This window comes from Amblyomma americanum, chromosome 1 (assembly GCF_052857255.1).
Source record: "Amblyomma americanum isolate KBUSLIRL-KWMA chromosome 1, ASM5285725v1, whole genome shotgun sequence".
Lineage (NCBI taxonomy): Eukaryota > Metazoa > Arthropoda > Arachnida > Ixodida > Ixodidae > Amblyomma > Amblyomma americanum.
The window spans coordinates 215,560,300-215,695,012 of NC_135497.1; the positions used below are offsets into that span (position 1 = coordinate 215,560,300).

The window sequence follows — 134,713 nt, forward strand, 5'->3', positions numbered from 1 at the left end:
GTGCTGAGTGTGGCGGGCTTGGCAGTCATCAATACAGCCGTGCCCTTTTTGAGCTTTGGCGTAGAACCCATGTAGAATTCCCCGTTTAGAAGACCCTTCCTACTGTCTACCCATGCGGCTTCATTCCAAGCCCGCAGCACAACCACTTACCAGTACGTGAATTAAACGCCGTAGAACTGACGCAAGACGACAAGGATGTTCTGTGCCCTGCCCCTTTTTGTCAGTGCGGTAGTCGGCACCACCTGCAGTTGCACGCACCAACTACCAGCGCTCAGGCTATCGCTGCAAATTGAGTCACTTGCCTGCTGTTCACCAGCTACAGTACATGACAGAATTACTATTATTAACAAATCTTTATAATTCACGTGAGTGCAGGCATTATTGCAACATGAAAGAAAAAATTGGAGAGCTAGGAAGTTAAAAGGTCAAACACAATGACACAAACCAAACTGCCACTCACTTCTTGCCCAGTAGTTTTCCGAGCGTCAAAGTACCAAGCGTGATCTAAGGGCAAACGAAACGTCGGAGGACAACTAAAATAATTCAAAATGGCTCTTTGTCCCATGCCCGAGCAGCACGAGGCACTCACCGCATACTGCTCGTGCATCGCGTGCTGCTTCCGGTGCTGCTCGCTGTGCTTGATGAAAAGGGTTGACAACGCACAGCTAGAAGTAGCTGGCCGCTCCTTTCATGCATACGGCGCTAGCTGGCAGTGACTATTCGAGGCCGAAGTAAGGTCGGACGCAGTTTTCGTCAAGCGCCGTCAATTTGTAACGGTGCACTCTTGAGCCAGACAGACAAAACAGCGACAATGCTGGCAGGAAGTCATTCCCGAGACAAAGTCGGGGTGTTCCAATGTACCGAGTCTAGTGTCGAAAGCCCCAAATCCACATCGCAGTGTACAACGAGGAGCCGCTGTGCTCACCACCACCTGCAGTGCCAAGATCAAGGTAGAACACCGTCGGTGTATCTGAAGGGGCGGCTGTGCAGTGTGAAGAATTGCGGCAGCGACAATGGTCATCTTGACGCCCGCTCACGTGCCGCTGAGGCAGGTGACAACGTACATATACCCCGGTCAGACAGAAGACCTCCCAGATATATGAGACACATCCGGCAGACGAGGGTCACTCGGATCGCAACCCTCTTAGCGTGCTTTCGTCCAAAATCCGGACCGGAGATCCACTGGATGCATACGTGGTGGGCAGCAGGACGAGCGAGACCATCTCGAGGGCCAGATGCTTGGCGGTCTGGCTGGTTGGGGCAGTATGGTCTGGCTATGTCCGTAATTTCTGGCCACGGGAAACACTGTGGGTGCAGTGACGGAAACAGCGTCCATGGCCCGGCCTAGTACAGGAATCGCCGCCTGTATGCGAGCACTCGGAAAAGTAGGTCGATAATGCCGGCAGGAAGCGAGGTTTACGGCGCGAAATTTCGTAGCGACACACAGAAAGTGAATGAAGTATTAACCAGCGGGAAAATTCGGTCATTATGAGCACCACAACCAGCATGTACACAACTGGCGGCAGCCAACAATGCCAGTAGTGTTGTCCGTCACCGGCGACCCCTCCAAGCCGATTGTATGGTAGAAAAACTCGGCAGTTCGCCTAATACCCATCACGCCATCAGCTGATTGAGGTCATTACAAATCAGTGACGGTCGCAGACGAGGCTCCATTCACTGACGGTATTGGAGCCGAGAAGTGCCGGTTTATGGTCTGGGTAGATGGAGGTCTCGGCGCGGCCGTAAGGAATAGCCGGAACCGTGGGCTTAAGCGGCATACAGTGCTTGTTCAAGCTGCCGCCTTCCAGCAGCAGGACCGGCCGTTTCCATTCGGCAGCATTCATGTTGGCATAGGCTGCAGGCCAGTGGTCCATTAATAGTGCGCTACCCTGCAATTACCAGAGTGGCGCGCTTCAAATGTGGATGGAATGTATGCTAAGAATATGGGGTGCATAGAAAGGCCTTGCAAAATTAAAGCAACGATCGTTCCTGTTGGCATAAAAGATATTATGCTGGATCAGCACCCCTTGAACCAAGTAACATTCCTCGAACAGGCGGTAGCTAGTAGCTCACGATGTAAAAGATGTGGGCAGTATGGATCGTCCATTCCTCGCACTGCGAGCGCTGCTAAAGAAAAAAAGCTGTTTATTCAATAAAGAGGTGATTTCGCCTTTTCGTCTACCAAGCCGTGCCCCTTGACACACGGTGGCCGGCTACAGAATGATGTACATTGCTCTTTGAAAACTGCAACTCAGAGTAATAGAAAAGGAGGTAATATCTGCCAGGGAGGGTGTGATGTCCGCGTCGGGAGCGTTTCCACCGATTAATAATTTCTATGAAATGCGAAGGCTGCAAATTATAAGCGATCACCAGCTGTAAAGTGAATCGCTAAAAGGCATTAACGAACATGGGCCTGTTTGTGGCACCGTGAAAATTTCGACAAGAAATCAATTTCGCAGAGACAGCTTTTATATGTGACTACAAAATTTGCGCAGAAAACAGGACGTGCCAAAGAGAAGAGACTTCACAAACGCTGTTGTTTTCTCTCCTCTTCCATGTGTCCCGTTTTTCGAGCTAATTATGTAGTCATATATGCCAACAAGCCCAACTTCATGAGCTGACGAGCTTTTAGATGTCTATTTTTTTATATTACTCTCAATGAATGGTGACAGCCTTTCGAAAGCAACTATTGGTTATTTACCTGTAATATAGGCTGTTCAGCTAGTAGGTTGTAGTCCCAGGCGGTGCAGGGCACGACGCGGCCGCAAGCAACTGCAGGAGCAGGGGGCTCGCGCAGTGTAATGTGACTGCGCGAACCGTCGCCTTCGAGCAGCACGTCCAGCCGTTTCCATAAGGTAGAGTTCCCGTTGGCGTGGGCTGCTGGCCAGTGGTTCATGAATAGTGCGCTACCCTGCAATGGCCAGATCGTGAGATGCAAATTCATCTGACCTGTATGCACCAGTTGGCGCCAGAAACATGGGAAACACGGCAAAAATGTCCTGTGAAATAACACTCCGGCAGTTGCCGACAATGACGTCTGGAAGCAGAGCAGCACTCCGTGTACTACATAATCACTGGTGGTAACTGCTCGCAATGTAAAAGAACTGGGAATCTACCTTTTGCGCAGTACAGTGCCTCGCACTGCAAGCGCTGCTGACCAGAGGACCATGCAGATTAAATAAATAGGTCATCTATAGCTGAAATGCTGATAGGATTTTGCTAACAGGTCCCTGTGATCTACAGCGTCTAGAGACTGCCTAATCAGGGTACCGCGTCATAAGAACGGCAGAGCTTGCGTTCACGGCCCGCTCTATCGCGACCCGACTGTGGTTACCTCGAGCGTTCATAGCCCTACTCCAGGCCCGGTGCGCTTTCCTTAAGATTACCACAGAACTTTTGTCTTTGCAAGAAATGGATGATTTTGATAAATACGCATCGCTTGGCCCCCCCTCACTGTTCACATATCACATCTCACCTCACTCGCACTCTTGGCCCACATCTGGTCGTGTCACTTGGCTTACTCAGAGGCATGCTGCTCCTTGGTTGCGAAAACACCAACAACCCGAGTTCTCCCATCTTTACAATCTTTATGCTGAGCTGTGATTCGACAAGGCCTTTTTACGGCGCTTAGGACAACCCTTGAATCCGAGTGCAGTGCCATGAAACTCTACATTGCCCGAGCAGTGTGTCCATAGTCTATGTTCGGAGCTATGCGCAGGCTCCCAAGCGCCGCGGGTTGAAGCTTCGCGCGACCCGAAGGGTCCAAGTCACCCATCGCCACACGCGCACTGGTGCACCATTGCGGCGTACACTCAGTCTCCGCATGAAGAATAGCGGAGGGCCGCAGAGAAACATGGCTCGAATTTCAGGAATAAGTCGTTTATTGAGGTCGTCCTCATGCGACACTTTATATTTCCTTACCACCACGTTCCGGGACGAGCCAGAACAGCACGACATTTGGTGAAAGCGGTTTTGCAACCGTGCCTCATTTACCAAGCACAGTTCCAACACTTAACCAGAGCTAAGTGGGATCGTCTGGAAGAAGTCAATCGAGAGGCTCTGAGAGCTATCACTCTCCTTCAACTCATGACACCGATGGTGGCACTTCAGGAAAATGCTCAGCTAAACTTCCTTGACGGGCTTGTGCAACAGCAACGTGATGCTCGTAGCCTTAAGGCCACCCTTTGGCGTTCTCCGCGACCATTCCGGACCTTTGATTCATCGCACACCTTACTGTAGTCACCAACGTCAGCTTTTTCTCCATGGAACTTTGCGCGGCTGAGCGACAACAAACCCACCGATCCACATCGCCCAACCTCCCCTTATGCGGCGTCATCCCTTCGCGAGCGAATCGCAGAACAAGATAGTCACCTACCCCGCGGCTCAATTATTATATATGTTGATGCCAGTATCCAGAAGTGTGAAACAACGACTGCAGTTTACTGTCCCTGCAAGCCTGCACTTAGCAAGACGGCCAGGTTTCGATTCGCGGTACCCCCTTCTTCCTTCTGTGCTAAGCTGGTTGCTATACAAGACGCGCTTCGCTCTGTAGTCGCAGTTACCTTGCTCCCTACAGCCGTTATCATCAGCACTGACGCCCTTCGAGCAACACGTCTACTCTGATGCGCCAGTCGCAGCCCAGAAATCTGCCAGAATACATTGCCTGGCGGATTGAGTGAGTCCCACGTGACCTGCTCAATTGACAAAGCTCTGAAGATTCTGCATCCCGCTGGCCGACCCTACCCACTTCAATGCCTCAATTCCTCCGCATGGATGATGCTACCCTCCTTCTCACAAGAAAGGAGCACTTCAGGCGCCGCACACGTGCTTTCATCCCTCCATGTGCGATGACCCTTCCCCGCGGTCTTACCCGTGAAGAGGAGGTTGTTCTCCGGAGCATCCGGGTGGGGGTTACCCTCACTCCTGCCGTAACTCGGACATGGCCTCAATTTCGCCACATACATCCCCGCCTAGGGTGTCCAGTGTGCAACTCGCAAGACACACGGGCTGGCATTTACATATGTTGTAGGTTTCCCCGGCGCTCGAACCAACCAGAATTCCTCACCTGGAAGGAGCGGATCTCCAGCCAGGCAACCCGTCTTCATATATTGCTTGGACGCAGGGGCCACATCATCATCGCTCCCTCCTCACCTTCATTAGATCAGCCCACCTTTTCTCCTCCATTCAATAGCCACCCACAAATTTCTTTAATTTCTTTGTCTTCCCAACTCCCCTTATGCCCAGAGGAAATACACAACGCTATAAAAAAACAGGCTTAGCTACACGCACAGGGTGATACAGACAACTCGCGCTGTCAACAAGGAGCTGCAGGAGTAAGGCTGTGATCTCTCGAGTAAGCCCGTGCGCATACTAGGACGGGGTGATTCCAGAATATTAAATGTCATTTAAGGACGACCTCAGTAAACGTCTTATTCCCGAAATTAGAGCAATGTTTCTTTGCGTTCTACCGCTCTTCTCCCTGCGGAGACTGAGTGCACGCCGCAACGGTGCACGATGTGCGCGTGGCGACGCTCGACCAGGGCCCTTCGGCTCGCGCGAAGCTTCAACCCGCGGTGCTTGGCAGCCTGCGCATAGCGCAGAACCTAGGCAATAGACACACTTTTGGGGCAACGTAGAGTGTCGTGGCACTGCGCTCGGATTCAAGGTATGTTCTATGCGCCGTGGAAAGGCCTTGTGAAATCACAACGCAGCGGAAAGATTGTGAAGATGGGAGAACTCGGCTTGCTGGTGTTTCCATACCCAAGGAGCAGCACGCCTCTGGCTGAGCCAACTGACAGGACGAGATGTCCCCCAAAGAGTGCGAGTGAGATGAGATGTGATATGTGAAGAGTGAGATGGGGGCCAAGCGAGGCGCATTTATCCAAACCATTCATTCCTTGCAGAAATACGAAGGCGTGCTGTAAACTCAACAAAAGCGCACCGCGGAAACCACAGAATCTATTTGCATGCAACGACAGGGCACACCACCCTCATATCTTCAGGCGAATCGTTTTAAGTAAATACCAGCAGATTCTGGCTAAGGTCCGGCAGCAGACGCTACTGTGCCGTGTCTAATGCTTAGCTGCGAGGTGAGCAGCGGGGTGACGTGCTTAGAAAGTTTGTGCAATCCTACGCCAGCACGATATTCGAGACATTCAAATTAATTACTGAGGCATAGGCATGAGAGGTTGCTTTGAAATGACGCCGAGGGAGCTTCAGATAAAATAATTCGTCATACTATAGTATAACTTGAGTGTTGCACACATTACTGTGCCTGTTGATTGATGTAGTTGCATCGAATCTGCAGAACCGAAATCCAAGCGAAAGTGCGCGCCGAACTGTGCCGGGACGAAACGAGCGGATCGGATATGCGTACTGAGAGTCATACCTACTTGCAATGAGCACGACTTGCAATCCACAAGACGTGGTCGGAGCTCCCTTCGCAGTGTAGGGCGAGCCCGGTGGTGTTGAAACGTTGTGCACCAAGCTGCGATTCCGACAGGCGACGCGTTTGCTGCAATGCAGTACGAAGCGCTTGGAAGTCCCGTGACGCGCAAACCACACTAAAGTCGTTTCCGGCACGTTGCTTGTTATACTGAGCGCGGCGTACACATTCAAATTGCTTAAGAGCCGACGTACAGCATTCTATGAGCACTGGCAATTCATTAACGAATATAGAGCTTCGACGGAAAGCGACAATAGTTTTCTCAGTATTTCTTGTTGACAGCAGCATGCAAGTTATTGACGCCGGAGATCTGCCACGAGAATATTCCCGGACATTCTTAATTAAACCAATGCGAGCCGCAACAAGGGCTGCGGTCTCTGCTTATCGTGGGCCTGGCGTACGCCCCTACACTGCGTTACCTTGAAGCTCTCGGCGTGGCTGGCCAAGTCCGTGCGTCCCATGGGGGCGCTCGCGAGGGCGACGAGCTGGAAGCGGCGGTCGTCGCCTAACGGCCCCTCGTCGGAGCTCTGCGCCACGTCCTCCGGCTGGTGTGGACCCTGAACCTTGCCTGCGAAGCCAGCTGACTCCAACGTCGGCAGCGCCTGGGTCTCCAAGGGTCTGAGCGAACGGAGGACACGGCTACTGGAAAAGAACATTCTTCCTGGAGGGCTGCACATTCTGAAGTATTCACGCGTCTGGATCTGCGCGATCGCGCGGTGTCGCTGGGCAACGTCACGCTTAGCGCGCCGCTGCTCTTCTTCGTCATCGTCCCCTTCATTCAGCCGGTATCGGTCATAATTTGTGGGAGCGGGTAGTGTGAGCGCCTGAGCCAGGGCCACTGTCTATCCGTGTATATTTGGTTTAGGCGCGTTTGTGTGCCTTAGACGCCAAACTTATTTGATGCCTGCCTGCACACGCGCTAGTAAGAAGAATTGGCATAGACTGACACGCTTTCAGTGTGTTAGGACCTTGTGACAATAAACACCGTTTCACCCACATCGCATGCCTCATTTTTCGCTGCAGGCTATTTGCACAACACCGAAAAGGGCTTGCGCCTTCAGGAATGCCTGTATGACCTCTCTTCCTCAAGTACCCGCATACGTTATCGGAGCTCAGAGGACACGAAAAAGGTCAATTGTGTCGCCGCCTGGGCACAAGAAGTCTCACTGATGGATGCATCGTGCAGGTGCGTATTGGGAAGTGAAGAGCACCGTTCGCTTCGTGGCTGCATGTTTAAGCAGTATAGAATTAAAGTTTTTTCGTGGTTTGCGTGTTCCGCGAATACCTTATGTGCGTACACTGATCACTCGTTTCTACACAACCGGCCTTTCTGCTCAGTTAGGTGGAGGAATTTCGCTTTAATTTTCGCGATCGTTGCGCCAGTAGTTTCTTGCAAGCTTCTAAACAAAAACAAAAGCCACGCCACTCGTGAATACGTACGGAGCACACTTTCTTAAAACGCAGCCGTCGCTTTCCCGCAATGCCTCCATGCTCAGGCAGAAAACGTCATTTACGTGAAGCGAACGATAAAAAAAAAAAAAACACTGCCGCGCAACCGGGACTCCTTGCAGTAGCTGCTCCCGTTGAATAGGTCTTTGAAATTCTACTGACCTTCAGATCATTGGTTCCCAGGCGTCTCGTGCCTAATAGCTAAAGAATAAAAACAGGTATCCCTTGCCGCGTCTCGCATCCTTTCCACCTCTAAAGCCGAGGCCCAGTTCTATCTAGAACGCTTCATGAAGTACTAGAACCAGGTTTCAAATACCTTATTGCTGAAAACCGAAGAACGGCTTGTTTCACATAACAAAGCTCACGCGAGTGTCTTTCCAGTTGAAATACGTGGAGCGGAGACTTTAGCCGGAATTTATGTGGAGCGAATTAAGTCGATGTGGTACCGAAGTTAAGACTGTTAGTAGGACGTTCTTGCCGGCTTGTTGGTTCATAGACGAGGTAAAATCTTGTGAAATTCTGTCTTTTTGAGAACTTTTCACTCTTCCAGGAATGAAACTGTTGCTGAGTCATTGGCTGACTTTAAGCACTTTTTTTTTACCATGGTTTTTTGGTGGCCACACTCGCGCCCATTCTGCGCTTCCATGCCGGTTTTTTCATTTTTCAATTCACACCTTTAACTTCCTCATTGCCACCTTCACATCACTTTCGTTGACTGTTGGTTTTTAGCCGTTTACTCTGGTTGTCTGTCGATTTGTTTTTCTCGTTCATATTTTTATTCTCTCACTTTGCGCCCTTACTCCGGCTAATTGTTGAAATATATATCCATCTCTTCCACTTCGCCTTTACTCAAGTTAATCGTCGAATGATATTTGCCTTCCTTTCTTCTTTCTCATGCTCACTTAATGTTGCCTTTTTCTTCCTTTTTTTCCATTCTAAATAAGCACAGTGTGCCTTTGACCCAAGTTTTTACATTGTTTTTTTATATTCTTCTTTTATATTGTTCCGCACTATTCAGCAGTATTACACGCTTAGTCAGTTGTGCTCTTACATCTATTTTATCTGTACAAATGCGAATGACGAGGTGGTCCCGTGCTTGGGTTTTCGCTTGATACAGACTGTGTTGCATTTTCATCAATAAACAGTTGGCTGTCTGCGCCCGTGGTGTTTTGTGTGTTCCTCGTTGCCCATGTTCTCGTCTTTTGCGCAGTTTTAACATTTCTTGAGTTAAGACTGTATCACTGGCATTGTCGAAAGTATTCCGTCGCACATTATATCATATGCAGGAACTGAGGTATTTATGTTGAAATATACACTCCTCAAACTGTACAGAAATAATGCAGGAACACTTAGCTAAGGTAGCGAACTTGTGTCTGTGGTTCAGCATGCGTTGCACCACAGACAACGTGATAGAAATGGGATCAGTCCAATTTCATAACCAACGGTCACGGCCAAAATAATGCAGAGTGCGCTTCGGCGATCAAACACCACGCACTCAGTACCTGTAGAAAATTAGGCGCTACTAAATTAGTATGCTGGAAAATACCGCATTCGCGCTCGTGCATAAGCGGGAGAAACCTAGGTCTTCAAGTGACGCATCAGAAGAGCTAGAACATCGAATCGTGCTCCGTATCATTCTCGCCGTCAGTGTACATTTCAGAAAGATAGGCATTGATATATATAAATAATGCGGAGTACAAGGGATTATGTAGCCGGCGTTTAGTTTTACCATTATGCTCCAAATGAAACACAGATATCGATTATACAATGTTCGTAGAACTTTTTTATTTATTTCCCGGGAAATTAAGAAAGCGCTTTCGTTTTTGCACGTCAGCTCAATTCTTGGTTTTCTGTCTGCAACTGGCGACCCTATCAGGAATATTTTTTTGAAAAGTTACAGCAATTTCAAAATCTATTCAGCCATGTTCGTCGTTAACAACCACAATCCCTTTTCTAGTAGCACTGAAATAAAAAAAATACATGCTAAGAGTGAGGGAGTTATTTTTTCATCGTATACATTGCGAGCAAACAGCCACCAACAAGCATCGGTATCTCTCGAGCCAAAACATTCGTTTGAACCGATTTCATTGCTCTGCAAAAAAGGAAAGACCATTTCTCAAGCATTTCGCCCCAGATAGGCTGAGCATCAGGGAAAAACTGGTTCCCACTGTATCACTGTTGAGTACCCGGCGGAACTGGAAATCGAATACCGCAGCTCTCGCATACGAGGCAGATGATCAAACCAATAGGCCAATAGGATTTTCAAGCACCATTATTATCGTACCTGGCTGTCTCAGTAACTAGTTAGCTTCTGCGAAAAAGAATTGTCTTATTCTTCACTGTGTCTGTGATTGAGTGGAGGTCTATCGCTTCGTAGATGTGCCGTTTCTTTTCTAGATTTTTCTCGTCCTTGCGTAACGCAAGGTGGTGATATGTTATCCACTAATACTGTACTTTCTCTATTTACCATAATGCACTCAATGCGATTTACTATATTTAAAAAATGAAGTACCATAAAGGCGGTGATTACTGCACGTGGTCCGCCGTGCCGCCAAGGTCAACACGGATAGCCACACGTCGTCGGCCGCTGATTTTCTCCTTCCCCGCTGCGATCTGCTATTCGGTAACTTCTTTATCCTGCTCTCCCCCCCCCTCTCCCTCTTGCTTCGTTATTTAGCTCGAAGGCCATCGGTAGTTCGGAGAAGACGGCAACAGCGAAACAGCTCTGCGAATATTTCCGTGTAACGGAGCTTGGCTTTCGCGTGTCCGCGAATTCACTGCACCGTGGTGCGTGTTCCGCGAGCGCAGCGTTGCTCTAGAAGAGATGGAGAGATGGCTCGCTTTCTGACAACTCAGTCTGCGAACCGGTGGGGAAGAACCTAAAGGACGCAAGACGAACGCACTGTTACGCAGACTGTCGAGCGCTCGGTATAAGCTTCCAAGCGTGGTGCCTCCGCCTAACGCGCTGAATACCACTAGCGAGCATCGGCTGGAGCTTCAATTGCCCCGATTTTGATACCCGTTCGAAAGTGACTTCCTCCTTCAGTCTAACTGGCTGCGCGAGAGAGCTGACGGTGGTGCGTGTTTAGGCGTCGTTGTGGAATGGAACTGCTGCAGCGGTCGTGACGCGCCGCAACGACCCGGTTTGCACTCGATGCAGCAGCGTGCTCGCTCAAGACAGGACAGACATTTGAAAGTGCAAACTTCAAGCGTCAACCGTCTCTGGGAGAGCTGGTGCAAATCCAAATCAATGAGCTGGGATGTATACATTTGATACTAACAAAATATTGACGCGCGACCACGAGCCCTGGTCAACGAGCGAATGCTTCGGGAGAAATTGGACGGCCCGTCATGATAAAGAACAAACGAGAAAAGTATATGGGAACACGAGCACTTGTACGATTCGCTTCGAAAATTTTGAAGCTGCACTTTCTCTCTTTCGAAGAATAGAAAAGAAGTGTATTCGATTCGCTTTCAAAAATGTTCGAATATTCGCACTCAACAAGAAAGCTAGAAAAAAATGAATCATGTAAAATATTCCCGTAAACCATTACCGGATGCTCTCCGGGAAATTTACACGAGACGAACCTGGGAAGGTGCTCGTGCTTCGAGTATGCATTCACTCACAGAAACCGCTAGCAAACCACAGCCGCCACCGATGGCACCGCTTTTCTTAGGCTTAATTCGCTTTATTGCGATATCACATCTCGGTCTCAAAGAGAACGTGTTCGATGAGTGATCAAATGCTGAAATATCAATTCAACTCTAACGCTGCTAACTGCGTAGCTTTTCGGGTGACGCGAAATCATGAAAGATTCATTCACTACAGTGAAGTCATTTGATCTGCGCCGCAGTAATACAAATATTCAGGCGAAACGCATAGACGCCGATAGGTGAGACAGATACTGTGCCATTTCCTTTCCCACAGCAAAGCATAATTTCAATAGGAGGATATTAGATTTGACGGACGAAAATCTCGAATATTCGCACACCCCTACTCTTAATAGAGGTCATTCCTGAAGGCGTCACCGACAAGTTTACATAGTTGAGTGTCAAACACCGGTCAGTGAAGAACGGAATTCATCCTGTACACAAAGGACGGAACTACAACTTACTCACACACACCAGTCAGAAGCAATGCAAGGCCCTGAGTAGACCAGGCATGGCTAAGCAGATGACGGGCTCGTTCAGATTCCAGGCCACTGAAACCGAGGATACCGTTAAGGAATGTCAATTTTTACTTTAGGGTGGTGTTATTAGTCAAGGCAAATAACTGCGTAATTACTGCAGATAACGTTACATGAAGTAGAATGAAAACCAACCACAAGCCGTTGGGAGGAACTGATCCCACAGCCTCCGCCTCTGTGTACCGTGCTCTACCAAGTGAGCTACGGTGACTGCCAGGCTATATTGCTTTCGGAGATATTCATCCTGTAGTCTTCTGTCTAGAATGATCACCCGCGCCACGTCCGACAATAACGGTGGACATGCGTTTCACTCCGAGTGTCACGTAGAATGTGGTCAAGCAGAAACCCACACAGGTCTGGTGCCATTGTCAAGCATGATCTCCCGGCCAGTAGGGTTCCCTCTTCTTCCGTTCTCCGTAAAATTGTTTCTCTAAAATAACTGCTCACATTTCTTGTCCCATCAACGTCGCTACAAAAAAAAATCAACTTATGCCTCCATTCGTTCTATGGCTGCCGGTTATTTTCATATCCATAACCAAATCAGCCCCTGATTTCTTTATCCTTGTCTGCTCAATAGAAGAAGGAGGCTCTCGGTTCTATAAGTATCGATGCCCTCTAGGCAGCATCGGAGGGCTGTCGTACCGCTGATGCTTTCTCGATTAGATCACGTTCTACGTCGCACCTGAACTACAACGGCACGGACTACGTGCATCATTCTCAACTGGAGTGGCGCTGGTGAACAATGTTAACTTCAATCTACACGTAACATGACTTTCGAAAGCAGGTGCCAACACAGCCTTGTATTTTAGTAGCACTAGCGGTTACCTTTTATGCTTTCAGTAACACACACCAACGAAGAATGTTTACTCATTGTATTCTGTCCTGTAGTCACCAGTAGTATAAAATAAAAAGTATGTTCCCTTATGCTTTCTTCATTTTCAATGACTGTTTGCTCCTTTCGAGAATATAGCCTTCGCATAGAATAGCCTTAACACGAGGCACAATAAAGCTTTTCCTAAGGTGACTTTCAACTTAACTATCAGTCAATTTTCCACCCATGGTCGAATAAGCCTAAAAAACAAGCGATTCTGAAAACTGCAGCCTTTCTGTTCTGTAGGTAAGAGCAAGCGTGATAATGTTATTCGTGCTGAGCAGCGCGTTCCCTTACCCTGGCTGCTTTCGCTGCCTGATGCGACACACCATTCGAAACTTTCCACCTCTGCGCTGCTTTTGGCGGCCCTGGAAGTCTTCGATATAGCTGTGCCCTTTTCAGCTCCGGCGTGAAACCCACGTAAAAATCTCCGGTGAGAATATCCTTGCTGCCATCTACCCATCCGGCTCCATTCTAAGGCCGCAGCACCACCACTTAAGAGTACGTGAATTGAACTCGGTAAAACTAATGTAAGACGAAAAGGATGCTCTGTACCCTAACCCTTTATGCTGCGGTAGCCGGCACCACTTGCAGTTGCACGCATCGACTACCAGCGCACAGGCTATCGCTGCAATTTGAGTCGCTTGCCAGCTGTTCACCAGCTACAGCACATGCAGCCTTAACATTATTCACAAATCTTTATAACTCCCGTGAGTGCAGGCATTATTGCAACAGGGCAGAAAACATGAGAGAGAAAGGAAGATAAAACGCAAACACAATAACACAAATGAAACTGCCGCTCGCTTCTTGCCTAGCAGTTTTCCGAGCGTCAAGTCCGAAGCTTGTTCATAGGGCAAGCGAAACGCCGAAGTAGAAAAATAACTGAAGATGCCCCTTTTCCTCATGCGCGACCAGCACGAAGCACTGACGGCATACTGCCCGGGCATCGGGCGCTGCGTCCGGTCTGCTCTCTGTGCTTCATGAGGAGGGTCGTCAACGTACTGCTAGAAGCAGCAGCCGCAGCAGCTCGCTCAACGCCCACTCACGTGCCGCAGAGGTAGGTGAGAACGTACATATACCCCGGTCAGGCAGGAGACCTCCCAGATATATGAGACACATCCGGTAGACGAGGGTCACTCGGATCGCAGCCCTCTTAGCGTGCTTTCGTACAAAATCCAGACCGGAAATCCCCTGGATGCATATGTGACGGGCAGCAGGACGAGCGAGGCCATCTCGAGGGCAGATGCTTGGCGGTCTGGCTGACTGTGTTAGTATGGTCTGGATTTGCCCGCAATTTCTGGCCACGGGAAACACTGTGGGTGCAGGGACGGAAACAGTGCCCATGGCCCGGCCTAGTACCGGAATTAGAGCCTGGATGTGAGCACTCGGAAAAGCAGGCCGAAAATTCCGGCAGCAAGCGAGGTTGACGACGCGTGGTTTAGTAGCGGCACAACGAAAGCGAATGAAGCATTCAACCCGCCGGCTGATTCAGTAATTATGAGCACCACAACCGGCGACCCCTCCGAGCTGACGGTGTGGTGGACAAACTCGGCAGTTCGCCGACTGCCCATCACTCATTCAGCTGGTTGAGGTCATTACAAATCAGAGACGGTCGCAGACGAGGCTCCATTCACTGACGGCACTGGAGCCACGAAGTGCCGGGTTATGGTCTGGGTCGGTGGAGGTCACGGCGCGGCCGTAAGGAACAGCCGGAACCGTGGGCTTGAGCGGCACGCAGGGGCTGTCCGAGCAGTCGCCTACCAGCTGCTGGACCGGCCGTTTCCATTCGGCAGCATTCATGTTGGCGTAGGCTGCTGGCCAGTGGTCCATGACTAGGGCGCTACACTGCAATTACCAGATTGGCGAGCTTCAAATGTAGATGAAATGTAGGCGCAAAGTGGCGCTACGAATATGGGGCGCATAGAAAGGCCAGGCGAAATTAGCTAAACGATCGTTCCTCCTGGCAAAAAAGATAATATGCTCGATCAGCACTCCTCGAACAGGTGGTAGTAGCTCGCGATGTAAAAGATGTGGGCATTATGGATGGTCCATTTCTTGCACTGCGAGCGCTGCTCAACAGAAAGCTATGTCTATTCAATACAGAGGTCATTTGCTCTTTTCTATCAAGCCGTACCCCTTGACACACCGTTGACGGCTACAGGATGAGATAATATCTGCCAGGGAGGGAGTGATGTCCGCGTCCCGTGCGCTTCTGCCGATTTATAATTCCAATGGAATGCGAAGGCTGCTAATTATATGCGATGACCTCCTATAACGTGAATCTCTAAAAGGCATTAACGAACATGGGGCTATTTGTGGCAGCGTGAAAATTTCGACAATAAATCAGTTTCGCAGAGACAGCTTTAATAGATGACTACAGAATTAGCGTAGAAAACAGGACGTACCAAAGAGAAGAGACAACACGACCGTTAGTGCTTTCTCTCCTCTTCCATGCGTCCTATTTATTTAGCTAATTCTGTAGTCATAGATACCAACTAGCCCAACTTCATGGGCTGAGGAGCTTTTAGATGTTCATTTTTTTTATATTACTCTTAATAAATGGTGACATCCTGGAAATCATCTATTGGCTATTTACCTGTAATATAGCCTGTTTAGGTAGTAGGTTGTAGTCCCAGGTGGTGCAGGGTAAGATGCGGCCGCAAGAATATGCAGGAGCAGGGAGCTCTCGCAGTGTACGGTGACTGCACGAATCGTCGCCTTCGAGCAGCACGGCCAGCCATTTACATTCGGTAGAGTTCATGTTGGCGTAGGCTGCTGGCCAGTGGTCCATGAATAGTGCGCTACCCTGCAATGGCCAGATCGTGAGATACAAATTCATCTGACCTGTATGCACCAATTGGCGCCAGGAACATGGGCAACACGGTAAAAATGTCCAAGAAATTACACACCGGCATTGCCGACAATGACGTCTGGAAGCAGAGCAGCGCTCCGTGTGCTACATAATCACTGGTGGTAACTGGTCGCAATGTAAAATAACTGGGAATCTACCTTTTGCGCAGTACAGTGCCTCGCACTGCAAGCGCTGTTGAGAAGAAGGCCACGCCGATTAAACGAATAGGTCATCTACAGCTTTAATACGGGTAGCATTTTGTTAACAGGTTCCAGTGATCTACGGCAGTTAGAGGCTGCTTAAGCAGGGTACTGCGTCCCATGACAGGCGGAGCTTGCTTCCATTGCCTGCTCTCTCGCGGCCCGACTGCGGTTACCTCGACAGGGCACAGCCTTAGTCCTGCAGCGGTGCGCTATCCTTTAGCTTACCGCACAACTTGTCTCTCTGCAAGGAATGAATGGTTTTGATAAATACGCATCGTTGGGCCTACATCTCACTCTTCACATATCACATCTCAACTCTCTCGCACTCTTGGCCCACATCTGTTCGTGTCAGTTGGCTTACCCAGAGGCGTGCTGCTCCATGGTTGTGAAAACACAAAGGCCTTTCCATGGCGCTTAGAACATACCTTGAATCCGAGCGCAGTGCAATGACACTCTTCATTACGTTGCCTCAAAAGTGTGTCTGCTGTCTAGGTTCTGCGCTAAGCGCAGGCTCCCAAGCACCGAAGGGCCGCGGTCAGCCATCGCCACGCGCGCAGTCCTGCACCGTTGCGGCGTACACTGTCTCCTCATGGAGAAGATCGGAGGGCCCCAGAGAAACAGGGCTCTATTTTCAGAAATAAGACATTTATTGAGATCGTCCTCATACGACACCTAATATTTCCGAATCACCACGTCCCGGGACGAGATAGAAGAACAGGCTGAGCCCCACGCACAGGGTGGCACAGACAGCTGGCGCTGTCAGCAAGGAGATACAGGAGTACGGCTGTGATCTCTCGAGTAAGCCTGTGTTCATCCAGGGACGGGGTGATGCGTAAATATCAAATTTCATTTGAGGACGACCTCAATAAACGTCTCATACCTGAAATTAGAGCCGTGTTTCTTTGCGGCTCTCCGGTCTTTTCCCTGCGGAGACTGAGTGCATTCCGCAACGGTGCACAAGTGTGCGCGTGGCGACGGCCCACCGGCGACCTTCGGCTCGCGCGGAGCTTCAACCCGCGGTGCATGGCAGCCTGCGCATACCACAGAACCTAGACAATAGACACACTTTTGGGGCGACGTAGAGTGTCGTGGCACTGCGCACGTATTCAAAGTATGTCCTAAGCGCAGTGGAAAGGCCTTGTGAATTCACAACGCCGCATAAAAATTGTCTAGATAGGAAAACTCGGTTTGCTGGTGTTTCCATAGCCAATGAGCAGCACGCCTCTGGGTGAGCCAACTGACAGGACCAGACGTGGGCCAAGAGTTGGAGTGAGATGAGATGTGATATGTGAAGATTGAGATGGGGGCCAAGCGATGCATAGTTATCCAAACCATTCATTCCTTGCCGAAAGACGAAGGTGTGCGGTAAGCTCAACGAAAGCGCACGGCGGAAAAAACAATCTATTAGCATGCAACGACAAGGCCCACCACCCTCATACCTTCCCGGCGAATCGTTTTAAGTGAATACTAGCAGATAAAGGCTAAGGTCTGGCAGCAGACGCCACTGCGCCGTGTTTAATGCTTCGCTGTGATGTGAACAGCGGGGTGACGTGCTTAGAAGTGCGTGCAATCCTGCACCAGCCCGATATTCGAGAAATTCAAGTGAAATACTGAGGCATAGGTATGAGAGGTTGCTTCGAAGGAACGATAAGGAGCCTCAGATAGAATAATTCAAGACATACTATGGTATGACTTCAGCATAGCACACACTATAGTTCCTGTTGCTCGATGTGTTTGCATCGAAACTGCAGCATACCTGAAAACATTTGCTCCAAAAAATGCAAGCGAAAGTGCGCACCGAACTGTGCCGGGACGAAAAGAGCGGAGCGGGTATACGCAGTGTGACTCATGCCTACTTGCAATGAGTACGACTTGGAATTTACAAGACGTGGCCGAGGCTTCCTTCAGAATGTAGTGTGAGCTCAGTGGTGCTGAAAAGCTGTGCGCCGAGCTGAGATTCCGACAGGCGAAGCGTTTGCAGCAATGCACCATGGTGCGCTTGGAAGTCCCGTGATGCGCAAACAGCAGTAAAGTCGATTCCGGCGAGTTGCTAGTTATACTGAGCGCAGCATATACATTCGCTTTGCACAAGAGCCGACGTACGGCATTATAAGACCACTGGCTATACGTTCACGAATATTAACCTTGGAGGGAGTATTTTTCCACGGCGGCAATTTTTTGCTCAGTATATCCAGTGGACAGCAGCATGCAAGTAACCGACGCAGGAGATCTGCCACGAGAATCTTTCCGAACCTTCTTGATCAAACTAATGCAAGCCGCAACAAGGGCTGTGGTCTCTCCTTATCGTGGGCCTGGCGTACGCATCTACTTTGCGTTACCTTGAAGCTCTCGGCGTGGCTGGCGAAATCGGTGCGTGCCATGAGGGCGCTCGCGAGGGCGACGAGCTGGAAGCGGCCGTCGTCGCCAAACGGCCCCTCGTCGGAGCTCTGCGCCACGTCCTCCGCCTGGCGTGGGCCCTGACCCTTGCGTGCGAAGCTAGCTGACTGCCACGTCGGCTGCGCCTGGGTCTCCAAAGGTCTGAGCGAACGGAGGACACGCCGGCTGGAAAAGAACATCATTCCTGGAGGGCTGCGCATTCTGAAGTGCTCACGCGTCTGGATCTGCGCGAGCGCGCGGTGTCGCGGGGCCACGTCACGCTTATCCGGCCGCTGCTCTCCTTCGTCATCGTCCACTTCCTCTCGCAGGTATCGGTCATAATTTGTGAGAGCGGGTATTATGTGAGCGCCCGAGCCGGGACCGCTGTCTATCCTGTATTGATTTGGTTAAGGCGCTGTTCGGTGCCTTAGACGCCAAACATATTGGATGGCTGCCCGCACACGCGCTAGTAAGAAGAATTGGCATAGACTGACACGCTTTCAGTGTGTTACGACCTTGCGCCAATAAATACTTTTTCACTCACATCGCATGCCCCATTGATGGCGGCAGGCTACTTGCACCACACCTAAAAGGACTTGCGCGTTCAGGAATGCCTGTATGCCGTGTCTTACTCAAGAACCCGTATACGTTATAGGAGCTGAGAGGACACGAAAAAGCTCAACTGTGTCGCCGCCTGGCGACAAGACCTCTCACTGATGGAAGCATCGTGCAGGTTGCGTATTGGGAAGTGCAGAGTACCTTTCGCTTAGTGGCTCTATGATTATGCCGCGTAGAATTACAGCTTTTTCGTGACTTGCGTGTTCCGCGAAAACTTCATGTGCGTACACTGATCACCCGTTTCTACCCAACGGGCCTTTGTGCTCAATTAGTCGCTGGAATTTCGCCTAAATTTTCGCGATCGTTGTGGCAGTAGTTTCTTAAAAGTTGCTTGCCGAAAAAAAAAGTCACGATACTCGTGAATGCGCACGCAGCACACTTTCGCAGAACACAGCCATCGCTTCCCCGCAATGCCCTCATCCTCGGGCAGAAAACGTCATTTATGCGGAGCGAACGATCAAAAAACACCACCGCGCAAGCGGTACTCCCTGCACTAGCTGCCCCCGTTGAATAGGTGTTTGAAATTGAACGGACCTTCAGATCATTGGTTCCCAGGCGTCGCGTGCCTAATGGCTAAAGAATAGGAAAAGGTATCCCTTGCTGCGTCTCGCCTCCTTTCCCTGTCGAAATCCGCGACAGAGTTCTATCTTGAACGGTTCTTGAAGTACTGGAGCCGGGTTCCTAATACCGTAACAGAAAAAAAACGAAGAAGGGCTTGTTCCACGTAAAAAAATCTCGCACGAGTGTCGTTATGTGATACCGGGGTCAAGGCTGTATCACTGACATCTTCGAAAATATTCCGTCACACATTATATTATATGCAAGGAGTGCGTTATTTATGTTGAAATCGACACTTGCCAAATGATACAGAAATAATGGAAGAACACTTAGCTAAGGCAGCGCACTGGTGTCTGTGGTTCAACATGCATTGCACCACAGACAACATGACGGAAATGTGATCATTCCATCTTCATAACCAACGGTCACTTCCAAAATAATGCAGAGTGCGTTTCCGGAATCAAACACCTCGCACTCATTACCTGTAGAAAATTCGGCGGTACTTAATTAGTATGCTGGAAAATACCGTAGGTGTGCTCGTGCATGAACGGGAGGAACATACTTCATCAAGTGACGCATCAGAAGAGCTAGAACACCTAATCGTGCCCCGTATCATTCTCGCCTTGAGTGTGCATTTCAGAAAAGATAGGCAATGGTATACAAAATTATGAGCACAAAGGAATATGCACCCAGTGTTTCATTTTACCACTATGCTCCAAATGAAACACACATATCGATTATGCAATATTGGTAGAATTTTTTAGTTATTTCCCGGGAAGTTAGGGGGGGGGGGGGGGGGGGCTTTCGTTTTTGCACCTCAGGTCCATTCTCTGTTTTGTGCCTCCAATTCGTGACCCTATCAGGAATATTTTTTTGAAAAGTTAGAACAATATCAAAATCTATACAGCCATATTCGTCATTATCAACTACGATCACTTTTCGAGTACCAGTGGAAACAAAAATACAAGCTAAGAGTGAGTCGCCAACAAGCATCAGTATTATTCAACCCAAAACTTTCGTTTCAATAGATTTCATTACTCTGCAAAACGGGAAAGACCATTTTTCAAGCATTCCGCCCCAAATAGGCTGGCCACCAAGGGAAAACTGGTTCCCACTGTATCACTATTGAGTACCCGACGGAACTGGGGATCAAATCCCGCACCTCCCGCATACGAGGTGGGTGATCAAACCAATAGGCCAGTAGGATTTTCAAACACCATTATTATCGTACCTGGCTATCTCAGTAACTCGTTAGCTTCTAAGAAAACGGATTGTCTTATTCTTCACTGCGTCTGTTATTGAGTGAAGGTCTATCGCTTTATAGATGTGCTCTTTTCTTTCCATATTTTTTCTCGTGCTTGCGTAACGCAAGGTGGCGAAATGTTTTCCACTAATACTGTACTTTTCGTATTGAGCATAATGCACTATATGCGATGTACTGCGTAAAAAAGGTAGTACCAAAAAGGCGGTGATGACTGCACGTGGTCCGCCGTGCCGCCAAGATCAACACGAATAGCCACACGTCGTCGGCCACACATTTTCTCCTTCCCCGCTGCGATCTGCTATTCGGTAACTTCTTTATCCTGCTCTCCCCACCCCCTCTCCCACTTGCTTCGTTATTTAGCTCGAAGGCCATCGGTAGTTCGGAGAAGACGGCAACAGCGAAACAGCTCAGCGAATATTTCCGTGTAACAGAGCTTGGCTTTCGCGTGTCCGCGAATTCACTGTACCATGGTGCGTGTTCCGCGACCGCAACGCTGCTCTAGAAGAGGTGGAGAGATTGCTCGCTTTCTGACAACTCAGTCTGCAAACCGGCGGGGTAGAACCCAAAGGACGTGAGGCGAACGCACTGTTACGCAGACTGTCGAGCGCTCGGTATAAGCTTCCAAGCGCGGTGCCTCCGCCTAACGCGCAGAATACCGCTAGCGGGCATCGGCTGGAGCTTCAATTGTCCCGATTTGATACCCGTTCGAAAGTAACTTCCTCCTTCGGTCTAGCTGAATGAGCGAGAAAGCTGACGGTGGTGCGTCTTTAGGCGTCGTTCTGCAATGCAACTGCTGCAGCGGTCGTGACGCGCCGCAACGACCCGGTTTGCACTCGATGCAGCAGCGTGCTCGCTCAGGCCACGACAGACATTTGAAAGTGCAACTTTCAAGCGGCAACCGTCTCTGGGAGAGTTATTGCAAATCCAATTGAATCATTGAGCTGGGATGTATACATTTGATACTATTAAAATACTGACGCGCGACCACGGGCCCTGGTCAACGAGCGAAGGCTTCGGGAGAAATTGGACGGCCCGTCGTGATAAACAACGAAAGAGAAAAGCATATGGGAACACGAGCACTTGTTCGATTCGCTTCGAGAAATTTTGAAGCTGCACTTTCAGTCTTTCGACGAATAGAAAAGAAGGCATTCGATTCGCTTTCAAAAATGTTCGAATATTCGCACTCAACAAGAAAGCTAGAGAAAAAATGAAACAGGTAAACTATTCCCGTAAAACATTGCTGGATGCTCTCCAGGAACATTACACGAGACGAACCTGGTAAGGTGCTCGGGATTCGAGTATGCATTCGCTTACAGAAACCGCTAGCAAACCACAGCCGCCACCGATGGCACCGCTTTTCTTAGGCTTATTTCTCTTTATTTCGATATCACATCTCGATCTCAAGGGGTGCGTGTTCGATGAGTGATCAAATGCTGAAATATCAATTCAACTCTAACGCTCCATTCTGCGTAGCTTTTCGGGTGACACGAAATCATGAAAGATTCACTCACTACAGCGAAGTCATTTGCTCCGCGCAGCAATAATACAAATGTTCAGGCGAAACGCATAGACGCCCTTGGGCTGTGTGACGTCAGTGCACGTTCAAGATCCCCAGGCGGTCAAAATTAATCCGGAGCCCTCTACGCCACCTCTCTTTTCCTTTTTTTCTTTCTCTCCCTCCTTGGCCCCTTTTCTTACGACGCGATTGAATTGTCCGCCGATACGTGAGACAGATACTGTGACATTTCCTTTCCCACAGCAAAGCAAAATTTCAATTTTTACTCCAATCCTGTAATCTGCATCGTGGGTAGTGCCACCTGTAATCACTAAAATGTCGTAACCGCTCTTCTCTTACACCAGGATATATGATCACGTAATCATCTCATCTCCTACCGACGCCAACTGTGTCCGCGCGCACTTACTGTTACCGGCCTAAAAAAATACGCGCTTCGTGTCTGGGGCTGCGTCGATGGCGTTCATATCGGTGGACAAACTACTTGCTTGTAGGTAATCTGCTGCACCTTCTCTCAATGTCAAGGCGTTGAAAAGGACGAGAATAGATGAAAACGACTTCCCGCATATGAATGGGTAGATCATAAGTTACCGTAATTTCGTTAGCATTTCACCGCATCTAATCATCCCGCTGGACGGTTCTTTTTCCTCATAGCTGCCCGCACAAGACTTTCGATACACCTTCTTTGGGCTTTTTAAATTTTACATATCAAAACCCCCGCTATGAAGCGAAGTTTTTCTTGCTTGAAACTGTCGCATCAGCATTCACACTGCAATCGGCAGCTTCGAAAGCCAGCGTATAAAACGGGCGAAATCTGCGAGGCGTCGGACAAGGGCACATCAGCGGCACTAAATTGGCTCAGCCATTGCCTCCCTGCTTACAAGGTGTGGCAGGCACCGGCATTACGGAGGCAGTCCGATCGTCCTATGGAAAGTCGTACTTTTTCGAAACCGAATCAAAAAACGAAGAGTCTAGCTTCGGTACCGCAACGAAACCGAATCGAATAAAGAAAGAACTGAATCGACTACGAGTCGAACATTTGTATGATTATACGCTACTTGTGCGAATATTCATGCGAAAAAGCGAAAAGCTTCCGGGAAGGTCATACTTCATGGACAAGACCAGCTTTCTTGGACGTTATTTTTAATTTAAGGCAACTGCGAAATACAGTAAGATACTGCCATGAGGATATTTTTGGGGGTGGTCTAATCTTTTGATGCCTAGCAAGATCTTGCTTTTGAAGGTTTTCCTGTGCTCTTCGCAATGAATGGCAGAAAACTACAAGCGTCCAGAGGAGGAATATGAGGATATATTGATGCGGCCGCAGGCTGGATAAAGAAGATGACGCCAAAGAGAGAGAAATAAGTTTAATTCGCTCCAATAAAAAATGACAGAGTAGAAGGCTTTAGCCTCAACTCCCATTCATCCCCTAACCGTCGGCCGGAATGCCTTGGTACTCAGCGGCGGTCAGGACGAGACCGATCACTTTGCGTTGCTCCTCTGCTTCGTGGTTGAGTTACAAGGTCTCCCAGGATTATGGTGCTTGTATGCTATGGAAGTATTGTTAGTGTGTGATAGACGAGGGGCCGAACTGAGTTCATTCGCTGGCCCTTATTGTGTGGCTCTTTGGCTCTATCTGGCTGTATATACCTGGTATGCCCTCTTGTAAATATATATTTCTAAGCGTTACAATATTGACAGCTATGGTGCCATCTGGTAAAAAAAAAGTTTTCATAAACAACTTCCCGCTGAAAAATTCACTTGCCCAGAATTTCTGGCAATAGTTAAACCTGTAGCTTTTGAAAGACTGAACAGACATGTTTTCTAATCATCTGACGCACGCGGCACTAAGTCAATATTTTCACTCCGTGGCCGTCATTTTATACGCCTAGGGAAACTGCCGGTTGCCACTGACTACGACGGTGAACAAACTAACGCCACATCTCAGCTGAGGAGAGGGACGAGAGTTAGGAGCAGGGGCCACCGATATCAGGCACGAATGCTGGGTTTACTGAAGCTGGCTGAACGATGTCGAGTCGACCACTTTTGGAAGCCGTACGTTTTGGTCGCCATGCACGCCGCCACATGAATTGACGCGTCGCGGCGATGGATGCGCGGATCAATCCTGGCTTCATGCTGTGCAACTCCGGAATGGGCCCCTGTCCTTGAGATAGCTGGCAAAGAAAACTGCAGCGTGCCCGAGTGTGTTCTTGTGTCTGTCATTCGTGAACTGTCCGAAAACTTGAGATCGCGTTCGATTCGTTTCGAATATTTTTGAACGTGTCCTATTTGACTCCATCACGGAATCGAATAGGAGGATATTAGATTGCATATCCAAAATTTTCAAATATTCGCACACCCCTACTCTTAACAGAGGTCGTTCCTGAAGGCGTCACCGACAAGCATAGTTGAGCGTCTAACGCCGGTCAGTGAAGAACAGAATTCATCCGGTACACAAAGGACGGAAGTACAACTCACTCTCACACACACACACACACCAGTCAGAAGCAATGCAAGGCCTCTGAGTAGACCAGGCATGGCTAAGCAGATGACGGGCTCGTTAAGATTCCAGGCCACTGAAACCGAGGAGACAATTAAGGAATGTTAATTTTTACTTTAGGGTGGGGTTGATCAAGCAATGAAATTAACTGCGTCATCATCATCATCATCATCATCATCATCAGCCTTACTACACCCACTGCAAGGCAAAGGCCTCTCCCATGTCTCTCCAATTAACCCTATCCTTTGCCAGCTGCATCCACCCTTTGCCTGCAAACTTCTTAATCTCATCCGCCCACCTAACTTTCTGCCGCCCCCTGCTACGCTTACTTTCTCTTGGAATCCACTCCGTTACCCTTAAGGACCAGCAGTTATCTTGCCTTCGCATTACATGCCCTGCCCAACCCATTTCTTTCTCTTGATTTCGATTAGGATGTCATTAACCCGTGTTTGTTCCCTCACCCACTCTGCCCGCTTCCGATCTCTTAACGTTACACCTATCATTTTTCTTTCCATGGCTCGCTGCGTTGTCCTTAACTTAAGCTGAACTCTTTTCGTTAGCCTCCACGTTTCTGCCCCGTAGGTGAGTACCGGTAAGATTATGCTGTTGTACACTTTCCTCTTGAGGGAAATTGGTAAACTGCCACTCATGATCTGCGAGAATTTGCCATATGCGCTCCACCCCATTCTTATCCTTCTAGTTATATCCCTCTCATGATCCGGATCAGCTGTCACTACCTGCCCTAAGTAGAAGTATTCCGTCACTATTTCTAGGCTCTCGCTGCCAATTGTAAACTGTTGTTTCCTTGCTAGGCTGTTGAGCATTACCTTGGTTTTCTGCATGTTAATTTTTAGACCCATCGATCTGCTCTGCCTGTCTAACTCATTGATCATGATTTGCAGTTCACCTCCTGAGTGACTCAGCAAGGCAATGTCATCAGCAAATCGCAGATTATTTAGGTATTCTCCATTTATTCTTATTCCCAACTGTTCCCAATTCAGGCCTCGAAATACCTCCTGTAAACATGCGGTGAACAGCATTGGCGAGATCGTGTCTCCTTGCCTGACGCCCTTCCTTATTGGAATTTTATTGCTGACTTTATGGAGGACTATAGTAGCTGTGCAGTTGCTATATATATGTTCAAGTATTTGGACATCAGGCTCTTCTACCCCCTGATTACGCAATGCCTGTATGACTGCTGAGGTTTCCACTGAGTCGAATGCTTTCTCGTAATCAATGAAAGCCATATATAGAGGTTGGTTATATTCTGCGCATTTCTCTATCACCTGATTGATAGTGTGAATATGGTCTATTGTGGAATATCCTTTACGAAAGCCTGCCTGATCATTTGGTTGATTAAAGTCTAACGTTGCCCTGACTCTATTAGCGATTACCTTAGTAAATACTTTGTAGGCAACGGAAAGTAAGCTGATCGGCCTGTAATTTTCCAAGTCCTTGGCGTCCCCCTTCTTATGAATTAAGATAATGTTTGCATTCTTCCAAGCTTCTGGTACAATCGAGGTCATAATGCATTGCGTATACAGGGTGGCTAGTTTTTCAAGCACGATGCCCCCTCCATCGTTCAACAGATCTGCTGTTACCTGATCTTCCCCAGCTGCTTTTCCCCTTTTCATTGCTTCTAAGGCTTTCTTTACTTCATCTTTCGTTACTGGCGGGATGACGCATTGCTGTGCACTGCTGTCTTTCTCATTAGCGCTCTGATTACTTTGGCTACTGTACAGGTCTGTGTAGAACTCTTCGGTTACGTTAACTATCTTATCCATATTGTTAATGACATTGCCCTGCTTGTCTCTTAATGCATACATCTGGTTTTTACCTGTGCCTAGTTTCCTCTTCACTGTGTTTAGGCTACCTCCGTTCTTTATAGCATGCTCGATTCTCTCCATATTAAACTTCCTTATGTCGGCTACCTTGCGCTTATTTATTAACTTTGATATCTCCGTTAGTTCTATTCTATCGGTAGGGTTAGATGCCCTCATGTTTTGGCGCTTCTTAATCAGATCTTTCGTCACCTGAGATAGCTTCCCGGTATCCTTTCGAACTGTCCTACCACCTACTTCTACTGCGCACTCCGTAATTATTGATGTCAGAGTATCGTGAATTGAATGAACATCAAGATCATCTTCCTCAGTTAAAGCCGAATATCGGTTTTGCAGCGCTATCCTAAGCTCCTGTGCTTTCCCTCTTACGGCTAACTCGTTAATGGTCTTCCTCTTCACTAGCTTCTTCCGTTCCCTCTTCAAGTCTAAGCTAATTCTAGACCTTACCATTCTGTGGTCGCTACAACGCACCTTTCCGAGGACGGCCACATCCTGAATGATGCCAGGTTTAGCGCATAGTATGAAGTCGATTTCAATTTTAATCTCACCATTGGGGCTCTTCCAGGTTCATTTCCTGTTTTCTCGTTTGCGGAAGAAAGTATTCATGATCCGTAAATTATTTCTATCCGCGAATTCGACTAATAACTCTCCCCTGCTATTTCTAGAGCCTATCCCATAGTCACCTACCGCGTGGTCGTCAGCATGCTTCTTGCCCACCTTCGCATTGAAGTCGCCCATCAGTACAGTGTACTGCGATTTTACTTTATTCATTGCCGATTCTACGTCCTCATAGAAACTTTCAACGGTCTGGTCATCATGGCTGGATGTGGGTGCGTAGGCCTGCGCCACTTTCAGCTTGTACCTCCTATTCAGCCTAATTACTATAGCTGCTACCCTCTCGTTAATACTGTAGAGCTCCTCTTCGTTGCCAGCTATATCCTTATTAATGAGGAATCCCACACCTAGTTCTCGTCTATCCTCTAACCCGCGATAGCACAGTATGTTTCCGTCCTTTAGTGCTGTATACGCCTCACCTGTCCTCCTAACTTCGCTAAGCCCTATCACATGCAATTTAATTCTCGCTAGTTCCTCAGACAGCACTGCTAGGCTAGCCTCACTAGCTAAAGTTCTAGCGTTAAATGTTGCCAGGTTCAGATTCCAATGGCGGCCTGTCCGGAGCCAGAGATTCTTAGCACCCTCCGCTGCGTCACAGGTCTGACCGCCGCCGTGGTCAGTTGCTCTGCAGCCGCTGGGGACTGAGGGCCGAGGGTTAATTGGTTTGATCATAGAAGGTTGTGGCCAAGTACTACACCAGGGTGGCCAAATCCTGCTCTGGTGAGAGAGTGCGTTGTCGGTTCTGGTCACCGAGATCAGGCCGCACTCCAGGCCTGGTTATGCAATTCCATCGACACGCGGATTTTTTTTTTAACCCGGTGGAGAATTGCGCGGCACCAGGATTTGAACCCCGGTCCTCTTTCACGCGAGGCGGATGTTCTACCTCTACGCCATCGCTGCGTATTCAATGCAAAAAACGTTACATGAAGTAGAATGAAAACCAACCACAAACCGTTGGGAGGAACTGATCCCACAGCCTCCGCCTCTGTGTACCGTGCTCAACCAAGTGAGCTACGGTGACTGCCCGGATACACTGCTTTCGGAGGTATTCATCCTGTAGCGTTCTGTATGAAATGCTCACCCGCGCCACGTCCGACAATAACGGTGGACATGCGTTTCACTCCGAGTGTCACGTACAATGTGGTCAAGCAGACCCACACAGGTCTGTTGCCATTGTCAAACACGATCCCCCGGCCAGTAGGGTTCCCTCTTCTATTCTCCGTAAAATTGTTTCTATAGAATAACTGCTCACATTTCTTGTCTCATCAACGTCACCACAAAAAAAATATCAACTTATGCCTCCATTCATTCTATGGTTGCTGGTTCTTTTCATATCCATAACCTAATCAGCCCCTGATTTCTTAATCCTTGTCTGCTCAATAGAAGAAGGAGGCTCTCGGTTCTATAAGTATCGATGCCATCTAGGCAGCAATACAGCTGATGCTTTGCCGATTAGATCACATTCTACGCGGCACCTGAACTACAACGGCACGGACTACGTCCACCATTCTCATCTGGAGTGGCGCTGGAGAACAATGTTAACTTCAAGCTACACGTAACATGAAGACTTTCGAAAGCAGGTGCCAAGACAGCCGTGTATTTTAGTAGCACTAGCGGTTACCTTTTATGCTTTCTGTAACACACACCGACGAAGAATGTTTACTTAATGTATTCTGTCCTGTAGTCACCACGAGTATAAAATAAAAAGTATGTTCCCTTATGCTTTCTTCATTTTTGCTCCTTTCGTGAATATAGCCTTCGCATAGAATAGCCTTAACACGAGGCACAATAAAGCTTTTCCTAAGGTGACTTTCCCCTTAACTATCAGTCAATTTTCCACCCATGGTCGAATAAGTAAGAAACAAGCGATTCTGAAAACTTCAGCCTTTCTGTTCTGTAGGTAAGAGCAAGCGTGATCATGTTATTCGTGCCGAGCAGCGCGTTCTCTTACCCTGGCTGCTTTCTCTTTCTGATGCGCCACATCATTCGCCACCTTCCACATCTGCGCTGCGTTTGGCGGCCTTGGGAGTCTTCGATATAGCTGTGCCCTTTTCAACTCCAGCGTCAAACCCACGTAAAATTCCCCGGTGAGAAGATCCTTGCTGCCGTCTACCCATCCGGCTCTATTCTAAGGCCGCAGCACCACCACTTAAGAGTACGTTATTTGAGGGCGGTAAAACTAATTTAAGACGAAAAGGATGTTCTGCACCCTACCCCTTTATGTCAGTGCGGTAGCCGGCACCACTTGCAGTTGCACGCATCGACAACCAGCGCACAGGCTATCGCTGCAATTTGAGTCGCTTGCCAGCTGTTCACCAGCTACAGCACATGCAGCATTAACATTATTCACAAATCTTTAATTCACGTGAGTGTAGGCATTATTGCAACAGGACAGAAAAAATGAGAGAGCAAATATAAAACACAAACACAATAACACAAAAGAAACTGCCACTCGCTTCTTGCCCAGCTGTTTTCCGAGCGTCAAGTCCGAAGCTTGTTCATAGGGCAAGCGAAACGCCGAAGGAGAAAAATAACTAATAATGCCCCTTTTCCTCATGCGCGACCAGCACGAAGCACTGACAGCATACTCCCCGGGCATCGGGCGCTGCTTCCGGTGCTGCTCTCTGTGCTTCATGAGGAGGGTCGACAACGTACTGCTAGAAGCAGCTGCCGCAGCAGCTCGCGCAACGCCCGCTCACGCGCCGCAGAGGTAGGTGAGAACGTACACATACCCCGGTCAGACAGAAGACCTCCCGGATATATGAGACACATCCGGTAGACGAGGGTCACTCGGATCGCAACCCTCTTAGCGTGCTTTCGTACAAAATCCAGACCGGAGATCCCCTGGATGCATATGTGACGGGCAGCAGGACGAGCGAGGCCATCTCGAGGGCCTGATGCTTGGCGGTCTGGCTGACTGTGTTAGTATGGTCTGGCTATGCCCGCAATTTCTGGCCACCGAAAACACTGATTGCAGTTACGGAAACAGGATCCTTGGCCCCGGCCTAGTACCAGAATCGGCGCCTAGATGTGAGCACTCGGAAAAGCAGAACGAAAATGCTGGCAGTAAGCGAGGTTGGCGGCGCCGTGTTTCTTGGGGACACAAAGAAAGCGAATGAAGCTTTCAACCCGCCGGCTAATTCAGTAATTATGAGCACCACAACCGGCGACCCCTCCAAGCTGACGGTGTGGCGGACAAACTCGACAGTTCGCCGACTACCCATCCCTCATTCAGCTGGTTGAGGTCATTACAAATCAGTGACGGTCGCAGACGAGGCTCCATTCACTGACGGCGCTGGAGCCACGAACTGCCGGGTTATGGTCTGGGTCGGTGGAGGTCACGGCGCGGACGTAAGGAACAGCCGGAATCGTGGGCTTGAGCGGCAGGCAGGGGATGTCCGAGCAGTCGCCTACCAGCTGCTGGACCGGCCTTTTCCATTCGGCAGCATTCATGTTGGCGTAGGCTGCTGGCCAGTGGTCCATGACTAGGGCGCTACCCTGCAATTCCAAGATTGGCGAGCTTCAAATGTGGATGGAATGTATGCGCAAGGTGGTCCTACAAATATAGGGCCCATAGAAAGGCCTTGCGAAATTAACGCAATGATCGTTCCTCCTGGCATAAAAGATAATATGCTCGATCAGCACTCCTCGAACAGGTGGTAGTAGCTCGCGATGCAAAAGATGTGGGCATTATGGATGGTACATTCCTTGCACTGCGAGCGCTGCTCAAGAGAAAACTATGTCTATTCAATAAAGAGGTCATTTGCGCTTTCTCGCCTATCAAGCCGTGTCCCTTGACACACCGTTGACGGCTACAGGATGAGATAATATCTGCCAGGGAGGGAGTGACGTCCGAGTCCCGTGCGTTTCTTCCGATTTATGATTCCAATGGAATGCGAAGGCTGCAAATTATATGCGATCACCTCCAATAACGTGAATCTCTAAAAGGCATTAACGAACATGGGGCTATTTGTGGCAGCGTGAAAATTTCGACAATAAATCAGTTTCGCAGAGACAGCTTTATTAGATAACTACAGAATTAGCGCTGCCAGGTAGGGAGTGATGTCCGCGTCCCGTGCGCTTCTGCCTATTTATAATTTCAATGGAATGCGAAGGCTGCAAATTATATCCGATCACCTGCTATAAAGTGAATCTCTAAAAAGCATTAACGAACATCGGGCTATTTGATAATTTCGACAAGAAATCAGTTTCGCAGACACAGCTTTAACTACAGAATTGGCGTAGAAAACAGTACGAACGAAGGAGAAGAGACAGCACGACCGTTAGTGCTTTTTCTCCTCTTCCATACGTCCCATTTATTTAGTAATTCTGTAGTCATAGATGCCAGCCAGCCCAACTTCATCGGCTGAGGAGCTTTTAGATGTTCATTTTTTATATTACTCTCAATAAATGGTGACATCCTGGAAATCAACTGTTGGCTATTTACCTGTAATATAGCCTGTTTAGGTAGTAGGTTGTAGTCCCAGGTGGTGCAGGGTAAGATGCGGCCGCAAGAATATGCAGGAGCAGGGAGCTCGCGCAGTGTTCGGTGACTGCATGAACCGTCGCCTACGAACAGCACGGCCAGCCGTTTCCATTCGGTAGAGTTCATGTTGGCGTAGGCTGCTGACCAGTGATCCATGAATAGTGCCCTGCCCTGCAATGGCCAGATCATGAGATGCAAATGCAACTGACCTGTATACACCAATTGGCGCCAGGAACATGGGCAACACGGTAAAAATTTCCATGAAATTACACACCGGCAGTTGCCGACAATGACGTCTGGAAGAAGAGCAGCACTCCGTGTACTACATAATCACTGGTGGGAACTGCTCGCAATGTAAAAGAACTTGGAATCTACCTTTTGCGCAGTACAGTGCCTCGCACTGCAAGCGCTGTTGAGAAGAAGGCCACGCAGATTAAATGAATAGGCCATCTACAGCTTAAATACGGGTAGCATTTTGTTAACAGGTTCCAGTGATGTACGGCGGCTAGAGGCTGCCTAAGCAGGGTACTGTGTCCTATGAGAGGCGGAGCTTGCGTTCATTGCCTGCTCTCTCGCGACCCGACTGCGGTTACCTTGACAGGGCACAGCCTTAGTCCTGCATCGGTGTGCATTCCTTTAGCTTACCGCACAACTTGTCTCATTGCAAGAAATGAATGGTTTTGATAAATACGCGTCGTTGGGCCTCCATCTCACTCTTCACATATCACATCTCAACTCTCTCGCACTCTTGGCTCGCATCTGTTCATGTCAGTTGGCTTACCCAGAGGCGTGCTGCTCCATGGTTGTGAAAACACCAAGGCCTTTCCATGGCGCTTAGAACATACCTTGAATCCGAGCGCAGTGCAATGACATTCTTCATTACATTGCCTCAAAAATGTGTCTACTGTCTAGGTTCTGCGCTAAGCGCAGGCTCCCAAGCACCGAAGGGCCCCAGTCAGCCATCGCCACACGCGCAATGGTGCACCGTTGCGGCGTACACTCAGTCTCCACATGGAGAAGATCGGAGGGCCTCAGAGAAACACGGCTCTAATTTCAGAAATAAGACATTTATTGAGATCGTCCTCATACGACACCTAATATTTCCGAATCACCACGTCCCGGGACGAGATAGAAGAACAGGCTGAGCTCCATGCACAGGGTGGCACAGACGAGGGGGTGCTGTAAACTCAACAAAAGCGCACCGCGGAAAAAACAATCTATTAGCATGCAACGACAGGGCACACCACACTCATACCTTCCGGGCGAATCGTTTTAAGTTAATACTAGCAGATAAAGTCTAAGGTCAGGCAGCAGACGCGACTGTGCCGTGTCTAATGCCTCGCTGCGCGGTGAGCAGCTGGGTGACGTGCTTAGAAAGTGCGTGCAATCCTTCGCCTGCACGATCAGCACGATATTTGATAAATTCAAGTGAAATACTGAGGCATTGGCATGAGAGGCTGCTTTGAAGGAACGCCATAGAAGCTTCACATAGAATAATTCGTCATACAATAGCATGACTTCAGCATAGCGCACATTACTGTGCCTGTTGCCCGATGTGTTTGTATAGAAAATGCAGCATACCAGAAAATATTCGCGCTAAAATATCCAAGCGAAAGTACGCACCGAACTGTTCCGGGACAAAAAGGGCGGAACGGGTATACGTAGTGTGATTCATGCCTATATACTTGCAATAATTACGACTTGCAATCCACAAGACGTGGCCGGAGCTCCCTTCACAATATAGTGCGAGTCCGGGGTGCTGAAAAGTAGTGCACCAAGCTGCGATTCCGACATGCGACGCGTTTTCAGCAATGCGCAATGGTTCATTCAAGTCCCGTGACGCGCAAACCGAAGTAAAGGTCACTTCCGGCGCGTTTCTTGTTATACTGAGCGCGGCATACACATTCATATTGCACAAGAGCCGGCGTATGGCATTATATGACTACCGGCTATACGTTCAAAAATATTAAGCTTTGACATAGTATTTGTCCACGGCGACAATTTTTTTCTCAGTTTTTCTTGCGGACAGCAGCATGCAAGTAATTGACGCAGGAGATCTGTTACGAGAATGTTCCCGAACCTTCTTGATCAAACTACTGCCAGCCGCAGCTGGAGCTGCGTTCTCTCCATATCGTGGGCCCGGCGTACGCCCCTACATTTCGTTACCTTGATGCTCTCGGCGTGGCTGGCCAAGTCGGTGCGTGCCATGTGGGCGCTCACGAGGGCGACGAGCAGGAAGCGGCAGTCGTCGCCGAACGTCTCCTCGTCGGAGCTCTGCTCCACGTCCTCCGGCTGGTGGGGACCCTGGCCCTTGCCTGCGAAGCCAGCTGACTCCAACGTCGGCAGCGCCTGGGTCTCCAAGGATCTGAGCGAACGGAGGACACGCCGGCTGGAAAAGAACATCATTCCTGGAGGGCTGCGCATTCTGAAGTGCTCTCTCGTCTGGATCTGCGACACGTCACGCTTATGGGCCACGTCACGCTTAGCGCGCCGCTGCTCTTCTTCGTCATCGTCCCCTTCCTTCAGCCTGTATCGGTCTTAATTTGTGAGAGCGGGTAGCGTGAGCGCCCGAGCCGGGGCCACTGTCTGTCTATGTTTATTTGGTTTTGGCACTGTTGTCTGCCTTAGACGCCAAACTTCTTTGATGCCTGCCCACACACGCGCTACTGTGAAGAATTGGCATAGACAAACACCCTTTCAGTCTTTATATGATGATGGATTTTTATGGCGCAAGGGCATCAATGGCCAAAGAGTGCCATGGCACAAGGTATTTTTCAAATTCTCAAGGTGGGGTCGAAGACCCATTTCGCAAGCATTTCACCCTAAATAATCCGAGCACCAGACCAGGGGAAAGCTTGTACCCAGTGTATCACCGGTGGGTGCCCGGCGGCACTGGGGATCGAACCCCGCTCCTCCCGCATGCGAGGCGGATGCTCAACCACTTGGCCACCGCTGCGGTCTTTCAGTCTGTATAGACCTTGTGCCAATAAATACATTTCCACTCACATCGCATGCCCCATTGATCCCGGCAGGCTACTTGCGCAACATCGAAAAGGTATTGCGCCTTCAGGAATGCCTGCATGCCGAGTCTTACTCAAGTACCCGCATACGTTACAGGAGCTGAGAGGACACGGAAGAGCTCAATTGTGTCGCCGCTTTGCGAAAAGACCTGTCACTGATGAATGCATCGTACAGGTTGCGTATTGGGAAGTGCAGAGCACCTTTCGCTTCGTTGCTGCATGCATAGAAAAAAGTATCCCTTGATGCGTCTCGCCTCTTTTCTCTCTCGAAAGCAGCGACCCAGTTGTATCTGGAAAGTTTCATGAAGTACTGGAACCGGGTTTCAAATACCGTACCGGGGCGAAACGAAGAAGGGCTTGTTCCACATAAAAAAGCTCGCACGAGTGTTGTTACATATGAAATACGTTGAGCGGAGATTTTATCCGGAAGCTATGTGGAACGAAACAAGATTATGTGGTACAGAGGTTAAGAATGTTAGTAGGACATTCTTGCGGGCTAGTTGGTGCGTACCTCAAGAAATGTTAAAACTGCACAAAAGAAATGTAAAATCTTGTAAAATTTCTCTCTTTTTTCGAACTGTTCACTCTTCCAAAGATGGAACTGTTCATGAGTCATTGGCTGAGTTTAAACACTTTTTTTTACCAAGGTTTTTTGGTGCCCACACTCACGCCCATTCTGCCCTTCCATGCCAGTTTTTTTCATTTTTGCAATTCATGCCTTTAACTTCGTCATTGTCACCTTTACTTTTGGTGACTTTTGGTTTTTAGCCGTTTACTCTCGTTGTCCGTCGCTTTGTTTTTCACGTTCATGTTTTTATTCCCTCACTGTTCTCACTTACTCCGGTTAATTGTTGAATTACATATGCATCCCTTCCACTTCGCCTTTACTCAGGTTAATTGTTTAATGACATTTGTCTTCCTTTCTTCTTTCTCATGCTGACTTATGGTTGCTTTTATTTTCTTTTTTTTCCTTCTTAAATAAGTAGACCAGGCATGATAAGGAGACGTGCGCCTCATTAAGATTTCGAGCGACTGAAACTAAGGAGACCTCAAATATATGTTAATTTTAACTATTCTGTGGTGTTGATTAGGTGAGGAGCTTAACGGCGTTATCATTTCATACAGCAGATCACGTTACATGAAGTAGAATAAAAAGCAACACCTTCCGTTGGGGGAAGTGAACCCACAACCTCTGCCTTTGTGTACAGTGCTCAACCAAGTGAGCTCGGGTGGCTCTACTGCTTTCGGAGGTATTCATTGTGTAGTCCTATGTTTAGAATGCTCACCCGCGTCACATCCAACATTAACAGTGGGCACGTGCTACATTACTAATGCCACATAGAATGTGGTCAAGCGGGACCCACACAGGTCAGATGCGACTGTCAGACATGATACCCCGGCCAGCATTGTTCCCTCTTCTTCTATTCTCTGCAAAATTATTTGTCTAAAATAATTACTAAGCTTTCTCGTCCTAGTAACATCACTACAAAAAAAATATTTCCTGATGCCTCCATTCGCTTCTATGGCTGCTAGCTTGGTTCGTATTTATAACCTAATCAGCCCCTCATTTCCTTATCCTTGTCTGCTGTTGCAAATGGGTTGCAAGCCCCAAGGGTAGCGTTGGCCTGGCGGCCTGGGGCACAGCTGGAAACATCCGAAGGTCCTGGCAAAGGATGAGTCGACTGCCAACAGAACAACTTGTTTATTCTAGCATCGCAAAAGAGCAGCCGGTCAGGGCGACCACGTTACTCGACGGAAGAAATCGAAGTCTCTCTTTGGCGTCCGGGGCAGCTGCCTTTATACCCTCGGAGTCGAGGGCAAGAAGGAACGGCTCGGGATGAAGCGCACGAGACGGCGACGCACGAACATGTTGAGACGTGACGTGTCGCGTCCGCCGGGCCGGCGCCGGTCAGAACTCCTCGCCTCCCAGTTGGGGAGCTCCTCTCCCCGGCTGCCGCGCTTTGACAAGCGTGGGCACCAACATGCACACACATACACGCACACACGAAGACACGTGGCATTGAAACCTGCCTGGACGCGCTTGGCGGGAGGCGTTGCGGCAGCACTGAACGGGCCAAAATGACCGCCACTTTCTACGAAGCCCCGGCGTCCGCTGCATCCGTGCCGGCTATACCGCGCGTCGTAGGCGAAACGTAACAGACCGCCCCGCCGGGAGAAGGAGATCCCGATGGTCAGGGGACTGCATCCGCTGTCCGGAGGGATGTCGCTCGATGATGCTCGTAATCGAAATCGGTCGTCCCTCGGCGTTGCTTGAGCGCAGCGCACAGAGAAGGCCTTGACACTGCAAAGTGACTTCGGGAGAGTTGCCATTTTTGTTCTCGTTCCCAGCAAGCGTTAGAACTACGCCGAAACGCAACCGCTCAGTCAGCAAGCACGAGACAACCCTCACTAAGCTCTGCCAGGCTCCTTCCCCTTTTATACTACTGCCTAGTTCCTTACAGTAGTCAAGCAGCACTCAGAACGTGTCCACAAATGGAAAAATTGCACTAGAAAGCACGTCATCACTTTGAAACACTAAACAAAAGCAATATGTTAAAAATCCTGCCTCAGGAAGAAAACATCAGTAACAAACAATTTTGAGGCGGATTCCTACGTTAGGGGCCTCGACTTAAGCCATCGGCGTTACCGTTGAGACTCCCCTTTTTGTAACGCACCTCAAAGGAATATTGTTGCAAAGCGAGGCTCCAGCGCAGGAGGCGGCCATTTTTGGGAGAGATGGTCTGCAGCCATTAGAGAGGGCAGTGATCCGTCTCAATGATAAACCTCGAGCCGGCTAGGTAGCATGACAATTTCTGAACGGCCCACACGAGACACGCACACTCTTTCTCGGTGGCGCTGTACGCCTGCTCACGACAGGTCAGCTTACGACTAGCATACAGGACGGGGTGTTCCACTTCTTCATTTTCCCGTTGGCACAGTACAACGCCCATGCCTCGCTCACTAGCATCGCACTGAACAACGAACCCTTTTGTGTAGTCTGGCGATCGTAGCACAGGCTGGCTTGTTAGGGCGCTCTTTAGGGCGCTGAAAGCACTTTCCTTTGTCTCGCCCCAGACGACTGTTTGGGGCTCTGTTTTTCTTAGAGCATCCGTCAGGGGAGCAGCGATATCGGAGTACCTGGGGATGTACCTCTGATAGTAGCCGGCGACACCTAAGAACGACCGAATACCGGTCTTCGTGCGCGGTTGCGGGAAGTCTCGCACAGCGGCCACCTTTATTTCAGAGGGGCGGCGACGACCCTGTCCAATCACGTGACCGAGGTAGACAACCTCGGCCTGTGCTAATTGGCACTTGGGAGCCTTGACTGTCAAGCCCGCTTCGCGCAGGCGGGTTAGCACTGCCCGCAAGTGTGCCATATGCTCAGACCAGGATGCGGAGAATATCGCTACGTCGTCTAAATACGGTAAAGCGAATTCTTCCTGTCCCCGCAACACTTTGTCCATGAGGCTTGAAAAGCAGTATGGCGCGTTCTTCAAACCAAAACTCAAACCTTTAGGACGGAATGTTCCCATTGGTGAAATGAACGCCGCATACCTACTAGCCTCTTCTGTAAGTGGAACCTGCCAATAACCCCTGACAAGATCTAGGGTGGAAATAAACTGAGCGCTACTAACTTTCTCAAGGCGCTCCTCGATGTTAGGGATCGGATAAATTTGATCCTTAGTGATGGAATGAAGCCTGCGGTAGTCGACGCAAGGACGAGGTTCCTTGCCCGGTACCTCAACTAAAATCAAAGGGGAGGTATAATCACTCTCACCCGCCTCAATAACACCAAGCTGTAGCATTTTCTTTACCTCAGCCTCCATAATATCGCGCTGGCGGGGTGACACCCGGTACGCCTTGGATCGTACTGGCTCTGGGGAGGTAAGTTCTATTTCATGAGTAAGGACAGAAGTCCTACAAGGCCTCTCAAAGAACTGACCTTGAAACTCTTGTAAGAGTTGGTGTAGTTCGGTTTTCTGCTCAGGCGACAGCGGTGCTTTACTGATTAAGTCACTAATGACCTGATCGGTGTCCTCCCTGTTCGTCACTGGACCTAGTCCCGGAAGCTCGACCGGAAGCTCTTCGGGAACGTTTACCATCATACACACCACTGCTTCCCGCTGTCTATGGGTTTGAGCAGATTACAGTGGTAAACTTGCTGTGCTTTCCGTTTTCCTGGCAGACTTACCACGTAGTTAACGTCCGACAGTTTTTGAACAATCCGTGCTGGGCCCTCCCACTGCACGTCGAGTTTGTTTTTTAGCGATGTGCGCAATATCATTACCTCATCGCCGACCTCAAAACGACGGGCCCTGGCTGTCCGATCATAATAAACCTTGGCCCTCTGCTGGGCCTTTGCCATTGCTTCACCTGAGAACTCCTGTGCCCTTCTTAAGCGTTCGAGGAGCCTAAGCACGTACTCGACCACGACTGGGTCGTCGCCCCTGCCTTCCCACGAGTCTCGAAGCATGCGAAGCGGAGACCGCAGCGAGCGACCGTACACCAGCTCAGCTGGCGGAAACCCCGTAGCCGCATGCGGCGCGGTCCTTAATGCAAACATCACCCCAGGCAGACACAGCTCCCAATCACTTTGTTGTTCAAAACACAATGCTCTCAACACGCGCTTCATGACGGAGTGGAGCTTCTCAACGGAATTCGACTGTGGGTGGTACACTGAGCTGTGTAACAGCTTTACCCCACACCTTTCGAGAAAGGCTGTCGTCAAAGCGCTAGTAAACACTGTGCCCTGATCTGACTGGATTTCCGCAGGAAAACCAACTCGCGCAAATATGGACAGTAGTGCATTGACTATCTCAACTGAGCTGAGTTCTTTAAGCGGCACTGCTTCAGGGAACTTTGTCGCTGGGCAGATCACAGTCAAAATGTGTCTGTACCCCGTGGCTGTTACCGGCAGAGGTCCCACTGTATCCATAACGAGCCGTCTAAAAGGCTCCGTAATGATAGGTACCAACTTCAACGGCGCCCTCGATTTGTCCCCTGGTTTGCCAACCCGCTGACAGGTGTCACATGTCCTCACAAAGTGTTCTGCGTCACGAAAACACCCTGGCCAATAGTACTCATGCAAGAGACGGTCCTTAGTCTTCTTAACTCCTAGGTGTCCGGACCACGAACCGCCATGCGAAAAGCGCAACAGATCCTGACGGTAGCACTGAGGCACGATCAGCTGATCGAACTCCACTCCTCTGCGGTCTAGATACTTCCGGTACAGGACCCCACCTCTTTCCACAAAACGAGCATTTTTCTTGGCGATACCTTCCTTGACATTGCAGCGCATGTTTTCTAGGCTGCCATCCTTTTTTTGCTCGGCTATCGAAGCCGACCGGCTGACTTTTAGCAACCTATTAAGTCCATCTGACGTAGGCGCGATGAGCAAATCTGAAGATAGCTCTTCTAACTTTCCCGTGTCGGGCATTTCCTCTCCAGTACCTGGTGCGTTCAACGCTACAGGCTCATTTTTATTCAGTTCGGACGTGCTCTGAATGTCAGCTTGCTGCGCCTCCGACCCTTTTTCATTGTTCGACAACGTCGGCCCCGCAACTACCGCCTTTGCAGCGAGCTCCCGAACTCTCGATCTGGTTAAGGCCTGAACGCTAGCCTCACCAAACAAAAGCCCCTTCTCGCGCAGGAGGTGATCGGACCTGTTCGAAAATAGGTACGGGTACTGGGGGGGGCAGCATAGATGACACTGCGGCCTCCGTCTAAATTGCTCCGAAAGGTCCTTCAATAAGCACTTTTGCTACGGGCAGACACACGCTATGAGCTTCCACGGCTTACTTGATCCATGCGCACTCGCCCGTGAACATATCGGGTTCTACGTAAGAGGGGTGAACTACATCCATTATAGCTGCGGAATCACGAAGCACTCGGCACTCTTTCCCGTTCACGAGGAAGTCTCGCATGTAAGGCTCGAGAAGCTTCATGTTCTCGTCAGTGCTGCATAATGACAAAAACAGGACTTTTGTTTTTGTTTCTGGACACTGCGCCGAAAAGTCACCCGGCTTCTGGCACGTATAACACACGCGCGCTTGCCTCGTCTCGAACCGCTTTCTGCGTTCGGCTTCGGCTGCCGCCGTCTCCTTACGTTCGGTCGGACTGCTTTCACTCGCATCCGCACTACGTGTGTCCCCCCTTGCTCTCATTGGTGTGAACTTCGGCCTCTCAGACTTGGAGCCAAATTCACCCTTTTGACCGTCCATAGCTCCGCGAGCCCGACGCGTCACAAACTCCTCGGCTAGCTCGGCGGCTTTAGCCACTGTACTAACGTCTGGCCTATCCAAGACCCAGTACCGCACGTTCTCAGGTAACCGACTATAAAACTGTTCCAGCCCGAAACACTGCAGAATTTTCTCGTGGTCACCAAACGCTTTCTCTTCTTTGAGCCACTCCTGCATGTTTGACATAAGCCTGTAGGCAAACTCTGTATATGACTCACTTCTGCCTTTTTCATTTTCCCGAAACTTCCGACGGAACGCCTCCGCTGACAGCCTGTACTTTTTTAGAAGACTCGATTTCACTTGGTCGTAATCCTCTGCCTCCTCTCTCTTCAAGCGAGCGACTACGTCGGCCGCCTCGCCGGGTAACAAAGTGAGCAAGCGCTGTGGCCACGTTTCCCGAGAGAACCCCTACTTCTCGCACGTTCGCTCAAAGTTAACCAGGAACAAACCAATGTCCTCTCCAAGCTTAAACGGCCGCATCAGGTCAGTCATTTTGAACGATACTCGTTCTCCTGCACCGTGTGCCTGACTTCCATTACGAGCGCGTTCCATCTCTACCTCGAGACGCTTCATTTCCAAAGCAAGGAAGGAAGGAAGGAAGGAAGGAAGGAAGGAAGGAAGGAAGGAAGGAAGGAAGGAAGGAAGGAAGGAAGGAAGGAAGGAAGGAAGGAAGGAAGGAAGGAAGGAAGGAAGGAAGGAAGGAAGGAAGGAAGGAAGGAAGGAAGGAAGGAAGGAAGGAAGGAAGGAAGGAAGGAAGGAAGGAAGGAAGGAAGGAAGGAAGGAAGGAAGGAAGGAAGGAAGGAAGGAAGGAAGGAAGGAAGGAAGGAAGGCCTCAGACGTTGCTGGCACATACCCACTACGGGGGAGTGGCCGACACAGGCGGTTAATTACTGGATACAGGAAATTTTTGACAGGAAAAGCAGTGGAAATAGTATGTAGTCTGATAGATTGGAAGAGGGAAGGAAAGGGGTCCAGTTAACTTGGAGATCGAAGACGGGACAATTGCTTAATGTGCATAATAGTACACAATGCCTGTAATGTTGCAATGTCTTACTGACTGAGATCGGGAAAAAGAAATTAGAATGGGAGTCGCTGCGTTTCTTGAAGAAAATTTTGCACAGCAGAGCGCACACTCCTGTCGCTTCGTCCAAGCAAAGAAGCGCCAATGGAAAGAACAACCGCGGAAGACACAGGCAAGCCCAGTTGATGAAATGGAATTTGCAAAAGACGCTTCCTCAAATGAGAAAAGCGGCGGCAGAACAGCAGGAAGTGACCTACTGTCTCAGGTTCGGCACAAAAAGGGCACAGTGGGGAAGCTGCCAGGCCAGATCAAGGAAGGTAGAAATTTAGAAGGGGAACCCGGCAACGCAAGCGCGTGAAAGAGACCTCTAGGCTGCGTGAGCGCCAGTCTTTGCTACTCCAAGGATGCAGAAGATGCTGATATTCGGGAGATGATGTAAGAGCCGAGGCAGCAAATTCCTGAAATATTGTGTAGCTGCGAAACCTCACCGCAGCTGTATATGCACACGTTGTCAGGACAGCAACAATTGGGCCGCTGAGAGAGGCTCTTGCTAAGGAATCTGCAACCTCATTTAAGTGAAAGCCCATGTGACCTGGTACCCAAAGCAACCTTACCGAATTTAGATGCAGCGGAATCAGGAACTTAAAGAGGCGTAATGCCCGAGGCTGTGTGGGTGAAGATAATGGAGAGCAAATAGACAGAGAGTCCGTCATAACCAGGACCTGGGAAACGGTAGTTTCTAATTTTCGTAAGGCCAAGATTACTGCTAATAATTCAGCCAGAAAAATTGGAGTGAAGTCAGGAAGACGGAGAGAAAAAGACCAATCCAGTGAGGGTGAAAAAATTCTCACACGTGCCTTTTCGCGATCCTTCGAGGCATCGGTAGCAATAAGAACATGAGAGGGAAAGGACCTTAGGTGGTCCTGCAATAGACCCTGAAGAAGCGGGAAGGGCTGCAGCTTTGCATTCGATGGGAAAATGTCATCGAATTCAATCTGGGCAGATGAGGAGTTGTTATATATTAGGCAGACATCAGTGAAATGAATATTTATGCGATCAAGGAGGGACTGCACGTAACATATCTGCGGGGTATGAAATCGAGACCAGGCAGCACTAAAAAAAAAGGCGGAAGGTTGACTAAGAAAAAATATACTGGAAGCGTGAAGAGGTGAGTCGCACAATTTTAAAAATGTTTGAACTGTTAAAAGGCGAAACCTAGCTGATAACGAAGGCATTCGCGCCTCAAGGTGCAGAACAGCATTGGCGGCATATTTTGGAAGCCCCAGACAAAGGCGCAACGCCTCACGCTCCAAAAGCACAAGAGGGCGAAGTTTATAGGCAGGAGCTCCTGAGAATAAAACACACCCGAACTCCAAAATTGGGCGGACGTACATTTATAAATCATCAGAAGCGTATGCCTTCTCCTGCCTGACCTAGCACTACAAAGCCTGCGCAGGATGCCAATGGCCCGAACTCCTTTTGCAGAAACTTGCTCAATGTGTGGCCGCCAGGAGAGAGTAGAGTCGTATATTACACCGAGATACTTGACCGTCTGAGCTTGAGGTATTATGTTATTTCTATAGACCAGGCAGATGTTTACAGGAACAGAAACTGGAAATACTAACAATGCGCATTTCTTCACATTAAGGGACAGATGAATTCTTCCTAGCCAGTTGTCAAGAACATTGAGGTAATTTTGCAGGGTTCGATAAAGAGTGTGAATGTCACCTGCTGATGCAAAAACGCAATATCGTAGGCGTACACATAAGTTTTCACATTTTGAATGCATGGAATAGAGCTTAGAAAAATGTTAAAAAGAACAGGTGAGAGAACTGATCCTTGCGGAACACCTCTTGTCTGTGGAAATCTCCTTGAGGAAACACCATTTTGGCAGCAGTAAAATTCTCTATTTTCTAAAAAAACAGAAATCCAGGCTACAAAATAGCTTGGGAAGTTGAGTTCCTGTAATCTTAGTAATAGAGTCGAGTGCTCCACGCTGTCGTATGCTTTACTGACATCCAAGGTGACAAGCGCAGCAAACTGTTTTCTATTGCGAGCTAATTTAATACGACTCTCAAGGTCAGTATGAGCACACCAAATTGAACAACCTGGCCTGAAACCAATTTGACATCGATTCAATACAGCATTTTCTGAAATGAATGACATGACACGGCTGAGGAGGACCCTTTCCACCAATTTCACTAGGTACGATGTTAACGAAAGAGGGCGTATATTGTCTAAAGTTAAGCCCTCCCCTTGCTTTTTAAGCAATGGAACTATTTCAGCAAGACGCCACTCATGCGGTATCCAAGGACATTTAATAGAATGGTTAATTCGAGCCAACAGGTCTGCAGGAGATTCATTGAACAAAATTTTCATCATAGATGAAGTGACCTTATCGGGGCCAGGAGCCGCTCGGGATAAGCGCAGAACAATTTGCGACAGCTCAGGCAAAGAGACCTCAATGAAATCACTTGAGGTGCATGTGAATATAGTAGGAGAAGGTAAAGCAGATGTAAAGCGAAGCTCTAGGCCACACGCAATATCTTCTAAGGCCTTTGCGATGTCAGCAGGGGACTGAACGAGGGATTCAATGTTGGCAGTCGGAGGAATCACCTTGTTGAGCCTCATGGAATTAAACAAAGCTCGTTTATTTCCTGATTGAGAAAGGAAATCATAATGATTTGTATTATACTCCTCCTTTGCACGGGCGACAGTGCGCTAAAATGTTGCTGCAACATACTTATAATCCAGCCAATTTTTTGGGCATTGATTGATGAGAAGTTTCTTCCAAGCTGCTTTCCGTCGTCTATATGCACGCGTGCACTCAGCATTCCACCACTTGTTCGCGATTGCACCCTTTGTTCTCTTAACCAAAAATTCAGACTTTTGCCTTGCATGATCCAGTACTGAACATAGATGTGCAGCCTTGCTTTCGGCACTTATCTGAGCGCGAGTGTCTGAAGTGATTTGGAGGGCTGATTTTAGAGTGTCTTTAAAGCAATTGTAATTTATTAACGTGCGCTGATGTCGCTCAGGAAGAGTTAATTTACACGCAAACTTGAAACTAATCGGTAGATGATCACTGTTTGTTGCGCAGTCAACAGGCGCCCAAGACATAACGGAGACTCCTGGGGAGGAAAAAGTTAAATCCAAGGCAGAGCGGCATTGACTGCGAACAAACGTAGGCAATCCGGAATTGTTGCAGATCAAGTTGTTGCCAGAAGCCCAATCAAATAGCCTAGAACCAAAGCTGTCTGTTTTAAACCCCCAAGTCACATGGTGCGAATTGAAGTCGCCAAGTAATAGAACCTGAGATCGGCTACTAGACATGAGTGAGTCAAGGGGCCGAGTGTCACGCACACCAGACGGGAAATATGCATTAGCTACCGTAAAGGGCTGTTGACCTGGGACACTGAGGTCAACCGCAAGGATTTCACATTCATTGTCGGCATACTGAAAACAAATGCATGCCCTGTGGCAAAACTATGTAGATATGAGCACTAACAACCCTCCCCCTCGTGATGACCGGTCAAGCCGGAACGGATGGTAATCCTTGAGATGATAATTGAAATTTGAAGTTAGCCATGTTTCCTGTAAAGCAACTAAATCTGGTAGAAGCTGATTGCATAGGCAATTTAAATCTATTGAAGCTGAGAATATTGATCGACAATTCCACTGAAGTACACTTAGGAACCCTATCTTGGCGGAAGTGCCGCAGCCGCGACTGCCTTTTCTAGAATACTGGTCTTAGCGTTTTGACTTGCGTTACTTTTCTTTGTCTTTGACTGGGGGCAAGATGGACCTGCAATATTCAGAGGAGACCCACTTCGTTTCTGGGCGCGGAGATCAGACTCCATATCAATACAATCCATAGAGGATGCGTCCATAACGCTATTCGAAGGAGAGGGCTGAGAGGTCTTTTGTTGCTCACCTTGGTTTCGGCCCTGTGGAGCGGAATCGATTACTACAGAAGGAGGGGTAGCTTCCGAAGCCAAAGAAGACAAGAGCGGAGTGGTGGACGCCTGCAGAAGATTGGTCATCTGAGCAGCTATGACCTGCGAAATGCACGTGGACACGGTTTCCATAATGCGATCCATTGCATTTGCCACAGCTTTATCAACTGCCGCTGTAATAGCCTGGGACAAACTAGAATCCAATATGGGTGGGCATTTGGCGGCCACACTAGAGTAGGCTGAGGCTCTCTCCTTGACTGCGGCAAAAGCCTCTCTCCGCATGCATCTGCGCTTGTCTATAAGCTCGAGCACATGAACTTCTTGTGCTCGTGCAGGACAGTCAGGCGAATCAGCAGGATGAGCACCGCTACACAAACAACACTTCTCTTGCTGTTCAGGACATTCCTCTCTGCAATGACGTTCCCCACAGGCACAGCAGCGTAAGGCCGATTTGCAGGCTTTGCCGCTGTGGCCAAATCGCCAGCAGTTTTGACACTGAAGGGGCCGAAAGTTAAAGGCATCTACTCGAAAAACCAATGGCCACACCTTAATCTCTGACGGGCAAAATATTCCTGCAAATGTGGCAATGACGGACTCCGTAGGAATTTTTACTCCGTCAACCAGCCTGCTGCATCGATGGACAGCAATCACTCCCGCAGGCGAGAGGTTCTCAAGCGTTTCCGCAGGGCTCAATCGAGAGTCGACCCCTCGGACCAAGCCCTTGGAACATGCTAGATGAGGCGGAATGAATGCGCTCACCGGGTGGCTGGCGAAGGTCGTGCACTTTTGAAGATCTTCAATACAGTCTTTATCCGACGACCGGCACAAAACACCACCCCTGCCGAACTGCCGGAAAGTGCTTCGATGTGGACTGAAGGGCCGCCTGCACTGCCTCCGGGTTGTTCAGTCGGATGGCGCCTCCGTCGGAAGGCACTAATGCGACTGGAATGCTTGCAACACCGCTGCGGAAAAAGAGATCAAGTTGGAGCTGGTCTTTAGGAAGAGATACCGACCAAGGGGAAAACCCCTGGCCAGGAGAAGAAGTCGACATTAAGCTCTCGTCCCGCACCCAATCACCCCAGAACAGGAGCAAACAGGCACAGACAAAAAGAAGGAGAAATTTAGCAAGCTAACGCAACACCGCCAGGTACTTAGCCACTGCCCCGCAGCCTGGGTAGCTGAGCCACGTCAACAGAACAGCGAACAGGTCACGGCGGTCGCTATCTTCTTTCTCTTTATCTTTTTGTTCTTTACGTTCGCGCTCGTCTTTCTCTTTTTCCTCTTTACGTTCGCTCTCGTCTTTCTCTTTTTGCTCTTTACGTTCGCGCTCGTCTTTCTCTTTTTGCTCTTTACGTTCGCGCTCCTGTCTTTTTTCCCTTTCCTCAATTGTCTCAAGGCATTCCGACAGCTCGTCATCCTCAGCCTCCAACTCAAGAATAGCCCTTAGCAGTTCTGGTTTTCTGAGTTTGTCTGAGACATCCAGACCCAACTCTCTTGCAAGCTCCAGCAATTTCGGTTTGCGCAACGACTTCAAATCCATGGCTGCTCCGAATGCTGCTTTCTCTACTGCCTACTATTGTCTTGCCGCAAACTAACCCGGCAGCAACGACAACCACAATTACCAGCTCTGTTTCTGAGACTAACAAAAGCCTGGCAAAACTCAGAAGAAGAAAGTACCGCACTCACCAAACCTCGCAGCCAAGAATTCAGCGCAGTCGTTCCGCTGCAGGCAACCAGTCATCACACAGGGCTCGTTGCACTGCTCCCGGATGGTCGTTGTGCTGCTCAGCATACAGTTGACCGCATATCTTCGCTGCTGGCCTCCGTTGTCGCGATCTCACCGCTGGCAGCCAGTTGTTGCAAATGGGTTGCAAGCCCCAAGGGTAGCGTTGGCCTGGCGGCCTGGGGCACAGCTGGAAACATCCGAAGGTCCTGGCAAAGGATGAGTCGACTGCCAACAGAACAACTTGTTTATTCTAGCATCGCAAAAGAGCAGCCGGTCAGGGCGACCACGTTACTCGACGGGAGAAATCGAAGTCTCTCTTTGGCGTCCGGGGCAGCTGCCTTTATACGCTCGGAGTCGAGGGCAAGAAGGAACGGCTCGGGATGAAGCGCACGAGACGGCGACGCACGGACATGTTGAGACGTGACGTGACGCGTCCGCCGGGCCGGCGCCGGTCAGACCTACTCGCCTCCCAGTTGGGGAGCTCCTCTCCCCGGCTGCCGCGCTTTGACAAGCGTGGGCACCAACATGCACACACACACACGCACACACGAAGACACGTGGCATTGAAACCTGCCTGGACGCGCTTGGCGGGAGGCGTTGCGGCAGCAATGAACGGGCCAAAATGACCGCCACTTTGAACGAAACACCGGCGTCCGCTGCATCCGCGCCGGCTATACCGCGCGTCGTAGGCGAAACGTAACACTGCTCAAAAGAAGAAGGAAGCGCTCGGTTCTATAAGTAAGAAGGGGAGGAAGACGATGGATTGGCTATGTATTGAGCGGCTGGTCCTGTTTTCCTTTTACCCATGTGCCTTTGCACCTTTTTTCTTGTTTGGATAACGCACGCGGTGAGTTTCTAAATCTCACGTAATGTCTGCGCAGTCTCCCGGCCTGGGGAGGTCTCCCTGGTCGGCTTCCCTACCGCCTCATGAGATTGGATTGGAAAACATTTAATTCGTCAGAAAAGGCAGAATGCAGACGATCCGTGCTAGGTGGCTATCAGTCCACGGCTGACAGCGACCTGGGTAGCCCATTCAATGACCCGGGTTTGAGCTCCCAAGTCTGAGCTGATCGACACGGCCTCCCACTGTTCGAGAGTAGGAACCTGTATTAGAGATTTCGGGGGCGGCTCCTCTTTACAATTCCACAATAGGTGATCATAAGTGGCTAAATCACCACATAATGTACATGCAGGGTCTTATTCACCGGGGTAGAATTTTGACAACAGGTAAGGCGTCATGAAGGATCGCGTCTGGAGTCGCCTCCAAATGGTCTCCTGCTCCTTATTAAAGGCTTTGTCTGGAGGAGGGAATATCCTCCTTTCAAGTTTAAAATGATTAGTAATATCGTGAAAAGTTGATAGGCCGTCCTTCGAAAAACTCTCAGAAACGACAGCGTCCCCTGGTCGGCTGACGAATCCTCGAGCTGTTATGTTCCCCAGGGTTCCCCGAGAGAGCCAGGACCCATATCAATTCAATAATTCTGTCTAAGTCTTTGCTGTGACCCAATATGCTCATTGCTGCCTAAGAAATTTTGCCCCTCGCATAATTGCGCATGGCAAATTTAGAGTCGCTGAGTATGGTAGTAGCTTCTGTGTTAATGATAGCAAGGGCGATTGTCGCCTCTTCTGCCGTTTCCGAGGATTTCGTTATGGTAGTGCCGGAGACTATCAGTCTACCTTGCGTATCCACCGCCGTTAGTGCGAACGCTTGTTTCTGGGAATATTCTGCGGCATCTACATATACTGCATGTTCATCTTGGTTGTATATGTTGTGTAGAGCTTTTGCCCTAGCCCTTCTTCTCCCCTCGTGGTGAGCAGGATGCATATTCTTAGCTAGTGGCTTAACTCTTATTACCTTAGCGATGCGTTTAGGTATCTGTGTTTTGGTATCTTGGGGTGGCAACTGTATGCCTAGTCCTAAACGATCAAGTATGGTTCTTCCTGCTTTGGTGCGGGAAAGCCGGCCTCTCTGCATTGTTAAGGGTGCCTCTGTAAGCTCGTCTAAGGTGTTGTGTACTCCCAAGCCCAGAAACCTTTCGGTGGCGGTACAATTCGGTAGCCCTAATGCTACCTTGTATGCTGTTCTAATCTTAGACTCTACTTTGGCTTTTTCACTACTGTCTAATTTTAAGTATGGGAGTGTGAAGACAAGCCTGCTTATTACAAATGCTTGTACTATTTTGCAAAGTTCTGTCTCCTTCACTCCCTTCCTTTTGCTTGCAATTCGTCTAATTAGTCTTACCGTCATATTGACGGTTGTCTTGAGTTTTTCTAGTGTTTCCTTGTTCTTCCTGTTCGACTGAAAGAACAGTCCTAGGATTCTTATAGTTTGAACTTCCTTTACAGGGAGCCCTTCCACCCAGATTTTCAGTGGAGGCGGAGGTTTGTAATTTTTTGCTCGAGGGCCCCTTGGTTTGTATCTGATTAGAAATAATTCGGACTTGGAGGGCGAGCAGGTTAGCCCTGCTTTACCCGCCAGGTGTTGTATTATGTCTACAGCTTGTTGCAGGGTATCCTATATCTGACCATCGCTGCCAGTTGTGGTCCATAAAGTGATATCATGTGCGTAGAATGTGTGTTGCAGCCCCGGGATGGCTGCAAATTTAGAAGGAATTTTAATTAGTGAGAGATTAAAAAGGAAGGGTGACAGGACTGAACCCTGTGGCGTTCCTTTACCTCCAAGTGAGATAGAGTCTGATTTAATCTCTCCCACTGCTATCTCTGCCGTTCTGTTACTGAGAAATGACTTGATGTACTGGAAAGTTCTTTCCCCTCGGTTGATGTCCAAGAGATTCCTTAAGATAGCATCGTGCGTGACATTATCAAACGCCTTGTTCAAATCCAAGCCTAATATGGTTTTAGTTCCTCTACTGCGTTCCATGTCTATTATGTCTGCCTTGAGTTGGAGCATAACATCCTGGGTAGAAAGGTTAGCCCTGAAGCCTAGCATGAAGTTAGGGAGTAAGTTATTGTCCTCAGCGTATTCTTGTAGCCGATTGAGAATTATATGTTCCATTAACTTTCCTAAGCAGGATGTTAAAGAGATTGGGCGTAGATTCTCTATACACAATTTCTTGCCTGACTTTGGAATGAATGTAATCTTAGCATGTTTCCATTTTTGTGGAATGTTTCCGTCTGTACAGTATTTGTTCATGAGATCAGTGAGTGCTTTCACTGACCCTGCGTCCAAGTTTCTAAGTGCTTTGTTAGTAACATCGTCAGGCCCGGCTGCAGACGTGGTGCGTAGTTGCCCCATGGCAAGCCACACTTCCGACTCCGTAATCTCAGCGTCCAAGTCCTCATGAGATGCCTCTGGAAGCTTTTGAACGCTCCGGCGTCCGCAGCATTCTTGTGGCGCTGGTGACAAAGGATGTCGGTTCTATCAGCATTAACATACAGGGCCTGTTCGAGCTGCTCTCCAGGCGGCCACTTTTCTTTATGAGGGAATCACTGAGGTAAGGCAGTTTAGACGTGGCGGGATTCTGTGCCGTTCACCAGACCTGTCGTGCGTAAAGGATCTTCTAAACTGCTCTTCTTTTGGGTCTCTTTCGGTAAACAGCTTCATTACGTCGCATCTGGCCTGTTGAAAAGGTTTCGTTCGTGGTGTGGACTCTTGCTTATCTCCAGTTGAGACCCTCGACCTTCTCTCTGCAGCGGGTATTGTTTCTGTTTGCTGTGTATCGGTGTAGGTGAACAATGAGCGGGTGCCAACGTAAATGGTTATTGCCTCTTTTGCGGGTACTGCCTGCCCCCCAGAAATAAAAGCATGGCCCCTAATCTTCCGTGTAGATGCCCTTCCGTCTAAGCCACTGCAGTGCAGCAATTTCTGGCGATATGGCCATAGTGCTCGTGGCTGCAAGTCCACCTTGCGCTCTTTTGAATGCGTCAGTGACTATCCATCAAATTTATGCTCTGATCAAAACGAGAAGCTGTGTCTTTGTGGTGGATCTCACGCTGCAAATTCCATGAATTGTCCTTCTAGGGATCATGAATTGCAAATTCTGGACATAACCGACCGCAAACGCTGTTCGCGGCGCGAGGCAATAAAAGAAATTAAAGAGAGCTCACGGCTATGCAGGTGTGTCAGCCCGTTCAGGAGTGACACTAGATTCGTCTATCTCTCAGGCAATAGTGACTGCTGTCGAAGTCTCTGTGGATAAGATGGTTGACAGGATAGTGTCCACTGTCACAGAGTGCATATCTAATGTTCTGGCAACGCAGATTACCCAGTCCATGCAAATTGGGATGACTTCTGCCATGTCAGCCATGCCTTCGTTAATGACCCAACATTCCTTGCCTGAGCAGTCTCAGCCCCAAGAACAAGTTACTGCTGTTTCTCCGCTTCCTCGGTCCACCAATTCAGATAATGCTCAAATTATTCATGATGCAGAAAAGGTGGATTCGGATACGCGAATCCTCAAACGCAGTGGATCCCCTTGTCTAACCTTTCTTCTCCACATCCTCAGCAGAAATCAAAGAAGCAACAGATTGGCTCTAAGCCAAAAGAAACTATTTCAGGGCAGGCAGTTGCTGCTGCCCGGATTTCTCAACCATAGGGGTGTTAAGAGTTCTCCAGGGGAACTATCGGTCACTTCTTTCAGCTTCAACAGACTTACTGTACCTTATATCTCAACATAATCTGGACACAATTATTTTACAAGAAACTTGGCTTACATCTGAAAAACACTTCTATTTGCAAAATTATTCTTCATTTCGACAAGATCGACAGTCAAGAGGAGGAGGCTTACTCATGCTAGTTTCCTCTAAATTTTCTCCCAGCTAGGCCTAAGATTACTTCTCAGTCCTCTACTATAGACTGTGAGGTATTGGCTTTAGACTTTGAAATTCCAGGATGCTATCCGTTTTCATTAGTAAATGTTTATTTTCCTTGCGGTGTGCAGGATACCAGGCTGCTGTATCTCCTGCTCCTTAATTGTCAGAAGTCAGTTCTCTTGGCTGGTGACTTGAATTCTCATCATGTGTCGTGGGGCATTAAGACATATTTCTGTGGTAAGCGCGTTTGTGTTCGGGTTACTGATAAACTATCGTGTATGAATTCAGGTTCGGCCACATTTCTCCGCGCACAAAATCGATCTGTGGTGGATTTAACTTTCACCAGCACTAGTGTTCCTGTACTCAATTGGTCGACTGTGGATTGTGGAACATCTAGCGATCACATACCTATCGTTTATGATGTTAATTGCCGCTTAACTCCGCCGTGCTCTCAGTTGAGGTCATATATAATCTATGACCAGTTTCAGTCCTCCTTGCGCTTTACTCTTGCTTCAGCGGTTAATTCTGCTGGAGAGCGTACGCAAAAGGCATATGCTTGGTTATTGAGGAATGCCGAAAAAAGTCAGAATTTTTGGTATGTACATCAATAAGGAACCCTTCAGCTAGATAGTGGAATGCAGATTGCTCGCGGGATTATAGAAGTAGAAAGGCTGCATGGAAGAAACTCCTACACAATCAGTGCCCAAAAAATTGGCATGATTATAAGTTCACTGCGGCTACTTTTACACGCACTATCTCACAAGCGAAAAAAATTATGAATCCAAGCATTTTGATTTCCTATCAAAATCATAAAATCTTCGCGCACTTTTCGGATTCTTAAGATCGCGGAAAACGATTCCGGTTTCAGGAAATTCACCTTCATGTGTTTTGACTCCACAAGAAGCAATAGAAACAGTTGAGACAATTGCCAAAGGATTAGAGCAGCGTTTCGCCTCTGTACTTCCTTTGCGCTCCGTGTTTGTAGCGTCAGTGGACCAGTTTCAGCATGTCCCCCTTATTACCCTTCCCGAGCTTTCCCCGATAGTGTTGAGGTTACCAACTGCTGCTCCTGGCCCTAATAGGGTAACATCAAAAATGTTAAGGATCCTCTTTGAGGAGTCCCCTACATCCTTATTGTAGCTTGTTAATTTTTCAATCAAACATGCATGGATGCCTCCCGAGTGGAAAATCGCAAAAGTGATCCCTATACCTAAAAACAATGGTGGTGGCTATTCTCTGGATAATATTAGACCCATTTCTTTCACATCAAACGTGGTTAAGATAATTGAAAGGGTCATACTCCTACGTGTTTCGGAGTTCCTGGACCGCAATAATATCCTTAGTCTCTGTCAAATTGGTTTCCGTCAAAAACGTTCCATAATGGAATGCTCACACCGATCTTGAGAGTCGCCTTTGTCTTGCGCGGCACCAAAAAATGCATGCTGCGCTGGTGGCATTAGATGTAGCCAAAGCTTATGACAGCGTAGAACACTGCATATTATTGCAAAGATTATATACTGTGCAGTTTCCAAATTACTTACATGCGTGGATATCTGCGTTCGTTGAAAAGTTTTTTTTATACTAAATGGTGTGAATTCTGGAAGATATAAACAATCCAGAGGTGTTCCACACGGGGCAGTCTTGTCGGTTGTGCTCTTTAATATTCTAATGAGCTCTATTCCCATCCATCAAAACATTCGCACGTACGTCTATGCGGACGACATTGCATTTTTCACCGCTGCAGCTGACATTCAACCTCTCTATGCGCGCCTGCAAACGTACCTGAATTTGCTTGAAAGTTTTTTGTGTCACTTACATCTCACTTTAAATGTAAACAATTGCGCTGCACTTGTTTTCAAAATGAAAGACTCTGTTCATCTGTCTCTCAGTTATCAGCGACATAATGTTCCTCAAGTTAAGTCATTAAAAACATGGCGCTCTCAAATTGACCATGTCGCAGCGAAAGGGGCTCGTGCTGTGGGCATGTTGCGTAGATCAAGTAATCCTCGGTCTGGAATGCCGAGAGATGCACTTTTGCTGATTTATATTTTGTATGTCCGACCAATTTTAGAATTTGGATCTGTGCTGTTTTCTGGTACGGCTGCTTACAAAATTCGCCCACTCGTTCTTTTGGAGCGGGAAGCGCTTCGGTTGTGCCTTGGCCTTCCCAAATTTGTGGCCAATAACGTGGTTTATCTTGAAGCCCGTATTCTTCCTTTATCATCTAGATTTCAACTCCTTACTGTTCAGACATACGTAAGGCTATATGAATCAGATTTACACCGTTCCTTGTCTGTTTTTTGTTGCCAGCCGACTTCCTTCCTTGGAGTTCACTGGCCTAGATGTCATACCCCTCAGGTAGTTATGGTACAAAATTTGATTGAACCTTTAAATGTTCTTTCGTATAACATCCTTCCGACAAAAAAGAGTGGGTACTCTTTAGAAATTGTCTGTGATGACATGTTCCCGATAAACGCTAAGCATTTACCACCCCGCATTTTAAATGGATTATTAGAGGACCATTTACAAAGCCTACCTATTAGCTTAACGATAGCTACTGACGCCTCTCAATGTGATGAAAAGGCAGGGGCGGGAATTTATTGCCCGCTTCTAGATTGGTCTTTTTCTGTGCGGCTTCCCGACTACACCCCAATTTTCCAAGCGGAGTTTCTGGCGGTGGTGCTTGCTCTTCGCAAACTAGAGCCAGCATTCTCTTCAGTGGCTGTCATTACAGACTCTCTTTCTTTGTGTTCCTCCCTTGTTTCGACTGTAGATTCGCCAATACTAAACACCTTTCATTTATTACTCCCTGCGCATTTGAGCCTTGTTCACATGATATGGGTGCCAGGTCATAGCGGTGTGACAGCCAATGAAATTCCGCCCTGCCTGGCAAAGGCGTCGCTCAATGGAACCGTGTTACCTATCGTTCCGGCTACAACATACATTACAGCAGCGAGGTTTCGGAGACAGAATTTGTTAAGAGTGACAACTGGATCTGTTTTAATATCTGATGAATACCTCCACCTGAGGTATTCGTGGAGCAGGCAACCATGCCATTCACGGCAGGTTGAGGTCTCTCTATCAAGACCGCGCTGCCGGATCCTACCCTTAAATGTTTATTTGCACAGGTCTCGGCTGGCGCTTAATCCCGCCTGTGTATTCTGAGGTGAGCAAGAAACCATAGACCATCTTTTCTTCTATTGTCGCCGATACATCATGGTGAGAAGGCGGCTTTTAGAGAAACCACAGCAACAGCTTGGCATTTGTTTGAGCAGCCCAGTCTTACGTCGTTTGGAGCCACCATACTTGGGTACAGTCACAAGTAAGTTTTTACCGCCGTGCAAATTTTTTTAATGGAATCAAGTCGGCGACCTTGTTTTTTTTTCAATTTTTAAATATTTTTTTATTCGTAGAATTATTATTATCATTTAACTACTCGGCTATAAACATCTGTCTCGATGTCCTGCATGCGTTATGCATTTCCCGTTTCATTTCGTTGTTCCTTTTTGTTTACTTCTTCCTTCCTTACCTTTCATTTTATTTTCGTCCAGGAAATATTTACCTGCAAAACTCTCCGTGACCCCCAATTCTTGGCCAATCCCCCTATGTGGGCATGTGCCGTAGTATGAGGATGACAACAACAACAACAACAGCTGCGCGCTCGGCGCGGCAATTGTTTCGGGTGGCTTCTCGTTTGGTGGGCTTTAAACACGCGGTAAGGCAGTAAGCCCGGGCTATGTCTACCCAGTCTCCCGGCCAGGGGAGCTTCCCCTGGTCGACTTCTCTATCCTCTGATCTCCTGCCTTTGGAAGCTTTTATGCGCAGCGGCGTCGGCAGTATCCCTGTTCCGCCGGTGCCTCAGGATGATGACGCATTTAAGATGAACAACCGTGGAACTGTTCGAGCTGCTCTCCAGTCAGCCACTTCTCATTATGAGTCAGTCTAAGAGGTACGCCTGTTTGGACGCGGCGGGATTCCGTGTAGATCGCCAGACCTTGCCTGTGTAAGAAATTTACTAAACGCCTCATCCTTTTTCTAGCTTCCGATAAGTTCCTTTATCACTTCACATCTGGCTTGCACGAAAGGTATTTTTCGAGGCGTGGACTCTTCCCTGTCTCCAGCAGAGACACTTGAGCTTCTGTCTGCTGCAGGTGTTGTTGCTGTGCACCGCTGTATCCCGGATGCAAACAACATGCGGGTGCATACAGAATCTGACTGTTCCTTTTTCCGGCACTTCCTGCTCCTCTGAAATCAAGGCATGGCCTCTGATTTTTCGGGTACACCCTTTATCATCTAGGCCTCTGCAGTGCAACAACTGCTGGCGCTATGGCCATAGCTCTGGGGGTTGCAAATCCAACTTGCGGTGTTTGCAACTGTGGGCATGGTTATGCAACGAGCACCTGCACTGCGCAGAACGAGACGTGTTGCCTAATCGGTGGGGCCCACTCTACAAACTACCCAGATTGTCCCTTCCGAGCGCAGGAAACCCAACTTCTTGAGATAATCGACACAAAAAGCTGTTCCCGTCGTGACGCTATTACAGAGGTAAAAGGGACGTACCCACGGTTATGCAGGTGTGACCGCTCGTCAAAGAGTTATGTTAGACTCGACGCTGTCCATAGCTACCCAATGGCCCTTCCGAAAAGACTAAGCTCCGCCCCTTGACCATTCTTTACACTAACATCCGCAGCCTTCCACCTAAGCTTGACACCCTCGCCAGTCTCGTACGCACGACGGAGAGCAACGTAATTGTACTAAGTGAAACATGGCTAAATTCGTCCATAGGAGACTGTGAGATACTTTCCGTGTTTCCAGATTTCAATTTCTTTCGACGTGACAGGATAAATAGGCGAGGAGGAGGTGTACTAATCGGTGCTCATGAGTCATGTCGTTGTTCCAAGATTAACCTTGCATCCCATCTAGAATTGCTTTTCATTCAATGCCATGCTTCGTTCTCTCCAGTTATCATCGGCGTTTGCTATCGACCACCTGATCTAACAGATTCCTTTGTAGCTCACTTCCACAAAATACTCCGCGTCATAACTGCGTCACATCAGCACATTCCCATTCTTCTTTATGGTGACTTTAATTTTCCCGATATTACCTGGTCCGACCTCCCTGCCATTACATCCAAAGATAACATCGAAAGTGACTTTGTTGACACGTGCCTAACCTTTGGCTTGTCCCAGCTCGTATCTAACCCTACCAGGCAAACTGAACATTCTTCTAATATTCTTGACCTTGTATTCACTTCCCACCCAGATAACGTGTAACCTCTGCTTCATTTAGCTGGGCTTAGTGATCACTCCGTAATACTAAGCACATTTTCCTTCAAACTGCCATACCTGAAAAAGCAAAAAAAGACACTAGCCTTATATGACAAAAGGAACTACACAGCCATGAACGCAGAACTGTATGACGTTTGGGCGAGGCTGGTCCTTGACTTCTCACGCCGGTCTATTGAAACTAACTGGTCTCTCTTCAAACACAAAATGCATCAACTGATTGATAAGCACCTCCCTACTATCATCGTCACAGAAAAATCATCGTCACCGTGGTTTAATAACGAACTGAAGCGCCTCAACAACAAAAAGAAAAAACTTTTTCGAACAGCCAAACGCCTGAATAGCGCTGCGCGTGGAAAAGGTATCAGTCTGCGGGAAAAATATTCCAATCTTTAGCAAGCCAAACCAAACGTTCCTTTTTTCATCAGTGTTACCATCTATGCTGCGCACCAATCCTAACAAGTTTTGGAAAACTATTAACCCTACATGCCACAAACCTCTAACATTACACAAAGATGGTAACATTCTCATACCGGAACAAGAGGTCTGTAGCACTCTTCCTTTTTTGCTCAGTTTTTACTAAAGAACCTGAAGGCGAATTACTATACTTCCCTGTCTTCGATCACCTTGTTATGCCAGACATTCTGTTCGATACCAGTGGAATTATGAAACTAATTGAATCATTGAAAATGTCCTCTTCATCTGGTATTGATGGCCTAAACTCTAAAGTTCTAAAAAATACTAAGGACATTGTTAGCGTCATCTTATGCCACCTTTGCCACCTTTTTCAACAGTCTAACATCAGGTGTGCTGCCACAAGACTGTAAAATAGGTAAGATCGTCCCAGTCCCCAAAAAAGGTTCATCTTTTTCTTGTAAAAACTACCGCCCTATTTCCCTCACAAGCATTTGTACAAAACTGATGGAACATGTTATTTATTCTCACATCATTAAATTCCTAGTCTCAGTCAATTTTTTTCACCCTAACCAACATGGTTTCTTAAAAGGACTTTCCTGTGATTCCCAACTAACCCTTTTCATCAATGACCTTAGTTCGCATCTTGACTTAAATATTCCTGTTGACGCGCTGTTTCTTGACTTTGAAAAAGCCTTCGATAAAGTACCGCACAAAAGATTACTACCAAAACTCTCGCGTCTAAACCTTATTCATTTAGTGATGAACTGGCTTCAACACATTTTTGACTAACAGAGAACAATTCGTCTACGCTAACAAATCGTCGTCCCCTAGTTCTCCGTTTACTTCAAGGGTTCCTCAAGGCACAGTGCTCGGACCCTTGCTTTTTCTCATTTACATTATTGATCTTCCTTCCAACGTTACCTCTAACATCCGGCTATTTGCAGATGTTTGCGTAATTTACCGCCCGATTTCTACACGCACTGACTCCGACACCCTTCAACAAGATTTAACCCGAATTGAAACCTAGTGCAGGCATTGGTTAATGTCCCTTAATATTGCTAAAACATGTATGATTTCTTTCCATCGCAGGCAATCCCACATTCCCTCTAGATATGTTCTTTTTGGTTCTGAAGTGCGTTCCGTTCTTACCTGTAAGTATTTAGGCATTACTTTAACTCATACCCTAACATGGTCTTCACATATAACGAACATCGCTGATGACGCTAACCGCACCCTTGGCTTCCTACGTCGAAATCTTCGTTTTGCTACCCCTTCCATTAAATTATTAGCTTACCAAACTTTCTTCCGACCTAAATTAGAATTCGCTTCAGCAGTATGGGACCCTTATCAGTCGAACCTCTCGCTAACACTTGAAAAAATACAAAATCGCGCTATCCGCTTTATTTACTGTGATTATTCAAATTATACTAGTGTGTCTTCTCTAAAATCTAGAGCCTCTTTGTCTAGTCTTGAAACAAGAAAAATCTCGATTATGCTTGTTCCATAAGTTTTATCATTCATCTTTAGGAGCATCGATCATATCAGCAGCACATCGTCTGTCCAGCCGCATTCACCACAGCAAGACAGTGTACCCTCCCCCTGCAAGAACCGCATCTCATTTACGATCTTTTTTTGTCAAATCATCTCGGGACTGGAACGATCTGCCGCCAGAAGCCATACACCTTACCAACCCCACCAAATTCAAGAAAAAGATTGAGGCCATCATCTTGTAGTCTGTCATGCCCATCCCTCATGTAATTCCCCATATCCGGGGTCTTTGAGGTAATAAATAAATAAATAAATAAATGATAGTGGCTGCTGTGGAGGCTTTCATGTCTAAAATGGTAGAAATGATTGTCGCAAGTGTAACGGAGTGTCTTACAAACATTCTAGTGACTCAGCTTAAACAAGCCGTGCAGGCCGGTTTGGCCCCTCTTTCGACAGCAATTCCCTCTCCTCTTATCCGGTATACAATTCCTAAAGCAACTCAGCCCCAGGAACTAACTACTGCCCCTCCCGCGGTACTTACCTCGGGTACTTCCAGCGACGTTGGTATCATATACGATTCCGAGATGATGGAGCCTGATGCGCAAGTTCTCAAGGAAGGAAGGAAGGCCTCAGACGTTGCTGGCACATACCCACTACGGGGGAGTGGCCAAGACACAGGCGGTTAATTACTGGATACAGGAAAGTTTTGACGGGAAAAGGAGTGGTAATAGTATGTAGTCTGATAGATTGGAAGAGGGAAGGAAAGAGGTTCAGTTAACTTGGAGATCGAAGACGGGACAATTGCTTAATGTGCATAATAGTAAACAATGCCTGTAATGTTGCAATGTCGTACTGACTGAGAGCGGGAAAAAGAAATTAGAATAGGAGTCACTGCGTTTCTTGAAAATTTTGCACAGCAGAGCGCACACTCCTGTCGCTTCGTCCAAGCAAAGAAGCGCCAATGGAAAGAACAACCGCGGAAGACACAGGCAAGCCCAGTTTATGAAATGGAATTTGCAAAAGACGCTTCCCCAAATGAGAAAAGCGGCGGCAGAACAGCATGAAGTGATCTATTGTCTCAGGTTCGGCACAAAAAGGGCACAGTAGGGAAGCTGCCAGGCCAGATCTGTGAAGGTAGAAATTTAGAAGGGGAACCCGGCAACGCAAGCGCGTGAAAGAGACCTCTAGTCTGCGTGAGCGCTAGTCTTTGCTACTCCAAGGATGCAGAAGATGCTGATATTCGGGAGATGATGTAACAGCCGAGGCAGCAAATTCCTGTAATATTGTGTAGCTGCGAAACCTCACCGCAGCTGTATATGCACACGTTGTCAGGACAACAACAATTGGGCCGCAGAGAGAGGCTCTTGCTAAGGAATCTGCAACCTCATTTAAGTGAAAGTCCATGTGACCTGGTACCCAAAGCAACCTTACCGAATCTAGATGGAACGGAATCAGGAACTTAAAGAGGCGTAATGCCCGAGGCTGTGTGGGTGAAGATAATGGAGAGCAAATAGACAGAGAGTCCGTCATAACCAGGACCTGGGAAACGGTAGTTTCTAATTTTCGTAAGGCCAAGATTACTGCTAATAATTCAGCCAGAAAAATTGGAGTGAAGTCAGGAAGACGGAGAGAAAAAGACCATCCCAGTGAAGGCGAAAAAATTCTCACACGTGCCTTTTCGCGATCCTGCGAGGCACCAGTAGCAATAAGAACATGAGAAGGAAAGGACCTTAGGTGGTCCTGCAATAGACCGTGAAGAAGCGGAAAGGGCTGCAGCTTTGCATTCGATAGAAAAATGTCATCGAATTCAATCTGGACAGATGAGGAGTCGTTATATATTTGGCGGACATCTGTGAAATGAATATTTATGCGATCAAGCAGGGACTGCACGTAACATATCTGCGGGATATGAAATCGAGACCAGGCAGCACTAAAAAAAAAGGCGGAAGGTTGACTAAGAAATATTATACTGGAAGCGTGAAGAGGTGAGTCGCACAATTTTAAAAATGTTTGAACTGTTAAAAGGCGAAACCTAGCTGATAACGAAGGCATTCGCTCCTCAAGGTGCAGAACAGCATTGGCGACATATTTTGGAAGCCCCAGACAAAGGCGCAACGCCTCACGCTCCAAAAGCGCAAGAGGGCGAAGTTTATAGGCAGGAGCTCCTGAGAATAAAACACAGCCGAACTCCAAAATTGAGCGGACGTACATTTTATAAATCATCAGAAGCGTATGCCTTCTCATGCCTGACCTAGCACTACAAAGCCTGCGCAGGATGCCAATGGCCCGAACTCCTTTTGCAGAAACTTGCTCAATTTGTGGCCGCCAGGAGAGAGTATAGTCGTATATTACACCGAGATACTTCACCGTCTGAACTTGAGGTATTATGTTATTTCTATAGACCAGGCAGATATTTACAGGAGCAGAAACTGGAAATACTAACAATGCGCATTTCTTCACATTAAGGGACAGATGAATTCTTCCTAGCCATTTGTCAAGAACATTGAGGTAATTTTGCAGGGTTCGATAAAGAGTGTGAATGTCACCTGCTGATGCAAAAAATGCAATATCGTCGGCGTACACATAAGTTTTCACATTTTGACTGCATGGAATTGAGCTTAGAAAAATGTTAAAAAGAGCAGGTGAGAGAACTGATCCTTGCGGAACACCTCTTGTCTGTGGAAATCTCCTTGAGGAAACACCATTTTGGCAGCAGTAAAATGCTCTATTTTCCAAAAAAAACAGAAATACAGGCTACAAAATAGCTTGGGAAGTTGAGTTCCTGTAATCTTAGTAATAGAGTCGAGTGCTCCACGCTGTCGTATGCTTTACTGACATCCAAGGTGACAAGCGCAGCAAACGTTTTTCTATTGCGAGCTAATTTAATACGACTCTCAAGGTCAGTATGAGCACACCAAATTGAACAACCCGGCCTGAAACCAATTTTACATGGATTCTATAGAGCATTTTCTGAAATGAATGACATGACACGGCTGAGAAGGACCCTTTCCACCAATTTCACTAGGTTCGATGTTAAAGAAATAGGGCGTATATTGTCTAAAGTTAAGCCCTTCCCTTGCTTTTTAAGCAATGGAGCTATTTCAGCAAGACGCCACTCATGCGGTATCCAAGGACCTTTAATAGAATGGTTAATTGGAGCCAACAGGTCTGCAGGAGATTCATTGAACAAAATTTTGATCATAGATGAAGTGACCTTATCGGGGCCAGGAGCCGCTGGGGATAAGCGCAGAACATCTTGCGACAGCTCAGGCATAGAGACCTCAGTGAAATCACTTGAGGTGCATGTGAATATAGTAGGAGAAGGTAAAGCAGAAGTAAAGCGAAGCTCTAGGCCACACGCAATATCCTCTAAGGCCTTTGCGATGTCAGCAGGGGACTGAACGAGGGATTCAAAGTTGGCAGCCGGAGGAATCACCTTGTTGAGCCTCATGGAATTAAACAAAGCTCGTTTATTTCCTGATTGAGAAAGGAAATCATAATTATTTGTATTATACTCCTCCTTTGCACGGGCGACAGTGCGCTTAAATGTTGCTGCAACATACTGATAATCCAGACAATTTTTTGGGCATTGATTGATGAGAAGTTTCTTCCAAGCTGCTTTCCGTCGTCTATATGCACGCGTGCACTCAGCATTCCACCAATTGTTCGCGATTGCACCCTTTGTTCTCTTAACCAAAAATTCAGACTTTTGCCTTGCATGATCCGGTACTGAACATAGATGTGCAGCCTTGCTTTCGGCACTTATCTGAGCACGTGTGTCTGAAGTGATTTGGAGGGCTGATTTTAGCGTGTCTTTAAAGCAATTGTAATTTATTAACGTGCGCTGATGTCACTCAGGAAGAGTTAATTTACACGCAAACTTGAAACTAATCGGCTGATGATCACTGTTTGTTGCGCAGTCAACAGGCGCCCAAGACATAACAGAGACTCCTGGGGAGGAAAAAGTTAAATCCAAGGCAGAGCGGCATTGACTGCGAACAAACGTAGGCAATCCGGAATTGTTGCAGATCAAGTTGTTGCCAGAAGCCCCAATCAAATAGTCTAGAACCAAAGCTGTCTGTTTTAATCCCCCAAGTCACATGGTGCGAATTGAAGTCGCCAAGTAATAGAACCTGAGATCGGCTACTAGACATGAGGGAGTCAAGGGGCCGAGTGTCACGCACACCAGACGGGAAATATGCATTAGCTACCGTAAAGCGCTGTTGACCTGGGACACTAAGGTCAACCGCAAGGATTTCACATTCATTGTCCGCATATTGAAAAGAAATGCATGCCCTGTGGCAAACCTTTATAGATATGAGCACTAACAACCCTCCCCCTCGTGATGACCGGTCAAGCCGGAATGTATGGTAATCCTTGATATGATAATTGAAATTTGAAGTTAGCCATGTTTCCTGTAAAGCAACTAAATCTGGTAGAAGCTGATTGCATAGGCAATTTAAATCTGTTGAAGCTGAGAATATAGATCGACAATTCCACTGAAGTACACTTAGGAACCCTATCTTGGCGGAAGTACCGCAGCCGCGACTGCCTTTTCTAGAATCCTGGTCTTAGCGTTTTGACTTGCGTTACTTTTCTTTGTATTTGACTGGGGGCAAGATGGACCTGCAATATTCAGAGCAGACCCACTTCGTTTCTGGGCGCGGAAATCAGACTCCATATCCATACAATCCATAGAGGATGCGTCCATAACGCTATTCGAAGGAGAGGCCTGTGAGGTCTTATGTTGCTCACATTGTTTTTGGCCCTGTGGAGCGGAATCGATTACTACAGAAGGAGGGGTAGCTTCCGAAGCCAAGGAAGACAAGAGCGGAGCGGTGGACGCCTGCAGAAGATTGGTCATCTGAGCAGCCATGACCTGCGAAATGCACGTGGACACGGTTTCCATAATGCGATCCATTGCATTTGCCACAGCTTTCTCAACTGCCGCTGTAATAGCCTGGGACCAACTAGAATCCATTATGGGTGGCCATTTGTCGGCCACACTAGAATAGGCTGAGGCTCTCTCCTTGGCTGCGGCAAAAGCCTCTCTCCGCGTGCATCTGCGCTTGTCTATAAGCTCGAGCACCTGAACTTATTGTGCTCGTGCAGGACAGTCAGGCGAATCAGCAGGGTGAGCACCGCTACACAAACAACATTTCTCTTGCTGTTCAGGACATTCCTCTCTTCAATGACGTTCCCCACCGGCGCAGCAGCGTACGGCCGATTTGCAGGCTTTGCCGCTGTGGCCAAATCGCCAGCAGTTTGGACACTGAAGGGGCCGAGAGAAAGGCATCTACTCGAAAAAGCAATGGCCACACCTTAATGTCTGACGGGCAAAATATTCCTGCAAATGTGGCAATGACGGACTCCGTAGGAATTTTTACTCCGTCAACCATCCTGCTGCATCGATGGACAGCAATCACTCCCGCAGGCGAGAGGTTCTCAAGCGTTTCCGCAGGGCTCAATCGAGAGTCGACCCCTCGGACCAAGCCCTTGGAACATGCTAGATGAGGCGGAATGAATGCGCTCACCGGGTGGTTGGCGAAGGTCGTACACTTTAGAAGATCTGCAATACAGTCTTTATCCGGCGACCTGCACAAAATACAACCTCTGCCGAACTGCCGGACATCGTTAATGTGCATGAAGTGCTGCGATGCGGACCTAAGAGCCGCCTGCACTGCCTCCGGGTTGTTCAGTCGGATAGCGCCGCCATCAGAAGGCACTAAAGCGACCGGAATGCTTGAAACACCACTGCGGAAAAGAAATCAATTGGGAGCTGGTACTTAGGAAGAGATGCCGACCAAGAGGAAAACCCCTGGCCAGGAGAAAAAGTAGACATTAAGCTCTCGTCCCGCACCCAATCACCCCAGAACAGGAGCAAACAGGCACAGACAAAAAGAAGGAGAAATTTAGCAAGCTAGCGCAACACCGCCAGGTACTTAGCCACTGCCCCGCAGCCTGGGTAGCTGAGCCACGTCAACAGAACCTGGCAGCTTGCATCGGGGGGCCGCCAGCGGTTGCGAAGCAGTGGTTGCGAAGAAGAACGTCGGTTGCGAAGAAGAAGCGCAGCCGGTCCCCATGTCTCATTCGTCGTCTTCTCCGCGTACCCAGCCCACATCAAAGAAGCAGCAGCTAGGCACCAAGCCCAATGATACCATTTTGGGCAGGCAGCTGCTGCTGCTAGGCTTTCGAAACTATAGCGTCGTTGCGAGTTCTACAGTGGAACTGTTGCTCTATTCTTTAAGCTTCCACATATTTACTCTATTTCTACCCAGCTTAATCCGGACGTTATAATTCTGCAAGAAACCTGGCTTTCAACCAACAAACATTTTCGTTTTAACAATTACCGTTCTTTTTGCCTAGATCGCCAGTCAAGAGGGGGGCGTTTACTACCTTTAGTCGCTTCAAAATTTTGCCACAGGACTAAGGTATCTTTTCAACAAATGCTCCTGACTGTGAGATTTTTGCATTAGACTTTGTACTTTCTGGGTGCTCTCCATTTCCCATAGCAAATTGTTGTTTCTCCTCTCGAGTACAGGATACTAGACCTCTGGACTTGTTCCTCGATAACTGTAAAACCCGGTTCTCGTGGCTGGCGACTTCAATTCTCACCATGTGTCGTGGGGTTTTAGGACTAATCTATGCGGCAAGCGTCTTTGGAACTGAGTTTCTGATCACAGCCTTGTGTGCTTAAATTCAGGATCGGCCACTTACCTTCGTGCACGGACTCAATTTGTTTTACCGACTGTTGATAGGAACACCTCAAGTGACCATATACCTATTATTTTGATATTATATGTCGTGTAACTACGGCGTCTTCTCAGTTGCGGTCACATGTAAATTATGACAGATTTTAGACGGCGTTGCGCTCTGCCCATGCGTCAGTGTCTAACATCGCCGAGGCCCGTCAGTCAACAAGAATATGTCAAGCTACAGAGGAATGCCGCAAAAAGTCGGAGTTTCTGGTGCGGCCAACAAAAGAGAATTCTTCTACCTGGTGGAGTGCGGAGTTTACAAGAGATTACAGGCGGAGGAAGGCAGCATGGAAAAAGCTTCTTCAAAACCAATGCCGAAAAAACTGGAGTGATTATAAATTTATTGCAGCCACCTTTAAACGCACAGTTTCTGGTGCGAAGGAAAAATATGACTCAGAACATTTCGAGTATCTTTCAAAGTCGGGCAACCGACGTGCACTATTCGGCTTTCTACAGTCTAGAAAACAACTCACGTCCCACAATAATTTGCAGTCATTAGTTATGTCACCTAAAGAAGCGATCCAGGTGGTTGAAATAATTGCCAAAGGCCTGCAAAGCGGTTCTCGTCTCTACTTCATTTGCGAACAATGTTGTTTGCGCCAGTGGTGCCAAATAACAATGCCTCACAAGTTAATCTATCGGAACTTTCACAAGTTGTACAGAGATTACCAGCTGCTGCTCCTGGTCCTGGTGGTGTCACTACAAATATTCTCAAGAGTCTCTTTGAAGAGTCTCCCGACTCATTATTGCACCTAATAAACTACTCTACCATACACGCTTGGGTACTTCCTGAGCGGAGGCTGGCCAAGGCAATCCCTTTGCTTAAAAATCAGGGTGGAGGCTATGAATTGGATAATTTTAGTCCAATTTATTTAACATCAAATGTTGAAAATTTAATAACAAGGGTGTTACTAATTCGGGTGTCAGTTTTCATTGACCGCACAACTATACTCAGCGCGTGTCAACTCGGTTTCCGGCCACGGCATTCGACATGGAATGCACATGCTGATCTTGAGAGCAAAATTCTCTTCGCTCGTCGTCAACGCCTGTGCGCTACTTTGGTTACGTTAGACGTCGCCAAAGCTTACGACAGTGTAGAACACTCCATCCTAATACGTAGGCTACAGTCTCTTCAGTTTCCAGATTATATAGTTGCTTAGATATCTGCATTTTTTTGTAACAGGGTAACCTTTTGCGTCCATAATGGTGTTCATTCAGAGAGGTACAAGCAAACGAGAGGTGTACCACAAGGAGCTGTTCTTTCTCTTGTGATCTTTAATATTCTATCGAGCTCAATTCCTTTCCATCGAATTGTACGCACTTACGTCTATGCGGACGACGTTGCGTTTTTGTGCTGCGCCGGATATACATTCCCTGTATGGTCTGTTGCAGTCATAATTGAGTACACTTGAGCACTGGTTGAGTAGCTTACACCTGAAGTTAAGTGTTAGCAAGTGCGCGATCCTTGTTTTCCCTCTACAGAATCCTGTAGTGGTCTCTCTCACTTGCCAGTTACAACCAATAACGCAGGCTCAATCCCTAAAATTCCTAGGGGTCATTTATGACGACAAACTCACCTTGCGACCCCACAATGACCATGTCGCGGTGAAAGGGGCTCGTGCCATGGGCATGTGACGTAGATTATGTAGTCACCGGTACGGCATGCGAAGAGATGCGCTATTAATGACTTACAAATATATGTCATGGCAACTTTAGAATTCGGATCTGTGTTGTTTTCAGGCTCGGGTACATAAGACCTTCGTTCTCACTTCCTTTTGGAGAGGGAAGCACATCGGATGTGCCGCGGCCTCCAAAAATATGTGGCTACCAATGTGCTGCACCTTTAAACCCGCATTCCCACTCTCTTCTCTCGACTTTAATTTTTGACTGTGCAGGCTTACCTCAGAATCCGTGAATCTTCTATCCACCGTTCACAAAGCACTTCCTGTTGCCAGCCGACCTCCTTTTTTGGTGCCATCTGGTCTCATTTCCGTACCCCACAGGTACTATTTGTGCAAAGAGTACTTGAGCCTTTAGCTGTGAAAATTTATAACAACCTTCCGGCGCTACTCAGAGGGCGTGCTGTCCACATTGTTTTAGACGACATTTTCCCCCGCAATACAAAACTTTTGCCATCTTGTATTCCAAATGGTCCTCTAGAAGATTATTTAAGGAACCTACCTACAAATATTCCAATAGCAATCAGCGCAACGCAATGCAATGGAAAGGCAGGTGTGGGAATATTCTGTTCGCATTTAGACTAGTCCTTTTCGCTGCGCCTTCCAGATATCACCCCTATAATTCAAGCGGAGTTTCTCGCAGTAGTTCTTGATGTATGCTAGCTAGACCCCTCTATTACCGCAGTGGCAGTAATAACCGATTCTTAATGTCTGTGTTCGTCCCTCGCCGCGCATGTTGTCGGTCCCATTGTAAACACATTCTTGTCCCTGCTTCCTCCGCATTTGAGCCTTGTTCATTTGGTATGGGTTCCCGGTCACAGCAGTGTGAAAGTAAATTAAATTAATGATAATCTCGCAAAGTCCTCCCTAAGTGGCCCCGTGTTGCTTGTCATCCCGGCTACAGCATATATTACAGCATCTAGGTTTCGGCGACGTGCGTTTTTAAGCACGCAAGGCACAACACTTTTAACATCGGTGGATTGTCAGCACCTTATATATTCTTGGAACAGGCAAGTTTGTCGATCTCGGCAGCTTGAAGTATCTCTTACGAGGCTGCGCTGCCGTATTCCTCCTCTAAATTTCTATTTACACTGGTCCGGTTTGGCGCTCTCTCCCCTGTGGGCATTTTGCCGTGAGCCTGAATCTATTGAGCATTTTTGGCTATATTGTCGCCAACTCACCTCTTTGAGACTAAGGTTCCTGGAGGAGCCCTTGCAGCCTCTTGGCCGCAGTTTAAGCAGCACACTCTTGCTATCATTTGGTGCCACCACATTTGGGTGCAGCCACAGATCTGTTTGTACCACTGTTCTAAATTTCCTGCTAGACTCCCACCGACTCCCTTGCTAAGTGTTACAAAATTTTCTTTTTATCAATTATGAAGTTTTGACTTAAAAATTCTGTTTACATCCATACCGTTATTATTATTATTATTATTATTATTATTATTATTATTATTATTATTATTATTATTATTATTATTATTATTATTATTATTATTATTATTATTATTATTATTATTATTATTATTATTATTATTATTATTATTATTATTATTATTATTATTATTATTGAAATCAACTTTTATTTATTTTCTGTTCATCAGGAAGAAATCCCGGGTGTTGCGCTTACGCGGGATTTTCTTTTTTATTACCTGAGTGCAGGTGAATAGCCACTCGTTACTTGGCCGATCCCCCAGTGTTGGTATGTGCCATCTTTTTATAGGCTAACAACCACAACATAACCATTGATGCCTTATGGGCAGCATTGGAAGGCTATCGTACAGATGATGCTTTCCCGATTAGATCACGCACTACGTGGCACCCGAGCTACAACCGCACAGACTACATCCACTATTCTCACCTGGAGCGGCGCTGGTGAACAATCTGAAATTCAAGCTACACGTAACATGAAGACTTTCGAAAGCAAATGGCCACACAGCCGCCGCCGTAGTTCACTTGGCTAGAGCATTGCATGAGACATGCGGAAAACGTGGATTTTAGTCACCCCAACGATTGCCTTTTATGCTTTCTGTAACACACAGTGACGAGGAATGATTACCCAGTGTATTCTGCCCCGTGCTCAGCACGAGGGATGAAATAAAAAAGTGCAATCCTGTATGCTTTCTTCAGTTTCAAGGACTGTTGGCTCCTTTCCTAAATATGCGCTTGACACAGAATAGCCTCAACACTGCGCTCAATAAAGCTATTGCTGAACTGACATTCCCATTAACTACCGGTCAGCTTTCCACAGAAGAAACAGGCGATTCGAAAAATTGCAGTCTTTTTGTTCTGTATTTAAGAGCTGGCGTGAACACGTTATTTATGCTGAGCAGCGAGTTCGCTTACCCTGGCTCCCTTCGCTGCCTGATGCACCACAGCCTTCGCCCCCTTCCGCCTCTGTGCCGAGTTTGGCGGCCTTGGCAGTCTTCGATTTAGCCGTTTCATTTTCAGCTTCGGCGTCGAACCCACATAGAATTCCCCGTTTAGAAGACCCTTCCTGCTCTCTACACATCCGGCTCCATTCTAAGGAAGCAGCACAACCACTTACCAGTACGTGAAATAAGTGCGGTAGAACTAACCTAAGACGGAAAGGATAATATGTGCCCTTCCGCTTAATGTCAATGCGGTAGCCAGCACCACTTGTAGTTGCACGCATACACTACCAGCGCATACACTACCTCTTGACGGCCGCTCACGTGCCACTGAGGTGGGGGACAACGTACATATACCCCGGTCACAGAGAAGACCTCCCGGATATATGAGACAAATTCGGTAGACGAGGGTCACTCGTATCGCAACCCTTTCAACGTGATTTCGTCCAAAACCCAGACCGGAGATCCACTCGATGCGTATGTGACGGGCAGCAGGACGAGCAAGGCCATATCGAGGGCAGATGCTTGGCGGTCTCGCTGACTGTGTTAGTATGGTCTGGCTCTGTCTATAACTTCTGGCCACAGGAAATACTGTGGATGCAGTCAAGGAAACAGTGCCCATGGCCCGGAAAAGCACTCGGAAAAGCAGGTCGGAAATGGCGGCAGGAAGCGAGATTGACGGCGCGATTTTTCATAGCGACACACAGAAAGCGAATGAAAAGTTCAACCCGCGGGCAAATTCGGTCATTATGAGCACCACAACCACCATGTACACAACAGGTGGTAGCCAACACTTCCAGCAGTGTTTCCCGTCACCGGCGACCCCATCAAGCTGACGGTGTGGTAGACAAACTCGGTAGTTCGCCTACTACCCATCGGGCCATCAGCTGGTGGAGGTCAGTACAAACCAATGACGGTCGCAGACGTGGCTCCATTCACTGACGGCGTTGAAGCCGCGAAGTGCCGGGTTATGGTCTGGGTCGGTGGAGGTCACGGCGCGGCCGTAAGGAACAGCCGGAACCGTGGGCTTGAGTGGCACACAGTGACTGTTCGAGCAGTCGCCTTCCAGCAGCAGGACCCCCATTTCCATTCGGTAGCATTCATATTGGTGTAGGGTGCTGGCCAGTGGTCCATGAATAGTGCGCTACCCTGCAAATGCCAGATTGGCGAGCTTGAAATGTGGATGGAATGTAGGCGCAAAGTGGCGCTATGAATATGGGGCGCATAGAAAGGCCTTGCGAGATTAACTAAACGATCGTTCCTGCTGGCATAAAATATATAATGCTGGATCAGTACTCCTTGAACCAAGTAGCACTCCCCGAACAGGTGGTAGTAGCTCACGATGTAAAAGATGTGGGCATTACGGATGGTGCATTCGTCGCACTGCGAGCGCTGCTAAAAAAAAACTATGTTTATTCAACAAAGATGTCTATTGCGCTTTTTCGTCTATCAAGCCATGACCCTTGACACACGGTTGCCGGCTACAGGATAATGTACATTGCTCTTCGAAAACTGCAACTCAGAGCAATATCAAGGTTGTAATATATGCCAGAGAGGGTGTGATGTCCGCGTTGCCGTGGTCTTGAGCGGCACACAGTGACTGTTCGACCAGTCGCCTTCCAGCAGCAGGACCCCCATTTCCATTCGGTAGCATTCATATTGGTGTAGGGTGCTGGCCAGTGGTCCATTAATAGTGCACTACCCTGCAATTGCCAGATTGGCGACCTTGAAATGTGGATGGAATGTAGGCGCAAAGTGGCGCTATGAATATGGGGCGCATAGAAAGGCCTTGCGAAATTAACTAAACGATCGTTCCTGCTGGCATAAAATATATAATGCTGGATCAGTACTCCTTGAACCAAGTAGCACTCCACGAACAGGTGGTAGTAGCTCGCGATGTAAAAGATGTGGGCATTATGGATGGTTCATTCGTCGCACTGCGAGCGCTGCTAAAAAAAACTACGTTTATTCAACAAAGATGTCTATTGCGCTTTTTCATCTATCAAGCCATGACCCTTAACACACGGTTGCCGGCTACAGGATAACGTACATTGCTCTTCGAAAACTGCAACTCAGAGCAATAGCAAGGTTGTAATATATGCCAGAGAGGGTGTGATGTCCGCGTTGCGTGCGCTTCTGCACATTTATAATTTCTATGGAATGCGAAGGCTGCAAATTTTATGCGATCACCAGCGCCAAAATGAATATCGATAAGGCATTAACAAGCATGCGGCTCTTTCTGGCAGCGTGAAAATTTCGGCAAGAACTAAGTTTCGAAGAGACAGCTATTATAGATGACTACAGAATTAGCGCAAAAAACAGGACGTACCAAAGAGAAGAGACAACACGAGAGTTTGTGTTTTTTCTCCTCTTCCATGCGACCCGTTTATTGAGCTAATTCTGTAGTCATAGATGCCAACAAGCCCAACTTCATGAGCTGAGGAGCTTTTAGATGTTCATTTTTTTATATTGCTCTCAAGGAATGGTGACAGCCTTGCATAAGAACTACTGGATATTTACCTGTAATATAGCCCGTTTAGCTAGCAGGTTGTAGTCCCAGGCGATGGAGCGCACGACGCGACCGCAAGCAACAGCAGGAGCAGGGAGCTCGCGCAGAGCACGGTGACTGCATTCGAGCAGCACGGCCAGCCGTTTCCATTCGGTAGAGTTCATGTTTGCGTAGGCTGCTGGCCAGGGGTCCATGAATAGTGCGCTACCCTGCAATGGCCAGATCGTGAGATGAAAGTGCAGCTGACCTCAATGCACGACTTGGCGCCACGAACATGGGCAACACGGCAAAAATGTCCTGTGAAATTACACACTGCCTGTTTCCGACAAAGACGTCTGGAAGCTAGAGCAGCACTCAGCGTACTGCATAATCACAGGCGGTAACTGCACGCAATGTAAAAGAAGTGGGAATCTGCCTCTTGCGCAGTACAGTGCCTCGCACAGCAAGCGCTGCTGAGCAGAAGGCCACGCAGATTAAATGAATGGGTCATCTATATCTTAAATACTGGTAGCATTTTGTTAACAGGTACCAGTGATGTACGGCGGCTAGAGACTGCCTAAGCAGGGTACTGTGTCCTATGAGAGGCGGAGCTTGCGTTCCTTGCCTGCTCATCGCCGTCCGACTGTGGTTACCTCGAGAGGTCATAGCCCTACTCCTGCATTGGTGCGCTTTCCTTAAGCTTACCGCACAACTTGTCTCTCTACAAGAAATGAGTGGTTCGGATAAATATGCATCGCTTGCCCCCATCTCACTCTTCACATATCACATCTCATCTCACCCACAGTCTTGGCCCACATCTGGTCCTGTCAGTTGGCTTACACAGAGGTGTGCTGCTCCTTAGTTGTGAAAACACCGACAAGCCGAGTTCTCCCATCTTCACAATCTTTATGCTGAGCTGGGATTTCACAAGTCTTTTCTACGGCACTTAGGAATACCTTGAATCCGCGGGACATAGCCGGGACATACTACGTCCTGGGACGAGCCAGAAGAACTGTCTTAGCTGCACACACAGGGTGGCACGGACAACTGGCGCTGTCAGCAAGGAGCTACAGGAGTACGGGTGTGATCTCTCGTGTAAGCCTGTGTGCATCCAGGGACGGGGTGATACGTAAATAATGATTGTCGTTTGAGGACGACCTCAATAAACATCTCATTCCTGAAATTAGAGCCCTGTTTCTTTGCGCCCCTCCGCTCTTCTCTCTGCGGAGATTGAGTGCATTCCGCAACGGTACGCAAGTGTGCGCGTGGCGACGGCCCACCGGTGCCCTTCGGCTCGCGCGAAGCTTCAACCCGCGGTACTTGGCAGCCTACGCACAGCGCAGAACCTAGACAATAGACAGACTTTTGGGGCGACGTAGAGTGTCATGGCACTGCGCTCGGATTCGAGTTATGTCCTAAACGCCGTGGAAAGGCTTTGTGAAATTACAGCGCAGCATAAATATTGAGAAGATGGGAGAACCCGGCTTGCTGGTGTTTCCCTAACCGAGGAGCAGCACGCCTCTGGGACCACTGACAGGACCAGACGTGGGCCAAGAGTGTGAGTGAGATCAGATGTAATATGTGAAGAGTGAGATGGGCGCCAAGCGATGCGTATATATTCAAACCATTCATTCCTTGCAGAAAGACGAAGGTGTGCGGTAAGCTCAACGAAAGCGCACCGCGGAAACCACAGAATCTCTTCGCATGCAACGACAGGGCACACCAGCCTCATATCTTCAGGCGAATCGTTTTAAGCGAATACCAGCAGATTCAGGCTAAGCGCTGGCAGCAGACGCGACTGTACCGTGTCTAATGCTTCGCTGGGCGATGAGCAGTGGGGTGACGTGCTTACAAAGGGCGTGCAATCCTGCGCCAGCACGATATTCGAGACATTCAAATGAATTACCTAGGCATAGGCATGAGAGGTTGCTTTCAAGGAACGCCGAAGGAGCCTCAGATAGAATAATTCGTCATACTATGGTATGACTTCAGCATAGCACACATTACTGTGCCTGTTGCCCGATGTGTTTGCATCGAAACTGCAGCATACCTGAAAATATTCACTCTAAAAGTCCAAGCGAAAGTGCGCACCGAACTGTGCCGGGACGAAAGCAGCGGATCGGGTATACGTAGTGGGACTCATGCCTACTTGCAATGATTACGACTTGCAATCCACAAGACGTGGTCAGAGCTCCCTTCACAATGTAGTTCGATCTCGGTGGTGTTGAGAAGTTGTGCACCGAGCTGCGATTCCACAGGGGACGTGTATGCAACAATGCACGATAGAGAATTCAAGTACCTCACGCGCAAACCGCAGTAAAGTCGTTGGCGGCGCGTTGATTGTTATACTGAGCGCGGCATACACATTCCCATTGCACAATAGCTGACGTACAGCATTCTATGAGCGCTGGCTATACATTCACGAATATAGAGCTTCGGCGGGATATTTGTCCACGGCGACCGTTTTTTTTCTCGGTATTTCTTGTGGACATCAGCATACAAGTAATTGACGCCGGAGATCTGCCACGACAATCTTCCCGAACCTTCTTGATCAAACTACTGCCAGCCGCAACAAGCGCTGCGGCCTCTCCTTATCATGGGCTTGGCGTACACCCCTATATTAAGTTACCTTGAAGCTCTCGGCGTGGCTGGCCAAGTCGGTGCGTCCCATGAGGGCGCTCACGAGGGCGACGAGCTGGAAGCGGCGGTCGTCGCCGAACGGCCCCTCGTCGGAGCTCTGCGCCACGTCCTCCGGCTGGTGTGGACCCTGAACCTTGCCTGCGAAGCCAGCTGACTCCAACGCTGGCAGCGCCTGTGTATCCAAGAGTCTGAGCGAACGGAGGAAACGCCGACTGGAAAAGAACATTTTTCCTTGTGGGCTGCGCATTCTCAAGTGCTCACGCGTCTGGATCTGCGCGAGCGCGCGGTGTCGCTGGGCCACGGCACGCTTAGCGCGCCGCTGCTCTTCTTCGTCATCGTCCCCTGCCTCCCGCCGGTATCGGTGATAATTTGAGAGAGCGGCTATTATGTGAGCGCCCGAGCCGGGCCACTGTCTATCTGGTATTTATTTGGATTAGGCGCTTTTGTGTGCCTAAGACGCCAAACTTCTTTGATGTCTGCCCGCACACGCGCTAATAAGAATTGGCATAGACTGACACGCTTTCGGTGTGTTAGGACCTTGCGCCAATAAATACTTTTCCACTCACATGGCGTGCCCTATTGATCGCCGCAGCCTACTTGCACAACAGCAAAAAGGACTTGCGCCTTCAGGAATGCCTGTATGCCGTGTCTTACTCAAGTACCCGCATACGTTATCGGAGCCCAGAGGACACGAAAAAGTTCATTTGTCTCGCCGCCTGGCCACAAGACCTTTCACTGATGGATGCATCGTGCAGGTTTCGTATTGGGAAGTGCTGAGCACCTTTAGGTTCGTGGCTGCATGCCTAAGCAACGTAGAAATAAAGCTTTTTCGTGGTTTGGATGTTCCGCGATAACTTCATGTGCGTGCACTGATCACTCGTTTCTACACAACCGGCCTTTGTGCTCAACTAGGCCCAGGAATTGGGCCTAAAATTTCGCGGTCGCTGTGCCAGTAGTTACTTGAAAGCTTCTTGCCGGAAACAAAAGCGACCCTACTCGTCAATATGCACGGAGAACACTTTCGCTGAACTCTGCCGTCGCTTCTCTGCAATGCGCCCATGCTGCGGCAGAAAACGTCATTTACGCGGAGCGATTTATCAAAACACACCGCCGCCCAAACGGGACTCCCTGCACTAGCTGCCGCCGATGAATAGGTGCTTGAAATTTAACTGACCTTCAGATCATTGGTTCCCAGGCGTCGCGTGCCCAATGGCTTAAGAAAATAAAAGTTATTTCTTGCTGCCTCCGCCTCTTTTCCCTCTCGAAACCCGCGACCCAGTTCTATCTAGAACGTTTCATGAAGTACTGAAACTGGGTTTGAAATACCGTACAAGGAAAAAGCAAAGAAGGGCTTGTTCCACATAAAAAAACATCACGCGAGTGTCGTTCCAGGTGAAATACGTCGAGCGGATATTTTCGCCGGAAATTATGTGCAACGAAACAAGTCTATGTGGTACCGAGGTTAATACTGTTAGTCGGACGTTCTTGCACGTTAGTGTGTTCATAGCTCAAGAAATGTTAAAACTACCCCAACGACGAGTTGCTATCTTGTACAATCTTGTATATTTCAAACTGTGCACTCTTCCAGAAATGAAACTGTTCACAAAGTTATTGGCTGAATTTAAACACTTTGTTTTTTACCGTTGTTTCTTAGTGACCACACTCGCGCCCATTCTGCCCATCCATGCCAGTTTATCCATTTTTGCAATTCACGTTTTTAACTTCGTCGTTGTCACCTTTACTTTGGTTGACTGTTGGTTTTTAGACTTTTACTCTGGTTGTCTGCCACTTTGCGTTTCCATACATATTTTTATTCCCTCATTTTTCGCCGTTACTCCGGTTAATTGTTGAATTACATATGCATCCGTTCCACTTCGCATTTACTCAGATTAATTGTTGAATGGAATTTGCCTTCTTTTCTTCTTTCTCATGCTAACTTATTGTTGCTTTTCTTTTCTTTTCTTTTTTGAATAAGCGCAGTGTGCATTTGACTCAAGTTTTTATTATGTTTTTTTATATTGTTCTGTAGTATACAGCAGTATTACACGCTTAGTCTGTTGTGCTCTCACACCTATTTTATCTGTACATGTGCGAATGACGAGGTACTCACGTGCTGGGCTTTTCGCATGGTATAGTTTGTGTTGCATTTTCATGAATAAAGAGTTGGCTGTCTGCGCCCGTGGTGTTTATTGGGTTCCTTGTTGCCATGTCCTCGTCATTTTAACATTAAGTTTTAACATTTCTTGAGTTAAGGCTGTATCACTGGCATTGTCTAAAGTATTCCGTCACACATTATATCATATGCAAGGACTGAGTTATTTATGTTGAAATATACACTCGCCAAATAATACAGAAATAATGCTGGAACACTTAGCTAAGGTAGCGCACTGGTGTCTGTATGTGGTGCACCATCGACAGCATGATGGAAATGGGATCATTGCAACATCATAACGAACGGTCACGGCCAAAATAATGCAGAGTGCGCTTCGCCGATCAAACACCACGCACTCAGTACCTGTAGAAAATTACGCGGTACTAAATTAGTATGCTGGAAAATACCGCATGCGCGCTCGTGCATGAACGGGAGAAAAGTACTTCTCCAAGTGACGCATCAGAGGAGCCAGAACACCGAATCGGGCTCCGTATCATTCTCGCCGTCAGTGTACATTTCAGAAAAGATAGGCATTGATATATAAAATAATGAGGAGTACAAGGGATTATGTAACCGGCGTTTAGTTTTAACATTATGCTCCAAATGAAACACAGATATCGATTATACAATGTTCGTAGAATTTTTTTATTTATTTCCCGGGAAGTTAAGAAAGCGCTTTCGTTTTTGCACGTCAGCTCAATTCTTGGTTTTCTGTCTGCAATTGGCGAAACTATCAGGAATTTTTTTTGAAAAGTTAGAGCAATTTCAAAATCCATGCAGCAACGTTCGTCGTTAAAAACTACGATCCATTTTCTAATACCAGATAAATAAAAAAATACAAGCTAAGAGTGAAGGAGTACCTTTTTCATCGTATACATTACAATCAAACAGCCATCGACAAGCATCAGTATCTTTTGAGGCAAAACATTCGTTTGGACCGATTTTATTACTCTGCAAAATGGTAAAGACCATTTCTCAAGCATTTCGCCCCAAATAAGATCAGCACCAGGGGAAAACTGGTTTCCATTGTATCACTCTTGAGTACCTGGCGGCACTGGGGATCGAATTCCGGACGTCCCGCATACGAGGCAGGTGCTTAAACCAATAGGCTAATAGGATTTTCAAAAACCATTAATATCAAACCCCACTATATCACTAACTAGTTACCTTCTGCCAAAAAAGGAATGTCTTATTCTTCACTGTGTCTGTGATTGAGTGAAGGCCTATCGCTTTATAGATGTGCTGTTTTTTTCTAGATTTTTTATAGATTTTCTCGTTCATGCGTAACACAAGGAGGTGAGATGTTTTCCCCAAATACTTTGCCTTCCAGATCTACCATAATTCACGCGATGCGATGTACTACATTAAAAAAGGAGGCAATCCTGTACTACAAAACTACGCCTCCTGTGTGGAAAGGTAAATGTTTCTTTGCGTACTAATAAGTTCGTGGAGGCCACTTCCGCACAGAACTAGAACTCACCCTCCGCGGCACGTGCAGTTTATGGTGAATGGCTGCACGTGGTCCGCCGGGCCGCCAAGATCAACACGGATAGCCACCCATCGTCGGCCGCTCATTTTCTTCTTCCCCGCTGCGAGCTGCTATCCGGTAACTTCTTTATCCTGCTCTCCCCCGCCCCTCTCCCTCTTCCTTCGTTATTTAGCTCGAATGCTATCGGTAGTTCGGAGAAGCCGGCAACAGTGAAACAGCTTGGCGAATAGTTCCGTGTAACCGAGCTTGGCTTTCGCGTGTCCGCGCATTCAGTGCAGCGTGGTGCGTGTTCCTCGAGCGCAGCATTGCTCTAGAGGAGGTGTAGAGATGGTTCGCTTTCTGACAACTCAGTCAGCGAACCGGCGGGGTAGACCCCAAAGGACGCGAGACGAACGCACTGTTACGCAGACTGTCGAGCGCTGGGTATAAGCTTCCAAGCGTGGCGCCTCCGCCTAACGCGAAGAATACCGCTAGCGAGCATCGGCTGGAGCTTCAATTTCCCCGACTTGATAACCCGTTCGAAAGTGACTTCCTCCTCCGGTCTAGCTGCCTGAGCGAGAAAGCTTACAGTGGTGCGTGTTTGGCGTCTTTTTGCAATGCAACTGCTGCAGCGGTCGTGACGCACCGCAACGACCCGGTTTGCACCCGATGCAGCGGCGTGCTCGCTCAGGCCACGGCAGAAATTTGACAGTGCAACCTTCAAGCGGCAACCGTCTCTGGGAGAGTTGGTGCAAATCCAAATCAATGAGCTGGGATGTTTACATTTGATAGTAACAAAATACTGACACGCTGTCACGAGCACTGGTTAACGAGCGAATGCTTCGGGAGGAATTGGAGGGCCCGTCGTGATAAAGAACAAAAGAGAAGCATACGGGCGTGCGAATGGTACTTTTTCTAAACCGGATCGAATATATATTTTAGCTTAAAACCGAATTGATTATCAATCGAATAAGGAGAAAACCGAATGAAATATTTTTGGGCACTTTCGCTACTTATGTGAATATTTAAAGGAGCAATTGTGCCAAAAATACGAAGCGCCAGCGGCGACACGGTATGACGCTACTACTTCTGCAGTTATACCTGCTTGAGTAGGATGTAGCTCTAACTGTCAAAGACGCAACTCCGGCCTCTATTTTCGATTCGCAACAACTCAGTTTATTAACTCTATCATCGTCAAGTTAACTGCACAGGAAACGCACATCTTGCTGTTGATGACGAAAGAATAAACTTACGCGATACCTAACCACATGACATGGGCGAGAGTTAGGTATGAGCTATGGCCTCCGAGATAAGGCATCAAGGGCGAGTTTGCTGAACCTGCCTGGACCCTGCGCTGTCCAATCTCTGAGGCATGTGTAAGCATTTCGAACATCGCCACGTGAATGGAGCACGTCGCGGCGCTGAACCCTGCATCCCGCACATACCTGCGGCAGCATGGCACGCGGCGAGTGTGGACCCTGTTCCTGGAATAGCCGTGGAAGAAAAATACTGTGGGCCTTATTCGAAATTCGTGGCAGTTATTCTAAATTTATTCGAAAACTTCAGCAGTTGTTCGATTCGCTTCGAATAATTTTGGAGCTGCACTGTTTCAGTGTTTGACAAGTCTTTGAGCCGTGGATGTCGTCTTCACGGCTCCCATCAAGCTTTCCGCCCTCTGTTCCAAATTGAATAACCAGCCGGAAACCCGAGGGTGTAGGGTGACACACTCTGAGCAATATGTCCCCTGTGATTCAGGAATAATTTACTCCGTCCCAGTATCATGCGGGAAGAGGCATATCGGTCAAACGGGAAGGTGCATCAATATCTGTCTCCAAGGACATCAAAACAACGTAAAAAGTGTAGCCATATCTGGACACCTGGCTAAGCACTGTAAGAAGTGCAAAATCACAGAAAACAGCCCTGAAAGTATCCGCACCCCTGAGATTAATCGCTGCACCACTATCGGCCTAGGACGAGATAGGTTGACGAGGGAAATCGTCGAAGCCCTCCAAATACACCATGCTGGTTAACAATGCGTGGGCACTGCATCCCTCTCCTTGTCGGAAAAAGAGCTTAATTTTCTGGGTGGCTTGATGGACACTTAAGGTTTCTTTTGTGCCACTTACAGCTAAATGATTCAATGATGCCTTGTTAGTAGTGTCTTTATCTTGTTTTATCGTCCGCAGCGTCTTTTAAGATTTTAATGCTTTTAACCCCCTCCTTTTTTTTGGGGGGGGGGGGGGGGCACGTTCTTAAAGCATTTACGTTTTTCATTTTTTATGTATGCACTTGTATACTCCCATCTGTGTCTCTCATGATTTTAACGCAATCTCCTCCCTTTTGGGTAATTTCTCATTGGTTTTGTTTCTGGTACTGTCATCTGACCACCTTTTTGCGGCTCTCTACATTGTCTTTTTATCGCTTACTTCGTTCGTTTCTCTATTTGAAATTTGAAAGAGAAGGAATTTGCCTGCATGCCCAAACCATGTGAAAGGTATCGGCCACCTCCCCACAGAATGAGTAGCGGCTGTCAAAAGAAGAGTCAAAGTGCTCGAGAACCGCCGGGGACAGCAGGGTGTTTGTAAAGGAATTAATGAGAGTTCGTTCGCCAGCTTTACCCAGTCCCTTCATAGGAACAGGGTAGCACCGGTGTTCGGAACGATAGTGCTCAGTAATGTCTTTAAAAGAAAGAAGAGGGCTTTGATCTGGGTTAAGGTCCTCCCAAGAAACGCCTGGTGCCCTGTGAGTTTGCGGGCTGCCTCATGGGCGGCTTCGTTACCTGGCATGCCTTGGTGGCCAGGGACCCATATGATTAAGCGATGAGATGGATCACAGTCGCGAGTACTCTGGTGAAGAATTTGGTGAGCAAGTGGAGATATCCAACCGAACTCAAAGTTACGACAGGCTCCACGAGTCTGTGAGGATAAACTTAGAGTCGGGATGGGAGGCTGCGGGGGCGATCGCTACCTCCTCCGCATGAGTTGAGCTGGGCGCTCTGAACGAGAGGCCGTCCGCCTGTTTTCCCTCGTGTATGACTGCAGCCGTCTACCATTCCCCTCTGGTGTGGTAGGGGCCTGCAGTGTCAACGTAGAAGTCGTGTTTCTTTGAGGCATAGTGGCTGTGCAGGGCATTCGCCCGTGCCTGGCGCCGGGCATTATGGTCCTCCTTGTTCATCTTAGTCAGAAGGGGTCGAACGTAGAGGGCGCGTCTCCACAGTTCGGGCACTCGAACCCGTTCCCCGTATGGTGGTCATATTTGATATGTAACCGGTCTAAGAGGCAGCGACCGGACACGGTCTGAGCGAAACGCCAGTATTGGTTAGAGAGACGCGCCTCGCGAAGTTCCCGATAGGCATTCACCATACCCAACGCGATCAGTCGCGTGTTGGAAGTGGAGATCGGGAGGTCGAGGGCTCTCTTGAAAATTTTGCGGAGTACAACCTCCAAGTAATCATCGTCATGTTTCCGTAAGCGGAGGTAAGGAGTCGAGTACAGTACTCGACTTGTTACGAAAGCATGGGCGATCAGCACAGCATCCTTACTTCGCAACCCTCCTCGCTTGTTGGAAACGCGGCGAACCATTCGGCCCACCTGGTCGTCGACTTTGCGGAGTTTGGCAAGGGTCGTGTCTGCCTTGCGATGCTGATTAATGTCGAGACCGAGTAGTTGCAGCTTCTGCGCTTCACGGATGGGGCCGCTGGCGAGAGGGAGAGAGCTGAACGGAGTTTTTGCATTTCGGAGAATGTCGAATATGCACAAATTTAGACTTGGACGGGGAGCACTGGATGCCGCAGTACGTAGCACATTGTTCTACTGTGCTCCCCGCTGCTCGCAGGCATTCCTCCATCTCTCCTATTTTTCCCGTAGTAGTAGCCCAGATGGTGATGTCATCGGCGAACAGTGCATGCTGAACACCGCCGACACCCGCTAGCTAGCTGTAGCGGGAGGTGTTTCATGGCAATATTAAAGAGAAGCAGGGACAACACAGCGCCTGGTGGTGTGCCCCGCGTTCCCATCTCAAACGGTCCGTACTCGTTCTCTTGTATGCGTATGTAGGCCTAGCGGACTGTTAAAAAATGTTTGATGTAGTTGAATGTACGTGGACCGCAGTTGGTCTCGATAAGATGTTTTAATATGACGGCGGGTTTAACATTGTCCAACGCACCCTTCAGAGCGAGTGCTAGGACTATCTTGTCATTGTGTGGGTGTTCTATGGGTTCAAAAAAGGTTACCAATGATGTATTCCAATCGGGTGGCAACGAAGCGTCCCCGGTCCATATATATGGCCTTGATATATTCAAGTTGGGTTTCGTATGCCCAATCGGGGGGGCTCCGCGCCCCTATAATACAAATATTCAGGCGAAATCCATAGACGCCCGTAGGCTGTCCGATGTCAGTGAACGTTAAAGATCCCCAGGTGGTCGAAATTATTCCGAAGCCCTCCACTACGCCACCTCTCTTTTCCTTTTTTTCTTTCTCTCCATTCTTGACCCCTTCCCTTACGGCGCAGTTGAGGTGTCGCCGATATGTGAGACAGATACTGCGCCATTTCCATTCCCCTAAAAAAAAACAATTTTCAATTTTTGCTCCAATCCCGTAATCTGCATTGCGGTTTCTGCCGCCTGTGATCGCTTAAATGCCATAACCGCGTTTCTTTTACACCATGATATATTATCAAGTGATCATCTCATCTCCTACCGACGCCAACCGTGTCCGCGCTCACTTACTGTGACCGGCCTAGAAATTACGAGATTCGTGTCTGGGACTGCCTCGATGGCGCTCATATCGGTGGACAAATTACTTGCTTGTAGGCAATCTGCTGCAGCTTCTCTCGATGTCAAGGCGTTGAAAAAGGAGACAGTGGATGAAAATGACTTCCCGCATATGAAAGGGTAGATTATATGCTACCATAAATTAGCTAACATTTCGATTCGCCTCATCTACTCATGCCACTGGACGGTTCTTTTTCCTCATTGCTGCACGCACAAGACTTTCGACACACCTTCTTTGGATTTTTTTAATTTTGCATACCAAAACACCCTCGCTATGCAGCGAAGTTTTTCTTGCTTGAAAATGTCGCGTCAACATTCACATTACAAGCGGCACCTTCGAGATCCAGCGTGTAAAACGGACGAAATCTGCGAGGCGTCGGTCAAGGGCACATCAGCAGCACTAAATTGACTCAGCCATTGCGTCCGTGCTTACAAGGTGTGGAAGGCACTGGCACTGGCACTGGCAAATCAATGCAAGAAAAAACACCTGGAAAAACGTGAAACGTGTGAAAAGCGGGATTTATGAAATACCTCTGTCATGCGGACGCACATAAATTGGTCAAACAGGGCACTGTTTGAATAAATGGCTTCGAGAGCACAAAAGATCCGTAAAGGCGAAATCAGCAATGAATTACCAAAACATTGCAGAGAGCATGAATGCGCTCCGCAGCTTATCAACACAATGGTCATCCCGTCGTATTTTGATCAACGGACCAGGGAGATTAAAGAAGCCTTCAACATCCGACCAAAGAGCGACATATGCGTCTGCATACCTTCTATAGCGCTTCGTGAGAGAGAAATTGATTATCTGCGTGCGATGTCTTAATATTTCACCACCTGTACATCTTATGCGTTTTTCATACTTCTTTCTTTTCCTTCTTATACGAGCGAGATGTATATATTCGACGAACGTGCATTAAAAATCTTGTTGTTATTCAGCGTCGTGTTCTGCCTCTCTCTTTGTCTCGTGCTGCGCTGCTCCCATCACAAGATCATGCACCAACCAGCCCAAATTTTCACCTTCTTGAAGCACATTTCATGTAGACAGGTAAGTCTTAATGCCCTAGCCAGCAAGCATTCACGCGAGTTCACAGATGTATTACACCACCTGTAACGTAATCATGTCCCTGAAATTTGGCACATATGTGCGCTTAGATGCCTGAAGACTGCATGAAAAAGAACTAATTTTATTAAGCCAGAGCCGAGAAATCTAGCATTAACCTTTCGGGGCTGTCCCTGGGACAAACAACTTTTTGGACACGGCCAGCTGTGGGGAGTTTTTTGGATGTCTTCGGGAAAAATGAGAACCTCGTGGGGACATTCCAAATGTCCTGATGGGATATTTCTGGGAAATTTTGAGGAGGTTTTGTGTTTTTTGGGTTGTAGACGTGAAAGACCAGCTCCCTCGTGCCAATTATCCCGGCGTGGTTTACAAGATTGCCTGCGCCGACTGTTCATCAGTTTACATAGGCGAAACGAAAGATTTCAAAAGACACCTGAAAGATCAGTACGAAAAGAAAAAGTGACAACGACCGCAATTGCGGAGCATGCGCAAGAGACTAGTCATGAAATTAACTGGGATGAAGCAGATATAGTGACAACGGAAAACAATGTATCAGCCCGCCGAAATCTCGATTCATTAATCATCCAGACTACGCCCAAAACAATAAATAAGAATGATGGCACATTGCACCCTATCATATGCGAAATGCCTCAGAACGATAGTAACCGCTACAAAACGTCCGGGACAATATAAAAACTTGAGTCAAAGGCACACTGCGCTTATTCAAAAAAGAAGAAAAGAAAAGCAACAATAAGTTAGCACGAGAAAGAAGAAAAGAAGGCAAATGTCATTAAACAATTACCCTGGGTAAATGCGAAGTGGAAGGAATGCATATGTAATTCAACAATTAACCGGAGTAAGGGCGAAAAGTGAGGGAAAAAATATGTATGGGAAAAGCAAAGCGACAGACAACCAGAGTAAAAGCCTAAAAACCAACAGTCAACCAAAGCAAAGGTCACAATGACGAAGTTAAAAACGTGAATCGCAAAAATGGATAAACTGGCATGGATGGGCAGAATGGGCGCGACTGTGGGCACCAAGAAACCACGGTAAAAGACAAAGTGTTTAAATTCAGCCAATGACTTTGTGAACAGTTTGATTCCTGGAAGAGTGAACAGTTCGAAAAAATACAAGATTGTAGAAGATTTTACCTCGTCTTTGGGGCAGTTTTAACATTTCTTGAGCTATGAACACACTTAAGTTCGAGGTGGTTCTGGAATACGGTAAATCCTATCAAAAACCATTCTTTATCATGGGTGATATTAACATTAATACAGTGTCTGAAGACATTTATTCACACGACTTCAACAATCTTGTTGCATCGTACGGGTGAGAAAACACTATACCAGGACCAACTGTAATCACTCCCAGTTGCTCTACATCCATTGACATTTGTGTCACCAACCACAACACTTCAGAGCTCGTTCATTGCACGCTCTCCTGTGACATCAGTGATCACCTACCTCTTTTTTTCGCCACGCATCGCCTATCCCATGAGGCTCATAACGGCAGTTGTTTTCAACATAGAAGTATCAATCCAGCAAGCTGACTGGTATCCCGTATACCTAGAATATGAAGCAAACAGAGCATATGAAACGTTCTTAAAAATATTCAGAAATTGCTATAACTCTGCGTTTCCCCTCGAGAAATAAAAAAACGTAACAAGAATATAAAGAAACCATGGATTAATCATGCACTATACAAAAGAATAGTAGCTAAGAACAAAATGTTTCACAAATTTCTTGCCACTAAAGACGGAAACAGTTTTGCTGATTTCAAGAAAATCCGAAATAAAGTAAATGCTGACATGAAACAGGCTAAGTTAAAATATTATGAAACCATGTTTTCAAAAAATAAAGAGCAATCCTGCAAAAATATGGAAACAAGTCAACGCCCTCAGGGGAAAAGGCTTCAATTCCGACCCAGTAGAACACATGCTGGTGAATAATGCTGTTCTCCGCGGGAAAGAGTTAGCGGATGAAATTAATAAATACTTCATTTATACAGCATTGTGCCTTCAATCCCTAGCCAACAAAAAAACACGGGTAGGCTCAAAACAAACTCTATAGTCTTAAGTGCCGTCACACCTCCAGAAATTGACAAAATCATAAAGCAACTGAAGCCAAATGCGGCGAGCGGTTATGATGACATCCAAGTCTCTACTGTCAAGTATGTGTCATCTGAAATAAGTCCTCTATTGTCACATTTAAAAAACATATCTCTATCAACAGGAACTTTTCCTAACCAGCTTAAAATAGGTGAAGCAGTACCTATACACAAAGGAGGAACACGAAATGATTTCGTTAATTAAGACCAATTTCAGTGTTACCGGTTTTCTCAAAGGTATACGAAAAGCCTATAAATAATCAACTGACTATGTTTCTGCAAAAATATAATATAATCTCACCATTTTAGTTTGGGTTCCAAAATAAAGCAAGACCCCTGAAGAGGCCCTGCTCAATGTAAAATAATTAAATATAAGGAATTTTAAAGCAAAAATGTTTACTTCGGGAATTTTTCTTGATTTACGGAAGACCTTTGATTCTGTAAACCACGAAATTTTGCTTCACAAACTTCACGGGTATGGAATTTCAGGCGTTGCATCAGACCTCATAAAAAGCTATTTGTCATTAAGATACGTGTTCATAAACCTCAATGGAGAGCACTCTGAAAACTTAGAAATAAAACTAGGAATACCTCAAGGTTCCATACTAGGTCCCACGCTCTTTTTTTGTGTATAAATGATATCACAGATGTTGAGTACACACCTGATATAATTGTCTTTGCTGATGACCCTGGTTCATATTTTACAGGTAAACACGCAAATGACGTAGAAAAAGCAGCTAATCTTTGCCTGTCTCAACAATCTATTTGGCTCGACGACAATAGTCTGCAACTATATACGCGTAGAACAGTTCATACTTTTCAAACCAGTCAACAAAGTTACAAACGAAAGCCTCACACTTAAATTCAGAATAGAACACATTGAACAGGTACATTTTCAGAAATTTCTAGGTGTCTAGTTCAGTGAAGATCTATCCTGGACTCCACATATTAATCACCTTCTAACTGATCTTTCCCGTGCTGTGGGCTGCATGAGCTGTATAGCTCCACTTTTCCCTCTTTGCCTGAAAAAGACTTTATATTATACGTTATTTTACTCACAGCTACTTTACGCAATATTACTGTGGGGCACTACAACTAAAGGAAATTACGACAGGATGCTCGTACTGCAAAAACGCCTTATACGTCTATTTGAGAATTATACATGTAGAATACGTGACCTACCAACCCAGCCACTCTCTTTAAGACATGATATATTACCGGCCAACAAAGTGTATTACTCTAAACTGATTCAATTATTCTTTAAAAAACCTTTACACTAGATTTACAGATATATCGCCACACTATAGCTTTCGAACCCATACACATCAAACAAGAAAAGTGAGAACAAATTATGGGAGAGAGGATGTGATTATCAAGCAACAAAGTTATTTAACCATCATGAGTCCTACATTGATATTGCGCTACTATATAAGCCCTTGAAATTACAGTACAAAGCATTCCTAATGATCACTGATGATATCTTACGTATATAGCTGCACTCATATGCCCATGCAAATCACCACTCTTTCGAACACGTTTTTTTTCCCATGTTTCTGTCAACATGTTACCCAGCGGTTTCTTTTTCTCGCCAGTGTGTTGTCGCGGATCCTGTGATGTGCTTTCGATTGTTGCGTTAATCGACAGCCAGCATTTTATGTTCATATGTACTTTATATTTTATGTCTATGTGCACAACGTTTCATCAGGAGAAATCCCTGCAAATGTATTGAAGTTTTGCCTGATCCGAACTAAAGATGGGAGTCGAGGCCTTGTCAGGCTCAATGCATTTTGCCTCGTCTTCCACTTTCCAGTGAAAGAAAACAAAATGGTCTGAATCTGAACAAAATCGGAATCTAACGTGCAAGAACGTCCTACTAACAGTCTTAACCTCACGACCACATAGACTTGTTTCGTTCCACATAATTTCCGGCTAAAATATCCGCTCCACGTATTCCATCTGGAACGACACTCGCGTGATGTTTTTTATGTGGAACAAGCCCTTCTTTGTTTTTCCTTGTACGGTATTTCAAACCCAGTTTCAGTACTTCATGAAACGTTCTAGATAGAACTGGGTCGCGGGTTTCGAAAGGGAAAAGAGGCGGAGGCAGCAAGAAATAACTTTTATTTTCTTAAGCCATTGGGCACGCGACGCCTGGGAACCAATGATCTGAAGGTCAGTTAAATTTCAAACACCTATTCATCGGCGGCAGCTAGTGCAGGGAGTCCCGTTTGGGCGGCGGTGTGTTTTGATAATTCGCTCCGCGTAAATGACGTTTTCTGCCGCAGCATGGGCGCATTGCAGAGAAGCGACTGCAGAGTTCAGCGAAAGTGTTCTCCGTGCATATTGACGAGTAGGGTCGCTTTTGTTTCCGGCAAGAAGCTTTCAAGTAACTACTGGCACAGCGACCGCAAAAATTTAGGCCCAATTCCTGGGCCTAGTTGAGCACAAAGGCCGGTTGTGCCGAAACGAATGATCAGTGCACGCACATGAAGTTATCGCGGAACATCCAAGCCACGAAAAAGCTTTATTTCTGCGTTGCTTAGGCATGCAGCCACGAACCTAAAGGTGCTCAGCACTTCCCAATACGAAACCTGCACGATGCATCCATCAGTGAAAGGTCTTGTGGCCAGGCGACGAGGCAAATGAACTTTTTCGTGTCCTCTGGGCTCCGATAAGTTATGCTGGTAATTGAGTAAGACACGACATACAGGCATTCCTGAAGGCGCAAGTCCTTTTTGTGGTTGTGCAAGTAGCCTGCCGCGATCAATAGAGCATGCGATGTGAGTGAAAAGGTACTTATTGGCACAAGGTCTATACACACTGAATGGTGTAAATCTATGCCAATTCTTCACACTAGCGCGTGAGCGGGATGCACCAAAGAAGTTTTGCGTCTAGCGAACACAACAGCGCCTAAACCAAACTAATACGAGATAGACAGTGGCCCCAACTCGGGCGCTCACGCTTCCCGCTCTCACAAATTATGACCGATACCGGCGGGAGGAAGGGGACGATGACGAAGAAGAGCAGCGGCGCGCTAAGTGTGATGTGGCCCAGCGACATCGCGCGCTCGCGCAGATCCAGACGCGTGAGCAGTTCAGAATGCGCAGCCCATCAGGAAGGATGTTCTTTTCCAGTAGGCGTGTCCTCCGTTCGCTCAGACCCTTGGAGACCCAGGCGCTGCCAGCGTTGGAGTCAGCTGGCTTCGCAGGCAAGGGCCAGGGTCCCCACCAGCCGGAGGACGTGGCGCAGAGCTCCGACGAGGGGCCGTTCGGCGACGACTGCCGCTTCCAGCTCGTCGCCCTCGTGAGCGCCCTCATGGGACGCACCGACTTGGCCAGCCACGCCGAGAGCTTCAAGGTAACTTAATATAGGGGTGTACGCCAAGCCCATGATAAGGAGAGGCCGCAGCGCTTGTTGCGGCTGGCAGTAGTTTGATCAAGAAGGTTCGGGAAGATTCTCGTGGCCGATCTCTGGCGTCAATTACTTGCATGCTGCTGTCCACCAGAAATACCGAGAAAAAAAACGGTCGCCGTGGACAAATATCCCGCCGAAGCTCTATATTCGTGAATGTATAGCCAGCGCTCATAGAATGCTGTACGTCAGCTATTGTGCAATGGGAATGTGTATGCCGCGCTCAGTATACCAATCAACGCGCCGGAAACGACTTTACTGCGGTTTGCGCGTGACGGGACTTGAATTCTTCATGGTGCATTGCTGTATACACGTCGCCTGTCGTAATCGAAGCTCGGTGCACAACTTTTCAACACCACCGAGATCGAACTACATTGTGAAGGGAGCTCCGACCACGTCTTGTGGATTGCAAGTCGTAATCATTGCAAGTAGGCATGAGTCACACTACGTGTACCCGATTCGCTGTTCTCGTCCCGGCACAGACGGTGCGCACTTTCGCGTGGACATTTTAGAGTGAATATTTCCAGTTATGCTGCAGTTTCGATGCAAACACATAGGGCAACAGGAACAGTAATGTGTACTACGCTGAAGTCATACCATAGTATGACGAATTATTCTATCTGAGGCTCCTTCGGCGTTCCTTGAAAGCAACCTCTCATGCCTATGCCTAGGTAATTCATTTTAATGTCTCGAATATTGTGCTGGCGCAGGATTGCACGCCCTTTGTAAGCACGTCACCCCACTGCTCACCGCCCAGCGAAGCATTAGACACGGTATAGTCGCGTCTGCTGCCAGCGCTTAGCCTGAATCTGCTGGTATTCACTTAAAACGATTCGCCTGAAGATATGAGGGTGGTGTGCCCTGTCGTTGCATGTGAATACATCCTATGGTTTCCGCGGTGCGCTTTCGTTGAGCTTACCGCACACCTTCGTCTTTCTGCAAGGAATGAATGGTTTGAATATATACGCATCGCTTGGCGCCCATCTCACTCTTCACATATCACATCTCATCTCACTCACACTCTTGGCCCACGTCTGGTCCTGTCAGTGTTCCCAGAGGCGTGCTGCTCCGTGGTTAGGGAAACACCAGCAAGCCGAGTTCTCCCATCTTCTCAATATTTATGCTGCGCTATAATTTCACAAAGCCTTTCCACGGCGCTTAGGACATAACTCGAATCCGAACGCAGTGGCATGACACTCTACGTCGCCCCAAAAGTCTGTCTATTGTCTAGGTTCTGCGCTGTGCGTAGGCTGCCAAGCACCGCGGGTTGAAGCTTCGCGCGAGCCGAAGGGCACCGGTGGGCCGTCGCCACGCGCACACTTGTGCACCGTTGCGGAATGCATTCAATCTCCGCAGAGAGAAGAGCGGAGGGCGGCAAAGAGACTGGGCTGTAATTTAAGGAATGAGATGTTTATTGAGGTCGTTCTCAAACGACACTCAATATTTACGTATCACCCCGTCCCTGGATGCACACAGGCTTACTCGAGAGATCACACCCGTACTCCTGTAGCTCCTTGCTGACAGTGCCAGTTGTCTGTACCACCCTGTGTGTGCAGCTAAGACAATTCCTCTGGCTCGTCCCAGGACGTAGTATGTCCCGGCTATGTCCCGCGGATTCAAGGTATCCCTAATTGCTTTAGAAAAGACTTGTGAAATCCCAGCTCAGCATAAATATTTTAAAGATGGGAGAACTCGGCTTGTCAGCGTTTTCACAACCAAGCAGCAGCACACCTCTGTGTAAGCCAACTGACAGGACCAGATGTGGGCCAAGACTGTGGGTGAGATGAGATGTGATATGTGAAGAGTGAGATGGAAGCCAAGCGATGCGTATTTATCAAAACCACCCATTCCTTGCAGAGAGGAAAGTTGTGCGGGAAACTTATTGAAAGTGCACCGCTGCAGGAGTAGGGCTATGATCTCTCGAGGTAACCACAGTCGGGTCGAGTGAGAGCAGGCAATGAACGCAAGCTCCACCTGTCATAGCATGCAGTACCCTGTCTAGGCAGTGTCTATACGCCGTAGATCACAGAAGCCTGTTACCAAATGCTACCAGTATTTAACCTATAGATGACCAATTCATTTAATCTGCGCGGTCTTCTGGTCAGCAGCGCTTGCAGTGTGAGGAACTGTGCGGCGCAAGAGGCAGATTCCCACTTCTTTTGCATTGCGTGCAGTTACCGCCGGTGATTATGCAGTACGCTGAGTGCTGCTCTACCTTCCAGACGTCTTTGTCGGAAACAGCCAGTGTGTAATTTCACAGGACATTTTTGCCGTGTTTCCCATGTTTCTGGCGCCAGTTCGTGCATTCAGGTAAGCTGAATTTGCATCTCACGATCTGGCCATTGCAGGGCAGCGCACTATTCATGAACCCCTGGCCAGCAGCCTACGCCAACATGAACTCTACCGAATGGAAACGGCCGGCCGTGCTGCTCGAATGCAGTCACCGTGCTCTGCGCGAGCTCCCTGCTCCTGCTGTTGCTTGCGGTCGCGTCGTGCCCTGCATCGCCTGGGACTACAACCTGCTAGCTAAACAGGCTATATTACAGGTAAATAGCCAATAGTTCCTTTTCAAAGGCTGTCACCATTCCTTGAGAACAATATAAAGAAATGAAGATCTAAAAGCTCGTCAGCTCATGAAGTTGGGCTTGTTGGCATCTATGACTACAGAATTAGCTAAATAAATGGGACGCATTGAAGAGGAGAAAAAGCACGATCTCTCGTGTTGTCTCTTCTCTTTGGTACGTCCTGTTTTTTTGCGCTAATTCTGCAGTCATCTATAAAAGCTGTCTCTGCGGAACTGATTTCTTGTCGAAATTTTCACGCTGCCTCAGAGAGCCCCGTGCTAGTGAATGCCTCATAACAATTCAGTTTATAGCTGGTGATCGCATATAATTTGCATCCTTCGCATTCCATAGAAATTATAAATCGGCAGAAGCGCATGCAACGCGGACATCACTGCCTACGGGGCCGATATTACCTCTTCCTGTAGCTGGCAACCGTGTGTCAAGGGGCACGGCTTGATAGACGAAAAAGCGCAAATGAGCTGTTTATTGAATAAACATAGTTTTGTTAAGCACCGCTCGCAATGAAAGGAATGGACCATCCATAATGCCAACATCTTTTACACCGCGTGCTACTACCACCTGTTCGAGGAGTGCTACTTGGTTCAAGGAGCGCTGATCCAGCATTATATATTTTATGCCAGCAGGAACGATCGTTTAGTTAATTTCGCAAGGCCTTTCTATGCGCCCGATATTCGTAGCGCCACTTTGTGCCTACATTCCATCCACATTTGAAGCTCGCCAATCTGGCAATTGCAGGGTAGCGCACTACTAATGAACAACTGGCCAGCACCCTACACCAACATGAATGCGGCCGAATGGAAAAGGCCGGTCCTGCAGCTGGTAGGTGACTGCTCGGACAGCCCCTGCGTGCCGCTCGAGCCCACGGTTCCGGCTGTTCCTTACGGCCGCGCCGTGACCTCCACCGACCCAGACCATAACCCGGCACTTCGCGGCTCCAACGCCGTCAGTGAATGGAGCCTCGTCTGCGAGGCTCCATTCACCTCCGCCTTCTAATGGCGTGATGGGTAGTAGGCTAACTGCCGAGTGTCTACCGCACCGTCGGCTTGGAGGTGTCGCCGGTGACGGGCAACACTGCTGGCAGTGTTGGCTGCCGCCTGTTGTGTACATTCTGGTTGTGGTGCTCATAATCACCGAATTTGCCCGCGGGTTGAATGCTTCATTGACTTTTTTTGTGCTACGAAACACTGCACCATCAACCTTGCTTGCTGCCGGCATTTTCAACCTGCATTTTCAACAGTCAGCCAGACCGCCAGGCATCTAACCCTCGAGATGGCCTCGCTCGTCCTGCTGCACATCACATACGCATTCGTTGTATCTCCTGTCTTGGTTTTGGACAAAATGACGCTGAGAGGGTTGCGTTCCGAGTGACCCGCGTCTATCAAATATGTCTGGTATATTTGGGAGGCCTTCTGTCCGACCGGGGTGCCGGGGTGTATGTACGTTGTCTCCCGCCTCAGCGGCACGTGAGCGGGCGTCAAGAGGACCGATGTCGCTGCCGCGATTCTTCAGAGTGCAGGAGCAGCCGCTCTGTCATCCACACCGACTGTGTTCGACCTCAATTTTGGCGCTACACCTGGCGGTGAGCACGGCCGCCCTCGCAGCACACTGCTCCGTGGTTTTGGGGTTGTCGACAACTGGACTCGGCACACCGGTACTCCTCGACATTTTCTCGGGAATGGCTGCCGGCCAGCACTGTAGCTGTCTTCTGTGTCTGGTTCATGAGTCGGCACCGTCAGAAAATGACGGCGCTTGACGAAAACTGCGTCAGCCCTGACTTCGGCCTCGAGGAGCCACTGCTAGCTAGCGCCGCATGCGTGAAACGAGCGGCCCGCTACTGCGCCAGCTGCTTCTAGCAGTGCGTTGTCGACTCTCGTCATTTGGCACAGCGCGCAGCACCGGGAGCAACACCTGATGCCCGAGAACTATGCGGTCAGTGCCTCGTGCTGCTCGAGCACTGGGCAAAGAGGCATTTTGAATTATTTTATTCGTCCTCTGTCATCTCGGTTCCTATTAAATCACGCTTGGAAGTTTGACGCTCGGAAAACTGCTGGGCAAGAAGCGAGTGGCAGTTTCGTTTTTGTCATTGTGTTTGCCCTTTTATGTTCCTTGCCCTCTCATTTTTTGTCCTATTGCAATAATGCCTGTACTCGCGGCGCCTATAAAGATTTGTGAATGATGATAATGCTGTCATGTACTGTAGCTGGTGAACAGCTTGGAAGTGACTCAATTTTCGTAGCGATAGCTTGTGCGCTGGTATTTGTGTGGGCAACTAGAAGTGGTGCCAGCTGCCGCACCGACAAAGTTTAAGGCAACAGATCATTCTTTGCGTCTTGCATTAGTTCTACCGCATTCAATTCGCGTTCTCTTAAGTGGTTGTGCTGCGGCCTTGGAATGGAGCCAGATGGGTAGAGAGCAGGAAGGATCTTCTAACCGGGGAATTCAACGTGGGTTCGACGCCGGATCTGAAAAGGGCGCAGCTATATTGAAGACTGCCAAGGCCGCCAAACGCAGCACAAAGGCGGATTAAAAGGGGGCGAATGATGTGGCGCATCAGACAGCGAGCGTAAGAGAACTCGCTGCTCACCGCGAATAACATGCTCGCACCTGCTCTTGCTTACAGAACAGAAAGACCGCAGTTTTTCGAATGGCTTGTTTCTTAGACTTATTCGACCATGTAGGAAAATTGACTGATAGTTAAGGTGAAAGCCAGTCCAGCCACAGATTCATTGTCCCTCGTGTTCAGGCTATAAAATTCGAACCGTATATTCACGAAACGAGGTAACAGACATTGAAACCGAAGAATGCATACGGGAACGTACTTTTTTATTTCATACTCGTGTTGACTACTGGACCGAATACACTGAGTAATCATTCTTCGTCGGTGTGTGTTAACGAAAGCATAAGGGTAACCGCTACTGCTACTGAAATCCACTGCTGTGTAGCCACCTTGTTTTCGAAAGTCTTCATGTTACGTGTAGCTTGAAGTTAAGATTATTCACCAGCGCCACTCCAGGTGTTCTGGTGGACGTAGTCCGTGCCGTTGTAGTTCAGGTTCCACGTAGAACGTGATCTAATCGGAAAAGCATCAGCTGTACGAGAGCCTTCCAATGCTGCCTATACGGCATCAATACTTATTGAACCGAGAGCCTCCTCCTTTTTTGAGCACACAAGAGTAAGGATATGAGGGGTTGATTAGGTTGTAAATACGAAACAAGCTAGCAGCCATAGAAGCGAATAGAGGCATAAGGAAATATTTTTTTGTGGTGACGTTGATGGGAGATAAAGTTAGTTGAGTGATTATTATAGACAAATAATTTTACAGAGAATAGAAGAAGAGGGAACCCTGCTGGCCAGGGGATCATGTCTGACAATGCCACCAGACCTGTGTGGGTCCCCGCTTGACCACATTCTACGTGGCACTCGCAGTGCAACGCATGTCCATCGTTATTGACGGACGTGGCGCTGGTGAGCACTCTAGACAGAAAACTACACGATGAATACATCCGAATGCAGTATAGCCAGGCAGTCACCGTAACTCACTTGGTAGAGGACGGTACACAAAGGCGGAGGCTGTGGGATTGAGTTCCTCCCAACGGCCTTTTGATGCTTTTTATTCTACTTCATGTAACGTTGTCTGCCGCCTGCAATTATTACGCAGTTATTTTCTTGCCTCATCAACACCACCCTAAAGTAAAAATTAACATTCCTTAATGGTCTCCTCGGTTTCAGTGGCCTGGAGTCTTAACGAGCCCGTCATATCCTTATCCATGCCTGGCTTACTCAGGGCCTTGCGTTGCTTCAGACTGGTGTGTGCGAGTGAGTTGTACTCCCGTCATTTGTGTACCGGATGAATTCCGTTCTTCACTGACCGGCGTTAGAAGCTCAACTATGCTGGTCGGTGACGCCTTCAGGAACGACCTCTATTAAGAGTAGGGGCGTTTGAATATTTGAAATTGATGACAAAGCGGCTGCTCCTGCACTCTGAAGAATCGCGGCAGCGACATCGGTCCTCTTGACGCCCGCTCACGTGTCGCTGAGGTAGGAGACAACGTACAGGTAGAAGAAGACCTCACAAATATACGAGACACATTTTATAGGCAAGGGTCACTCAGATCGCAACCCTCTCAGCGTCATTAAGTCCAAAACCAAGACAGGAGATACAACGAATGCTTATGTGATGTGCAGCAGGACGAGCGAGGCCATCTCGAGGGTAAGATGCCTGGCGGTCTGACTGACTGTGTTAGTATGGTCTGGCTCTGTCCGTAACTTCTGGCCACGGGAAACACTGCGGGTGCAGTTATGGAAGCACTGCCCATGGCCTGGCCTAGTACCGGAATCGGCGCCCTGGATGAGAGCACTCGAAAAGCAGGTTGAAAATGCCGGCAGCAAGCAAGGTTGATGGCGCAGTGTTTCGTAGCGACACAAAAAAAGCCAATGAAGCATTCAACCCGCGGAAAAATTCGGTGATTATGAGCACCACAACCAGAATGTACACAACAGGCGGCAGCCAACACTGGCAGCAGTGTTGCCCGTCACCGGCGACACCTCCAAGCCGACGGTGCGGTAGACTCTCGGCAGTTAGCCTACTACCCATCACGCCATTAGCAGGCGGAGGTGAATGGAGCCTCGCAGACGAGGCTCCATTCACTGACGGCGTTGGAGCCCCGCGAAGTGCCGGGTTATGGTCTGGGTCGGTGGAGGTCACGGCGCGGCCGTAAGGAACAGCCGGAACCGTGGGCTCGAGCGGCACGCAGGGGCTGTCCGAGCAGTCACCTACCAGCTGCAGGACCGGCCGTTTCCATTCGGCAGCATTCATGTTGGCGTAGGCAGCTGGCCAGTGGTCCATGACTAGGGCGCTACCCTGCAATTACCAGATTGGCCAGCTTCAAATGTGGATGGATTGTATGCGCCAAGGGGCGCTCGCGAATATGAGACGCATAGAAAGGCCTTGCGGAATTACCTAAACGGTCGTTCGTGCTGGCATAAAAGATATTATGCTCGAGTCAGTGCTCCTTGAACCAAGTAGCACTCCTCGAACAGGTGGTAGTAGCACGCGGTGTAAAAGATGTTGGAATTATGGATGGTCATTCCTTTCATTGCGAGCGCGTGCTTAACAAAACTATGTTTATTCAATAAACAGCTCATTTGCGCTTTTTCGTCTATCAAGCCGTGCCCCTTGACACACGGTTGCCAGCTACAGGAAGAGGTAATATCGGCCCCGGCGTAGGCTAGTGATGTCCGCGTTGCATGCGCTTCTGCCGATTTATAATTTCTATGGAATGCGAAGGATGCAAATTATATGTGATCACCAGGTATAAAACTTAATTGTTATGAGGCCATTAACGAGCACGGGGCTCTCTGAGGCAGCGTGAAAATTTCGACAAGAAATCAGTTCCGCAGAGACAGCTTTTAAGATGACTGCTGAATTAGCGCAAAAAATCAGGACGTACCAAAGAGAAGAGAAAACACAATAGATCATGCTTTTTCTCCTCTTCAATGCGTCCCCATTTATTTAGCTAATTCTGTAGTCATAGATGCCAACAAGCCCAACTTCATGAGCTGACGAGCTTTTAGATGTTCATTTCTTTATATTGTTCTCAAGGAATGGTGACAGCCTTTGAAAAGGAACTATTGGCTGTTTACCTGTAATATAGCCTTTTAGCTAGCAGGTTGTAGTCCCAGGCGATGCAGGGCACGACGCGACCGCAAGCAACAGCAGGAGCAGGGAGCTCACGCAGAGCACGGTGACTGCACGAATAGTCGCATTCGAGCAGCACGGCCAGCCGTTTCCATTCGGTAGAGTTCATGTTGGCGTAGGCTGCTGGCCAGGGGTCCATAAATAGTGCGCTGCCCTGCAATGGCCACATCGTGAGACGCAAATGCAGCTGACCTAAATGCACGAATTGGCGCCAGAAACATGGGAAACACGGCAAAAATGTCCTGTGAAATTACACACTGGCTGTTTCCGACAAAGAATTCTGGAAGGTAGAGCAGCACTCAGCGTACTGCATAATCACCGGCGGTAACTGCACGCAATGTAAAAGAAGTGGGAATCTACCTTTTGCGCAGTACAGTGCCTCGCACTGCAAGCGCTGCTGACCGGAAGACCACGCAGATTATATGAATTGGTCATCTGTAGGTTAAATACTGGTAGCATTTGGTAACAGGCTTCTGTGATCTACGGCGGATAGAGACTGCCTGCACAGGGTACTACGTGCTATGACAGGCGGAGCTTGCGTTCATTGCCTGCTCTCTCTCGACCCGACTGTGGTTACCTCGAGAGGTCATAGCCCTACTCCTGCTGCGGTGCGCTTTCAATAAGTTTCCCGCACAACTTTCCTCTCTGCAAGGAATGGGTGGTTTTGATAAATACGCATCGCTTGGATTCCATCTCACTCTTCACATATCACATCTCATCTCACCCACAGTCTTGGCCCACATCTGGTCCTGTCAGTTGGCTTACACAGAGGTGTGCTGCTCCTTGGTTGTGAAAACACCGACAAGCCCCGTTCTCCAATCTTTAAAATCTTTATGTTGAGCTGGGATTTCACAAGTCTTTTCCACAGCACTTAGGAATACCTTGAATCCGCGGGACATCGCCGGGACATACTACGTCCTGACACGAGCCAGAAGAACTGTCTTAGCACCACACACAGGGTGGACAGACAACTGGCGCTATCAGCAAGGAGCTACAGGAGTACGGATGTGATCTCTCGAGTAAGCCTGTGTGCATCCAGGGACGGGGTGATACGCAAATATTGAGTGTCGTTTGAGAACGACCTCAATTAACATCTCATTCCTTAAATTACAGCCCAGTCTCTTTGCGGCCCTCCGCTCTTCTCTCTTCGGAGACTGAGTGCATTCCGCAACGGTGCACAAGTGTGCGCGTGGCGACGGCCCACCGGTGCCCTTCGGCTCGCGCGAAGCTTCAACCCGCGGTGCTTGGCAGCCTACCCATAGCGCAGAAGCTAGGCAATAGACACACTGTTCGGGCAATGTAGAGTGTCGTGGCACTGCGCTCGGATTCAAGGTATGTCCTAAGCACCGTGGAAAGGCCTTGTGAAATTACAGCGCAGCATAAATTTTGTGAAGATGGGAGAACTCGGCTTGCTGGTGTCTCCCTAACCGAGGAGCAACACGCCTCTGGGTAAGCCAACTGACAGGACCAGACGAGGGCGAAGAGCGCGAGTGAGATGAGATGTGATGTGCAAGAATCAGATGGGGGCCAAGCGATGCGTATATATTCAAACCATTCATTCCTTGCAGAAAGACGAAGGTGTGTGGTAAGCTCAACGAAAGCGCACCGCGGAAACCATAGGATGTATTCACGTGCAACGACAGGGCACACCACCCTCATATCTTCAGGCGAATCGTTTATGTGAATACCAGCAGATTCAGGCTAAGCGCTGGCAGCAGACGCGACTGTACCGTGTCTAATGCTTCGCTGGGCGGTGAGCAGTGGGGTGACGTGCTTACAAAGGGCGTGCAATCCTGCGCCAGCACGATATTCGAGACATTCAAATGAATTACTTAGGCATAGGCATGAGAGGTTGCTTTCAAGGAACGCCGAAGGAGCCTCAGATAAATTATTTCAAGTCATACTATGGTATGACTTCAGCGTAGTACACATTACTGTTCCTGTTGCCCTATGTGTTTGCATCGAAACTGCAGCATAACTGGAAATATTCACTCTAAAAAGTCCACGCGAAAGTGCACACCGTCTGTGCCGGGACGAGAACAGCGGATCGGGTACACGTAGTGTGACTCATGCCTACTTGCAATGATTACGACTTGCAATCCACAAGACGTGGTCGGAGCTCCCTTCACAATGTAGTTCGATCTCGGTGGTGTTGAAAAGTTGTGCACCGAGCTTCGATTCTGACAGGCGACGTGTATACAGCAATGCACCATGGAGAATTCAAGTCCCGTCACGCGCAAACCGCAGTAAAGTCGTTTCCGGCGCGTTGATTGTTATACTGAGCGCGGCATATACATTCGCATTGCACAATAGCTGACGTACAGCATTCTATGAGCGCTGGCTATACATTCACGAATATAGAGCTTCGGCGGGATATTTGTCCACGGCGACCGTTTTTTTTCTCGGTATTTCTGGTGGACAGCAGCATGCAAGTAATTGACGCCAGAGATCGGCCACGAGAATCTTCCCGAACCTTCTTGATCAAACTACTGCCAGCCGCAACAAGCGCTGCGGCCTCTCCTTATCATGGGCTTGGCGTACACCCCTATATTAAGTTACCTTGAAGCTCTCGGCGTGGCTGGCCAAGTCGGTGCGTCCCATGAGGGCGCTCACGAGGGCGACGAGCTGGAAGCGGCAGTCGTCGCCGAACGGCCCCTCGTCGGAGCTCTGCGCCACGTCCTCCGGCTGGTGGGGACCCTGGCCCTTGCCTGCGAAGCCAGCTGACTCCAACGCTGGCAGCGCCTGGGTCTCCAAGGGTCTGAGCGAACTGAGGACACGCCTACTAGAAAAGAACATCCTTCCTGGTGGGCTGCGCATTCTGAACTGCTCACGCGTCTGGATCTGCGCGAGCGCGCGATGTCGCTGGGCCACATTACACTTAGCGCGCCGCTGCTCTTCTTCGTCATCGTCCCCTTCCTCCCGCCGGTATCGGTCATAATTTGTGAGAGCGGGAAGCGTGAGCGCCCGAGTTGGGGCCACTGTCTATCTCGTATTTGTTTGGTTTAGGCGCTGTTGTGTTCGTTAGACGCAAAACTTCTTTGATGCATCCCGCACACGCGCTAGTGTGAAGAATTGGCATAGATTTACATCATTTCAGTGTGTATAGACCTTGTGCCAATATATACCTCTTCACTCAGATCGCATGCCCCATTGATCCCGGCAGGCTACTTGCACAACCACAAAAAGGACTTGCGCCTTCAGGTATGCCTGTATGTCGTGTCTTACTCAATTACCAGCATAACTTATCGGAGCCCAGAGGACACGAAAAAGTTCATTTGCCTCGCCGCCTGGCCACAAGACCTCTCACTGATGGATGCATCCTGCAGGTTGTGTATTGGGAAGTGCAGAGCACCTTTCGCTTCGTGGCTGCATGCATAAGCAGCGTAGCAATAAGGATTTTTCGTGGCTTGAATGTTTCGCGAAAACTTGATGTGCGTGCACTGATCACTCGTTTCTACACAACCGGCCTTTGTGCTCAATTATGCCCATGAATTGGGCCTAAATTTTCGCGATCGCTGTGCCAGTAGTTTCTTGAAAGCTTCTTGCCGAAAACAAAAGCGACACTACTGGTCAATATGCACGGAGAACACTTTCGCTGAACTCTGCGGTCGCTTCTCTGCAATGCGCCCATGCTGCGGCAGAAAACGTCATTTACGCGGAGCGAATTATCAAAACACACCGCCGCCCAAACGGGACTCCCTGCACTAGCTGCCGCCGATGAATAGGTGCTTGAAATTTAACTGACCTTCAGATCATTGGTTCCCACGCGTCGCGTGCCCAATGGCTTAAGAAAATAGAAGTTATTTCTTTCTGCCTCCGCCTCTCTTCCCTCTCGAAACCCGAGACCCAGATCTATCTAGAACGTTTCATGAAGTACTGAAACTGGCTTTAAAATACCGTACAAGGAAAAACAAAGAAGGGCTTGTTCCACATAAAAAACATCACGCGAGTGTCGTTCCAGATGGATTACGTGGAGCGGATATTTTAGCCGGAAATTATGTGGAACGAAACAAGTCTATGTGGTCGTGAGGTTAAGACTGTTAGTAGGACGTTCTTGCACGTTAGATTCCGATTTTTTTTTCAGATTCAGACCATTTTATTTTCTTTCACTTGAAAGTGGAAGACGAGGCAAAATGCATTGAGCCTGACAAGGCCTCGACTCCCATCTTTAGTTCGGATCAGGCAAAACTTCAATACATTTGCAGGGATTTCTCCTCATGAAACGTTGTGCACATAGACATAAAATATAAAGTACATATGAACATAAAATGCTGGCTGTCGATTAACGCAACAATCGAAAGCACATCACAGGATCCGCGACAACACACTGGCGAGAAAAAGAAACCGCTGGGTAACATGTTGACAGAAACATGGGAAAAAAACTTTTTCGAAAGAATGGTGATTTGCATGGGCATATGAGTGCAGCTATATACGTAAGATATCATCAGTGATCATTAGGAATGCTTTGTACTGTAATTTTAAGGGCTTATATAGTAGCGCAATATCAATGTAGGGCTCATTATGGTTAAATAACTTTGTTGCCTGGTAATAAACATCCTCTCTTCCATGATTTGTTCTCACTTTTCTTGTTTTATGTGTATGGGTTCGAAAGCTATAGTGTGGCGATATATCTGTAAATCTAGTGTAAAGGTTTTTTAAAGAATAATTGAATCAGTTTAGAGTAATACACTTTGTTGGCCGGTAATATATCATGTCTTAAAGAGAGTGGCTGGGTTGGTAGGTCACGTATTCTACCTTTATAATTCTTAAATAGACGCATAAGGCGTTTTTGCAGTTCGAGCAGCCTGTCGTAATTTCCTTTAGTTGTAGTGCCCCACATTAATATTGCGTAAAGTAGCCGTGAGTAAAAAACGTATAATATAAAGTCTTTTTCAGGCAAAGAGGGAAAAGTGGAGCTATACAGCTCATGCAGCCCACAGCACGGGAAAGATCAGTTAGAAGGTGATTAATATGTAGAGTCCAGGATAGATCTTCACTGAACTAGACACCTAGAAATTTCTGAAAATGTACCTGTTCAATGTGTTCCATTCTGAATTTAAGTGTGAGGCTTTCTTTAGTAACTTTGTTGACTGGTTTGAAAAGTATGAACTTTGTTTTACGCGTATATAGTTGCAGACTATTGTCCTCGAGCCAAATAGATAGTTGAGACAGGCAAAGATTAGCTGCTTTTTCTATGTCATTTGCTTGCTTACCTGTAAAAAATAAACTAGGGTCATCAGCAAAGACAATTATATCAGATGTGTACTCAACATCTGTGATATCATTTATACACAAAAAAAGAGCGTGGGACCTAGTATGGACCCTTGAGGTACTCCTAGTTTTATTTCTAAGTTTTCAGAGTGCTCTCCATTGAGGTTTATGAACACGTATCTTAATGACAAATAGCTTTTTATGAGGTCTGATGCAACGCCTGAAATTCCATACCCGTGAAGTTTGTGAAGCAAAATTTCGTGGTTGACAGAATCAAAGGCCTTCCGTAAATCAAGAAAAATTCCCAAAGTAAACATTTTTGCTTTAAAATTCCTTATAATTAATTATTTTACATTGAGCAGGGCCTCTTCAGGTGTCTTGCTTTTATTTTGGAACCCGAACTGAAATGGTGAGATTATATTATATTTTTACAGCAACATAGTCAGTCGATTATTTATAGGCTTTTCGTATACCTTTGAGAAAACCGGTAACACTGAAATTGGTCTTAATTAACGAAATCATTTCGTGTTCCTCCTTTGTGTATAGGTACTGCTTTACCTATTTTAAGCTGGTTAGGAAAAGTTTCTGTTGAGAGAGATATGTTTATTAAATGTGACAATAGAGGACTTATTTCAGATGACACATACTTGAAAGTTGAGACTTGGATGTCATCACAACCGCTCGCCGCATTTGGCTTCAGTTGATTTATGATTTTGTCAATTTCTGGAGGTGTGACGGCACTTAAGACTATAGAGTTTGTTTTGAGCCTACCCGTGTTCTTTTGTTGGCTAGGGATTGAAGGCACAATGCTGTATAAATGAAGTGTTTATTAATTTCATCCGCTAACTCTTTCCCGCGGAGAACAGCATTATTCACCAGCATGTGTTCTACAGGGTCGGAATTGAAGCCTTTTCCTCTGAGGGCGTTGACTTGTTTCCATATTTTTGCAGGATTGCTCTTTATTTTTTTAAAACATGGTTTCATAATATTTTAACTTAGCCTGTTCCATGTCAGCATTTAATTTATTTCGGATTTTCTTGAAATCAGCTAAACTGTTTCCGTCTTTAGTTGCAAGAAATTTGTGAAACATTTTGTTCTTAGCTAATATTCTTTTGTATAGTGCATGATTAATCCATGGTTTCTTTATTTTCTTGTTACGTTCTTTTTTATTATTCAAGGGGAAACGCAAAATCATAGCAATTTCTGAATATTTTTAAGAACGTTTCATATGCTCTGTTTGCTTCATATTCTAGGTATACGGGATACCAGTCAGCTTGCTGGATTGATACTTCTATGTTGAAAACAATTGCCGTTATGAGCCTCATGGGATAGGCGATGCGTGGCGAAAAAAAGAGGTAGGTGATCACTGATGTCACAGGAGAGCGTGCCATGAACGAGCTCTGAAGTGTTCTGGTTGGTGACACAAATGTCAATGGATGTAGAGCAACTGGGAGTGATTAGAGTTTGTCCTGGTATAGTGTTTTCGCACCCGTACGATGCAACAAGATTGTTGAAGTCGTGTGAATAAATGTCTTCAGACACTGTATTAATGTTAATATCACCCATGATAAAGAATGGTTTTTGATAGGATTTACAGTATTCCAGAACCACCTCGCACTTAAGTGTGTTCATAGCTAAATAAATGTTAACACTGCCCCAAAGACGAGGTAAAGTCTTCTACAATCTTGTATTTTTTCGAACTGTTCACTCTTCCAGGAATCAAACTGTTCACAAAGTCATTGGCTGAATTTAAACACTTTGTCTTTTACCGTGGTTTCTTGGTGCCCACAGTCGCGCCCATTCTGCCCATCCATGCCAGTTTATCCATTTTTGCGATTCACGTTTTTAACTTCTTCATTGTGACCTTTGCCTTGGTTGACTGTTGGTTTTTAGGCTTTTACTCTGGTTGTCTGTCGGTTTGCTTTTCCCATACATATTTTATTCCCTCACTTTTCGCCCTTACTCCGGTTAATTGTTGAATTACATATGCATCCCTTCCACTTCGCATTTACCCAGGTTAATTTTTTAATGACATTTGCCTTCTTTTCTTCTTTCTCGTGCTAACTTATTGTTGCTTTTCTTTTCTTCTTTTTTGAATAAGCGCAGTGTGCCTTTGACTCAAGTTTTTATATTGTCCCGGACGTTTTGTAGCGGTTACTATCGTTCTGAGGCATTTCGCATATGATAGGGTGCAATGTGCCATCATTCTTATTTATTGTTTTGGGCGTAGTCTGGATGATTAATGAATCGAGATTTCGGCGGGCTGATACATTGTTTTCCGTTGTCACTATATCTGCTTCATCCCAGTTAATTTCATGACTAGTCTCTTGCGCATGCTCTGCAATTGCGGTCGTTGTCACTTTTTCTTTTCGTACTGATCTTTCAGGCGTCTTTTGAAATCTTTCGTTTCGCCTATGTAAACTGATGAGCAGTCGGCGCAGGCAATCTAGTAAACCACGCCGTGAAAATTGGCACGAGGGAGCTGGTATTTCACGTTTACAACCCAACAAACATATAACCTCCTCAAAATCTCCCAGATATATTCCATCAGGACATTTGGAATGTCCCCAGGAGGTTCTCATTTTTTCCGAAGACGTCCAAAAAACTTCCCCACAACTAGCCCTGTCCAAAAAGTTGTGCGTCCCAGGGACAGCCCCAAAAGGTTAATGCTAGATTTCTCGGCTCTGGCTCAATAAAATTAGTTCTTTTTCATGCAGTCTTCAGGCATCTGAGCGCACATATGTGCCAAATTTCAGGCACATTATTACGTTACAGGTGGTGTAATACATCTGTCAACTCGCGTGAATGCTAGCTGGCTAGGGTATTGACTTACCTGTCTACATGAAATGTACTTCAACAAGGTGAAAATTTGGGCTGGTTGGTGCATGATCTTGTGACGGGAGCAGCGCAGCACCAGACAAAGAGAGAGGCAGGACACGACGCTGAATAGCAACCAGATTTTTAATGCTCGTTCGTCGAATATATACATCTCGCTCGTATAAGAAGGAATAGAAAGAAGTATGAAAAACGCATAAGATGTACACGTGGTGAAATATTAAGACATCGCACGCAGTTAATCAATTTCTCTGTCACGAAGCGCTATAGAAGGTATGCAGACGCATATGTAGCTCTTTGGTCGGATGTTGAAGGCTTCTTTAATCTCCCTGGTCCGTTGATCAAAATACGTCGGGATGACCATTGTGTTGATAAGCTGCAGAGCGCATTCATGCTCTCTGCAATGTTTTGGTAATTCACTGCTGATTGCGCCCTTTAGGGATCTTTTGTGCTCTCGAAGCCGTTTATTCAAACAGCGCCCTGTTTGACCAATTTATATGCGTCCGCATGACAGAGGTATTTCATAAACCCCGCTTTTCACACATTTCACGTTTTTTCAGGTGTTTTTTCTTGCATTGATTTTTTTCTTTGCTCGCTGTTGACATTGGCGCACAGGCTTCTTGTTGGGTGCTGACATAAGCACTTTTACACCAGCTCTTGCTCTTATCCTTTTGAGACGGTGGAAAATGCCATTAATGCATGGAATGACCGTGTACAGCTTCCTTTATTCTGATGTGGTTGTGACATATTTTCTGCCTCTAGGTGCTTGCAGAGTCCCTTCTGCGACACTGGATAGCAGTCTCGTCGGGCAACCTGCTGCTTTCAGCCGACGGTTCTGGGTGTCAAAACTGCCTTGAACTTCATGATGACAGGACCGCGTCAACGCGGCTCTCATTGCTGTTTTTTTCTACCCCCGCTTGATGATCTTGGAGTGCGCAGATGTGTAGGGGAGCAGTCCATTCTAGCTTCGTGGTCCGTACCGCCAGCATATGTGAGCGCCTAGAAAGGCTAGCGTCAAGTCAAGAAATCGCATAACGTTTTCTGGGAGTTCAACTGTTATTTCTGGTCCTAGTCCTTCTAGTCCTTAGCAAAAGTAGCAATGAGAGCCGCGTTGACGAGATCCTGTCATGTATATGACAGTGTATCCTATCAGTGTGTATATATATATATATATATATATATATATATATATATATATATATATATATATATATATATATATATATATATATATATATATATATATATATATATATATATATATATATACACTAGCAATTCGAGAATGGAACAGCCTTGATCCCTCTATTACTAACTGTTCATCATTGACAAAATTTAATATTTCAGTTGAGAGTATGTCATGTTATTAGTTATTCATTCCTGGTTGCTTGCGTTCTGTTATTATTATACCCATGGTTATTTTTTTTTATGTGTAAGCTTTTTTTTTGTCAAACTATGCAGCGTTACATAAACTAAACACCTATACTATGTTAATGCCTTTGCAGTGTACGCTTATAATATTTACTGTTTACTTATTGTCTGCGTATTATAACAACTAGCAATGTTTCAACATTTTGTTATTCTTTGTATAATACTACCGACATTAGCCTTATTTTATGTGTTATTTGATTGTTTTCGTCACAGCTCGGTTGTATTTTCGTTTTACCGTTTCTTGTTTTTCTTAACATGCTGACCAGTTTAATGTTCCGATTATGCTTGACCGCTTTCTGTTAACCTTACTAAGCCCTCCTGCCACAATCCCAATTGGGATTAGCCGTATTTGTAATAAATAAATAAATAAATACACACACACACACACACACACACATATATATATATATATATATATATATATATATATATATATATATATATATATATATATATATATATATATATATATATATTTCAACGCAGCCTTCGGTCCTGCGCCTTCTCACGGCACAGGGAACGCTCAAACATACGCGTTACTTCCTCGTTACACCCCCGTTTTATTTTCTTGCGCCTAAGTGTGGAGATAAGACTGCTTGAAGCCGGATGGAAAGGGGGGACGTCTTGAGGTAGGAGCCCTGGCCCGCCGCACCCATGGTACAGCAGACCGCGCGTGCGGCACAATACGGCGTGGGAGGCGAGATCAAGGTGATTAAGGCACAAGTAATCCAGTGGGGGTAGATTGGGAGTCAGCGACGCGAACAGAACACAAACTATACCGCTGTGACAGGACGGAAATATAGGTAGAGCAGGCTAATCCGTGGGCACTCGCAGCAAGAGTCTGGTGGGCCTCCGAAGATCTCTCCCGCCTATGACCGCAGTGGACGGCCACGCTGCCACCAACAACACGCCACAGTCGTCGGAGGCGCTGAGGGATGCATAGTGCGCGCTAGGAGTCGCCCATTGCCTTGAAATACGCTGCAGCGAACGACGCCTGTAAGAGCGCCATTAAGGTGTAGGGCCGTGAAGCTGTGCAAAAGACTTGCGATGCGCCGTGCGCCGCTGCATCAGCTCCAAAAGGAATTATGTGGGCACGCCGAGGTGCGCGGGGAAGCTGCCATGAATCCACGAAGTTCACGACAGCCCAGTTATGAGAACAAGAGCTGCTGCGCGCTGGGGCCTGCGCGCGAGCGGCTAGGGGCTGCGCGAATACGTGTGCGCAAGATGGCTTCCGTCCTGCGAGGAAGCCGGGCGAGCGACGGGAGGCCCATTACTGCGCCTCTCATAGACAGCGGCGCAACGAGGAGTGCTGGTAGTTGGAGATGCCAGCAGGGACCGCCGCACCGTGCTGATGTTTGAAACACTATAGAAGACGGGCACGTTTGTGACCGCCACTCACGGCGATGCGATGAAAAGGCAGACTGCCGTCGCCTGCCTGCCTACAGCATGGAGCCGACGGCTAACGTTAGAGATGCGTGATGAACTGCGCTTCTTTCGGCTGTTCGAACAAAACTGTTTGATCTCTCAAAACGGCGAGTGCAAGCTCAAAACCTTTCTCTCCCCGTAGCTTTTGGCGCGAAGGAAAGAGAAAAGGGAGCGAGGAGTCAATTTGTATTTTTTGTTGAAAAGCATTGGTCCAAAAAACGTTCTCGAAGTTACTTTTCTGGCACCAAAATGCTATGATTTGTTTTTGTTTGTGCTTAACACCCTCGAAAAAACGTTTCTATGACATTAGTGGGCGCACTTCCCTTTTGCTTGTGTTTCTGTGTCCTGCCTCTGCGGCCTGGAAATGTTCGATAAATATTGTACTAGGAGTGCGACATTCCATCCTTTCTGGGCGCTCCTGGGGGGAAGCTCATTTCTTATCTTGCTTGTTGGGACATGTGCTACATGGACGCCGTGCTTGCGGAACATCCGCGCCAGCGCCTCGCCGATCCCTGATACATACGGGATAGCGGCTCGTTTCGGTTTCGGTGCGTTAGCACTTTCGTCTTTACGGGCAGTAGAATTATTTGATAGAGCCCCTTACTGCGTGTTCCGAATGAAGGAAAGCGGGTAGCCGTTCCTTTCAAATCTTTTTCTACGGTCTTCATTTCGTGGTGTAGGGCGGCGTCTTCACTGCATACTTTCCTGGCACGGTTCATTAGAGATGCAACCAATGACCGCTTATGACTGACAGGGTGTGCTGAATTGAAATTTAGGCACCTTCCGGAATGCGTCGCTTTCCGGTAGACGCGAAAACTAAGACCTGTCGGAGTACAGGTTACCACGGTGTCGAGGAACGGAAGGCAGCCGTCGGTCTCTTCCTCAACAATAAAGTTGATTGAGGGCTCAATGGCATTAAGGTTATCGAGGAAAATGCGGGTGTGCTTCCGGTCTATGACGCAGAAGCAGTCGTCCACATAACTCATAAATACATTTGGTTGTGGTTGGAAGGTGGCCAAAGCTTTGCTTTCGATGGCTTTCATAGCGATGTTAGCCGCTGTGACCGAGATGGCTGCCCCCATTGCTGTACCAAAGGTCTGTTGGTAGAAGTTGCCGCTGTACGTAAAATATGTATTGGCGAGACAGAACTGCAAAAGTTGGCAAAGTTCCGCTGCTTCGAAAGGTGTCCGATCCTGCCACGAGGTGTCATTCTCGAGACGTTTCTTATATGACTCAACTGTGAGATCAACAGGCACGCTTGTAAAAAGCGAGCAGAAATCGAAAAAAATGATCTCATCCGTGTCTTCTAGGGCTACCTCTTTGACCTTGTTGATGAAGTCGGATGAATTCTTGATGTCAGTGCCTGTCTTGCCCACCAGCGGAGAGAGAACGCCATGAAGGTGCTGTGACAACGAGTATAAAGGAGACTTTCTAAAATCCACTATTGAGCGCAGGGGAATCCCTCGTTTATGCACCTTTAGGAGTCCGTATATGGCGGTCGCTGAGCCGTCCGTAGACGCCGCCCTAAACCACGAAATGGAGACCGTGGAAAAAGATTTGAAAAGGAACGGCTACACGCTTTCCTTCATTCGGAACACGCAAAGAGTGGCTCTATCAAGTAAGCCTACTGCCAGGGAAGACGAAAATGCTAACGCACCGAAACCGAAATGAGCCGCTATCCCGTATGTATCAGGGATCAGCGAGGCGCTGGCGCGGATGATCCGCAAGCACGGCGTCCATGTTGCACATTTCCCAACAAGCAAGGTGAGAAATGTGCTTGGTAAGGTGAAAGACCAGCTCCCTCGTGCCAATTTTCTCGGCGTGGTTTAGAAGATTGTCTGCGCCCACTGTTCATCAGTTTACATAGGCGAAACGAAAGATTTCAAGAGACGCCTGAAAGAACATCAGTACGATGTACGAAAAGAAAAAGTGACAACGAACGCAATCACGGAGCATGCGCAAGAGACTGGTCAGGAAATTAACTGGAATGAAGAAGATATAGTGACAACGGAAAAGAATGTATCAGCCCGTCGAAATCTAGAGTCATTAATCATCCAGACTACGCCCAACACAATAAATAAGAATGACGGCACATTGCACCCTATTTACGCGAAATGCCTAAGAACGGTAGGAACCGCTACAAAAAGCCCGCGACGTCCAGCTGGTCGCTCATTGTGAACAAGGAAGCCGCAGCGCTCCCGAAACGTCATTATTTTGTTGACCTTGGTCAGTGATCAGTGAACCTCATCAAGCCATGATTCCTGACCAGACGGTATGCCGTCGAATCCTCGACTACATCACTTTACGCCATCAATATGGACAACCGGCCGTCACCGGATAGCGCCGTTTTGTAAACACCTCAGCAAGACTTGCTGCTTACTACACGCACCTGCGTTTCAACCTCAATTGTAAGTCTAACCACGTTAACCCAAGATCCTTGCGTCTTAAGAAACCGGTAAAGACACGTTTTGGTCTGCATGTGGTTGCAAAAGCTGAACGTCAACTCTTTCAAGCAAGGATTGAAGAATGCAAGCTGACAAAGAAGCGCTTAGAAACTGAACTGTTCTTTTCAAAGCGACAACTGGAATTTATCGCTCCTACCCGCCGCGGTGGCTCAGTGGTTAGGGCGCTCGACTACTGATCCGGAGTTCCCGGGTTCGAACCCGACCGCGGCGGCTGCGTTTTTATGGAGGAAAAACGCTAAGGCGCCCGTGTGCTGTGCGATGTCAGTGCACGTTAAAGATCCCCAGGTGGTCGAAATTATTCCGGAGCCCTCCACTACGGCACCTCTTCTTCCTTTCTTCTTTCACTCCCTCCCTTATCCCTTCCCTTACGGCGCGGTTCAGGTGTCCAACGATATATGAGACAGATACTGCGCCATTTCCTTTCCCCAAAAAACCAATTATTATTATTTATCGCTCCGGATGTCCTCGCCAGCGGCAGTTGGTTGAGAACTAAGAAATGTACAGAAGAGAGGCGATACATCTGAAATCGCAGGATCAAAACCGCAGACTTTACTTGCTGAAAAGAGGATAGCTACCAGAGCCGCACCAATCTTCGAAACACGGAACCTGTCGCCCTACAAATTGAATCCATCCGAAGCCAAGGTGCTCAGCCTAGGTTTGAATTTCAACCAAGGGAAGGCACCGGACCCACGAAAGGTTGCATGTGCCGTAGAAGGGGCAGTACGACTTCTGGAACGAGACGTTCAGGACGAAGTTCGAACGAAGGCGATACGTGTGTTGTCACGTATGAAGAAGACGTCATCAAACCGCCCTCTTGGTCAAGATTAACGCTCAGCAATCCGAAGCCTCCAGGGTAACAAGGATATAGCCGTCCTACCGGCAGATAAAGGGAACGTCACTGTTATCCTTGACCGGTCTTCTTACAAGGAAAAAATGGAGGCCATGCTTCAGGACGAGACCACTTACTGCCGGATCCTAAAAGACCCTACTCAAAAAGTGCAGACGTCTCTTCAAAAAATGCTAGCAGAAATCTTCAAGGGCATCCCTCCCTCTATGAAACGGCTTTATTATCAGTCGCTATGTACAAACGGCTCAGCGCCCGCCATATATGGACTACGTGGGTTCGAACCCGCCCGCCCCGGTAGCACTTCGATGGAGGAAAAATATGAAAGGTCCGTGTACTGTCCATTGTTAGTGCTCGTTAAGAACCCCAGGTAGTCGAAATTATCCGGAGCCCTCCACTACGGCTTCCCTCATAGACTGAGCCGCTTTGGGACGTCCATGCTATAAAGCCCAACCAAATATGCCATAATCCTATTTGCTGACCCATTCAAACCTATATACATTTTTCAGTAGGGTACGGCCTTGATATATTCAAGTAGGGTTTCGTATGCCCAATCGGGGAGGCTCCGCGCCCCTATAATACCAATATTCAGGCGAAACCCATGGACGCCCGTGGGCTGAGCGATGTCAGTGAACGTTAAAGATCCCCAGGTGGTCGAAATTAATCCGAAGCCCTCCACCACGCCACCTCTCTTTTCCTTTTTTTCTTTCTCTCCCTTCTTGACCACATCTCTTACGGCGCGGTTGAGGTGTTGCCGATATGTGAGACAGATACTGCGCCATTTCCTTCCCCCCCCCCCCAAAAAAAAAAACAATTTTCAATTTTTGCTCCAATCTCGTAATCTGCATCGCGGGTTGTGCCACCTGTGATCGCTAAAATGCCATAACCGCGTCTCTCTTACACCATGATATATGATCACGTGATCATCTCAACTCCTACCGACGCCAACCGTGTCCGCGCGCACTTACTGTCAACGGCCTAGAAATTACGAGATTCGTGTCTGGGGCTGCCTCGATGGCGTTCATATCGGTGGACAAACTACTTGCTTGTAGGCAATCTGCTGCACCTTCTATCGATGTCAATGCGTTGAAAAGGGAGACAGTGGATGAAAATGACTTCCCGCATATGAAGCGGTAGTATGCTACCATAAATTAGTTAACGTTTCGATTCGCCGCATCTAGTCATGCCACTGGACGGTTCTTTTTCCTCATTGCTGCACGCACAAGACTTTCGACACACCTTCTTTGGGGTTTTTGAATTTTACATACCAAAACGCCCGCGCTATGCAGCGAAGTTTTTCTTGCTTTAAACTGTCGCGTCAACATTCACATTACAAGCGGCGCCTTCGAAACCCAGCGTGTAAAACAGACGAAATCTGCGAGGCGTCGGACAAGGGCACATCAGCAGTAGTAAATTGGCTCAGCAATTGCGTCCGTGCTTACAAGGTGTGGCAGGCACCGGCATTACGGAGGCAGTGCGATCGTCCTATGGAAAGTCGTACTTTTTCGAAACCGAATCAAAAAACGAAGAGTCTAGCTTCGGTACCGCAACGAAACCGAATCGAATAAAGAAAGAACTGAATCGACTACGAGTCGAACATTTGTATGATCATACGCTACTTGTGCGAATATTCATGCGAAAAACCGAAAAGCTTCCGGGAACGCTATACCTCATGGACAAGACCAGCTTTCTTGGACGTTATTTTTAATTTAAGGCAACTGCGAAATACAGTAAGATACTGCCATGAGGATATTTTTGGGGGTGGTCTAATTTTTTGATGCCTAGCAAGATCTTGCTTTTAAAGTTTTTCCTGCGTTCTTCGAAATGAATGGCAGAAAATCACAAGCGTCCAGAGGAGGAATATGGCGATCTATTGTTACGGCTGTAGGCTTGGACAAAGAAGATGACGAGAGAGAGAGAGAAATAAGTTTCATTCTCACCAATCAAAAATGACAGAGTAGAAGGCATTATCATAAACTCCCATATATTCCTCTAACCGTCGGACGGAATCCCTTTGTACTCAGCGGCGGTCACGACGAGACCGATCACTTTGCGTTGCTCCTCTGCTTCGTGGTTGAGTTATAAGGTCTCCCTGGATTATGTTACTTGTACGGTATGGAAGTATTGTTTTAGTGTGTGGGGGAAGAAGAGGACAAAGTGTATTCAGGCGCTGGCCCTTATTGTATGGCTTTTTGGCTATTTCGTGCTGTATACATCTGCAATGCGCTTTTGTAAATATATATTTCTAAGCGTTACAATATTGACTGCTATGGTACCATCTTATACTATCTGAGAAAAAAAAAAGCTTGAATAAATAACTTCCCGCTGAAGAAAGCACTTATCCAGAAATTTTGGCTATAGTTAAAAATGTAGCTTTTAAAATACTGAACAGACATATTTTCTGCTCATCTGACGCACGGAGCACTAAGACAGTATTTTCACTCCGTGGCCGTCAGTTCATGCTCCTCGGTAAACTGCCGGTTTCCACTGACTACGACGGCGAACAAACTAGCGCCACATCTCAGCTGACGAGAGGGACGAGAGTTAGGAGCAATGGTCACCGATGTTGGGCATGAATGCTGGGTTCACTGAACCTGGCTGAACCCTGTGGAGTCGACCAGTTTTGGAAGCCGTACGTTTTGGTCGCCATGAACGCTGCCACATGAACTGACGCCTCGCGGCGATGAAAGCGCGGATCAATCCTGGCTTCATGCTGTGCAACGCCGGAATGGGCCCTGTCCTTGAGATAGCCGCCGAAGAAAACTGCAGCGTGCCCGATTGTGTTCTTGTGTCTGTCATTCGTGAACTGTTAGAAAACTTGAGATCATATTCGATTCCTTTCAAATAATTTTGAAAGTGTACTGTTTGATTCGTTCAATGAATCGAATAGGAGGATATTAGATTAAATATCCGGAAATCTCATATATTCGGACACCCCTAGTCTTAACAGAGGTCGTCCCTGAAGGCGTCACCGACAAGCATAGTTGAGCTTCAACAGCCGGTCAGTGAAGAACGGAATTCATCCGGTACACAAAGGACGGGAGTACAACTCACTCGCTCACACCAGTCAGAAGCAACGCAAGGCCCTGAGTAAGCCAGGCATGGATAAGGATATGACGGGCTCGTTAAGATTCCAGGCCACTGAATCCAAGGAGACCATTAAGGAATGTTAATTTTTACTTTAGGGTGGTGTTGATGAGGCAAGGAAATTAACTGCGTAATCATTGCAGGCGGCAGACAACGTTACATGAAGTAGAATAAAAAGCATCAAAAGGCCGTTGGGAGGAACTCATCCCACAGCCTCCGCCTTTGTGTACCGTCCTCTACCAAGTGAGTTACGGTGACTGCCTGGCTATACTGCATTCGGATGTATTCATCGTGTAGTTTTCTGTCTAGAGTGCTCACCAGCGCCACGTCCGTCAATAACGATGGACATGCGTTGCACTGCGAGTGCCACGTAGAATGTGGTCAAGCGGGGACCCACACAGGTCTGGTGGCATTGTCAGACATGATCCCCTGGCCAGCAGGGTTCCCTCTTCTTCTATTCTCTGTAAAATTATTTGTCTATAATAATCACTCAACTAACTTGATCTCCCATCAACGTCACCACAAAAAAAAATATTTCCTTATGCCTCTATTCGCTTCTATGGCTGCTAGCTTGTTTCGTATTTACAACCTAATCAACCCCTCATATCCTTACTCTTGTGTGCTCAAAAAAGGAGAAGGCTCTCGGTTCAATAAGTATTGATGCCGTATAGGCAGCATTGGAAGGCTCTCGTACAGCTGATGCTTTTCCGATTAGATCACGTTCTACGTGGAACCTGAACTACAACGGCACGGACTACGTCCACCAGAACACCTGGAGTGGCGCTGGTGAATAATCTTAACTTCAAGCTACACGTAACATGAAGACTTTCGAAAACAAGGTGGCTACACAGCCGTGGATTTCAGTAGCACTAGCGGTTACCCTTATGCTTTCGTTCACACACCGACGAAGAATGATTACTCAGTGTATTCGGTCCAATAGTCAACACGAGTATGAAATAAAAAGTATGTTCCCGTATGCATTCTTCTGTTTCAATGTCTAATGCCTAGTTTCGTGAATATACTCTTCGCATTTTATAGCCTGAACACGAGGCACAATAATGCTGTTGCTGAACTGGCTTTCACCTTAACTATCAGTCAATGTTCCTACATGGTCGAATAAGTCTAAGAAACAAGCGATTCGAAAAACTGCAGTCTTTCTGTTCTGTAAGCAAGAGCAGGTGTGAGCATGTTATTCGTGGTGAGCAGCGAGTTCTCTTACCCTCGCTGTCTGATGCGCCACATCATTCGCCCCCTTTTAATCCGCCTTTGTGCTGCGTTTAGCGGCCTTGGCAGTCTTTGATATAGCTGCGCCCTTTTCAGATCCGGCGTCGAACCCACGTTGAATTCCGCGGTTAGATCCTGCTCTCTACCCATCCGGCTCCATTCCAAGGCCGCAGCACAACCACTTAAGAGAACGTGAATTGAGTGCGGTAGAACTAATGCAAGACGCAAAGAATGATCTGTGCCCTTCAACTTTATGTCGGTGCGGCAGCCGGCACCAATTCTAGTTGCACGCCCAAATACCAGCGCACAGGTTATCGCTACGAAAATTGAGTCACTTGCCAGCTGATCACCAGCTACAGTACATGACAGCATTAACATCATTCACAAACCTTTATAAGCGCCGTGAGTACAGGCATTATTTCAATAGCAAAAAAAAATGAGAGAGCAAGGAACATAAAAGGTCAAACACAATGACACAAACGAAACTGCCACTCGCTTCTTGCCCAGCAGTTTTCCGAGCGTCAAACTTCCAAGCGTGATCTAAGGGGAACCTAAACGACGGAGGACAAATAAAATAATTCACAATGCCTCTTTGCCCAGAGCTCGAGCAGCACGAGGCACTGACCGCATACTGCTTGTGCATCGGGTGTTCCTTCCGGTGCTGCTCGCTGTGCTTAATGAGGAGGGTTGAGAACGCACTGCTAGAAGCAGCTGCCACAGCAGCGGGCCGCTCCTTTCATGCATACGGCGCTAGCTGGCAGTGGCTCCTCGAGGCCGAAGTCGGGGCTGACGCAATTTTCGTCCAGCGCCGTCCTTTTCTAACGGACACAGAAGACAGCTACAGTGCTGGCCCGCAGCCATTCCCGAGAAAATGTAGAGGAGTTCCAACGTGCCGAGTCCAGTTGTTGACAACCCCAAAGCCACGGAGAAGTGTGCTGCGAGGGCGGCCGTGCTCACCGCCAGGTGTAGCGCCAAAATTAAGGTCGAACACAGTCGGTGTGGATGACAGAGCGGCTGCTCCTGCACTCTGAAGAATCGCGGCAGCGACATCGGTCCTCTTGAGGCTCGCTCACGTGCCGCTGAGGCAGGAGACAACGTACATACACCCCGGTCGGACAGAAGACCTCCCAAATATACGAGACACATTCGATAGACGCGGGTCACTCGGATCGCAACCCTCTCAGCGTCATTTTGTCCAAAACCAAGACAGGAGATACAACGAATGCGTATGTTATGTGCAGCATGACGAGCGAGGCCATCTCGAGGGTTAGATGCCTGGCGGTCTGGCTCACTGTTTTAGTATGGTCTGGCTCTGTCCGTCACTTCTGGCCGCGGGAAACACTGCGGGTACAGTGATGGAAACACTGCCCATGGCCCGGCCTAGTACCGGAATCGGCGCCTGGATGAGAGCACTCGGAAAAGCAGGTTGAAAGTGCCGGCAGCAAGCAAGGTTGATGGCGAGTGTTTCGTAGCGACACAAAAAAAGCCAATGAAGCATTCAACCCGCGGGCAAATTCGGTGATTATGAGCACCACAACCAGAATGTACACAACAGGCGGCAGCCAACACTGCCAGCAGTGTTGCCCGTCACCGGCGACAACTGCAAGCCGATGGTGCGGTAGACACTCGTCAGTTCGCCTACTACCCATCACGCCATTAGAAGGCGGAGGCGAATGGAGCCTCGCAGACGAGGCTCCATTCACTGACGGCGTTGGAGCCGCGAAGTGCCGGGTTATGGTCTGGGTCGGTGGAGGTCACGGCGCGGCCGCAAGGAACAGCCGGAACCGTGGGCTTGAGCGGCACGCAGGGGCTGTCCGAGCAGTCGCCTACCAGCTGCAGGACCGGCCTTTTCCATTGGGCCGCATTCATGTTGGCGCAGTCTTCTGGCCAGTGGTCCATGAATAGTGCGCTACCCTGCAATTGCCAGATTGGCGAGCTTCAAATGTGGATGGAATGTAGGCACAAAGTGGCGCTACGAATATGGGGCGCATAGAAAGGTCTTGCGAAATTAACACAAGGATCGTTCCTGCTGGCATAAAATATATAATGCTGGATCAGTACTCCTTGAACCAAGTAGCACTCCTCGAACAGGTGGTAGTAGCTCGCGATGTAAAAGATGTGGGCATAATGGATGGTCCATTCCTAGCACTGCGAGCGCTGCTAAAGAAAAAGCTATGTTTATTCAATAAAAATGTCTATTGCGTTTTTCGTCTATCAAGCCATGACCATTGACACACGGTTACCGGCTACAGGATGATGTACATTGCTTTTCGAAAACTGCAACTCAGAGTAATAGCAAGGATGTAATATAAGTAAATATATGTAATAATAGAGAGGGTGTGATGTCCGCGTTGCGTGAGCTTCTGTCTATTTATAATTTCTATGGAATGCGAAGGCTGCAAATAATATGAGATCACCGGCTATAAAGTCAATATCGATAAGGCATTAAACAAGCATGGGGCTCTTTCTGTCAGCGTGAAATTTTCGACAAGAAATCAGTCCCGCGGAGACAGCTTTTATAGATGACTGCAGAATTAGCGCAAAAAAACAGGACGCACCAAAGAGAAGAGACAATACGAGAGATCGTGCTTTTTCTCCTCTTCAATGCGTCCCATTTATTTAGCTAATTCTGTAGCCATAGATGCCAACAAGCCCAACTTCATGAGCTGACGAGCTTTTAGATGTTCATTTCTTTATATTGTTCTCAAGGAATGGTGACAGCCTTTGAAAAGGAACTATTGGCTATTTACCTGTAATATAGCCTGTTTAGCTAACAGGTTGTAGTCCCAGGCGATGCAGGGCACGACGCGACCGCAAGCAACAGCAGGAGCAGGGAGCTCGCGCAGAGCACGGTGACTGCATTCGAGCAGCACGGCCAGCCGTTTCCATTCGGTAGAGTTCATGTGGGCGTAGGCTGCTGGCCAGTGGTCCATGAATAGTGCGCTACCCTGCAATGACCAGATCGTGAGATGCAAATGCAGCTGACCTGGATGCACGAATTCGCGCCAGGAACATGGGAAACACGGCAAAAATGTCCTGTGAAGTTACACACTGGCTGTTTCCGACAAAGACGTCTGGAAGGTAGAGCAGCCCTCAGCGTACTGCATAATCACCGGCGGTTACTGCACGCAATGTAAAATAAGTGGGAATCTACCTCTTTCGCCGCACAGTTCCTCACTCTGAAAGCGCTGCTGAGAAGAAGGGCATACGGATTAAATGCATAGGTCATCTATAGCTTAAATACTGGTAGCATTTGGTAACAGGCTTCTGTGATCTACGGCAGATAGAGACTGCATACAAAGGGTACTACATAATATGACTGGCGGAGCTTGCGTTCGTTGCCTGCTCTCTCGCGACCCGACTGTGGTTACCTCCAGAGGTCATAGCCTTACTCCTGCAGCGGTGCGCTTTCATTAAGCTTACCACAAAACTTTTCTCTCTACAAGAAATGGGTGGTTCAGATAAATACGCATAACTTGGCCCCGATCTCACTCTTCACATATCACATCTCATCTCACTTGCACTTTTGGCCCACATCTGGTGCTGTCACCTGACTTACCCAGAGGCGTGCTGCTCCTTGGTTGTGAAAACACCGGCAAGCCGAGTTCTCCCGCCTTTACAATCTTTGTGCTGAGCTGTGATTTCACAAGGCCTTTCCACGGCGCTTAGAACATACCTTGAATCCGCGGGACCTAGCCGCGACCTACTACATCCCGGGACAAGCCAGAAGAACTGGCTTAGCTCCACGCACAGGGGGGCACAGACAACTGGCGCTGTCAGCAAGAAACTACAGGAGTACGGCTGTGATCTCTCGAGTAAGCCTGTGTGCATCCAGTGACGGGGAGATACGTAAATAATGATTGTCGTTTGAAGACGACCTCAATAAACATCTCATTCCTGAAATTAGAGCCCAGTTTCTTTGCGGCCCTCCGCTCTTCTCCCTGCGGAGATTGAGTGCATTCCGCAACGGTGCACAAGTGTGCGCGTGACGACGGCCCACCGGTGCCCTTCGGCTCGCGCGAAGCTTAAACCCGCGGTACTTGGGAGCCTGCGCATAGCGCAGAACCTAGACAATAGACACACTTTTGGGGCGACGTAGAGTGTCGTGGCACTGCGCTCGGATTCAAGGTATGTCCTAAGCGCCGTGGAAAGGCCTTGTGAAATCACAGCGCAGCATAAAGATTGTGAAGATGGGAGAACTCGGCTTGCTCGTCTTTCCCTAATTAAGGAGCAGCACGCCTCTGGGTGAGCCAACTGAGAGGACCAGACGTGGGCCAAGAGTGCGAGTGAGATGAGAAATGATATGTAAAGAGTGAGATGGGGGCCAAGCGATGCGTACTTATCCAAACCATTCATTCCTTGCAGAAACACGAAACTGTGCGGTAAGCTCAACGAAAGCGCACCGCGGAAAACCACAGAATCTATTCGCATGCAACGACAGGGCACACCACCCTCATATCTTCAGGCGAATCGTTTTAAGTGAATACCAGCAGATTCAAGCTAAGGTCTGGCAGCAGACGCTACAGTGCCGTGTCTAATGCTTCGCTGCGCGGTGAGCAGCGGGGTGACGTGCATAAAAATGGCGTGCAATCCTGCGCCAGCACGATATTCGAGACATTCAAATGAATTACTTAGGCATAGGCATGAGAGGTTGCTTTGAAGGAACGCCCAGGGAGCTTCAGATAAAATATTTCAAGTCATACTATAGTATGACTTCAGCATAGCACACGTTACTGTGCCTGTTGATCGATGTGTTTGCATTGAAACTGCAGCATACCTAGAGATATTCGTGAAAAGTCCAAGCGAAACTGCGCATCAAACTGCGCCGGGACGAAAACAGCGGATCGGGTACACGTAGTGGGATTCATGCCTACTTGCAATGATTACGACTTGCAATCCACAAGACGTGGTCGGAGCTCCCTTCACAATGTAGTTCGATCTCGGTGGTGTTGAAAAGTTGTCCACCGAGCTGCGATTTCACAGGGGACGCGTATGCAGCAATGCACGATGGAGAATTCATATCCCTCACACGCAAACCGCAGTAAAGTTGTTTCCGGCGCGTTGATTGTTATACTGAGCGCGGCTTACACATTCACATTGCACAATAGCTGACGTACAGCATTCTATGAGCACTGGCTGTAAATTCACGAATATAGAGCTTCGACGAAATATTTCTCCACGCCGACCGTTTTTATTTCTCGGTATTTCTTGTGGACAGCAGAATGAAAGCAATTGACGCCGGAGATCTGCCACGACAATCTCCCCGAACCTTCTTGATAAAACTACTGCGAGCCGCAAGAAGGGCTACGGTCTCTCCTTATCGTGGGCCCGGCGTACGCCGCTACATTGCGTTACCTTGATGCTCTCGGCGTGGCTGGCGAAATCGGTGCGTGCCATGAGGGCGCTCACGAGGCCGACGAGCTGGAAGCGGCCGTCGTCGTCGACGAACGGCCCCTCGTCGGAGCTCTGCGCCACGTCCTCCGGCTGGCGTCGACCCTGACCCTTGCCTGCGAAGCCAGCTGACACCAATGCCGGCAGCGCCAGGGTCTCCAAGGATCTGAGCGAACGGAGGACACGCCGACTCGAAAAGAAAATCCTTCCTGGAGGGCTGCGCATTCTCAAGTGCACACGCGTCTGGATCTGCGTGAACGCGCGGTGTCGCTGGGCCACGTCACGCTTAGCACACCGCTGCTCTTCTTCGTCATCATCCCCTTCCTTCAACCTGTATCGGTCATAATTTGTGAGAGCGGGTAGTGTGAGCGCCCGAGCCGGGGCCACTGTCTATCTCGTATTTCTTTGGTTTAGGCGCTGTTGTGTGCCCTAGACGCCAAACTTCTTTGATGCCTGCCCGCACACGCGCTAGTGTGAAGAATTGGCATAGACTTACACCCTTTCAGTGTGTATAGACCTTGTGCCAATTAATACCTCTTCACTCACATCGCATGCCCCATTGATCACGGCTGGCTACTTGCACAACACCGAAAAGGACTTGCTCCTTCAGGAGTGCCTGTATGCCGTGTTTTACTCAATTACCAGCATATGTTATCGGTGCTCAGAAGACACAAAAACTCAATTGCCTCGGCGCCTGGCCACAAAACCTCTCACTGATTGATGCATCGTGCATGTTTCGTATTGGTAAGTGCAGAGCACCTTTAGGTTCGTGGCTGCATGCTTAAGCAGCGTAGAAATAAAGCTTTTTCATGGCTTGTGTGTTCAGAAAAAACTTCATGTGCGTAAACTGATCACTCGTTTCTACACAACCAACCTTTGTGCCTAATTAGGACCAGGAATTGGGCCTAAAGTTTCGCGATCGTTGTGCGAGTAGTTTCTTGAAAGTTTCTTGCCGAAAACAAAATCCACGCCACTCGTGAATACGCACGCAGCACACCTTCGCAGAACACAGCCGTCGCTTCTCTGCAATGCCCCCATGCAGCGGCAGAAAACGCCATTTACGCGGAGCGAACGATCAAAAAGCACCGCCGCCCAAACGGGACTCCCTGCACTAGCTGCCGCCGATGAATAGGTGTTTGAAATTTAACTGACCTTCAGATCATTGGTTCCCAGGCGTCGCGTGCCCAATGGCTTAAGAAAATGAAAGTTATTTCTTGCTGCCTCCGCCTCTCTTCCCTCTCGAAACCCGCGACCCAGATCTATCTAGAACGTTTCATGAAGTACTGAAACAGGGTTTCAAATACCGTACAAGAGAAAAACAAAGAAGGGCTTGTTCCACATAAAAACCTTCACGCGAGTGTCGTTCCAGATGAAATACGTCGTGCGGATATTTTAGCCGGAAATTATATGGAGCGAAACAAGTGTATGTGGTACCGAGATTAAGACTATTAGTAGGACGTTCTGGCACGTTAGTGTGTTCATAGCTCAAGAAACGTTAAAACTGCCCCAAAGAGTAGGTAAAATCTTCTACAATCTTGTATTTTTTCGAACTGTTCACTCTTCCAAGAATGAAACTGTTCGCAAAGTTATTGGCTGAATTTAAACACTTTGTTTTTTACCGTGGTTTCGTAGTGCCCACACTCGCGCCCATTCTGCCCATCCATGCCAGTTTACCCATTTTTGCAATTCACGTCTTTAACTTCGTCATTGTCACCTTTACTTTGATTGACTGTTGGTTTTTAGGCTTTCACTCTGGTTTTCTGTCGCTTTGCTTTTCCCATAGATATTTTTATTCCCTTATTTTTCGCCGTTGCTCCGGTTAATTGTTGAATTACATATGCATCCGTTCCACTTCGCATTTACTCTGGTTAATTGTTGAATGACATTTGCCTTCTTTTCTTCTTTCTCATGCTAAATTATTGTTGATTTTCTTTTCTTTTTTTTTTGAATAAGCGCAGTGTGCCTTTGACTCAAGTTTTTATATTGTTTTTTTATTGTTCTGTAGTATACAGCAGTATTACACGCTTAGTCTGTTGTGCTCTCGCACCTATTTTATCTGTACGTGTGCGAATGACGAGGTAATCACGTGCTGGGGTTTTCGCATGGTATACTTTTTGTTGCATTTTCATGAATAAAGAGTTGGCTGTCTGCGCCCGTGGTGTTCTCTAGGTTCCTTGTTGCCATGTCCTCGTCTTTTGTGCAGTTTTAACATTTCTTGAGTTAAGGCTGTATCACTGGCATTGTCTAAATTATTCCGTCACACATTATATCATTTGCAAGGACTGCGTTATTTATGTTGAAATATCCACTCGCCAAATAATACGGAAATAATGCAGGAACACTTAGCTAAGGTAGCGCACTGGTGTCTGTGGTTCAGTATGTGGTGCACCATAAACAACATGATGGAAATGGGATCATTACAACTTCATAACGAACGGTCACGGCTAAATAATGCAGAGTGAGGCGATCAAACTCCTCGCACTCATCACTTGTAGATAATTAGGTGGTACTTAATTAGTATGCTGGAAAATACCGCAGGGGCGCTCGCGCATGAACGGGAGAAACCTAGTTCCCCAAGTGACGCATCAGAGGAACCAGAACACCGAATCGTACTCCGTATGATTCTCGCCGTCAGTGTACATTTCAGAAAAGTTAGCCAATGGTATACAAAATAATGAGGAGCAAAATGGTTTATGTACCCGTCGTTTCATTTTACCATATTACTCCAAAATGAAACATGTATCGATTATACAATACTCGTATAATTGTTTTAGTTATTTCCCGGAATGTTAAGGAAGCGCTTTCGTTTTCGCACGTAAGGTCAATGCTTGATTTTGTGCGTGCAATTCGTGACCCTACCAGGAATATTTTTTGAAAAGTTAGAGAAATTTCAAAACCCATGCATCCGCGTTCGTGGTAAACAACTACGATCCCTTTTCTAATACCAGATAAATAAGAAAATACAAGCTAAGAGTGAGGGAGTTCCTTTTTCATCGTATACATTACAATCAAACAGCCATCGACAAGCATCTGTATCTCTTGAGGGAAAACATTCGTTTGAACCGATTTTATTACTCTGCAAAATGGGAAAGACCATTTCTCAAGCATTTCGCCCCAAATAAGATCAGCACCAGGGGAAAACTGGTTCCCATTGTATCACTCTTGAGTACCTGGCGGCACTGGGGATCGAATTCCGGACGTCCCGCATACGAGGCAGGTGCCTAAACCAATAGGCTAATAGGATTTTCAAAAACCATTAATATCAAACCCCACTATATCACTAACTAGTTAGCTTCTGCGAAAACGGATTGTCTTATTCTTCACTGTGTCTGTAATTGAGTGAAGATCTATCGCTTTATAGACGTGCCGTTTTTTTATAGATTTTCTCGTTCATGCGTAACACAAGGAGGCGAGATGTTTTCCCCAAATACTTTGCCTTCCAGATCTACCATAATTCACTCAATGTGATGTACTGCATTAAAAAAAAGGAGGCAATCCTGTACTACAAAACTACGCCTCCTGTGTGGAAAGGTAAATGTTTCTTTGCGTACTAATAAGTTCGTGGAGGCCACGGCCGCCACCGGACGTACGGCCCTGTTCTTCCTGCACAGAACTAGAACTCACCCTCCGCATCACGTGCAGTTTATGGTGAATGGCTGCACGTGGTCCGCCGTGCCGCCAAGATCAACACGGATAGCCACCCATCGTCGGCCGCTCATTTTCTCCTTCCCCGCTGCGAGCTGCTATCCGGTAACTTCTTTATCCTGCTCTCCCCCCCCTCTCCCTCTTCCTTCGTTATTTAGCTCGAATGCTATCGGTAGTTAGGAGAAGCCGGCAACAGTGAAACAGCTTGGCGAATAGTTCCGTGTAACCGAGCTTGGCTTTCGCGTGTCTGCGAATTCACTGCACCGTGGTGCGTGTTCCGCATGCGCAGCGTTGCTCTAGAAGAGCTGGAGAGATGGCTCGCTTTCTGACAACTCAGTCAGCGAACCGGCGGGGTAGACCCCAAAGGACGCGAGACAAACGCACTGTTAAGGAGACTGTCGAGCGCTCGGTATAAACTTCCAAGCGTGGTGCCTCCGCCTAACGCGAAGAATACCGCTTGCGTGCATCGGCTGGAGCTTCAATTGCCCCGATTTGATACCCGTTCGAATGTGACTTCCTCCTCCGGTCTAGCTGACTGAGCGAGAAAGCTTACGGTGGTGCGTGTTTAGGCGTCGTTTTGGAATGAAACTGCTGCAGCGGTCGTGACGCGCCGCAATGACCCGGTTTGCACCCGATGCAGCGGCGTACTCGCTCAGGCCACGACAGACATTTGACAGTGCAACCTTCAAGCGGCAACCGTCTCTGAGAGAGTTATTGCAAATCCAAATCAATGAGCTGGGATGTATACATTTGATACAAACAAAATACTGACACGCTGTCACGAGCCCTGGTTAATGAGCGAATGCTTCGGGAGGAATTGGAGGGCCCGTCGTGATAAAGAACAAAAGAGAAGCATATGGGTGTGCGAATGGTACTTTTTCTAAACCGGATCGTATATATATATATATATATATATATATATATATATATATATATATATATATATATATATATATATATATATATATATATATATATATATATATATATATATATATATATATATATATATATATATATTAGCTAAAAACCGAATTGATTATGAAGCGAATAGGGAGAGAACCGAATTGAATATTTTGGGCACTTTCGCTACTTATGTGAATATTTAACATGCAATCGTGCAAAACTACGAAGCGTCAGCCGCGACGCAGCGGTACGACACTACTAATTATGCAGTTATACCTGCATGAGGAGTATGCAGCTATAACTGTTAAAGACGCAACGCCGACCTCTATTTTGGATTCGCAACAACTCAGTTTATTAACTCTATCATCATCAAGTTAAGTGCACAGGAAACGTACCTTTTGCCGTTGATGACGGAAGAGAATAAACTAACGCGATACATAAATACGGTACATGACATGGACGAGAGTTAGGTATGAGCTATGGCCTCCGAGATAGGGCATCAAGAGCGAGTTTGATGAACCTGCCTGGACCCTGCGCTGTCCAAGCTCTGAGCATATGTGTAAGCATTTCGAACGTCGCCAGGTGAATGGAGCACGTCGCGGCGCTGAACTCTGCATCCCTCGCATAACTGCGGCAGCATGGCACACGGCGAGTGTGGCCCCTGTTCCTGGAATAGCCGTGGAAGAAAAATACGGTGGGCCTTATTCGAAATTCGTGGCAGTTATTCTAAACATATTCGAAAACTTGAGTACTTGTTCGATTCGCTACGAATAATTTTGAAGCTGCACTTTTTCAGTCTTTGACAAGTCTTTGAGCCGTGGATGTCGTCTTCACGGCTCCCATCAAGCTTTCCGCCCTCTGTTCCAAATTGAATAACCAGCCGGAAACCCGAGGGTGTAGGGTGACACACTGTGACCAATATGTCCCCTGTGATTCAGGAATAATTTACTTCGTCCCAGTATCATGCGGGAAGAGGCATATCGGTCAAACGGGAAGGTGCATCAATATCTGTCTCCAAGGACATCAAAACAACGTAAAAAGTGTAGCCATATCTGGACACCTGGCTAAGCACTGTAAGAAGTGCAAAATCACAGAAAACAGCCCTGAAAGTATCCGCACCCCTGAGATTAATCGCTGCACCACTATCGGCCTAGGACGAGATAGGTTGACGAGGGAAATTGTCGAAGCCCTCCAAATACACCATGCTGGTTAACAATGCGTGGGCACTGCATCCCTCTCCTTGTCGGAAAAAGAGCTGAATTTTCTGGGTGGCTTGATGGACACTTAAGGTTTCTTTTGTGCCACTTACAGCTAAATGATTCAATGATGCCTTGTTAGTAGTGTCTTTATCTTGTTTTATCGTCCGCAGCGTCTTTTAAGATTTTAATGCTTTTAACCCCCCCCCCTTTTTTTTTGGGGGGGGGGGGGGCACGTTCTTAAAGCATTTACGTTTTTCATTTTTTATGTATGCACTTGTATACTCCCATCTGTGTCCCTCATGATTTTAACGCAATCTCCTCCCTTTTGGGTAATTTTTCACTGGTTTTGTTTCTGTTACTGTCACCTGACCACCTTTTTGCGGCTCTTTGCATCGTCTTTTTATCGCTTACTTCTTTTCTGTTTTTGAAATTTTGTGACGCGACCACACTGATTGCCGGTTATCGCTGCAGCAGCCCTGTTAACTACCGTCTCATGTCTTGTATTGAAGCATCTTTCCTTCAAAATAAAAATTTAGTTGTTAGTCAGCGCTCGTGTGTGTCGTTTCTTCGTGTTGTCCCCGTTTCTTCGCGCTGTTTCTAAGTACAATGCATTACCAACTAGCCTGGAACCTTGTGTTCTGGCAAATAGAATTTAAGGGTATTGGATTCGCTGTTAAAAATTTTCGAATATTCGCACTCACCTAGAAAACCAGAAAAAAATAAAACAAGTAAAATATTCCCGTAAGGCATTGCCGGATGCTCTCTGGCAACACTACGCGAGACGAACCTGGAAAGGTGCTTGGGATTCTAGTCTGCATTCGTTCCCAGAATCCGCTGGGCACAGCCGCCTCCCAGTCCTCTCGGGTAGGGGTGATGGGGGGGGGGGGGAGAGAGAGAGAGAGAAGGATTTTGCTGCATGCCCAAACCATGTGAAAGGTGTCCGCCACCTCCCCACAGAGTGAGCAGCGGCCGTCAAAAGAAGAGTCAAAGTGCTCGAGAACCGCCGGGGACAGTAGGGTGTTTGTAAAGGAATCGAGGAGAGTTTTTTTTTTTTGAAAGCGAAATCTTTTGCCCCAGGGTATCAATGATGGGTGAAGGTGTGATGAATGATCTAAATGAATGGAAAAAGGTTACGGATTTGATGAAGTCCAGTAAGAACGATGGTACGGTTTCTCCTTCCAGGCAATGTATGAAGAAGGGTTGCTTGGTGAAAGACCTGCTACCATCAGGTGCCGGATCCTTGTAGGCTTGAGAGCTGGGCAGTCCCACAGTAAGTGATGAATGTCGGCCTCAATGTCCTCGTGTTTACATACCGGACACCCTGGCCGAGGAAACAATTCTCGGTACCGAGGCCACTTCCGAGTGATGGCTGGTGTGAGGGCAACCCCGACCCGGATCCTCCTAAGCGCAACCTCCTCTGCACGGGTAAGACCGCGGGGGAGGGTTACCGCACACGGAGGGATGAGAGCACGTGTGCGGCGCGGGAGGAGCTCCTTTTTTGATGAAAGGAGGGTAAAATTGTCCAAATGAAAGAGCCGTGGCGTTGATGAGTTTGGATTCGCAAAGCGGGTCGCTAAATCGGCCTGCTTTGATAGGTCAGCAGATCCCGTGGGACCAACTCAATACGTACTGGCTGCGGGATGCGTGCCGCGAGCCGGTGGATGTCCTGACATATCGTGGGATAGCGGCTAACACGTCGTAGCAACCGGACAGCTTGAAGGGCCTCAGTGCGGATGACAACGCAGGCCGGAGGGAGCATAGTTAAGTCGGCCACAGAGCAGAGTGCTTCTTTAACTGAAACGAGCTCAGCACAAAAGGACGAAGGGGGTTCCGTAAGCTGAAACCAAGATGTTTGATTCAGGGCATGTGTGCACGGGCAGTAGATAGCTGTTGTTTCTTAGCAGTCTTGTATTCTTGCGTCTACGTAGACAACAATGGATCCTTCAGGCAGGCAAGCATCTTGTTCCTCAAATTTCTTGCAAAGCAATGATGCCGAATGAGCAGATGCTGGCCGGCGATTATCTGTTGGCTTGTTGTCGCTGAGCTGTACAAACTTCCATGGGGGAATAACTGGCGTTGGCGGCAGAAGAATGGAGTGTGACGTTGCATAAGTCCTCAGAGCATGCGTGGAGTGCTGTAGACTGGCCTTAAGGCTGCGCGCTTCACGACGCTGCTGCACCAGCTCATCAGTGGTATTTAGCTGCGCATTCTCTTGTAAAGCTATCACCGGTGTGATGCGTGGAAGGCACGTAATGGTCCTCATAGCCTCTCGGTTCACGGCTTCAAGGCGATCCCATTGGGCTCTTGTAAGATGTTGAAACTGGGCTTGATAAATAATACGTGGCTGCAGAACTGCCCTCACGAATTGCCGTGCAACGAACATGCCTGCGCCACCAGTTTTAGGGGCAATTCTTCTAATCAAACCCAGTCTGAATAGCTTGCCTTTTTGCCTGAGAAAGCCATGCAGTCGCTGATCCTGATTGGTGAATCATTAAGCCAAGGATTTTTACACTCGGACTTTTCTGTAGTGGGTTTGTGATAGACAAAGACGGATTGGACTTGCAGCAAGTTTACGGCGTCCCCAGCGGTTGGCGACTGACGTGTAGGTTGTTTTATGCACGTATAGCTGAAGTCCGATGGATTATGCGTAATTACAGGTAACATCCAAGGCAGATTGAAGGGCAGCCTCCTGAGTACGGAGATCTTGGTGAGTACTCCACACCGTGATGTCGTCAGCGTACTGAAGAAATCTTATGTCACGGATGTCATGTAAACACCAAGCCAGCGGGATGAAAGCAATATTAAATAACGTCGGCGACAATACTGATCCCTGGGGCACGCCGCAGAGAGGAACAAATGATCCGACCGCTTCGCCGCTGAGGCGTATTGCAAATTTTCTGCCTCCCAAAAATGATTGGACGAAACTACGCACTCTCAGAGGGAGATGAAGCATGTCAATGGAGTTCAGAATGGCTGCATGACTGATGTTATCATATGCCTTTTCAACGTCCATTGCTAAAAAAGTACGCACATTGCGGCTGCGGGTAGATGACAAAACTGCAGATGCTAAGACAGCCAACCCGTCCTCTGTACCAATATATGGACGAAAGCCGATTTGTGCTGGGTGATAAAAACCGTGCTGCTCTAGCCACCATGACAGTCGTGTGGCTAGCATTTTCTCCGCCAGCTTACACAGCGTAGGGGCTAAGGAGATAGGTCGCAAGTTGGCGAGGTCCGTCGGAGGCTTTCCTGGTTTCGGGATAGGAATCACGACAGCGGATTTCCAGCTGTCGGGCACTACGCCATCCAACCATACTTTGTTTATGGTGTCAAGTAGTTGAGGGAGTGCAGCGCTACTCAGGTTCTTGTACACCTCGTAATGAATATTGTCCGGGCGGGCGCTGTTTTCCGTTTCGCATCATCTATCGCAGCCAGCAATTCAGACATAGAGAATGGACACGCAATTCTATCTACGTCGACATCAGACGGTACTTGATATACATGCGCTGGGATGCCTGCCATATTTAAACTAGCGGATGAAAAAGGCACAGCATCGTATTTCGGGAAAAACTTTCGCGCTGCTTCTTTGGCGAAATCATCTGCCGACAAGTTAGCCGCGAAGCATGCGGTTGCCGCTGGGTTAGTCGTACGGCGACCGCGTTCCATTGTACGGAATAGAGAGAGGCATTCGAGGATTTTGCAGAACATTGTTCGCACCACGCATGTCACTGGCGCCGAGAGAGGTCGCGTTCATATTTGCGTGCCTTAGCTGTCAGATAGTGCGATCGCATACGTGCCTGCGACGAAGTAGGGTCTCTCGTAGCAGCCAGCTCGGCTTGACGGCGTGCCGCCCACAAGTTAAGAAGGCCGAGGTCTGGTGCCGGTCGACCAACATCAGTCCAGGTGGTAGTTGTAGCACTGTTGAGCGCTGTTTGTATGCGCTCAACAAGGATTGGCGAAGAATCTGAGGAGAGATTGTCCATACAAGAGCGGAAACTGTCCCAGTTGATCACAGAAGATTTGTAGCGTAAAGGTCGGAAATGTGAGGTGTGAAGAGCGATGATGATAGGGTGATGATCACTTCCCCAGCAGTCTGGCTCCATGTGCCAGGAGGGAGTACCCGGTCCCGACCACCACGTCAAGTCTTGAGCATAGGAAGCACTGCGAGTTTGACGCACTGTCCGTGTTGCTGTCCCAGGATGGTTGAGCAGCACAAATTGGGCATCCGGGAAGGCGTCCCGCACACGCCTGCCACGAGGGCTTTAAGTGGGGTACCCTCAATCCTGGTGAGGGGCGTTAAAGTCGCCTACGACTAACATCGGACACCCGGGATACTACCGACGGACACTTGTTAACCAGCCAAGATTAATACGGGAGGAAGCACCACGGCCTGGTCTAACGTAAAATGAAACGACCACAACGGTTCCCTTCTTAAGTTTCGCAGCCACTGCCACTACCTCTTGATACGACGTGCACCACTTTTCGAGAGCAAGACGTACATGCGGAAAACGTGAGTCCACATACACCGCCGCCTTTCCCGGGGGAGCAGCAGTTTGTACACGACGGTCTAGCATTGAAGGAGACATGTAGGCACTGAAGTCTGGAATCGATGGCAAGGCGTTTGTTTCCTGTAGCAGCATGGCCCATACCTGGAGCTTGTGAATTTGTAGTCGGGTCTTGAGCTCTCCCACCTTCGTGGAAATGCCTCTGCAGTTCCACTGCAGCATACTAGCACGACTGGAACTTGCCATATCTAGTTACTAGCCCAAGCGCTGTAGAATCACGGGCGTCAGGTTGGACAACTGGTTGACCATAAACCGGAGCAAAGAAGTCGCAGAGTTGTCCAGTGGCATTGCGGTAATCTTGGAAGAGGCGGCAGGAAATGACACTGGTGGGCGGCAGGAAGGCGATGTTGCTGCGCCATTGATAGATGCGGCGGATGATTCCGCTGCCCGTCTACGCCGAGCGAGCAGTTCACGGTGTTGCCGGAGCTTGGTAACCTCCGCTAAAATACGTGCGATTTGTTCGTCGACTGCGGCCATATCGTCCTGCGGGAGTTCAGGCACACTGCGCTGCTTTGATGGCTGTTTTCGGATGCGTTCTTTTCGCACAGTACCGTTTGAAGACTGCTGAGCTGAAGGATCATACGAGGTGCGCTCAGGGAGCTCCGGCCACTTGTCGTCATCCCACTATAGAGCTGGGAACCGATTGGATGTCTGCAATGAAGTTATGCTGTCTTGTATTGGCCAATGCTTAGTCATTCGACGACGAGCCTTTTCTGTTGACTTCTGTTTTGTCGAACAGCATGGAGTTATCTCGTGGTCGTCGGATTTCAAAGGCCGCATCGATAAGCCACTTTTCCTTCCGATGTACTTTCACCGGCAGCAGTGAAGGGGCAGGATTGGCGCATATGTCCAGCACGGAAGCAGTTATAGCTATATACCGCACTTGGTTTATATGGCCGAGGCCGTAAAATACAGCTATAATAGTACAGACGGGCTGGGAGTGCCAGAGGAACTTGCAAGGTGACCATGCAAGAGCGCCCCTTTCCCATGCGTCGGGCCTGGATGACACGGTGCGTGGGACAGTACAGCTCACGCTGGAGGGCAGTTTGATCCTCAGTGATATCGACGTTGTAGACGACGCAGAGCTAGCAAGTCGGAGCCTTCAACTAAATACACTTGTACTGGCACTGAGATTTCCCTTGTCAGTGAAATACTGATGAGCGCTTGCAGCCGTTCTACGGCAGTCAGAGTCGAAAGCCACACTGCAATGGTGTTGGACTTTGTCCTGGCTGTGAAGCCCCGAAAACCTTTGGTTCCGAGGCACGCGTCCAAGTTAGCTTGTAAAATCTTGTTGGGTATATCCGTGAGGCTTTTGTTGGCCAGTGATTTAATGGTCCCTTTGTAAGAAGACGATCCGGGTGTAGGCTCCACCGAGTTCTCGATTGTAAGACAAGTGCGCTTACCTTGGGAGCCATCACTTGCCGAAGGTGGAATCGGTTGGCTGTCGTTTTAGGGACGCTTGTGAGTTGCGCGAGGGCACTTTTGCATGGATAGAGGTGCCAATAAGTCCATTGGAATGCCCTGTTCATCATGCCGTGCGGTTTGAGGCCCATCTGGTGGTGCAGAGTTGATGGCCATGTGCCCTGGTGGCAG

The 134,713-nt window shown here is 47.8% G+C and overlaps 2 protein-coding genes across 2 annotated transcripts; both read right to left on the bottom strand.

Annotated features, from left to right (window-relative positions):
• Nucleotides 1-14,554: 14,554 nt before the first annotated feature.
• LOC144115721 (uncharacterized) lies at nucleotides 14,555-18,582 on the bottom strand. The gene is made up of 3 exons (XM_077650202.1): nucleotides 18,346-18,582; nucleotides 15,549-15,758; nucleotides 14,555-14,797 (listed from the first exon to the last, which is right to left on the bottom strand). The coding sequence occupies exons 1-3, from the start codon at nucleotides 18,580-18,582 to the stop codon at nucleotides 14,555-14,557; spliced, it is 690 nt and encodes a 229-aa protein (XP_077506328.1).
• Nucleotides 18,583-30,546: 11,964 nt separating this feature from the next.
• On the bottom strand, nucleotides 30,547-82,432 carry LOC144115727 (uncharacterized). The gene is made up of 9 exons (XM_077650215.1): nucleotides 82,308-82,432; nucleotides 80,704-80,742; nucleotides 79,905-79,995; nucleotides 75,628-75,810; nucleotides 73,031-73,228; nucleotides 70,000-70,034; nucleotides 33,944-34,142; nucleotides 31,739-31,948; nucleotides 30,547-30,789 (listed from the first exon to the last, which is right to left on the bottom strand). Exons 1-9 carry the CDS (start codon nucleotides 82,430-82,432, stop codon nucleotides 30,547-30,549), a joined length of 1,323 nt encoding a protein of 440 aa, XP_077506341.1.
• Nucleotides 82,433-134,713: the final 52,281 nt, after the last annotated feature.

Bases quoted from the DNA above. Each gene is read 5' to 3' on its own strand.
- LOC144115721 (XM_077650202.1), bottom strand. From the start codon at position 18,582: ATGTTCTTTTCCAGCCGGCGTGTCCTCCGTTCGCTCAGACCTTTGGAG. The intron at 15,759-18,345 runs GTAACGCAAAGT...TGGCCATTGCAG, and splicing joins GCCACGCCGAGAGCTTCAAG to GGTAGCGCACTATTCATGGA. The intron at 14,798-15,548 runs GTAAATAGCCAA...TGGTAATTGCAG, and splicing joins CTAAACAGGCTATATTACAG to TGTAGCGCCCTAGTCATGGA.
- LOC144115727 (XM_077650215.1), bottom strand. From the start codon at position 82,432: ATGAACAAGGAGGACCATAATGCCCGGCGCCAGGCACGGGCGAATGCC. The intron at 80,743-82,307 runs GTAGACGGCTGC...CGGCTATTCCAG, and splicing joins TACCACACCAGAGGGGAATG to GAACAGGGTCCACACTCGCC. The intron at 73,229-75,627 runs GTAACTTAATAT...TGGCCATTGCAG, and splicing joins GCCACGCCGAGAGCTTCAAG to GGTAGCGCACTATTCATGGA.